Source organism: Cyprinus carpio, chromosome A3, assembly GCF_018340385.1.
Source record: "Cyprinus carpio isolate SPL01 chromosome A3, ASM1834038v1, whole genome shotgun sequence".
Taxonomy (NCBI): domain Eukaryota; kingdom Metazoa; phylum Chordata; class Actinopteri; order Cypriniformes; family Cyprinidae; genus Cyprinus; species Cyprinus carpio.
Genome location: NC_056574.1, coordinates 16,714,489 through 16,858,667, shown reverse-complemented (window position 1 = coordinate 16,858,667; position 144,179 = coordinate 16,714,489). Strand labels below are relative to the sequence as shown.

At 36.2% G+C, this 144,179-nt stretch overlaps 5 protein-coding genes and 1 long non-coding RNA gene across 13 annotated transcripts in view; 3 read left to right on the top strand and 3 right to left on the bottom strand.

Annotated features, from left to right (window-relative positions):
* The window catches only part of LOC109046170 (protein ELFN1-like), a 93,494-nt gene extending 53,628 nt beyond the window's left edge, over positions 1-39,866 (bottom strand). For 2 of the 4 annotated variants that reach the window (XM_042721051.1, XM_042721048.1), the window contains exon 1: positions 39,358-39,866. The gene's annotated coding sequence lies outside the window, so the exon portion shown is untranslated. The other 2 variants (XM_042721056.1, XM_042721064.1) reach the window with 2 other exon arrangements.
* A 20,743-nt stretch (positions 39,867-60,609) lies between these two features.
* LOC122136647 lies at positions 60,610-96,425 on the bottom strand. The gene is made up of 3 exons (XR_006154288.1): positions 96,343-96,425; positions 61,707-61,791; positions 60,610-61,392 (listed from the first exon to the last, which is right to left on the bottom strand). It is a non-coding gene; the product is annotated as an uncharacterized LOC122136647 (long non-coding RNA).
* LOC109105593 (proteasome assembly chaperone 3-like) lies at positions 96,294-97,474 on the top strand. Of its 2 annotated transcripts, none has more exons than XM_019118866.2 (3): positions 96,294-96,452; positions 96,807-97,035; positions 97,124-97,474. In XM_019118866.2, the coding sequence occupies exons 2-3, from the start codon at positions 96,820-96,822 to the stop codon at positions 97,274-97,276; spliced, it is 369 nt and encodes a 122-aa protein (XP_018974411.1). In that variant the 5' UTR covers positions 96,294-96,452; positions 96,807-96,819; the 3' UTR covers positions 97,277-97,474. The 2 variants fall into 2 exon arrangements, with proteins under 2 accessions (XP_018974411.1, XP_042576972.1); XM_042721038.1 differs by lacking the exon at positions 96,294-96,452 and adding an exon at positions 96,568-96,705.
* A 1,308-nt stretch (positions 97,475-98,782) lies between these two features.
* On the top strand, positions 98,783-115,454 carry LOC109104957 (transmembrane protein 184A-like). The gene is made up of 9 exons (XM_019118286.2): positions 98,783-99,215; positions 100,103-100,357; positions 105,548-105,713; positions 107,032-107,122; positions 108,470-108,545; positions 110,971-111,062; positions 111,177-111,346; positions 111,503-111,700; positions 114,082-115,454. Exons 2-9 carry the CDS (start codon positions 100,103-100,105, stop codon positions 114,312-114,314), a joined length of 1,281 nt encoding a protein of 426 aa, XP_018973831.1. The 5' UTR covers positions 98,783-99,215; the 3' UTR covers positions 114,315-115,454.
* Positions 115,455-120,510: 5,056 nt separating this feature from the next.
* Positions 120,511-132,093, bottom strand: LOC109073927 (transcription factor MafK-like). 3 transcript variants are annotated; one of them, XM_019089996.2, is made up of 3 exons: positions 131,930-132,093; positions 122,526-122,600; positions 120,511-121,459 (listed from the first exon to the last, which is right to left on the bottom strand). In XM_019089996.2, exons 2-3 carry the CDS (start codon positions 122,568-122,570, stop codon positions 121,031-121,033), a joined length of 474 nt encoding a protein of 157 aa, XP_018945541.1. In that variant the 5' UTR covers positions 122,571-122,600; positions 131,930-132,093; the 3' UTR covers positions 120,511-121,030. The 3 variants fall into 3 exon arrangements, with proteins under 3 accessions (XP_018945541.1, XP_018945540.1, XP_018945542.1); XM_019089995.2 differs by having other exon boundaries at positions 122,526-122,604; positions 131,930-132,092; XM_019089997.2 differs by lacking the exon at positions 131,930-132,093 and adding an exon at positions 122,767-123,369 and having other exon boundaries at positions 122,526-122,604.
* A 2,902-nt stretch (positions 132,094-134,995) lies between these two features.
* The window catches only part of LOC109055009 (integrator complex subunit 1-like), a 24,366-nt gene continuing 15,182 nt past the window's right edge, over positions 134,996-144,179 (top strand). Inside the window, exons 1-27 of one of the 2 annotated variants that reach the window (XM_042721010.1) lie at positions 134,996-135,125; positions 135,542-135,623; positions 135,722-136,009; positions 136,526-136,722; positions 136,805-136,942; positions 137,021-137,180; positions 137,270-137,375; positions 138,401-138,587; positions 138,680-138,825; positions 138,951-139,092; positions 139,312-139,488; positions 139,584-139,692; positions 139,769-139,889; positions 140,319-140,396; positions 140,486-140,643; positions 140,766-140,862; positions 141,093-141,184; positions 141,270-141,330; positions 141,411-141,608; positions 141,806-141,935; positions 142,025-142,204; positions 142,882-143,031; positions 143,112-143,291; positions 143,374-143,478; positions 143,571-143,738; positions 143,829-143,940; positions 144,027-144,179. The exon at positions 144,027-144,179 is cut by the window's right edge and continues 6 nt beyond it. In XM_042721010.1, coding sequence (XP_042576944.1) covers positions 135,569-135,623; positions 135,722-136,009; positions 136,526-136,722; positions 136,805-136,942; positions 137,021-137,180; positions 137,270-137,375; positions 138,401-138,587; positions 138,680-138,825; positions 138,951-139,092; positions 139,312-139,488; positions 139,584-139,692; positions 139,769-139,889; positions 140,319-140,396; positions 140,486-140,643; positions 140,766-140,862; positions 141,093-141,184; positions 141,270-141,330; positions 141,411-141,608; positions 141,806-141,935; positions 142,025-142,204; positions 142,882-143,031; positions 143,112-143,291; positions 143,374-143,478; positions 143,571-143,738; positions 143,829-143,940; positions 144,027-144,179 — 3,688 coding nt within the window. In that variant the 5' untranslated portion in view covers positions 134,996-135,125; positions 135,542-135,568. Of the gene's footprint in view, positions 135,126-135,162; positions 135,320-135,541; positions 135,624-135,721; positions 136,010-136,525; positions 136,723-136,804; positions 136,943-137,020; positions 137,181-137,269; positions 137,376-138,400; positions 138,588-138,679; positions 138,826-138,950; positions 139,093-139,311; positions 139,489-139,583; positions 139,693-139,768; positions 139,890-140,318; positions 140,397-140,485; positions 140,644-140,765; positions 140,863-141,092; positions 141,185-141,269; positions 141,331-141,410; positions 141,609-141,805; positions 141,936-142,024; positions 142,205-142,881; positions 143,032-143,111; positions 143,292-143,373; positions 143,479-143,570; positions 143,739-143,828; positions 143,941-144,026 lie in introns of those variants that run through there. The other variant, XM_042721014.1, reaches the window with a different exon arrangement.

Here is a 144,179-nt window from a genome sequence, read left to right as displayed (position 1 = left end):
TATTAATGGTATGAAATTAATATTGTGATAAATATCAATATTGAATGATATTAAAATATATGTTTCAGTCAGACTTTATTTTAAGATCCAATTCTTACTATTAATTACAATTTTGCCTCAATAAACTCATAATTTTCTGCTTATTAATGGTTAGAAAGGTAGTTGTTTAGTTTAGTTATGGGGCAGGATTAAGGGATCTAAAATATGGTCATGCCGAATAAGGCATTAATATGTGATTTATAAGTACTGATCAATAGCCATTATGCTTGCAATATGCCTCCTAGTTATTAGTGAGAATTGGTCCTTAAAATAAAGTGTTACCACTACAAACCTTCTGCTAAACAGCATGCAAAACAAAACAGTCACTTTACATTTTACTCAGAAATACTCTTCCTGTGCGGTTCTTGGCCAGAATAATCTGCAATGTGGACCAGACCTCTTGCTGGGGTCTGGTTCCGCGAGAGAGAGATCATTACATCACGCACTGGCCCAGAGTCATAATCATCCATCTGTATGAGTTTAGGAATTACTCTTGAAAATTAAACCTGACTACATACAGAAGTGGTCATATGTTCTAATAAGAGAGAGGAGGAATGTTTTAACACAGTGCAATCTGTCTCAAAATACCAGTGATGTCTGACATCATGCTCTGGATATTCTAATTGGCCTCTGAGGGCCGGACGGAGCATCAGCGTAATTGTGATGTATCATGCAGGATATACAGCCATATGTTGCAATAGATTTCCTCTCTTGTTATTTGTAATTCATCAGACACAAAATACGGAGGCAGACCTAGCTGAGTATTACTCAAAGGAGATGTATACATTTGATTATTGAAAATGGCGTCTTATGGGGGGCTATTTCCATGTTGACTCACCAGGTTTTCAAAATCCACAATGCTAACTGATTCATCACAGCCCATAAAGAATACAGATGGCATTTGATCTATTTCTGGTATTTTGATCTAATAAATAAATTAATTTCCTGACTATTCAGGGTGGAGCAAAAAAATAATAAAATAAAATACATCTGCTCTGGCAGTTTTCCTAAATGTAATATATACAACATAATTTCAAAGAGAAACAAGAAAGTCCGAAGATTATTTCTACTGTAAGAGACAAAATAGCTTGGAGTACACATGAGAATAAATGAAAAGAATGACTATATCAACACCTGCACTAACTGCTTCTTTAAGTCAGCTTTTATTGTTGCATTTTGTTACCCAAAGCAATTTTCAAATAGTTTTTCCTTTTGTATTTCTTTTCAGCCATTTTTTAGATTTTCAGGAGTCATTAATCTGCTCTGCGCATTACTTTTTAGCTGCACTCCACAGTTTTATTGTTTTTTAATCAAAGTTTCCAACACATTCATCCATATTAGCTTTCAATCCAGAACAAAATGTAATATAAATACACGTGAAACATCCATTTTGTCTTAAAGTTTGTCATTCCACAAGGTTCTCCATTATGTAAAGTTAACGCCTCCACCTGTCAATATTACAAATGTCAAACTCGACACAACACCACTTAAAAGATGTACTCTTAGCATCTGCCCTATAAAAGCACATTACAGTTTCGCAATGGCAACTTGAAGACATCTCGTTCTTTTGTCACAGCCACTTTAATGGAGTGCACGTCTGTGTAAAGAAAGAGCAAGTGTTGTGTTTTGGAATGCAGAGGAAGCTATTATTGTGGCTCGTCTAGATGGTTTTGTGTGCACCTTGCTCGAGGGAAATCATTCATTTATCAGACTGCTTTTATGGGGAAGATTTGTGTCGGAATTGTAATGTATTCCAAAGGACGGCCCGAATTACAGCTTTGTGAAAATGAGATTAATGTACGATCCTCCTATTCTTGTTCTCAAGGATTATAAAACGATGGAGCTCTTATAGAGCTAACTAAAGCTATGTAATGACTTTTGTGCTTAATCTATGGAAGATATCTTGAGTGACACAGACAGTAATTAGTTATTATACTGAGTATGTAGGGTGGAAGGACGAACAGGCCCATTCATCATAAGCATTTCTTGGCTTCGGTTATGGCTGTGAGCATCGTATTTTCAGAGGATATGGAGCTATGAAATGTATTGAGTTCACGATAAATAAGTAATCCAGGATTGTTTTCTGGAGCATGGCAAAGCAAGACTGCTTGCTCATAGTTAATATATAAAGAGATTCTTTCAGGAACAAGGACGATTCACTTGGACATTCTTCTAGCAATAGGTGAGTGTGCTGAAAGCATACTTTAATTAACTAGTAATACATTCACTGTTTTGATAAGATGGTGCGTACTAAAAACAGACACTCATAAAAACGGGGCTTGAAAGATCAACAGTTTCCCTAATAAATGTGTGAGCATGTACAGCTTGCTGATATATCTATTTTTTGATCAAAACAACTTTTGATGTTCAGCTAGCTATTAATTAAACATGGACTTGTATCATATTTTTGTGTTTATTAATTTCCTCTGTATCTCCCCTTATGGTTCTGAAAGAGAGAAGTGCAGCATTTTAGATTCTAATAGGAGACAAAAGTGGAACTAATTATCCCGAGTCCTCAAGGAACCTGCTTTGCTCAGGGGAGTTAGGTTACTCACAGCTCAAGTAGCCAGGAACAAGTAGCCAAAAATAGACCCCCTTCTTTAAACTTGTTTGCATGAACTACAGTTGCTGTTAAATTTAGCTACTATTATCAGAATATGATGCTCATCAAGGGTCTAAAGTTAACCCTTTGGCAAACCTTCCTGTAGCAGAAGAAAATATAAAATCTAAAATGAAATGTTTTCTATTGATATTTTTTTTAATGTAATGTATTATTGTGATGCAAAGCTTACTCCAGTCACATGATCCTTCAGAAATCATTTTAATATGCTGATTTGCTGCTCTGTGCTGCTTAATATTTTTGTACACACATTTATATTCTTTGACAAATAGAAAAGTCAAAAGAACAGCATGACAAATGATGTTCCAGAAGGCAACACAATGCATTGAGAGCCAGGGGGTGAAATTTTAAATATGAAAATTAGCATTTTTGAATTTGAAGATCTGGGTAAATTGTACGTAGTTTGTCTAGAAGCATGTAGGTATCTTCTGTAGCTTCTGAAGGGCAGTACAAAATGGGTGGGGGAGGATTCCCTCAGTTGTTGTCAGTGTGAAAAGATGGATCTCAAACAGTCACTCTCACAGTCACTGCTGCAAAAAGGGTTGAGTTTAAGTATGTAAAAAGAATTAAAACAGACACTCAAAGATTTTGCAGGACCTGGAGGATTTTTCTGAAGAACAATGGGCAGTTTAACTGCTCAGGACCAGTCAGCACTATTTCTTTTCAGTTATTATTTTGTCTTTTCGTGAATTTTGCATGAATCCTCTTTTATGGTAAAATAACATTTTGAAAATTCTGCAAGGTGTATGTAAACTTTTGACCACAAGTGTATATACAGTTCTCGATTATGTTACAGCAAAACTTTAATTTTACCTACCAAAAAAACAGTTTATACTTACATTTGGCAGTTTGCAAGAGTTCATTTTGGAGTCTGCTCTTATTTCGATGTATTCTTAAGCATTTCTCAGCTGAAGTACTACACATATAATCATGGGAAAATGCCAGAATTTTCCACCCTCCTTCCAACATCAAAGTCTCATTCAATAGAGGCATCGCGCCTCAGCCTTTGACCGAGGATTGAGGGTTTGGAATTCTTAATGCATCTGGTCATGTTGCACGGCTCTGGATCAATCACTGTGATATTCTCTGGCTGGGAATGAAATGAAGGCCTGCGGTGTGTCCAATCAGTCGGTGAGTCCTGCCAGGAATAGATGTGGGATAAGTATTGTCATCAGGGCCATTAGTGTGGCTGGACTCTAATTCGACTGAGGTAATTCCACAGACAATGAGGAAGACCACTGGAGCTCTATTGAATAACACTGTGCTGCTGAGTCCATTTTTTTACGTGATAAGATCTGAACATCCCTACACTATCCGCTTCTAGTGCACAATGCTCAACTTCGGAGAACAATAAAGCGTCTTTTAGCCAACCAGAATGAATAAGCGCTGACATTTTATAATACCAACTTCCACACAAAATGATAGTGAATGGAGCAAACGCATATTTCAAACATTTTTCTTCATTCAGCTGACAAATGGAGCATACCGGCACCAACAAAAGACTACTTTGTCATGCCATTGATGAATTTATGATTAACACCGCAGTTCATCTTGTCAATCAAATGCAATTTATGAGGGTGTTTTCTGAAAGGGAGGGATTGTGAAATGTGTAGGGTTCTAGCAAGCTGCCTGTCTGTAAAGAGACAGCACAAGAACGTGATCGAAGTGATAGCTCACCCAAAAATGAATATTCGGTCACCATTTACACACCTTCATGTCATTTTAAAGCTTTCCTATGTGTAGCATAAAAGCAGATAAGTTGAAGAATGTATTTTATCTTCTTTTATGTTCTGCAACAGAAAGAGAGTCATATTTGGAATATCTTGAGGGTGAATAAATGAAATATCCCTTTAAAATATGATTATGATTATTAATTAACATTAATATTAATTAACAATATATAAATATAAAATAATATGTTTTACAAATAAAATAATTGAAATAAAATACATTAAAAACATCTACACACTTATACCAAATTGACTTTCATTGTACCTCCAAGCTTAAACATTTATTCTCATGTGTTCTGCAGAATAAACATGAGGGTGAGAAAATTATGACCGAATTTTCATTTTTGGGTGTGTCTCCACGGCCAGTGAATGGGATAGGAGGCCTACAGATCAAGTTTCTCATACAGATGCCCTCTAAATGTTTATCATGCTTGTCAGCGAGGAGCAAACGATGGGATGCAGTCCAGATCTGTAAACAAACAAGTGCAGATTGCAAATTAAAAGCATTTATTGGAGGCATCCTGCATGACAGGAAACTTAAACAGGTTTAACAGTGTCACAGAGCAGCCGCTTCCATGAAAACCTATAATAACGAGCTTTGACATGAGCAGGGTCATCCTCAGTAGCTCACCTAAGACTTGTTCATGGGGAGAGGACACGGCCCTGGCCACGCTTACAGGCATGATGGCCCATCATCAGACTCTGTTCAGCAAGGAGACTACTTTCGCTCTAGCCCTGCATGAGGGAAACTGCCGAGCAAGGCATTTCAGTGTGTGCTTAACAAGCTCACTCTCACCTTCCGTAATGTGTGACGTACATGCTCCCCTGTAAGCACACCAGGCAGCTCTCTCCCATGCTCCATCTCTAAGGTTACGGGTCTGAGAGCCGAGCGTGAGAGAGCACTATCTCTCAGCTCTTTCATGCTTTAATTCCTGCCCATTAAAACATTCCCCATTGATAAATGTGGAAAATCAATTTGCCGGTGTTGAATCTCATCCGCTGGGTGCTCATTAAACCCCTTGTGAGCCTGTTTCCATCAGAGCACATTTGTGCCTGTGCAGCTAAATGGCTGATGGAAGCCCAAGTAATCACACATTGCCACATATCATGCTTTTGCATGGGCCACTACCTGCTTTTAGCAGTTATGGCACTGTAAAAGTTCATATTCATGATGGCATTGTTAAAACCCAGCTTTTGCAGTCAGGAAAAAAAAAAAATTCAGAGTCAATCAGCAATAATCTAGTGTGAAAAACTTTCAACAATTAACACTCGGATTCAGCAAATATCTTTACTTAAAGGTGAGGTGTGTGATTTCTAAAACAAGCAAAAATGGTAGTGTGTAGGTTGTGTATTTTGACTTCAGCCTTGGCTAGTTAAGCAATCACTGTTGTGAATGAGAATGTAATGCAAAGCTGCAAATATATTAGCCGCCCTAAAACAGATTTTCTTTTAACCCACATTTTGAATTCTACATAGCATCATGTTGTGTTTTGAGGTTAAAGGAAATGTCAGTAAATTTAATAGAAATGTATTGGTAATTTACTGCCAGGACATTATCAGTTTCTTTCTTCTTTTTTTTCTTCTTTTTTTCAGTGTAATCTACATTTTTTAAAAATGCAAAATGCACTAATTTCTTTCCTTTTCCCCTCTCAGTAACAATTATTGTTATTGATAAACATTCAGTTCTTTAAATTTTTGAAATCACAATATGAATCACGGCTGATTAATTTCATAAATAAATACTACCAGTTTCTACTAATAAGAAAAAAGTCTGAAAACAAGAAGCTATGTAATAATTTTTGCATAAATACTAGAATTGTTGTAGCCTGTATGGGGTGGAGGATCTTTGAATATGAATTTGTACCAAAAAGATTGAAAACCATTGATTTATATGATCTCAAAGCTAATAGACATGGACTAACAGCCATAATTTTTAATACTGTCCTATAAAGGCAAAAACAAATTAACCACACCAGCGATGAAAGTGGGGGAAAAGTTTCAAAAGGTTTTTGATTGATTTGATTTCAATTTGACACTCCATTTTCTCTGAATCTCAGCACAGCTGAGCCAAAGCCACCTGTCATAGGTCACATCACAGTCAAAGACACTCAACTCTGGCCATAACTCAAAAAATGTGAACTTAGTGTATTTAGGCTTTGCACAGCAGAATAACATGAGATAAAATTACAGGAATGAGGAATCTTGAGTCATAATAAAAACCTTGGTCATCCAGGCAGAAACGCATTTCCTTGAGCAAACATAAGGATTGCTTTAGCTTTGCATCTTGTCCTGAGAGAGCATGCAATCTAGCACCTAAATAAAATATGTTACTTAAAAAAGCAGAAAACACCCAAGTCTGATGGAATTCCTCAATCGATACTGAGATAATTGCATGCAGGTCTCATGCAGTCTGTTTTGGCCGTTTACTTGGAAATCACTCAATAATGGAAAGATTCACTTGCGGAGTGTTTGCACTCAGGGCATTAGTCAACGTCTGGGTATTGATGGGTCTTGCCACAGCTGATTCATTAAAGGGACTTAGAGGAACTAGTAATGCACTTGTGGATCAGATAAAGCCACACTGCTGACATGCAGCCAAACTTTCAGCAACAGAGAGCTCAGCAAGGCGGTCTGCCATCAGACATGCATGCCGCACATACAGCACTGTTAATAAAGCACCACTGCAGACCTCACACATTGCGTCTGTGCATATAAAACAGACGCAAACAGACACATCCCACTTGAAATTAACTTGAATCCTGAGACCTATTTCAGTGTAAACTGAAGTTCAGCTCTGTTTAAATTAAACATCCAAAACTGGATAATTCATATACCGTGGAAGACACTGTTTACTCAGAATTTGTTATAAGATTTTATGCTCTTCACTTTAATGTGGGCATATTTTAAAGAAAAATACCAAACTGAGTGTTACGCAGAATTAAAGCAATCCTTCGCTCATAAAAAATGTTGTGTGTAAAACAAAATGTGAATTTTTGAAGAATATCCAGACCATCCTTTTACAATGAAGGTGAATAAGGACTGAAGCAGTAAAGATCACAAATAACAAAACAGCATCATAAATATCATACAAAATAGACCATAAGATGTGCACTCTACTTGAAGTCTTTTGAAGTTACAATGTAATATTGTTGTGTGAAATTTACTTTATTAACTAAATATATTGATATCTCTTTAATGAGAGCTCATTAGAGAAGTAGAATGAATTTCTATGAAATGAAATGATCTTTTGAATCAGACCTTTTGAATGAATCTGTTGATAGAGTTCACAAAACTGGATTTAATTTGTCCAAGGATTTAATTTTTGCAGACTGATTTGGCTCTTGAGTTTACTGACTTGAAATTCAGCACATGAGACATATGGACCACTTTAGTGATACTTTTAAGGAACTTTTGCATTCATTTTGAAGCTTAAAAATCTGCAGTCAACATTGCAAATAACTGAACAATGAATACATTTCTCATTTTGCATTCTACAAAGTCTCGCAGGTTTGGAACACCATGAAGGTGAGTGTATTATGCTAATTTGCTAGGGTTTTTTTTTTTTTTTCAAACATATAATTCATTACAGGGTGATGATTCCTAGATAATAATTTATGTATTCCTGGCACAATGATTCTCACCAGTGCATTTTCTGTTTGACTTAATAAACCGTAATTGCTGGCAGCAATCAGTCTATTGCGCTACTTCCCCTCATTCGAATCATTTAAATCACTTGAAATGGATTGTGGCACAATGAACATAATTTTTCAGACTTTCACAAGGAGGATGAGCAATTAACGCGTGTAGATTAAGCCTATGTCAGGAAGAATATGCCTCAAGAGTGACTGAAGAGAAATGGAAACAACCTCTGAGGTAATATCTTTAAATGAATACCCTGACATGATTAAACTTAATCAATTAATATTTCTGAGTGGAAAAGTGGACCCCTTTTCAAACACTTTACCATCAAAGCGAAGGCTGTAAATAGCATAAACAATAGCGAAAACGCTGCTAGCAAACCGTAATGCCACTCTGAAGTATGATTAAACAGGTAGGTGATTCAAATCATATGATATTTGCTTTTCCAAAAAAAAAAAAAAGACATGAGCCTAGAAACATCAGCCAAGACACCACATTGTTTCTCAGCTGCAGCATAGCTTGTCCCCCAACAAATAACACTAGTCTATATTTTGCCTGTTGACAGCACATTCACTCCTGCCCTCCTGCTTTGCACTCTTCTCTTGCCGTATTGTTTACGTGCGTCTACACTGGGTCCTCCTCATTAGAAAAGGACGACTATGCCAACAGAGGCGGCACCCAAGCAGGGGCTCCCGCCGTGTCAATCACATCCACTGCTCCAACTATCTTATGGCAATGACATGCCAATCAATGCTTCAGAACAGATTGATGAGCACAGGCTCTCGGCTAGCAATACCGTTTGGAGGGGAACCAAGGCCCAATCCATTCGCCAGATGAGATTTAGTGGTTCTCGCATAATTCTAAAGCCTAGTATTATCAAAGTGATTCATTACATAAATCTTAACAGCAAGAATTACTCTGACTGAATGAACAGCTATCAGCCAAAGTCACATAAAATGGCTTACTCATTTACCATGTTGGTTATGTGATGTGGTGAGGAGCGCTGAAACACGGTGCATCTGTGAGTGTGAATGAAAGGGGCTTATTTCACAGCAAATTTGCTTTACTTCAAAGCTGGTAGGACAGCTGTTGCACAGAATCACATGTATAATATCCATCCAAAAGCCCCCTGCTTATCAAAAAGACATTCAGCCATTTACATGTCATTAGACATTTCTTATCTTCTCACTGCCATGGCAGTTGTGCAAGCATTGCATCAATAATAAAATTGCAGTCAAAACCAATAATTATTTCATAAATGCACATCATTCCAAAGTTTTGGGTGAGAAATATTGATTAATTAATATTGATTAGTGATACTTTATAGTTTTTTTTGGAAGAAATTAATACTATTTACAAATATTTCATTATTTATCATTTAATTATTCCAAAAAATAGTTATTTTAATCAAAAAAAAAAGAAATTCAACATTTATAATACCACAAAATATTTCTTGATCACCAAATCTGATTTCTGATTAGATTTCTAAAGGGTCATGTGACACTTATGACTGGAGTAATGATGCTAAAAATTTATGTTTGACATCACAGGAATAAATTTTATTTATATTTCATAATTTAACAATTTTACTGTATTTAATCAAATAAATGCAGCTTTGATGAGCATAAGAGATTTCTTTCAAAAACATTTAAAAACCTTACTGACACAACACTGTTGAACAGTAATGGCAGAGGTGGCAGAAATTAAAAATCTACAATATTTTATAAATGTAAAAAAAAAAAATGTAAAAATATATTAATTAAAAATATTCATTCTGAGATTTTCTAACATTGGCAAATGTAATCTAAAGTTAAAACAGGGTAAACAAACAAAAACATGGCTTTTGCTCCCTTGCAGGAATCCTGTGCCGAGCGTGCATATTAAAATGGTTTAAAACACCATTTGGCAATTTCTACACTACAAACCTTATCTGTTAAATTATTGTTAAATGCATAAAAATACCCTGGTCTTGCAGGCTGGAATAAACATCTCAAACCTAGAGTATTTCAGAGGTACTTACAGTAGCAATAAAAAGTGCACAGGCCTACCTCAGACGTGTATTTTGAATGCAACATTTGTCGGATTGGTCACGAAACCTCCCCCTCAGAGAATTAATAATTTACTTGAGCAAGTCATATCAAATGGAACTTAAAAGGTATTTGTCTTTGCTCTTGAGTAGTAATCCAAATGTTTTCTTTTGCACAAAATGTATAATTCATCGAGCCCTTGCACGCTGTGGCAGAGATTGTGTGCACCTGAGTACAACTCGGAGTAGGGCACTCAACGTTTCCACGTTTGCACTGGTCGACATCACACTTGATGTCTCTCCAACACTACATAAAATCACCACAGACTTGGACCAGTTTCAGTGGTGTTACATGTGTGGTTGCTGTGAAATATGACGTTAAAGGGTTAGTTCACCCAAAAATGAAAATTAGGCTGCGTTTTACTCACCCCGAGGCATCCTAGGTGTATATGACTTTCTTCTTTCAGATGAATCCAGTCGGAGTAATATTAAAAATTGTCTTTGATCTTTCAAGCTCTATCATTGCAGTCAGTGGGTGTTGCATTCCCTCAGTCCAAAAGAAGTGAAATAAAAAGCGCCCTTCCATAAAAAAAGTGTCTCACACGGCTCCGGGGGTGAACAAAGGCCTCCTGTAATGACTTGATGCATTTTTGTAAGAAAAATATCCATATTCAAAACATAATAATCACTTGAATCTTGCTTGCACCAACAGCTGTACGCAGAAGCAGTTCCAGGGAAATTACGTATGAGGTCAGCTTTGCGCATGTGCCGCTCAGAAGTGAAAACGCAGTGGAGAGATCAAAACAACAGTCACTAATTAGAAGTACAAAACGAGGATTTGTAAAGAAGAATGTCGGAGGATTTTGATATAAGCCAAGAGGTGACTGGTTTTCCTTTGCTAAAGTAAAGAAACTTTGTTTGTTTTGATCCTGTAAACAAACGTAGGATTTCACGAGACTCATGGGCGCATGCGAAACGCCGACCTCATACGTCATCCTCCCGGAGCTGCTTCTGTGTACAACTGTTGGCACAAGATAGATTAAAGTAGATTCGCTACAGGAGGCCTTTGATCACTCACCGGAGCCGTATGAGACACTTTGTTTTATGGAAGGGTGCTTTTTATGTCACTTCTTTTGGACTGAAGGAATGCAACACCCACTGACTGCAATGATAGAGCTTGAAAGATCAAAGACAATTTTTAATATTACTCCGACTGGATTCGTCTGAAAGAAGAAAGTCATATACACCTAGGATGCCTCGGGGGAGAGTAAAACGCAGCCTAATTTTCATCTTTGGGTGAACTAACCCTTTAAGTCCCTGGCACTATGGCTTTAGATAAGGCTTGAGTGCTGGCCAGACTGCTTGTGATGCAAGATCACAGTGAAGGATCTGTCTCTCTCTCACTCTGTTTCATTCCTTCTTGGTCCAGCTCTAAGGATTTAATACCACTATTGATTTCTTCACTTTAAGAAAGAGCCTTTCAAATGGCATCAGCAAATGAACTTAGAAACTTTGCCCTCCAGCATGCCTTTGAACTCTGGGATTTGATGAAGAGGTGCTGCTCGTTGTACATGAAATTACTAGGACTGTCAATCAATTCAAAATTTAACCTAATTAACTACAAGATATGCTGATTAATTCATTAAATTAATTACATAGTGTTGTAGTTGTTGTAGTTGCACTTTCAAGCTCACTGAGTGAAGACCGAGACCAGAAGAGTGTTGAGTCTGAGTGAAGACCGAAGCCACATGATCATGATTCCTTGACATGACCAAGACCATGAAAATATGCTATTGGATTTGACTTTGACATAAATGAACTACTGCTCAAAAGTTTGGAATAATTAAAAATGTTTATATCTAAAGTATCTTATGCTCACGAATGTTGCAATTATTTGATCACAAATACAGTAAAAATAGGAATATTGTGAAATATTATTACAATTTCAAATTGGAAACCAATTAATACATTTATCCAGTGAGGATGCATTAAATTGATCAAAAGTGACAGTAAAGACATTTTTAATGTTACAAAAGATTTCTATTTTAAATAAATGCTGTTTGTTCGAACTTTTTATGTCAAAGAATCCTTAAAATAAAATATCATGAATATAAAATATTAATCAAAAATACTAATCAGCAAAAACTGTTTTCAACATTGATAATGATAAAAAACATTATTAATAATAATTGATAATAACTGAGCACCAGTTCAGCATATTATAATGATTTATGAAGGACCATGAGACACTGGAGACTGGAGTAATGATGCTGAAAATTCAGAATTACATCACAGGAATAAATTACACTAAAATATATTCAAATAGAATATTTTATAAATATTTTAAATCAAATAAATGCAGCCTTGATGAGCATAAGAAATTCATTTATAAAAACATTAACAAATGTAATTATTAATAATTTTTGATTTGTAGTTCTTTTTGATATTTGTGTTTTGAATAGTAGTGTATATAAGTAATGTGATTCAAAGAGATAATTATTCACTGCAAAATATTCACTGGAAATTGCAAAAAGTGGTTTTAAAATATCCTTATATTGACCTACATTTCACAACAATACAATTTATATATTTCAGTTAGTGTTTATACAAGTGTTTCCTTTCTATTTATTATGTAACAGTCTGTATGTTCAATTTCTCCACCACAACTTGTAAATTCTGCATGCCAGACCAAATTCAGTAGAACTGCCACTGGGATGGAGGTGGTGATTTCACCTATGAGTGACCTCTCTCTGGGCATCCCCAAGCTGACACACACACACACACACACACACACACACACACACACACAAATACATCTTGTTTGGACTGGCTCCCAGATCAATTTGCATCATGCAGGGACAGATCTTATGTTGCAGAAAGACACCTTGCCTTGTGTTTTACCCTAGACAAACTACAGTACCTGTTTAATATTTTACTAGCCGGGCCTCTCGCGCCATATCATCTCCAGTCTTCTGCCAACTGTCATGGGGAGACGAAATAAAGTTTAATGCTATGTTACATTTTTGTTTTAAGAGTTTTATTATTATTATTGTTATTATTATTATTATTATTATTAGTTGTAGGTGTAGTTTAAACTGTACTATTATTAAAAATAATAAATATTAACTGGAGTAATAACACAGCAGTTGTCCTTATGAAGATCAAGTGTTTGTGACGTATAGGACTACGGTAAAGTACATTATATGACTCTCAAATATATGTAATATATATATATATATATATATATATATATATATATATATATATATATATATATATATATATATATATATATATATATATATATATATATACATACCCTAGTGAAAAAAATAGTATAATTAAGTACATTTTATTCGTATGTACTGTACACTATAAATTGGTATACTTTAAGTCTGCTAAACGAGAACAACTAATTTTGTACTAAATGCATTTTAGTTGTGCAAAAGCAGTGCTGAAGTTCAACTAAAGTTGTAATAAATATACTTGTTTGTGCTTAAGTGGAACTATTCCAAGTATTCTTATGTACACGTTTAATATCCACTCTTTTATTTAATTTTTGAAATGCAGAATTCATTCAGCATAAACTTCAAATGTATTTTGGTGACATTACAATTGCAGTTCAATTACACTGTAAGAGTGTTGGACATGCATTAATATTATACTAATAACAAACTGAGTTCATACTATCCCTTACTTTTACTGACTTTAAAATGCATTGCAATGGCATTCAAAGTAAACTTGAAGTGTGCTAATGGCACAATTATTGTGTGCTTCTAATGCAATAAATTAACTTTTATAAATAATGGCACAGCTTAAGAAAGTGCCTTTTACTAATACCCCCAGCATACCCGTCAACTCAATTATCCAGAGAACATCAGTGGAACATTGGACACAGACATTTGAACACTGGCTGAAGGAAACACTATATATATATCATGTCATGTCATGTCATGTCATGGTTTTTGCAAATATTAAGCAGAACAAGAGTATTAGAATAATTTCTGAAGGATCACGTGACCCTGCAGACTGGATTAATCTGCCAAAAATTCAACTTTGCCATTAGGAATAAATTACACTAAAATATACTGAAATAAAAAACAGCTGTTTGAAATTGTAATAATATTGCACATTACTGTTTTGTTACTGTATTGTTGATCAAATAGCATAAGAGACTTCTTTCAAGCACATTTAAAAATCTTACCAACCCTTTTGAATGATAGTGTATATGGACATGAATGTCTGAATGTCATTTTATTATACATAATCTTATTTACTGTATAGTGAGATGGTCATTTTAAGTGAATCTATGATGTCTGTTCTGTTATATTTCTTACTTGCCACTTTGGTATTTGGTCATTCAAACATTTTTACAGTTTAAACTTTTTTTTTTCTAAAACTTTCAAATTTCATCATCTAATTGACACATTCTGTCACATAGCTATAATCAGTAATGAATATGCTTGACGTTTTATTGTTTTCTTTGAAAACGTCTCACTTGGTGGGAGCTCAACAGTGATTTGTCACTATACTGGCACCGGGTGGCTTTTGCCAACTTCATTAGAACAATGAATCCGCAAGCGGCCTATTCCAGTAGGAGCCAGCAGGACGCTTACACACACAAATGGATCGCTTGCCTAATGAGTGCCCGTTCAGTGTCTTTCATTTAATTAGCTTCCCATGCCTTCAGTCAGTAAATAAGTCTGAAATGTACACACCAAACTAATGATGCTCAAAATCTCCCCTTGAAGTGATCTTTGTTGATGCTTGGTTGAAAAGGAAAGACCTGCTACTGTTCTCCTGAACTTGTAAAATGAGTGCATCACTCAGTTAAAATATAACTCAACAGTCATATAATATTGCTTATGACACTTTCCCAGTAAATATGCCAGAGTATTTTAAACAATTTGATGGCTTTGTCAGCTTGGTTGTCCTCCCCTACCTCTCTGTGTGTTGTGGATTGCTTCCTTTTTATTTGGCACAGTAGTTTGTACGTGATGTAATGCAGGGGAGCCTTTGGAGAACAAAGGACATCTCTCTTTTCAACTGATAAGTCCTACAGCAACATCACGGTATGAATGAAGAAAAGATTTGTCAGCTCAGCTGTTTCTTCCAAAACAAAGACTTTCAAACTCTCAAAGTCACCGTGGTTTCCTCTTCTTTTAGTCACACCTGCCAGGCATCACGAGTAACACTTTAATCATCCCGTTGATTCGAAATGTAATTAGTTGCACAGTACACAAGATCTTAATTATCTATTTGCTTGGGTGTTTGTTTAAAGAGGCTCAGATAATTGGCTATGTTCACACAGTCAAAGCGCTTGGGAGTGACAACTGTATTTACTAACAGGTGTAGCTCTCAAACGATCCTGTTCACACACTTTTGTATTCTCGCATTAGCCGTGAATAACGCCTGTAGCTCCTCTGATTAAAACCCCTTAAACTGATCACCCAGCCTGGCCAAACTGGTCTAGCTGGTCTCTTAGCCTGGCCAAGCTGGTTGTTAGCTAATTTACCAACTGAAATATCCCCTAAACCAGTGATTGTTAACCAAGGGACTGGAGCCTATGGGTCTCTCAGTGACTTAAATTATTCAAAATAACACAAAACAAGCTTAAAATAAAAGCATTTTGTTTTTCAAAAAAAAAAAAAAAAAAAACAGGTTTCACTCAGCCTGAATATATGAGGTAGACTAATTTTAATAGCATGATTTCTAGACCTGGAAAAGTCATGTAAGTTCATAAAATTTTAAAAATGGCATACAATTTCTTTATGATTTTTATTTATTTTATTTTACTATTTTTTTAACAACATTGTTTGTTTGTTTGTTTGTTTAGTTTGGCAAAGCTCTAAAATAGTTATTGGGTAGAAATTGTGAGTAAAAAATATTTTTAAAGTCCTTATCCAGTAAATTACAAATAAATGGAAAAGTCATTTTAATCTATTGGTTAAAAATAGTGGGAACCTTGAAGAACATCCCATTCTTAAAATATAAATATTTAAATATTTAATTATATATAATTATTATATAATTATAATTATTTTAATCTATGAACTCTTTTTTTAATGACCTCTTTTTTGTGACTCTTTAAAAAGAAAAAAAAAGAAAATGTGCTTTATACTACATTATATTATTTACACATGTACCGCTTTTAAAAAAAATATCAAACTCATATATTGAGATAATACTATAATATCTATTCTTTCAGTATATATTTTCTGTTATAGTCAAAATTTTACATATGTAGACATTTTTATTTATCATTTTGCACCAACATACTGAAAGAAAATCTCTGCTATTGCTGTAACCATAACAACAGTGACTGACGTAAATATCTAAGATGGCGACATCCATAATGCTGGGAAGACTTATCACAACTGACAGGATGTTATTTAATAAATGAATCCAATCAAAAGTTCATCCATCAAATCTTAACTAACCGCCAGCAGTTTTGAATAGCAAAGCGCATCATTTGGTGCATGCCCAGACCACAAGACCAACGGCAGCAGCTCTGGTGGAAAATGACGGCTGCTTCTAAAAGCTTCAGCTGAGACACAACCTCATCTCACTCTCAAAATGCGAGTCCTGAAAATTTAAGGAAGTCAGTTCGGTTACATAAAGGGCATGTCACTCTGGGTTAGAACCATGTGCGAATGTAACTGTATTTAGCCCTGTAAAACAGGACTGACATTGTATTCAGCTGCTGTGTTTGAATGTACCCTTTCTTCACAAGTTCCCCTCGGTATTGTAGCGAGAGCCACATACAGGCTCAGTTTGACAGGTAAAACGCAGACGGTGCCAATGAGAGAAGTCTCTCTATCTCTCTCTCTCTCTCTCTCTCTCTCTCTTTCTCTGTGTCTCTCTCCTGCCTGTTAGATCTCCTGCCTTTCAAATCCATTAAGGGGCAGGGATGTAAGACAGCAAACTATCCTTGTATGTCACGCCATTGATACACGCCGCCTGACATGCGTCCATCAGCGTAATGTCCTCAAAGAGCGATCACGAGTACCCTGAGATCTTCTGCTCCAAATGTGATTGAATCAGCTCCCGCTGCGACTTGAGTCTTGATGGGCGACGTGGATCTAGCAGTTGTTGAATCATGCATGGATGGAAGGTACCTGGACTGTGAGGCGACTGATTTATGGTCTTATTTGTGTACTGTATTCAGATACTCCTCCTCTTCTCTTCTCTTGGTGTAAACAGCATAGGGCACAAACCCTGCTGTGACAACTGTGCCACACAGTCAGACAGGAACTCCTCTATAAGTGCGCTGACATGAGTCTGTGCCAGCGGGGATGGGCACGGGGTGTTTGCTATAACAGCACAGAGCTCATCTCCCAGCGGCCAAGCAGCTCTCAGCCATTGCTGCTTTATGCTGTACTGTGTAAATCACACAAACCTCACACATCATCAGCGCATGCCCTCATATTATCATCTATAACACAGAGGAAACCATTCCAATGATGTATTCTAGATATACGAATCAATATCTAATTTAAAAGAACTGATGCCAGTACATGACTGTAATTTCCTCACTGCTCACTTTTTAAAGATGTCTCACAGTTTTTTGGAATGTCAGTCAAATTCTGATATTTCATATAAAAAATTTAAACAGTTAAAAAAAAAAAAAAAAAAAATGTAAAGTTTTATTTAGTACAATTATTATAAAATAAAAATTTTTATAATAATAATAGTAATTAAAATATTTAAATAATTCAATTCAATTATAGTATTATTAATATAAAATATTTTATCTAAATTATAATATTATTAAACTAAAATGAAGAATTACTAAAAAAAATAATAAGATGCCCCCTGACATGTGTGTAAATTCTATTATAAAAATTCATTCTTGAAGTACTACTTTATTTTTGCAGTTTGAACAAGCAGAAACCCTCACACTGTGCGTTCTCCACTTCATAAAAAGGATGGGTGGACTACAATACAACTGAAAACTATGTTTTCACTGAACATATAGTAGTATTATGAAAAATACTGCACTCATAGCACAAGACTATTTAAAAACAGCAAGAAAACAGGCAAAGATAAGTCTGCAAGTTTACAATGTTTTTTTTTTTTTTTTTTTTCACAATGTAATATTTTTAAATTATCTTAATTTGAGGATTTTCCTCAGCAAATATTAATATATGGGTAACTTTACAATAAGGTTCAATTTGCAATTTGTTAACAAATGAATGCATTAGCTATCTAACAAACAAAAATGAAACTTGTCTTCATTTACTCTACCTGATGTTGTACTAAACCTGTATGACTTTATTTTTGATCTGTTGAACGTTTAAATAAATAAATACAATTAAAGTCAATGGGAACTGAAACTGTCTGGTTACCAACATTCTTCAAAATCTCTTCTTTTATGTTCCACAGAAGAAAGAAATTAATACAGGTTTGGAAAAAAACTTAAGAGTAAATAAATGGTGACAGAATTTTCATTTTTTGGGTGAACTACCCCTTTAATATAGGTTACTGTTTATTTATAAATATTGGTTAGTATTAATTCATGTTCATTCATAATATATAAACTTGTGCTAAATTACAATGTTAAAATGTATAAGTAGGTATATGAAACAATAAATGTTGTTATGTTAGCTATTGGAATAAATAATGCCTTGAACTAATGAATTGAACATATTGTAAAGCCTTGCTATCATTAGTTCATTAGTTCAAGCCTTGCAGATATAAATTCAATTAATTCAGTTTAATAAATGACATATCACAAATAAATTAGTGCTTGCTTGACAGCCCTAATTCAACTTCACAGGAGAAATTCCATTTCCCCCATCACATGTGCATTTATAAAGAGTCATGACTGACACAGAGGAGTCACGGTTCATGACAGCTTTTAATAGAACAGCACAAGTACATCACAGTGAGTGCGGCAGATGTATGTTACGCATGAAGAGAGGAGCAGCGGCAGCCTCAGGGATGCGGTTCCAGCCACGTAGATACTGTATGTGTAAAAGGTTCTGTCGCCTCTGATCAGATAACGCCAGCTGCTGATGCCTCCAGCTCTGTTCTCAGACCTGCCCTGATCCTCTTTTCTTCCTGAACTTCCAGTACGAACCGTGCACTTCGAGCATGACAAATAATGGATTACGGGGATTAGAGGTAAACGAACATGAGAAGCACCATATGTTTTGAACCTCCGCCTGACCTAGATGTATGTGCATGCGAAGGAGAGATAAAGCCACAAGTGCGCGCATGTTGCCAGTTGTGATGATGGGGCAAACCAAGAGAAGGTGGCACTGGCTACCGTGTTTGTGATTGGCCGTGCTTCGGCGGGAAGCTAGAATTCATTTACGAAAGATAATTGTACATTTACGGAGGGGTTGGAAGAGGCAGTGAAAGGCAATAAAAGAATGAGTCGACATCACCATGCACAAATGGGGAGGCTAATGAGGACGGTGATCAGGACTAAATGAATCCAATTAAGAAGTTGTTATTCTCAGACCTCATGAATCTCTGTGTATTCCTCAGGGATTTACGGTCACCCTGTGAAGGAAACATGGACAATCGGTCCAACCCTCTCGGTTCTAATTGAAACATGTGGCCATCCTTCTCTGGACAGTCTAGAGTATTAAAAGGAGCCAACAAAGCGAAGTGTCTAAGGCCGCCAGGCCCCTGGGATTGGCGGTAAGAAAACGATGGGATTACCCAGGGATTAAGAAACGATAAGTATGGAAACAAAAACACTTTAAGAAGACACTCTTATTTTACCGTGCCAAGTTTGAAAGCAGACAATAAAGTTCTTCAGTGCAACCCCTGTGGGAATGAATGGCTTATAAACGGAGAATAATAGCAGAAGAACTGGCCACTGCAGGACTCTGATGAGCAGGAAAGACGAGAGGAGAAAGAATAATCTCAATAATATATATATATATATATATATATATATATATATATATATATATATATATATATATATATATATATATATATATATATATGTGTGTGTATATTTTTTTCAAACAGGTTTCTAAGGTGGCAAAATACTTCCTTCATTTCCTATTTCCTATACTAGGCTGGTAAGGATGCTCATATGCTTATACCAGTGTATATAAGTGCCACAAATCTACAGTCTTTACATTTTTTTCAGGCAAATCCTCTTAAAAATTAATTACTTACAGTTGTCTCTGTATATCGAGAAAGAATCTTAACATCAAAGAGATTGCACACTTTAGATTTAATAGCAAATCAGCTGCAAATAATTTGTAATTGTCATTTAGCTCTTAAAGTCTATTCTAATGCCAGTTTATTCTGGACGGGATGATCCTTTGCTTAATTCCAGAAGGTAGGAGTGTGAGCATACAATGGGACAAGGGAGACGAATCCTTCCTGATGCCGCTAGGCTTCCTTTTACACCTCTCAGTGTAGGTGTCCATAATAGCTGGAAAATAGTAATGGACTCTTTTACAACTGGCTGCAGGGCCCTTCTGTTTGAAGTGGATGGGTTCACACCAGACAGTAATGCAGGAGGTCAGGATACACAGTAAGCAAACATCTTTAAAATTGGGTGTTGGTAATATCATTTTATGATTTTTAATGTTTCCAAGTTTGCATTTATTTGGTCAAAAATACAGTGGAACAGTAATACTGTAAAAATATTACTTCAATTTAAAACATCTGTTGTCTATTTGAGTATATTTAACATGTCATTTATTCCTATGATATTTTGTGAAAACCAAAAAGGATTTTTTTTTTTAATAGACAGTTCAATAGAACAAAAATTCTGTAAAAATAAAAAAGTCTTTACTGTCACTTTTGATTAATTTAATGTGTTGATGAATAAAAGTATAAATTTTAAAACAATTATAACATATGCTGACGCCACACTTTGGGGAGAAAAAGTTTTTGTTATGAGTTATGTTTTTAACATACATTTTACTGAACCTTGTTAAATTTATGATTAAAGAAAGGACAAAAATAACTATTTGACTCATATTATTGTATATTTTCTCAAGTTCATGTAGTTTGTTTACATTTTTAGTGTAAAACAAGAAGAAAAAAAATCTTTTTTTGTTTTCTTTTTTTTCAGTGCAGGGATGCTGGTAATGAGGGATTCTGTGAAGCAGATGAGGATTTGGGCAAGTGGTGGCTGGAAAGAGACAGCCGAGTGCACGAAGTGGAGAAAAATGGGGAAAACAACATGCATGGAGCTAGTTAGTCGAGACCCTTGGTGATTTGTTGAGTCTAAAGGCCCCACAGCTGCAGGTGTGTCACTCTAAAGGAGGGTCAACCGGGTGTAACTCACACGGCTAGAGAGGCTTATCTTAATTCTGAAGGCAAGAAAATCTAAGATCCCATTCACGCATAGTCCCTCTAATCAATGTGGACAGGTAATTCAGATGAGAGCAGGAGAGAGCTTACTGCTTTCAGCTCAGTGCTGCTGCATGGCAACTGCAAGACACACACATACATCTATACCCGCAGCAATTTAATCAAACGCACTTAGAGCAGGCAATAACAACAGGTATTATGTAACATAATCATCCACATGAGCCAGGGCTGAGATTACTAATAACATGAAGTGATGAGCAGAACTGTGTTTAAATACCCCTATATTCACTCCCTAATTGTTCTAACCTGCCCGAGATCTTCGCAGAGAAACCCCTGTGAAAACATACCCACAGCTCTTTGGCATGTAGTGCGGGAAACCGAGAATGACTCAAAAGAACTGAAAGCATTTGGGGAGGATTCGTAAATGAATCCCTCCAAAAGAAAAGACAACAAGCGTATTTGTTTCTGACTTTTGGCGCATGCAGTGGAATTCCATTAGATGAGTCATATGCATACAGTATCTCTCCATTACGGTCATCAATTGTGGAATGAGCAGGTGGTTTACTGTAGTGTGTAACGCAGCATGCAGGCCAGAGTCTGGGGTTTTTCACCTGCTGCTGGCTGCTCTCCAGCCTCTGCTGAGACTCAGTGCTCTAGTTCCCTGATCGTCTGCTGCAGAAAACACACCACACCAGTCCTGATGGGGCTAGTTCTCACATTGTTTACTCCAGCATCTATGTTATATCATAGCGATGTATTTATTTTTTAATATAAATTTTAATTCTATATCTGCACATACTTTTTAGTCTTAGCTAAAAAAAAAAGAAAAAAAAAAGGTACTTTTGAACGCTTTCATTGGTATTGTCCCGGAAAAGAGGCAGGCATAGTTCATTGAACACAAGTTCATCTTTTGTGAGATATTGGAGCATGTTGTCATACTACATGGGGCAAGTTGTCACATTAAACAGCCTATAATAATATTTCAGACAAATTTCAAACGTTAAACAATTATGAAACACAAAACAATTCAAGCAAAAATAGTGAACATACAAAAATACTACAAAAGCCAAAAAAGGGAGAGAAAAAAAAACAACCACTTAAGCTTTCTGAAAAAAAAAACATAAATTAAGTAAATAATCTATTTAATAAATACATAACATTTAAAACATCTGTCAGAATTAAAAGGGAAGAAAAGGTAATATATATATATATATATATATATATATATATATATATATATATATATATATATATATATATATATATTATTATTATTATTATATATATATTATTATTATTATTTTTCTTAGGCAAGGATGCATTTTACAAAAGTAACCTTTTTTTGTAAGAATCAAAATGTCTTTACTATTTCAAATAAATGCTGTTCTTTTGAACTTTCTAATAATCTGGGGAAAAGTATCAGTTTCCACAAAAAATATTGAGCATTACAGCTGTTTTTAACATTGATAATAATAATAATAATAATAATAATAATAATAATAATAATAATAATAATAATAATAATAATAATAATAATAATAATAATAATAAATGTTTTTGAGCAGCAAATCAGTATATAAGAATGATTTCTGAAGGATCATGTGACACTGGAGATGCTTGACTGATTAAACAGACACTATTGGAAGAGAGCTGAACTGGATGATGACATCACTGAATCATCACTGAACTGACTTTAGCTGAAAAATAAATAAAGGTGACTTGACTTGACTTGACTGAAAACTGGAGTAATGATGCTGAAAATTCAGCTTTACATCACAGGAATTAATTTGATTTTATACAAATATTAAAATAGAAAACAGTTATTTTAAGTTGTTATAATATTTCCCAATATTACTGTTTTTATTCTATTTTGACCAAATAAGTACAGCCTTGTTCAGCATAAGAGCCTTATTTAGTTCAAAGGATGAAACACTCAAAAATGTAATGAAGGGATTTTGAACCAGATGTTTTAAGCTAACATGCAAAGCCTACAAAAGTAGAGAAAACAAGCATTTGTGTAATTAGACTTTTGACTCAAAACCTCAGTTACTGAACTACAGTCTTTGTGACAACTTACAATCCTCTGTGACAACTAGCCCCACTCTCCCCTACAACATGCTGTGAAGGAAGCTACAAAAGAAAGCAATGGTTTGGTAAGATCTGCAACAGTTGCTTCTATATCTTAATACAAAACACAGCAAATCTAATCTGCCGTTGAGAAATATAACAGGCACAAATGTTTTAAATTCTTAAGCAGCTCTCAAAAATGCTTCTGCTCCTTTTTGCATCAAAACTCCAAATTACAAAATGTAAAAATTTTAAAATCCAATGAGCCGTGGCACTGTTAAATATCCACAGGCTAACTAAAGCAGAAGTAAAGCAGAAAGGTACTTTTCCGACTTTCCCTTTGATATACCATGCTCTCCAAAACTTCTACCAGGGGTCATAGGACATCTGTGTGCAGGATGTCACGTAATGCAACGTTTTGACTTTGACTTCATTATTCATCAGCAAAGGCAAGGTTCTCCAGGCAACTGAGCTTCCATTCATGCCTGTTTTTTTACCCCATTATCCAAACAGACCAAGCAAGAATAGATCAACTCCAGAGGTCATAGCAATCTGCATTTTATTGTCTTACACACTAACCATTAATGTTACCTCTGAGCAGAGCAGAGATCTGCTACAGCGTGAGGTTTTGAGAGCGAGAGGGGTGTGAACAGATGTGGTGTAGAGCGAAAATGTGGGTGTGAGAGGGGGAGGTGTAATCTGGGGGCACTGCCAGCGTCTTACACTAGAACTATGCACCTGCTGCCAAAATGTGTTGTCCACACACATATTCAAGCAAAATAGCACATGGAACCATAGAAAACTGTCTGGCTTTCTTAAATTTTCAAAAACATAAACAGATACAGTATGCTTTGCAGAATGATGATAACTTAATATGACAGACACAGATTTTTAAATGCACCTAAAGGTCTGCCCCAAATCCAATTTGGGGGGGTTGGGTAAATGATTAAATGACTCACATATTAATTAATAAGCTTTTTGTTTTTTGCCTTTATTGGATTGAACAGTGTAGTGATTACAAAAAGCAATGGGAGGAGAGAGGGGAACAATATCAGGAAATGACCTCAAGCCAAGACTCAAACTTGGGTCACCCGAAGCACTACTGCACCATACAGTATGTCGAATCAGTGTCTGTTACATAAAAAAAAAACAGTCAACGTAAAACGTAAAATGCTAAATAATCCCCACCACTAAAAATGTGTGCTACAAACCAGCGTGGTTTATAACAGCTTGTTCACAAATATTCTACACTTTCAGAATTCGTAGTTGCACTGAATTGTTTCTCTCCCACTGGGCGTAATGCTCCCTTGTCAATACGAGACGAAATGTTATGAATTAACATTTCCATTAAGTGTATTAATGATGTCCTGGTGAGAGCAGTGCACTGTATTGATTTCCATTAAAAAAAGAACAAACAAAAAAATCTAAATAAAAGCGAGGATTAAAATCAAAAGTGAAATCGGTAAATACTTCTGTTCTTATATATAACTAGTTCATGAAACATTTTTTTCATATACTTCAGCCTGACTCTGAATGTCATCACACAGGCCATATTTCTGTTTCAATCCAGAGAGAATAATGTTTCTCAGATGAATTTATGATTAAATGGTGACAGTCCAATGGGAGAGTTAACAAGAAAGCAGGGAGGGAAACTTCAAGAAGTGAGTATATGATAAAAGTTTTATACGTCACTCAACTCAACTTAATTTTCTGCCCAGCTGATTTGGTGTAAACAGAGGTAATATGTAAGCTATGTGACTTCAGAGAGCACGTCCTTCAGAAAGCACCCTTGTGCTTCTTCACAGGTTAGAGGGAGGAGCTCCTGGTCCATCTCTTGAGGGAACATCTGACAGAAAGCTTTTTGCATATTTAACCAGGACTTTGGTCCGCTGTTGACATGAATCCTGCTTTTTCACCATGCTCTTATCAGCACATTCCCTCACTGGGACACACCACTTCATGTTGGGATACAGAGAGGCCAAGTCAAGAAAGCATGTTTGTGTTTTTTATAAATATATTTAATATGATGAAACCAGCATTGGCTCGACTGAGGCTCATACCGTTGGAGGAGCAATGTGAGTAATGAGAGGTGAAAGATACAACTGCTCTAATTAAAAGAACACAGGAAAAAGGCATTAACCTCCAGAGATAAGCATTTAAGCATGAAAAATACGATCAGACAGTTAGGGATCCAGTTGTTTGTATAAAAAAATATAAAAAAAAATAAAAATCCCTTTTTCACTCAAGGAGATATTCCCCACTGTTTTGAATGTTGGTAATGTAGATTTCTATGGTGGTCAGAAGAGATTAGAGTTTTTAATCAGAGTCAGATCTTATTGGAATATCAAATAGAAATAATTGGATTTTCCGCCTTTTTATAACATGATTAATGTGCCCAGCCCTCGTGGTTTTAAGCAGCCAGGTGCCTTAAGAGGCTCTGCTCTTTGGGTATTTTAACCAACATGCTTCACTCTCACGGGTGGAGAGGAGCAGTAAAAGTCAGACTCATAACAAATAAGGTTGACAGTGTATGAACTGAGTAGGCTGATTAATTCAAAGGTCATAAGTCATAGCTATTCTGGTGAATTGTGTAATGTTAATCAAATAAGATTGGGTTTGGTTTGCCTCAGGAAGAAGAGCACTTCTGTTATTGCTTGGCCGATTACCTGAGCACATCCTTGGAGGGATTCATAGATTCAGTTATTACATTTAGGAAATTTGAATGAATGAAAGAAGGGGGTAGGGTTTGTTGGGAGTGGGGAGGATAGACAAGGCAATGAATTTCTTACTGTGAAAGTAAGAGTAAGCAAACTGCATCGTCTTTGCTTACTATGTAAGCAAATGGCACTTTCCACAATTATGGCACAAAATATAGCTTGGAAAAAAAAAATTAAACATGCTTTTTATGTAATATAGGATTTTTTTTTCATGTTTTTAAAATTTACCATTATTGTTATAGTTAATAAGTTATAAACAAAAAATAGTAAGCATCAAATTTAATAATCTAATGCAGATTATAAGTTTTTCATAAACATCACATAAACAATCATAAATATTATACATTAATAATTTCTTTATACATTTTAACTGAATATAAGTTCAAACGATTGTTAAAATGACATTATTATATGATATTCATCAATTGATTCGATAAAAAAGGCACAGACCTCTAAAGTGGGAGAGGTCATAAAAAAGGGATACCAGTTCGTACCCTATTTGTAGAAAGTGCCAAAAACTGATGTTTGCAAAGACTCAAAATTGTTCTATAATTACTTTTTCTGTACAAGCACAAAATGTTGAGGCTAACATAAAGCATTTCCTAGTAGCTGTTTTTTATGCATTCATGATATCAAGCAAAAAAAAGAGAATTAGACAATGATTCACTAAATTAAATTCCAAAGGCCTTTAAGAAAGACTACACTTTTGGCCAAGGCATAGCCTTCCCATTTAAGGCCAACAGTAACATCCATACTTGATCCACTACTATCTGCTCCAATATTAAGAGCCTTTATTCACAGACTTACACCGTCTTATGTTTTTTGGAAAGCACCAGAGCACCTCATTTCATTGATTGGCCTTTATAACCATGCATGTTAAATATTGCATTACTAATCAATCTACACTTTAAAAGCCTCAATTGAGAATGGCTTGATCATTTAGTATTCATGAAAACACTTTTTATTTTATTTCATGATACACAAACAGACATTTACTAACAATGGACTTTCACAAAAAGAAATAGATATAAAATTACGCAGGAATATCCTGCTTTACCTGCATCTGATCTCTATTAAACTGGAGTGTGCCTCTCTTCACAGCTTTAAATCTACGGGACATTTTAACAGCATGTACACTTCCTCCACGTCTCTGTAAAAGCGATAGGATCGAGTGGAAGTAAATACCCACTGCACGGTCTGATCACGTTCTACTTTCCCCTGCTTTTCTACTCAAGCAAGGCCCAGAGGACATGTTCTCACGTCTTAAACTCTGTTACTGCTTTCTGGCTCAGGTGGTCCAGCGCTGAAGTGAGAAGCTGTAATTGGCACGCAGTGCTTCCGTGAATATCCATATTTATCTTCAGGATAACACCTCACGCGCGCTGCAATCTCCAATCCCATGAGGAGACAATGCTTTTCCCACTCTCTCTTTCTCTCTGTATCTACAGTATCTCTCTCTCCCTTATAATCTTTTCCCATCTTCACAATAGGTAATCAGTGGGTCATTCTGATTGGCTCTGAAAGCCGTCCCTGGTTAATGAGAAGCAGAGGGCATGTGTGTAAGGAGACAACAGGTGGAGCGTCAGTCTCACGTGCTGCAGCTGGAGAGGCACCTCTGTATCTACCAGCTGTCGGGCCTGGATAATAATCATTAAAACCGCAGGCCTGCAAATCATCTTCATACAACACGAGCAAGGCTGCCATGAAGGACTCGCGTAATATCACCTCATTTGGCGAGAATGTTTTGACACAAAAACGTGGGATGGGTTTTGATCATTTTGCGGCATCACCATTTCGGAATGACATGCCAACGTAATTATTAAAATCCACATGGCCTTTGGCTAAGCATGTGAACAGACGGGGAAGAAACGATGGTTGAATGAATGTCACAGTGTAATCTGAATTGGGATGCCGTAAAAGGCTTTCTTTAAGCTTGGCATGCAGTGAGGTCAAATTTATAAATAAAAATATACTGAGACTAAATTGATTTAATTCAGTAGGTGGTGCTGTGTGAAGTTGTTGCCCTGAAAGCCCAATGCTACGTCAACCTTCATTAGGCTGCAATCCATCATCATAGGATTGGCCGCTTTGCAGAAATGACTAGGCAGAGGTCTATATGGCTGGGACCACTCACGGCAAAATAACAAGAGACAAAGACAAACCCTATTTAAAAGGCTGCAAAATAATCTGTAGCATTTTGCTGTTTCGTTTCACCTTTTCCCCAAACGGGTCTAAGAAAAGACCATAGGAAAGAAAAATCGCCAGTGAGATCTCTTTAATACCCCAATTGTTTCTACAAGACAACAATGAGATTAAATCGAGAAGAAATGCTCGCGTTTCCTTCTTGTGAGATTTTTCTCCTGATTTTTCTCACGCATGTCTCCTCTGGAGTTTCAAAGGAGATAGCAACAATGTCACTGTGATTAGATTTGCCAAGATATAAACTCCAACATCTTTCATCAAATTCTTCCGAGATCAAATTATCTGAGCTGTGTTATCTGATTCATTTTGCAATGCTATACTCTTACTCTGTCAAATGCAACTCATTTGTTTCTCAGAACTTAACAACAAAGATGGCCTGGGGATAATATGAGAGAGCTGTAATGAAAAAAGTTAAATACATGTGTATATTTGTAAAATTGTTTGTAAAATATGTAAAAAAACACACACACACACACACACACACACACACACATATAGATAGATCTATATTACATCTACTTCTGGGATGTCCTTGGATGGACTCTCCGATAAACTCGTACTGTGCTTACTAAATGACCCAATAATTAATGCAATCAAGATGTCTGCCTCCAATTCAAGAGTCTCTAAGTATCTGTAAAAATCTGGATGTGATACTAAAGCAGATTGTCACACCAGCAGGCTAATATCAAGCCACCAGCTCATTATTGAACCAATATGGAGCTTAAAGCTTTCAAGAATAATGTAGTCATATCCAGGTGCATGTAAACCTTGAATGAATGAAATTCATGCTAATAGTGGGCCTGAGCAAATAGAGGTCCCATCCACTGTGCGGTGAGAGAGACTAATTAGAACGTTAGCATACAGCGTAGCCAACACTCTGTGTGAATATTGGCACATTTTTAATAAGTAGATGGTAGTACTGTATGTTTTCCGGCAACTTCAGAGACAGTTTCTATGGTAACTGTGCTCTTTCTCTCTGCACTGCAAGGGAATATGAGTTGATTTCACAAAGGTTTCAAATGAAAGTAATGGTCTTTAATCACATGACCTCTTAAATAGGCATCAGATAAATTATGTAAAACAACCCCAAGCCCTTAATTATGGACAGATGCTTGCAGTGAGGTAAGTACAATGCCTGGGCAAGCCAAAAGTGAAATTTATGGTCCATCATGGCAGAAATGCTTAGAGGCCCTTAAAATCTGATGCCTTAAAACCCGTCTTGGCAGCTGGTGCAATCTGTAGTCAATAGAATTAAAAGACATTTTACTTAATTATCTCCTGGACTTTGAACATCCATATGGGGTCCTTAATGATATTTGAAAAAAACAGGGATCAATATTGCACATTAGCAAGATATTGGTCATAGAAGTCATTCCCATTTGGCTTTGTCACGTTCTGGTGCTCTTTGGACATAATATGTATTAACAGTGGCAGGTCCTTGTTGATTGTCTAGTCACATCCAGCATCAGAAATACTCCAAATGCCTGTTAGGAATCCCCAGTCTCCATTGAAATTCTTCCCCTCTGTTAAGTGTCAAAGCTATTTTACTAAACCAGGAAATGGACAGATGGTTGAAAGAGTATAATTGAAAATGTTTCCTCAAACTGTGCCATTTTTTTAAATTTTTTTTTGAAGAGGTAACATTGTCCAGTTAAATAAGGAATGTGAGTATGTCATCTCAACTGGGTAAAGAGGTTCTCTAGAACAATCTAGATGAAAAAAAAATATTTAAAAGGTGCAGAGTTTATAAAAATGTCCACTTTGTTTTCATGCTGGTGTCGTATGATTTTTTTTACTTTTTTAAACTTTTACACACCTTTTAAAGTTTTGATTGAGGCTAATAACTCAATTTCAATAAAAAGAAAGAAAGAAAGAAAGAAAGAAAGAAAGAAAGAAAGAAAGAAAGAAAGAAAGAAAGAAAGAAAGAAAGAAAGAAAGAAAGCTATCATTTACTCACCCTTCTATCGTTTCACACCTGTATGACTTTCTTTTTTCTGTGGAACATGAAAACCAAACAATCTTGGTAAACCATTGACTTCTATAGCATGAAAAAAAATCTAATTTTTCAGATATTTCTAAAAACATCTTTTATGTTCCACAGAAGAAATTAATTGACACAGTTGCTGGAACAACATGAGAGTGAGTAAATTTTTGGGTGAACTATCCCTTTAAATGTCCTATGTTGGAACAATCACCTAACATAATCATTATTTCTATATTTGCAAAAAAATAAAAATAAAATAAGTACATGTATGTGTATTTAATTAGTTGTATACATGAATAGTATTTTAATGTATTTGTTAATAAATACATCATAGACCCAAATGTTAACCCAACTGACCAACATTACACATTTATTCATCTGCCACCATCTTTGTATTTGAAGTTCAAGTTTTGTATAAATATCCCGGGGGGCAACTGACAAAAAAACATGTGGTCTCAAAAGGATGGAAAATATTTGATTTCTTCTGGTAAATGCCATTGTTTGGAAAGTGCACAGTTCACGCTACCAGCGTGCTTGAATTAGGACCGACAACCTGCCTGACTCTATTCTTTGTGTTGTTGTCTGAGAATAACATTCTCCCATATACTCCTCACCAGGGACAAGAGAAGTCTGTCAGAAATAAAAGAAGGTGCTCTCTGTGCACGATATGGCTCTACATATGGATAATTTGCCCCGCCGATTCAATTGGGGGATTGATGGGGGGTCCGATGGAACAGAGAGGAACTGGAAGAGTGGACTGTTTGAATTGTCATGTGGCGGCATGAAGTATTATTTACTGTGATGAACAAGCCACACAGTCAGATTATAAATGAGCTTTTCCCCAGGAGAGGGTAAACAGTGACACACTTGACACAAAGACAGACATGGTGTTTGCTTTCGCAGCTTTTTCCTCCTTTACAGCCATATGTACGGTGCCACACGATGAATGATATCACCTTTGTTTTCTCATTTCATTTCCTCAGAGATATCCTCAGACTTTTGTCAGTTTTCAGAATATCCCATCTGTTTGAATTGTCTTCGGTGAGCAGACGAATACATTAATCAGATCTGCAAGTATGAGACAGTTTAAGTTTTTTTTTTTTTTTTTTTTTTTTTGCTTTTTTCCCCCTTCCAGAGGCCAGAAGCATTCTCTACCAGATGGTAGTTTGGCTGTCTCCATGTACCCGTACCTGTTTCTCAATTTATTTCTACAGTTTCTTTCTCAACACATTTCTAATATCACATCCTATTCTGTCCCACTAGGCAATAAATCAAATCTTGAAACGTGATAAACAAAAAGTTGCAATAGTTTTCAGCTTGATTGCAGAAGTATTTGACACATTCATTTTGTCCACAGAGATTTTAAACTATTGCTTAATAGATCGTTCTAGCCATGAACTAAACCAACCAGCTGTGAGATGAGTCATGATATTATAACATTTTATTTGAAGCAAAGAGTATTTGAAAAAGGTACATGGTGCAAGAACTGTGCACTTTTACAGGGCAATGAAATACACAGCTAATAAAGCACTCTGACTGACGTACTCAAATTAAAACATCACAAAAAATATTGAACTAGTCATTGATTCACTGTATAAAATCACTGATCATTAAATCCAATATATTTTTTTAAAAATCCAGTATATACTATAATATATACAATATATAAAATCCAATATATTTAAAAAGAATATTCAAAAATATGTACTTTTCACAAAGCTACATGGAATTGGGTGGCCACTGCTTAACTATTTGGTGCACATTTTATGGTAAAAGTGGCTTCCCTGATTGGTGGATCAAAGGAGGTTCTCTACTTTGGATTATGGGTAGTGTAGTTTTTCACCAGGGAATCTAGGGAATTTGATGTTAAACACTTTTTAGCAATCACTCCGATAAAATCATTTTATTTTTATCAAAAATGATTTTATTTATGAAAAAATTGAATAGGATGGGAGATTTCTATCATTATCACCAATATCAACATCAAAACTATCATTTTTGCTATTATCATAATTAGAATTTACAAACACACATACTTCTTTAGATTATTTTTAAATACATATTTGACTAGTAAATTCTCTCACGGAACTAAAAACATGGTATTCACAAGCAGTGAAACTTCATTCACAGAAAGATTTGATAGAATGTAGAAACATAAAGTATTGACCATGGTCAGAGTACTAGTGGCCTTGTGTGTCACAGTGAGGAACCACCTGAGGACAGGAAGCTCTCTCTTCCAGCCAAAAAGACTTATTAAGAACTGCACATGGAATCTACAGGAGCACACTACTGGACTCACGTATTATATTGAGAATCCACCCTGAAAGACACTTGCACAGTATTATTTTGGCTCTGGAACATAATCATTGCACAGGCCTTGTATTTTCAATGTGAACTAATTACAGTGATTGCAATATGGACATTTCAGTTAATAGGAAGCAATTTTACAATGTGTGTGTGTGTGTGTGAAGAATATGCAAGCGTCAGCTCTTGTTTGACATGCAGGGTGATCAAGAATATTGATCCTGTTAAATACAATGACACTGTGATGTAACCCTGATTAAAATTTAGCCATCATACTAATAGGATTTTAGATACATTTCTTATTTTTATCAAATAATGGAAACCATGAAACTGTACACTACTATTTAGAAATAAATACTAAGTACTTTAAATGCTTTTATTTAGATTTTTTTTATTTTTTTGGTATGTAGTGTTTAAATGTAAGTATATTTTAAAAGTAATGTTTTTTTTTAGTAAGATTTTTTTTTTTTTAAAGAATTCTCTTCTGCTCATCTAGCCTGCATTTATTTGACCCAAAATACAACAAAAGCAGTAATATTGTGATTTTTTTTTCATGAACCTCAGATAAATGCTGATTTTTTTATTTTTCTATTCATCGAGGAATCTTGATTTCTTTTTTTAAATATTAATAATTATTAACTGTTTTAAATATTATTAATAATATATATCATTTCATTTTAATTTGTTCCCAAAATCACAACTTGTCTTAGGCTTTGTTTTACATCACATGAACCTATTTTATCGATGGACCAATGGTTTATGATTATACTGACCTCATAACCCTAAAAGCACGGCATTCTGATTGATATCTACACTGAATGCATATCTAGAGAGAGAGAGAACTCTCTGAGGAGAGTGGCTGCCCGCTCAAAAACTCAATCAATAAAAGAACCTCTGAAGTGAGCATTGACAAACCTGTTATGTATCACCAGCTTTAATGGATTCTCATGCATAGGATATTCATCAAGTCAGGGTGAAGGCCTGCAGGTGTACAGCCATGCTACTCTCGACCTCTAATTACTTTGCAGGAGGGATGACGAAGACTAAAGAAGGGTATAATGTTCAATATCCCTTATACTCTCGAATGTGGAGCCTGATCACTAAAGGATTTGCCCATAATAAGAGTGCTGGCAGCAAACAGCATAGTAATTTCTAGCAATGGATATTAATACAACGTTTTTAAAAAATGGTGCAGTTCAAGAGATATTTCAACCTCATCTCAGTGTATGGGTTAAAGACATATAAGCGTTAATGACTGCCGTAAAACATTATAACATATTGTCTTTAAACTTTGAACACATATGACTGTACACATCTTTTTTTTTTTTTCTGCATGTATAGGCTGCACCACGTGATGTTTTAAAAACAAAATTTTTTTTTAGAATAATACAAAATAATCATCAAAAATGAACCAATGTAAACCAAAATAAACCAACAAAATATAAAAATGAAATTTAAATTAAAAATTAAAATTCGTTGAAATTATCAACAGAACAAATGTCATTGTCAATTTATTGAAAAAATATATATTTTGAAAAATGAAAAATGTCAGCTTGACTGATTTAGTTATTACTGTTTGATTTAGTTATATAAGTTACTTAATGGATTTATTTATACTAAAATAGGCATAAAAAGGAGGTTGCTATCATCTTTCAAGTGATATATATCTGAGTAAAATGGCTTCTTGCATGAGAAAAAAAAAGTTGAGCGGGACTTGATTTTGTCCATCAGCAATTGATTGGATTAAAAAAGAAGAAGAAGAAGAAGAAGAAGAAGAAGAAGAAGAAGAAGAAGAAGAAGAAGACTGGTTACTGGAAATACACTTTTGATGTACAGTGGTGGCCAAAATTATTAGAAAACTAGTATTTTCACAAACTAAAAGTACTAGTGAAAATACTAGTGTTCTAATAATTTTGTCCACCACTGTAATTGCAACCAGTTCATGCTGTGAACAAGATTCCGAAATTTCTAACATTCCAGAACACATCTAACTGTAGCATTCACTAACTATAGGCTCTGTAATCGCCAACCATCCCAAAACACTTGTCCCACTTAGTCAACGTTATCTTACTTCATTAGCTTTGAGAGCAATATTTGTGTTTAATACAGTTGCGACTGACAGAGACATCAGTGGCGTTAGAGTTGCAATCTCCAAAGCAAACTCTGCCACGGTGCTTGCGGGGTTAGAATGGGCCATACCGCTAGGTAATCACTAGCCATGTTGTTAATGACTCACACAAGCTACTGATTCAAGGTGAAGCTGTTAATGCCATTTGTGTGCTTTCTAAGAGATACAATCGCAACAACTGTGCAATCTTTGCTTTGTTAAATTGAAATAAAACAGCACTCAAGGGCAAAGGCTGTGAGGACATCGGTTTTCTAATTTCAGCCTTATCTGCAAGTTACAGTCACTTATTTAACACAATGTTAAGGCCCCCGGATGCTCACCAAAACCTCCATTTTCTATTTTCTGAACATTTGCTTCAGATTTTAATTACTTGTCAGTTTCCACACTTAGTCAACACGGTTATCATTACTTCATTAGCTTTGAGAGCAATATTTTGTGTTTAATACAGTTGCGACTGACAGAGACATCAGCGGCGTTAGAGTTGCAATCTCCAAAGCAAAACTCTGCCACGGTGCTTGCGGGTAGAATAGACATGTCCGGTAATCACGCCGCGACGGCGCTAGCCATGTTGTTAATGACTCACAAAAGCTACTGATTCAAGGTGAAGATGTTAATGCCATTTGTGTGCTTTCTAAGAGATACAATCGCAACAACTGTGCAATCTTTGCTTTGTTAAATTGAAATAAAACAGCACTCAAGGGCAAAGGCTTGAGGACATCGGTTTTTCTAATTTCAGCTCTTTCAACCATTAATATAATATAATATAAGAATATCTGCAAGTTACAGTCACTTATTTAACACAATGTTAAGGCCCCCGGATGCTCACCAAAACCTCCATTTTCTATTTTCTGAACATTTGCTTCAGATTTTAATTACTTGTCAGTTTCAAGCTGTCCCAAGGCCTAACACTTGCTGTCAGCTTCCAGTCAGTCCCTCCCAACACGGCAATGCATTACTGCCAAAAGGTATTGTGTTCAGGATAAGAACAGTAAAAGAGAATCTTAACTTATACGGGAATGAATTATTGCCTTAGGGTATTGTGTTCAGCCCTCGAGCATTCAGGTATAGTAAAAACCTTTGTTTGCTACAAGACATATCCAGCTGCTAATGTGCTTTGAAGCGCAAGGGACATTGCCACAGGCTTACAGCATCTCCATCAATTTAAAATCAAAAGGCTGCCGTCTCAATGTGTAAACAAGAAACATCTATCAAAAGTACATACTTCATACCACAACGAATCAAAGCCCAATATGCCACTTCAGTGCAACAGCCTCTCAAGAGTGTTCAGGACCACGGACAGCCCCTCGTTTGCTATTCAACCTCTGCCGCCTCACTTCCAGTCTCATCTAGTTATGTCACATTCCTGCATCAAACCAATGCTGTTTATTGTAGAAACACCTTTTATTAGTATAATATCAACTATGTGCTTCCCTGTAAATTTTCTAAAATACAGGCACAAAACTGGTATTCTACAAAGAATCTAGATCTAGAATCATAGGAATATTATAAATAATCTAGAAATATGATATAGAAAGTACACTACTTTTTGCAAAGTTTCAGTTAATTATTTTTTTTTCATACATATATATATATATGTCAGCGTTTGCTAAAATAAAAAATTATCTCTCTCTCTATAATCAAACTGCCTTTGATGTATAAGCTATATAATTTAATAAAAAAATGTTCATGTTTTTGTAAAAAAAACTCTCTAGTATGTATACATACACACACACACACACACACACATATATATATATATATATATATATATATATATATATATATATATATACATATATATATATATATATATAATATATATATATATATATATATATATATATATATATATATATAATTATATATATACAGCTGAAATTGACACAGCAAAAAACAATCCATTTTCAGTATTGATGAAAATATAATTACAAATTGATTGCTATCAATGTTTGCTTCAACTATGCAAATCTTCTCTTTTATTCTCCTCTGTACTTTACTGGATCACTGCGCTCGTCTCTCAGAATGATCCGTTCAGAACTGTCCTTATACATTATCAACACACACTCAGTGGTGCTGTAAAAGCCTTCTACTTCACGTATCACCAACAACTGCACTTGTTCTTTTATGAGTCTATGTATTAAGTGAACACATTGGGGCGGCTACATAATTTATCATTCATTATGCTTTACGTGAGTGCTGCAGGCATAAAGGATGCTTTTTATAAACCAGATAATATATTAATATGAGCGTTGCTTTTCCAACACTGCACATACAGACATGCCATCTTTTCACCCCCATCTTGCCATCTCCCTCTATGACTGTCTATATGTCCGTCTATCCATATCTCTCTCTTTCTCTGTATCCACGGCACGATTGCTCTCTCCTCCACAAAGAGCCTGGCTCAGACACCTTGCATACAAAACAGCTGACTCAATTTTCAAGCTGCATAATCAAGATAAGAGAAATGGAGAGAGAGAGAAGGGGATAGAAGTACACATCTAACAAATGATGTTTTAGTTTTTTGAACCAGCGCAACTCGTCGTGGAATGTTAGGTTATGCTTAAGCACAGCTCTTGAGCTAATCCTCCTGATGAAAGCCGAGAATGATTTGCTGTGTTTTTACCAAATGATTAAAGCGAGGGTGGAGATCCTCAATCTGTCTGTAGCTTTTAATGCAATTCAGTCATTCGGTCATCTATATACAGGTTGTACAGATATACTACTACTGTATATCTTCTAGTGAATGATCTTTCAGCAAAAACACATACATGCACAACATATATATATATATATATATATATATATATATATATATATATATATATATATATATATATATATATATATATATATATATTAAAAAAAATCTTAATGATAGTTATTATACATTGTTACCAAGAAAATCTAGCTTTTTATGCTGGGTGGTCCCTGGGGTTGACTCAGAAGCTGGATGGGGGTCCCTGGGTCTATAAAAGATGAAAACGCCTGCTGCAGATGAATAATAGTCATCATTTTAGGATTCAGCAATACTTTTCAACCTGTTACTGTCAAAACAAAACCGCTGTAAGTCCAAAATGATTTAGTTCCTTAGCACCTTGTTTAAAAAAAAAAAAAAACTCTTATAATCCAAAATTTGGCTTTTAAGAACTCTGAAAGTGATTTATAAGTCTCAAAATACATGCTTTCATTTATCGTAAAAGGTTTGTCCTGACAAATGTGTTTGCGTGTTTTGAGGGGGATAGCTGCTTAACTTACAAGCTGAGACACCGTCACTCCGTTTGCTGAACCAGTTCTTACTGGAATACACTGTTCTGACAGTAGCATGACGGAGAAGCTCTTTTCTTACCATGTGAACTCTGTTACTCGGATGACCTAATATGCTTAGTATTTTTCAGAGGGTGAGTCTCAAAGTATAACTGTACAGTTATGTCAATCAAGGTGAGGAAAATCAATTGCATATCCAATTGGGTGCACATATTTCACAGTTTAAGGCGTGCAGCATTTACATTTCACAGATAACTAGACATTTGCACTGAATCCAAGTCATGTTAAATGGAGCAGCTTTGGTCATTTTCATGTCTTCTCTTTTAAAGCTTTTTAACTCACAGCTGTTTGTAAAGTGTGTTATTTTCTCAATTTCAAGTTTTATTAAAGCACTAAAGATGATTTATGTAATATCTATAAAATTACATATACCAAAGTACGTCTGCGTCATACATTCAATATTAACTCAATTATTATCTCTCTGAATAATTTATTAGACTTCTAGCGTCAAATGATTTCTCAATTTAGCAATCCTAACGTGCAGTCCTCAGAGAGACACTCACTCAGGCACATATTTAATTCAACACTACACACAACTGGTAATAAACCAACTGCATTTTTATAAACAGTAAGAACACTTTCATTGTTGAAATATACTGGAAAACTTTCAGAGCTCTGTCGGCGTAAACGGACACCGTAAGCTCCTAAGCTTATTTGCCATGTACGCGATTCACTAAAATGTAGTAACTGAGGACTGAAGGGGGCGATCAGTTGACAGTTTTACGGCTGAAGGCGAACTCTAGCGGCAAACCAAACCTGACTGCTGTCCAGGGTCCTGAAACCTTCGGCTACATTTCTGGAGACGAAAGCACGAGATATTCAAGCCTGTAACATCTCTAAGTAAGACGCTTTGGAGTTCAACAAGCCCTGAACTAACAGGCATGAGTGTTCACCTGCTTAATCTATCTTAGAATTCCATATATTGCCGCACAAATGCATCATGTCAGTATTTGTCATGTCAAATGATTCCAAAAGAAACGCGCTCACAACTCGAGTGCACATTTGAACGCCGATATACACTCACGCCTTAGTGCAAAACGAAGCGAATTAATGTTCATTTTGAGTCAATGTAGGTTTCACTGTCAAGCTCGACACATCAGTTATACAAGTCACAAGTTATACAAGTCACGCCGAGGCATTTGTTGCAAATACGCGGATGTACAAAAGCCACATGGATAACTTACATGTCTCAGACTACACTTGCGCTCCTTTCATTTCTCGTCCGACAAAACCAACGTTAGAAGCGACGTAGATGCGACATTCCAAAGCATTTCTCACTTACCTCTTTCGCAGAGCGAAGCAAGAGTCTCTCCGTAACCAAACCGGGGTCCCTATGTCACCATGTACCCCCTTGACATTTTCAAAGAGGCAGTAGATATCGGACGAGGGTAAAAAAACACACACACAACAAAATAAAAAAACCAAAACGCGCGCGCACACACACACACACAAGGTTCCTCTTGGCCTCGAAATACAATGAGCTGCAGCTCCTCGCTGCGTCAAGCGCGATCATCAAAGATCCATTAAAGAGCGAGTGATTAATTCAAGGCAGAGCCTTTATGTATTCCGCATAGACAGAGGCATGGCAGAGTAGTTTTGTCTGTCATAAAGCGAGCGACAGCGCCTTATAACTATTTCCAGGCATTTATTAGTTGAGTTGAGGAGCGGGACTAGAGCACTGCTCATCCACAAGTCCAGCTGGGGCAAAGTTAAATCTCATAATAAGATTGTAGGTTACTGCGAGGCTATAAATGGTGTGGGCTCGACACTGAAGGCAAGAGGGCTGTGTGCCACGTGAGAGCACTGTTTAGTTCAAAATGTGAGACGTTAACACATCATCACTGTACGTAGTAAGCATCTAAACTTGCGAGTTTTTTTTTTCGAATTTGTAAATCTACTTAAAGCAGCAAGAGAAGTACATTGGCTATTTAGAATAAAACCTTTGGCACACATTGCCAAATATATTTACGCTGCTGGTCGAGGGATTAATATGCTTATTTTATTCTTTAGCAAAGGTATAGCTATAATAATACCTGTTGTGCGGGCTATTGGGAATTCATTTTTTAAAATACCGGTTTTATTATTTTTTTTTAAAGAAACCGGTTAACGATTAGAAAACGGCAATGTATATGGCGTATCCTACACTTTTCAATGGCGCTTCTACTAAATAGCTAACTCGTCTAAACAGCGTCGCTCGATTACAGAACGAATGACTCAGAATAAGAGCTGGTTCTTTCTAGAAAATCAAAACCAGCACAGTGCAATCAACAAACGAATGATTCTTAGGAGACGGTCTCGTCCAATTATCGAATGATCGATTCATATGCGCTGCTTCTTTTGGTGAATCAAAAACGCCTATCAGGGCGGTTATTGAATTAATCAGTTACTGAATCTAAACTGTATTACTTCCATCATGAACTGTTATGTTGTACTTAAGGCTCTTGACACTTGGGACCTCACTGCACCTACTGATTGATTAATATAACAAAGTTCAGTTAAAAAAAAAAAGATTGTGAATGAATAAACAGATTCTGTAGATAGGACCATTTGTTGAACAGCATGAAACATCATTAAAGATGGTTCAAACACATTTTTCCATTAAATGTATTATATCCTATTGTTCTATTAATTATTTTGCAACAGACTGCTGAAGGCAGTAAATGTAATAAGAATTGCATTACATTTTATTTTTTTCCAACTACAATAATCATTATTGAACCATTGTTGAACTAGAATCATTAAAAGGTATCACAAATATAATTACTAAATTTCCATCCAAGGTCCAGGCATACAGGCAGAATTCTCAAAATGCAATTTTACAGTTTCTTGCTAGAATCATACAGGGAGGGGGTAAAAAAAAAGTGGAAAGAAAGAAAAAAGGCTTGCATCATTGCATATTGACTTCTTGCACTCCTGGGAACAGCACCTATCCACCACATCCTCCAAATGCACTCAGTCACAATTTAAGGTTGGTAAACCTTTGAGGTACGATTGACAGCCATTCTTCATACTTTGTAACTATGACTCTCTGGAGGCAGTACCTGAAGAAGGGGGCATTAGGGAGCTGTGGGCTGCTGCCTAAGTGTCTGGCACAGGATGGATGCATTGTGGAGGCTGAAGTTCCTCAGCTCTCTGCAGCACTCATAAAGAAGCATGCAGGCACTGAGTGGGCATCCATTTGTAGAGAGGCGCTGGTGCATACCCACAGAGTGACCGGGCTTTTGTGTGTGCCTGCTGAGGATCACCGGTCCACACAGCTGCAGGGCTGGGGCTGTCAGCGCTGACTGCTCATTAGAGTGGGCAGGCTGATGTGACGTGGCAAGGTTAAATGCCTGCTATTCTTGTTGTAGGTAGCAGTCAATCGGGGGTAAGACAAGGGGTGCAAATTGATCCCTCATTAAGTATTATGCAACACTCAATGAAGCAGTGTCTTGAGTCACACACATTTTTGCCTTATTTAAATGTATATTTGTCTTCACAAATAAAAACAGCTGAAGCTATGTTTATGTTAGGAGGGTTATTAGACCTGTAATTTGTGTCTGTGCTAATAAATTCCAACTGATTAATAATGAAAGAGAGAGCTTTACTGCTAAATACCTTCCGGTCTGCATGCTAGTAAGTGTAGGTTAATTTGATATTTGATAGCAAAACTTGCCAATGAGCAAGATCAGATTGGTTTTATTCACTGGTTTTATCAAAAATCCTCAACAATTAGTCAAACATGTATTTTACAGTCAAGTGATAAAATAAGGCATTGTAGGGTATGCACATATTACACAACAACTATTCAGCTTGAATCAGAGTTGCACTTTTCAATGAGCCCATTTCAAAGCAGAATGGCAAAACAGATGGATCTGACTGATTAAACGTGATTCCAATCTGGAGAGAAGAAGATGCACATAGACACCCTGCAAATTGCCCATTCACCTACAATCAGTCTACAAAGCATGAATATAGGATTTTATTATATTTAAGCATCTGAGCTGTATAAACTGAGGCTAAATATTTTAAGTAGCTGTCAATATTATAGAGAGCGGACTCTAATGTCCGTAAATTGGTTTTGGGGAGAGGAGACGACAGGCTGTGAGGTGAGATATTGGTTGTGATTTATTCAAATCCTCCATTTATTTGCTAAGCCTATTAGAAGGTGAAGAGAAAGAGGAGGCTAGTTATAATTCTGAAAAGGAAATGTTTAGTGGCAGTCGATATAATGGAGCATCTGCCACCCCTGAATATGGCAGATCCATCTTAACATCTGGACTATGGACAGATGCCTGCAGCAGTTCTCCTTTTGTTGGGCAATGTAAAAAAAAAAATGAGATACTATTAGGTCCATTTTTTTTTCTAATGCATGATTTAAGTGCCTTAGTAGCAATGGTAGGCCATTTATTTAAGTGGTTCAACATTTTTCCTTCACAGCAGATGTGGATGACTGCCGTTAGTGGTGTGAAGTGCACATTGATTACAGATTTTCATGCCATATGGGCCCTCCGTGATGTTTCTGTGTAGGGCAATTGTTAATATTTCCATACGTCGCCGCTGGAATATGGGACTTTCAATTAGAATGGGAAAGCAAAATTAATTGTTATTATTCCATGTTCCATGTTTAGAGGGTTACTGTGTTTAAAATATGAGACCCAAAATTACATTCCATGAATTAATGGACTGTTTATTTTACAATTCTGTCTCAGAATTCAGAACTGTGAGATATAAACTCATAATTCTGAGAAGAAAAGTTTGATTTGTGAGATATTGTTTCAAATCTTCAAAGTTTCTAACTTGGAATTGCAAACTGTAAATCTCACAATTGTGGTATTTTTCTAGCAATTGTGAGTATATATACAGTATATCATTTTCAAAGTTTTCTTCTCAGAAAATGCCACCAATAATTGTGATTTAGCATCTGGGTTCATATCTCACTTTTTTCCTTGAATTGAAATATTCCATGGGAGAAAAAAAAAGTTTCATGGATGTGCTTACTCCAGCCATCTTCAGCCATCGCGCTCTGCCTAAGTATGTGAAAAATGGTGGATTGTCTTTGATAAGTGTTTTGTGTTGCTCCTCTCTCTAAATTTCAGTGTCTCATGAATAAAGCAACAGAATGACAGCCTGCATAAATGTTATAAAGCAATGTAAGTCGGTGAATATGTAACCTTCCCTGTGAGTTTTAGTGGCGCAGCATTCCTCGACATCAGCAGAATTGTGAAAGCACAGAAAGAACAAGGTAACAGCATTAAAAATCAGGGCTTTTACTAACAAGAACATACAGCACGAGCCAGTGGAAGACAGTACTTTGGGTTATCATGACTACAGAGCCTTGAACTTTAGAAGTTGTTTCTTCAGAATTGCATTTTAGTCTAACAGTAGGAAAGAAACCTTAGCGATCTTTTGAGGTGTGTGATGTGCCATCATTTACATAAACATGCTGAGTTCACTGTTTGAGGTAACAGCAGTTCATTACGTAGGAGTTACATTTGCATAGATCTGAATATGCAGTGACACCGGATGAGGTTGGCACAGACTGTGCTTCTTTTTGAGACAGTTAAGTACACATCTCTTTGGTAAATTGGTGAAACTTATGCTTGCAGTCATTTCACAGTTGAGACATTTCACTGTTTAATAAAAACGAACAAGTAAACTTCTGAAATAAACACAGTTTCTAGAAATTTGTTACTGGAAAGCATAGTTGGTTAAGCTTCCAAACATCCACTCACAACCTTCAAGAAGTATTTTTACAAGTACGTAACTTAAGCCACATTCACATTCAAACAAACTACTATTATCTATAAATAAATTCTCTAAAAAAAACTATTTTTCTCTGATATCTCTTTCCCTTTTCTGCATTTGTACTTCTGCTCTAGCTTAAACTATTCTAGTTTACTCTTGAAACTTGGCATTGTGGGACTACAAGAATTGTTTGCTCTTGTATGATAAATAGCTTGTGATGTTCCTCATTTGTAAGTCTCTTTAGATAAAAGCATCTGCTAAATGACTAAATGTAAATGTAATATAAATGTAATGAGTTCAAATCCCTAGCCCTAAGTATGAGCAATTGTAATAATGAAGCTTGTCTTTGCAAGCACCACTCAATATTTGCTAACACTGACTATATGCATAAGACACAAGATACGAAGTAAGATAACATAATTCATTTTTTATATTTTATTTTCACAGGCAGCACAGAAGCTGCACACGAAGTGCCATATGCAAAAAAAACTGCAATTATGTGACAGTTTAATGCTGCACAAAGGTAGAATGAATGCATTTTCTCAGAAATTACAATTGTTATGAGGTAAAAAAAATAAAATAATAATAATTATAATTATAATAATAGTAATATCTTAATACGTTATATTTAAATACATTATTATTATTATTATTATCATCATAAATGCAAATCAGAAATAATTATACTCTGAATTATAATTATATAATTCTAATTATATTGTAAAAACTACAATATTTTATTATTCTAAATACAATTATGTAAATTGTAACAATAACATGAAACAATAAACTAAGCATTTAATATAGATTAATATTCAGTCCTAAATATACAAATAAATACATTATTTACTTTATGTAAATGCATTAAATAATGTTAACAAATTTGACTTTACTGTTATCATAAAATGTATGCTTTATCATGACAATGTCAAAGTTCTGCTCTGATGATCATTATTTGTGTGTTTGTTTGTTTACTAACTCAAAATTTGCATGCATTTCAGAAATGAGACAGCCCTAAAGGAATAAATTCATCATCCTAACACCACTGCACCAGTGAGGGGGACATCTGCGAGCAGAGAAAACATCTTCAGATGTTATGTCTAGCAGCAGTCTTGTCCACAAGGCCAAGGAACTTTAAATGTAGCGCTGTATGACTCAAGCAGATGCCTGCGAAGTTCCAGTACAGCTTTATACAGGAGAAAACCGGCTCTAATGTAGACCAGCCACAGTACCACGTTCACTTACTCTCAAGTATGCATAAACACACATACACAGTCTGAAAAATACATATATAGACTCACGCAACGTGTGCCGTGAACCCACAGTGGCAGCTTTCGTCCTGACCGCTGGGATAAACACACCACCTACTCTAAAAGCTCTACAAAAGAGCTACATCTCTTCCGCCAGCAGTGACATGCCTCTTTTCTCCCCAGACTCCTGAATAGAGGGCCCTTATTTGCAGCAGTATGGAGGTAGAGTGCAATGCCTGACTTGTGTACTTTGAGGTTACTCCAGCCATCCACAGCCCAATCCCTAAGGGCTGCCCTACTCCACAGCTGTAAATAGTGCGTGTCTCAGATTGATACACTTACAAGGAACAAGCGTACAGGGTTATTTGGACAGTGGAAGCATGGCATGCATAATTAAAATTGGCTAAGTGCCTGTGCGCAAGGCTCGGGTCATTTCTGCCGGCTTGTTCCTTGTGCTTCAGCTAAAGATGAAATTTCCGGCCTCCCTTTATATCTACGAGTATTTGGCTCACAAATATAGCATGTACTTGTTTTACCCATCTATATTCAGAGCCAGATGAAAGGCGGCCGCTTTTTTTATCTTCTTCTGATTGTGTACAAGTCTCCATTCTCTGCATTGTGACTTTTGTGTCCATTGACGCCCCTGAAAAATGAGTTGACGACTGGCTATTAGCTGAATAGCTTATCAGGGTGTGATAGCATTTTCTGGAATCAGTCTCGCTGTCTGGTCAGCAGTCGGTGGCATTATGCTCTGCACAATGGTGCATTAGAGGGTTTGAGAAGACAGGAAGCACTTTGAAAGAAGGGGCTGGATTGTGTTCAGGGTATATGTGAGGCTCAAATGCATTTGAATGCAGTGCATGCATGGGAATAAGGCATTCATTTGCCAGGCTGGCAGCAGGCCTGCTAAACCACAGATGCCTTTGACTTCTTGCCAGAGTGCTCACTTATGCAGTCAACAATCCTTTCACCTCTGCGCTGGCACGCGGCTGCTATGCATCTACCTGCTGAGGAGAGAAGTGGATCTATCGCTGTGCCTGTGGCATTCCGTAATTTACTATCTCTGCTGTCCTAGGACAAATTTATGAATCAATATCGATAATATAAACATTCAGCAGAATATGGCCTCCTCTATATCATGGCCATATTGTAACGACCTGATTTCATTGTTCATTAAACATCCTCCATGCTGTTGTGCTGTTCAATTAGGCCTAAGGAATCAAGCTGGAATCGGCTGAGTGTGTAAGAGCAAACAAACACATGCTTGGTTGCCAGTGTGTACAGTATTTGCTTTTGTGTAAATCACTGATGTTCACTTTCCTCCTTTTCTTTTTTTAATGTCCAAATGACCATTAAAAAGTTTTATTTTTACCGAAAAAAAAAATACTGTAAAATGCTGCAGCAAATTTTAATTGGTTAACTGTAAGTTATTTTATCACGAGTGAAAAGTTGAAAATGGTTTAAAATTGCATTATATGTAGTTTAACTGTAATATACTGTAAAATCTATTATTTTTATGTTTGTAACAAGTATGAATTACCATATAATTTCATGTATTATTATATGTCAAACTATTTTGGTGAAAAACGCTAAAAGGACATCCCCAAAAGTCCCTGTGTGACCTCACATATGCTTTATAAAAATAAATTAGTTTCCTCTTATTCTTGTTTTCAGTAAAATACTTTAGGGTGTTTTGAGTTACATTTTCTGGTATTTTGTTAATGTTTATTAGATTATTTTCTTGTCATGTGTTACCCTGCTGGTGTTTTGTCTTTGTTTGTATGCCCCTGCTTCTGTACACTGTCTATACACAATTATTGTTGGTTTATGAACTCTGATTTATTATGTGGCTTTCTATTGTGCCTACTGTTTTATTTGTGGTTATCAGTACATTTTAGAGTAAAATGCAGATTTTGGTAGTTCAAGTATATTAACATTATATTTTATCATTTTGAAATATACGATTATAAGTTTTAAAATAGACAGGGATCAATATGCGACCCTATAATAACAGAAACACTGTCAGAGTATTTTTACAGTGAATTTCTGGCAACCACAGTAAACTTAACTGATATTTTTTAAAGCACCTGTAAGAAACTAACCTAGCACTAACAGAAAAAAACATGTTACTATAGTACCAAAGCAATCTTTGAGTCAGTTAAACTAGCATTTATACCACAGTACATGTATGTGGATTTTTTCATTACAATATTTTCATACTATTGTGGCTTCAGTAGGCAGTCTCAGCACTACGATTGTCATCTAGCGATTTAAAGCAAAAATAAAGCATGTTTTCAAACATCCTTTGCAAATGCCCCTAAATGAGCCAACTGTGTCGACATAAACAACCACTTATTTATATGTGTGACTACATGTTCTCTATTATAGATCAGTGTAAATAACTTGTCACAATTAATATTAACACAAACCGTTTATTTATTGCTATCACTTGATTAATCAATCAGTTAATTTAATGTTAGTGCTTTCATCAATTATGTCAATTTGTGTACCACAGTTTGAGAGTTGCTGGTGTATTATTTTTACTTATTTTTTAAGTTTCTTAATTACTTCTTTTTTATTACCATATTACTTTTAAAATGTACCGAAGCAATTCACAAAATAATTAATGTAACTTAGTTCATGCTTATTGTGTTATTTTAATGTCTTGTGTGTTAAATCTATGAGGTTTTGTGTCGTGTGCACATTGTGTGATTAATGGCCACAGGCACAGAAAAAAAACACACATTTAATGATTATTAATACTAATTATTTTGGTGGTTATCAGAACATTTAAAGGTATTAAGCAGATTACTGTGGTTAAAGTGAATTGCTTTATCAACATTACGCAAGCTATATAAAATAAACATCATAATAAATATAATAATCATTGTAAAATGAAGGCAAACACAAAAGCCATTATTTTTACCCTAAATGTAACAAAATATTTTGTGTGAGATTGATGTAATGCAAAGCCTTAAAGTGAAGTGTGCATCTGTTCATAGATCAGTTTTACTATGTTTTTTTTTTTTTTTTTTTTCTCTCTTTTGTTGTGGCAGGTTTTTGGGACTCTCACTGGGTTGCCCACTAGTCTGCAGCTGTCTGTGAAGAGCCTGCCAGCATGTTTTCCTCCCTCCCTCTCTCTCTCTCTCTCTCCATCTTTTCCAGCCCTCCCCAGTGCTGAGGCAGATTCCAAAACCTCTGTGACACCACGCAGGCTCTGTGAGCGCAAACACAGACACATCCACCCACATGTTACCGTCAAAGTGATCCCCTGCTCACGATGCTGAGGGGAAAACAGATTGAAAAGTGAGTGTGTGTGGAGGGAGGAGCAAAAAGAGTGAAAAATACCTGACTCATTCCCTCCTCTGCCTTTTTCCTTTCAATTAAATATGCCTTGCAGCAAGAGATGGAGCAGATAATGGACTCCTCTGATGATACTAACTCGGCTACTTTTTTAAAGTCAAGGCAGGGTGTTGGCCTCTCTGTGTTTGAATGGTGGGATGCTTTAAAAATGTTACATAACTTCACAGTTTAGTTTGCATTGAGTATGGGATTTCACATCTCACATCTCATGTAATGCTTCATTGACACCTATATAACTATATCTGCACACTGAAAGTATTTTTAAAGAAATTGTTCACGCATTTACTCACCTTGATGTTGCTGGAATTTGTATGATTTTCTTTCTTCTGTAGAGCACAAATTGAGATGTTAGGCATGATGTTCTTTTGAATACAACAACATCCATCCAGCTACAAAAAAATGGTAAAGTATCATAAAAGCTCATGCAATATATATGGAGAAGTCGTGGCCTAATGGTTAGAGAGTTTGACTCCTAACCCTAAGGTTGTGGGTTTTGAGTCTCGGGCTGGCAATACCACGACTGAGGTGCCCTTGAGCAAGGCACCTATCCCCCAACTGCTCCCCGGGTGCCACAGCATAAACTGTTCCGGGTGTGTGTGTGTGTGTGCACTTTGGATGGGTTAAATGCAGAGCACGAATTCTGAGTATGGGTCACCATACTTGGCTGTATGTCACGTCATGTCACTTTATATTCAAAGTCTTTTGAAGGCATACACTTTGTGTGAAAAACAGGCAGAAAATCTTTACTTTTGCTGTAGAGTGTGATTCAGTATGTGCGTATTCTAATTTGGCACAAAAAAAAATATGATTTGCATTATTGATGTCAAACCTGGTGCTACATATTTTAACATATAATATTAAAAAAAATAATAATACATGCGCATGAATGAGATTTGAGGGTCACGAGGAGTCGTTCATTTTCATTATCATTAAAAATAAATGATTTTTTTTCTGTACTTATGAAAAGCTTTTGAATTACTTCATAAGACACAGTAATGCACGAGTTGCATATGTTTATATGCTTTCTGTCATATTTTGGAGCTTGATCAACTCTATTCATTAGCCAGATTTTTAGTATGGAATATAGCAGCATGAACTTTCTGCTAAATATCTCCTTTTTTGTTCTACATGCGAAAGAAAATCATACAGGTTTGGAACAAAATGAGGGTCTGAATTTAAATTTCTTTGGATGAATTATTCCTTTAATTTCCAGTCACAGAATCAAGGAGTTTATTCAAACAACTTTACCAAATTCCTGAAGATTAAAGTGAGTTTTGAGGTTAGAAACCAGGTACCCACTAAGCAGACGACTAATGCTAAGGTGTGATCATCAGTTCCTCTTGACTACACCTACGGAGGCAATTGCCTGACCACTAGCACTATAATTATACTGTATGTTCCCCTCCGTGCACACTGCACTACCTCCATTTCCTCAGCACAGCCATTAAGCAAGCTGTACATACACCTACGCACACATAGACAAGCGTGAAGACACATCTCATACAATGCTCTTGAATCACAGAGAACAGAGCACAATACTTTTGTTTTAGACCATTAATTATTTGAGAGAGCTACCACCAACTGCGGCAAAAGTTTCATAAAAATGGAACGTGTGCCCATAAATTTCAATCTGTGAATTCCTCTTGAAATGATAAGCCTGATGTGCTAACCCCTCTTCAATAAAGAACATTAATTCACAAGATCTTTTTGAGTGGTATGTTTAACTGTTGGAAAAATAGAAAAAGCAAACTGAATAGAAAGCAGAAAAATGCAAATATATGACAGGCATTGGACTTCTGGACATGTTAAATCTTTGTTTAAACAATTCTTGTTCTGTTAAAGCTGTAGTGAGTCAGTTTTTTGTTTTTCATGTTTTGCTTTTATATGTATTTTTATTGCTTTGAAATGTTTCACATGAGTCACTTCTATCCAACCTTAATATGCAGAGACAACAATATACTGTACGTGCCATTTGAGGGTTGATATGTTCAAAAAGTGTGGAAATATCCTGACCAGTCCAACAACAGCAACAGTGGCTCAACCAATGGCGTGAGTATGTGTAAAAGGTAGCGGAAACCTGTCTGCAAACACTCATTACTTTTGCAATTCTATAACAGAAATGACACTACACATTTAAAAATGTCCAGTATTGCGTGATCAAATATAATTTGATTTATATTTAATTAATAGGACATATTTAAAATGTTTTAAGAAATGTTATATATATTTAAAAGGGTTATTTCTGGTCCTCGAATCTGATTGGCTGAGAGGTCTTTTCTGCCATCCGATATTCTATCAATATCATCAAGGGAACTACAATACAGAAATTAAAATGTAAAAGTTGCAAAATCTAGCCCTAACCTGCTAGTAAATACAACTTTGCTTGGTCATATATGTGTTTGGAACTGAAATTTATATTATTTCTGACTCCATTTGAAAAAAAAAAAAGTGAGTAATTGACTATTCAACTGCTCATGTGATTTCCATTGCTCAAAAGGTTCTTTATATTTAAGATTATTTAGATTATTAAAATGTTATTCATATTAAGAAAAAAAACTGTTTTAAAAAAAAATTAAGAACTGTTTACTGGAAGGTTGTTTGGGGAAAACAAAAATGGTTATTCTGTGGCATCATTGAAAGACCCCCTTTATTTTTAAGGGTGTATGTATAATAAAACATTTTATATTAGGCTTCTAATATGAATAGAGTTTTCATCTTGTGAGTGCATGTGATTTTAAACATTGTTCAGAAGTAATAATTGTTTATTTACATATAAATATGCATTATATTAAATGCACCTTTATATAACATAACAGTTTTGAAAATGGTCGTCTTAAACTCCCACCCATCCTCCTCAATCTCTCTCTATCACTCCATTTTTCTCAAGACTCTATGAAAGGCCTCTCCCTTGGCCAGAACCTCATCAGCTCAGAAGCTTACTTATGGACACGGTACTTGGCACGTTTTTTCACAGCCACAGGCAGAGTACCAGCGAATTCGCCCCTTTCAAATTTCTGACTCCTTTCAGAGGGAACTGAGCCCCTGCTTGACGTCTTTGAGAGATGTGAAGTCGCATAACTGCTTCAGTAGACACAGCCAAGTGTTTTTAAGAATGCATGAGTTATTTCCAGCCCAGTCAGTCTTGCACATCTTAATGCGTTTAAGGACCCTATACATGCATATGTTTCATTTAAACAAAGACACTTTGATGGAATTCTTTAGATTCTCATCTGTAGCAGTCGTACTATTCATGTTGCTCACGGACTAATCTCATGATTGCAAGGCATGCTGGGCAAAAGGATTGTTCTAACCCCATGATACACTCTGATGTCTCTTTGACAAGAGGCCTCTTTTAGGTGCTAGGAGACTTACAATGTATACAGATGAGCTTGGCTTCACATTTCCTCTCCGTATCTGCATCGCTTGACATTTTCATGTTTACCCACCCTGGATTTAAGCCATCGATGGTATAAATTTATTTGTGGACACTGTTGAATAGGGGAGATGAGATCTCTCAAGAGGGTGAAGATGTTTCATGATAAACCTCTTGATGTCAAAAGATTGCTATTGCTGGGTGAATTTCTGACGTTCCTTTAACATATATGCATATTGCCCATGTCATTGCCCACATACTTTTTTGTGAAGGATAAAAAGAAATACAATTATTTTATAAAGATTCAAAAAAAGTCTTCACAGTTGTCTGAATGAAAACAAATTGAGATCTATAGTTTATGGAAAGATTTCAGCAATAAATGCTCATTTGTTCCACAGGCAAAGCTGTCATTTGGCTTCAGAAGACTTCTGAAGTCCATGAGTCATTTGGACCACTTTTTTCCCCCGCTTTTTCCAGCTTGATCAAGCTTGAACTATTATGAAAAAGAGCAACATGAAGATTCTCTAAACAGTCTTTTTTTATGTCATACAGGTTTGAAACTGTATGAGGGGGAGTAAATGATTATTCATTTACAGTCTGGAGAAAAAAAAGATTAAACTGTAATGCTTCCAATTTGGGACAAAGGGATCACTGATGACATGTTGTCAAGGATGTACTGTAAAATCTGATGGTATATTTAACCCAACATCTGTTCCTGCCATCACTTTAGGAAACATGTGGCACTGCACTGTGCACTATTGTTTCTTTGGTTTTGTCGCATCATATACAGTAACACTTTCCATGAATTTCCATGTTCATAAATTTGGTAAAGGATACCAATTTGAATATTAAATGATCAAATACTGATACTGAATGATTATCCTATGGAATTTATAAGTTAATCTTCAAGGTATTTAGCATTACAATGCTTTTTTATTATTTAAATTAAAAAAAAATTGTTTGTGTGTGTTTATTTGTTTTTGCTAATATTGACCTTAAAACCTTACATTAAAGTAGCAGAGAAGTCACAAAAAAACAGCATAAATAAATACAGAAAAAACATAATCATTCAGCTCTGTTTGTACTACTGTATGTGGCAAACCACAGTAAATAACAATTTAAGGTACTGTACATAGACTATAAAGCAGATGTCAACAAAAATGTCTAATGTCTATGTCTAATTCAGGAGGCATGGGAGGTACATTTGTTCTTCTTGTTCTTTTTTTTTACCTCACAAAAAAAAATTCACTGCATCTTGCTGCAAAAAAAATGTTGCTGTACTTAAAATATTACTTGGATTGAAATGCACTATTTACAGCGTGGCTTTTAAAGAGCTGAGTGATTGAATTGCAGTCTTTGTGAAAACTAAAGAGGCCAGCAGCAAAAACAAGAAAACAATGATAAGAAATCTCAGCAAAGTTGGTGGCTTGCATATTTGCTGGTACATTTGTACATTTCTGTGATGTACTGGTTATGCTAACTGTTACAACAGATTTCATGTAGCGTATTTAATACAGTATGATGCACAAATCAAAGGTAAAGTAGTTTATCTGTCTCCTACGTGGAGAAAAAACAGTATACATGTATCTGTTTCATGAAGAATGACTCCCGCGTCATGGAACAAAAATACAAACAATTAACAATAAATACTGACAAAACTGCAAGTACTAAGACTCATTCTCTTTATGGGGTGATTTTCCATCTCTATGGAAAATCATTTTATATCACACTTTAACATGGGCTGAAATTTCACCCAAAAAGATGAATTATGCTATCATGCTTTTATGTTTGTTTGCTTTTACTTTACAAGTACTATTTGTTACCTTAGTTAATGAAGTTATGTCGGAGTGTATATATGTTTACATATTTTATATAAAAGGACAGTTTGTCATCATCTACCCCCATTAATGAAATTCACATGATTTTTTTTTTTTTTTCATGTGGAACCAATATTAAAGCTTCTCTTTTGCCTGCAAAAAATGAATTCATTAAATTTAGCAGCAATTTCAACGGATTTTGTTTAAAAATAAGAAGAAGAAAATGTCTCTCTCTCACCACCCCCCCCCTCTCTCTCTCGCTGTAATATTGGTTAGCGAGTCCCCTTGCACACTAAACAAAAAACAGTCCTACTATTATATGAAGAGCTATAAAAATCAAGTGAGCCAGTACAGCTGCTTGTGCGCAGTGTATTAGATTATACAATCCAGAGCTCAGTGACTCAACCAGGTTTGTTTTCTGAACAATAAACACATCCTTCTCATGATGCAATGTTAAAAAATTGTATCCAGGCAACTTTTTCTTCAACATTTCATGAAGTTGAAAAGGTACTGCATTGAGAAATTGACCCAGGTGATATTCTAGCCTTAAACAGCATTAGACATTGCTGTAGGAGTTTTTTTATTTATTTATTTTTGAGGAATTCTGAAGCATCCGTTCAAAGACACGCAGTCTGTTTCAGGCCACACACCATTGTTTCTGGCACAAAAGCAAAGCAGAAATGATTAAGTGATTCCATCACAGGTGCAGTTCTTCATCAGAGCTCAAGATTTTCATGGTTTCTGTCTGGAGAATGTTACCTTAATGACATGAGTCACTTTGTGAGATCAGGCTGTCAATCAGAAAATCTTCAAATGCAAAAACTTCAGTATTAGCCAACTGTATATTATCCTCTGAAATTATGTGGCCAACATCAATGAAGATGTAATAGCAAAATACAGAAAGAGAATATCTGATATGACCTAATGTGCTTAATAACCATGATGTTTAGCTAAGAAACACTTGAGAGAATCACTGGTGCTTTATGTACTTGACATTCAACCCAATTAACATTTTCTAGAAAATACACTACCGTTCAAAAGTTTGAAGATATTTGTTATTCAGCAAGGATGCCTTAAATTCATCAAAAATGACTTTTAGATTGTTACAGAAAAATTCTAAAAAATGCTGTTCTTTTGAACTTTCTGTACATTAAAGTATGTGTCGGTTTCCACAAAAATATTAAGCAGCTGTGAGGAATCCACTGAAAAGAGTTGAAATAGTACCCAATTGCAGTTAAATGACATCCAAAATCAGCAAAAACATAATAAAAGACGTGGTATGGCAAAACAAACTTGAACACGGACAAACTCACAAAACAGTTGTTAGAAGAATAACACGACTTGAAGCAACGCTGCACAGACTGATCAGTGTATGATATCTAAGTACAGTGAGAGCGATTCAAAAGTATAAGGGGGGGTCTGCTGTCTAATCGCTCTTGAGGTACTTTGATGTGAAACACTGCACAGCCCAGCTTCAAGTCGAACACACCTAATGGCAACATGAGGGCTACTTATACCAAACAATACAGGTCACACAACACCAATGAGAAACAAGACACATGACTAAGACAACCAGTGATGAAAGGTGCGTTCGACTTGAAGCACGGCTGCAGACGGCGGTCAACGAGAGTAGCCACTTGCAGTCGGGGGCGGAGTTGAAAACAGACTTGTCAAGCTGGACACTTTCTGCTGCCATAAGTGAAACTCACACAGTTTTTGCATACTCTGTCACAGATGAAGTCAATAAAATGCAATATTTGTCAAATGCACAGACGTTTCGGAAATGTTTTCATGACCAACAGAAACACTTTTTATATACTGCTTAATACAGCGCCATCTTTCAAGAATAAAGTTCAACATAATCATATACTATTTAAATACTAATAAAATGGGGGTATATATGCTTTTATCTGTGTTTTATGATAAATGTGACTCAATACAACAGTGTGACTACAGTAAAAAAGCGCTCATGCAGTCGCTCTGGAGAAATGCTCTCAAGGCACTTTGATGCCACACGTGACAGTAACATGGCGTCGGCACCGTCTCAAGTCAGACAAAATTTCTAACTGGCATACACTGCTTCAAGTCAGAATTTAATCGATCTGTGCAGCGCTGCGTTAAGTCGAACACACCTAGCATGACACATTGAACATAGGGATCAATATCAAATCATATGACAGGGTAGGGAAACACATGACAGGAACATGAAACATGGTTAAATATCAAAATAAAACCCAAAACCAGCGTGCTAGCAGCACAACTTTTTTAACATTGATAAGTAATGTTTCTTGAGCAGCAAATCAGCATATTAGAATGATTTCTGAAGGATTGTGTGACACTGAAGATTGGAGTAATGATGCTGAAAATTCAGCTTTGCCATCACAGGAATAAATATATAAGGAAAATAATGACCACTCTTTTTATTTTAGTTTATTGCTAAACTACTTTTTTAAGGATGACAGGAAGATTCTATAAAATAAATGCATTGGCTAATTAAAACATAAAAATCTAAATTAAAAATCTAAAATAAAATAAAATTATAATATAAAATAAAATAAATAATAAAATAAAGTTACAAATACAAATGCTTTTGCACTCACCAGAATCCCCATTAATCCCAAAATTGGATTCATAAAGGATGTACAACTCGGGCACAAGATGATTATGTTGTATTTGACTAACCAACTGAGTTGTCTTGAAGCCAGGCTTTTTGCTCAGCAAGGTCTGGAGTAATTACACATATGCATACTGCAGAACTTTTCATTTACTGTAAAACAGTATAGTCTACATAATGACAAATTAATGGCCTGGTCGTTCATATCGATCTTCTCCTGGATGAAATTCAAAAGGCTACAACCTCCTGGGTGGAAAGCAGGCCAAGCTATGAGGGAAAGCTGGAAAAGGTATAAATATAGTTTGATCTAATGCCAAATAAACAGCACAGATCGGTTCATCCGCAGGTGGTGAGAATAAGAGGGTTTTGTAAAGTCATATGAAAGGTCATCTCACTCTACAGACATTTGGTTCCCCTAAACATCTCAGCCTACATCTGACGTAAGTGTCTCTGACAATTAAAAGCAGACCTTGAATGGATAACTCAAAGGGGTAGATGACAAAAGTGTGTCATCCTTAATGAATAAAAAGTGATGAAATGGCTGTGTGGAGCAGCGCTTTTCATGCGTGTGACTCAGCAGCTGGATGGAGCAACAGTCAATTAAAACTCCTCAAGAACAGGATGTTTTATACTTCTCCTCACCCAATCACATGAGGTCTGTTTGTCAAATTACATGACCTTTAGGGAGAACAACTGATGAGGCATCTTGGATGAAAGCCACTTCAAATCAGATTGATGAGCTACATGGGCTGATGTTTTATTATCTATAGAATCAATAGATTAACAGCATGGCAAGAGCTCTCATTATTATCCGGGGATGTCAGCACTGTTTGCCAATCATGACATTAGCCAATCATAAATTACTGACAGCCTTAAAGGAACCATCCTTAAAAACTGAGCATTTCAGACTGAGAGGGTTGAAAATAATCTTCTTTTTTTCTTTTTTCTTTTTTTTTAATAAGTGAACATCAAGGAACATATTAAAATAATAAAACCCCTGTCATGACCCCTATAAACACTGATTTTTCTCTTCAGTCTTTGGCATAGAAAGCAAGGCATACACAGACATTCTGTTTGGGTTTTCTGATTCTCAAAACAAGTAATTTCCAGGAACTCCTTTAGTGTATTGTGGTTGTTGTGGCAATCTAAAGCAAAGCTTTAGCCTAAACTCATTTTTATTCTCAGAAGTACTCAAAACTTTTTTTGCTCAAAACTCAGAATTCTTACCTCTTTGGTTTAAACAGAAGCAAAGCTAAATGTTAGATTTGATGTAAAATGCTAATCATTTAAATAAGTACGCAGAATGTTAAACCCCTGGATGTCATAGTATTTACATATTTAGCTTTAGAAGTTTAATGAATTATTACTTACATACTGTCCAAGCTAAAGGATACAGATACCCACAGCCTGCCAATGAATTAGCAAAAAATGTAGACATGCACTAATTCAGTGTTTATCAGTTGGACCCAGAGTCACTTTGCAAACTGATCTGACCTTTACAAGAGCACTTCAGATATACATTCACGCTCTGAGATGCGTACATTTTAATTGATAGGGACAAACTCCACTGCTGGGAACGGCTGTATAATGTCATGCTGCAAAGGCTTTCTTCTCACCCACTGGCATGATTGTATCTTTGATTTCTCTGCGTATGATTTGCGCTGCAATGTGCCATCGCGCTGTGACACGGATCACCTCCTGTGCGCTGCTGGGGAGGTGCTCTTTCACTTTGACCTTCAGCAAACATTAGCATTACCAAACAAGGCAAGTGAATAAAATAAAACAGAGAATATAGGTTGCTTGTGTTTATTTTCAAACAAGTGACATAATGTATATCCATATAACAAAGACTATAGCATACCCAAGATGTGTCACTCATATAGTTTGGAATGGGGAAAAATACAACACTCAACATGGCCACTCTATTGAAGGAAGCTCCGCCTTCTGGGTAAAAGAGCCAATTGCTAATCGGTAATGCAGCTGCCATTAGAAGTCCGGTTGCTATAGAGACAGTAGAGTTCTGAGATGTGCGCTTAGGAATGTGCATGCACAATGGCTGGTCTAGCTTAAAAAATAAGCTTTTATATGCTTTTTAATGTTCAAAATGGGCACTGAGAAATATGCACACAATTTCTCATGCATAAATGGGGATTCATGTAAAATTTTTAGAAATGGGTATTCAAGAAAATAAAAATAAATAAAGATACTTTTACTGAAAAAATGTCTCCAATTTTCCCATTATAGCACTGTTAAATACAGTAATAGTATCTGGGTGTCCATATATATACTTGTAAATTATATGCAGATATGGTTGTGCACAAGTATACCACTAACTAGAATTTATAAAGTAAACTTTTTTTATGGTGTGACTGAAAATCTGCACACACATGCTTTTAGCACAAAACCAATGCACAGTTTTTATATATGTGGACCCTGGCCTCCTTTTGTAGTTTAAAACATTTTTAGATGTTGACAGCATAAGTAGTGAGTTTTTTGTTGCAGAGACCACACCATTTGGGCCAGTGGAAGAGCATAATGTGAAGCAGGCTGAAGATTGTACACTACTAAATTTATCAGGATAGACTAGTGAGGGCACAGGTTCAGACACTGCACTCTACCGCTTCACCACACACCTTAATACAAAGCTCTGGAGCGAAGAGCAAAGTCCATTTACAGAAAAGTTTCAGCAAACTAGATGGAGTGATGATAAACAAGCATTCCCAACACAAAACTAGGATGTAAACTGATTATTTACATATTATATAGAGTGTTGCTTCTCTGGATGGCTAAGGATGGTTGACTAAACAATTAGCATGCCCTTAAAAAAAAAGAAGTTTATTCAAGTGTGCTATTAGTATACTTCTTTTAAACTAAAATATAGGAAAGTATGCTTTTAGTTTACTTTTTATGTACTTCTCAGAAATGGGCTTTATGTACTCCTCAGAAATATACTTAAAATGACATTTACGTATGCTTGACTTATACTTACAAAAAGTCTAAATATATTTGAGCTATACTTGTGCTCCAAGAATCCATGTTTTCGTTGTTATATGGTAGAGGGCGCTAGTACACGTCTTCTGTAAAGAATTTTCACAAAAAAAAACAAGTGAAGATGAAAAATAAACAACAGATACTAACACATGTAATCTAACACGATCATCTGACATGAAACAACATCAAAACTGTAACGTTATGGAATAAAATGTCGACCGATGAAGAGGTAATAATTACAGTCAAGCTTTGGGGTGTTGATCGACTCCATCTACGTTTTGGATTATCATTCTGAATACAACTCATAGTCTTTTTTCAGCTTTTTGTTCAAAATGTTATTTCTTTATTTTTTATGAAACTTACCCCACATTAAAGTGTTTAAAAAAAACAATGCATGAAGAATAAAATGTTTTTGTTTACAAGCAGATACCTTGTTCTTTCTTTGGATGTTTTGTATGTTCAGCTATTCATATAACAAAATATATACAAATTAAAACCTAAATAGGGACATAGTAGTATACTTAAAGTATGATTTAAAGTTCACTTAAAGAAAACTAAACTAGTAGTTTACTGAGACTATACTTCAAAGTGTACAAAGTATTTAATTAGTAAACTATCAGTATACCTATAAGTTCACTTTTAGTATAATTGCAGTACAAAGTTGTGTACTCAAAGTTTGCTACTGTTATACTTAAAGTATACTTAAAAGAATACTTTTATATACTAGAAAGTGGGCCAATTTAGTCCCAAGGAGTACTGAAACAGTACACTTACAAGTATACTACTAGAAAACTGATATTTGTATACTTGCTACATAAGGTATACTTAAAAATATACTTGAACTTTACTTAAGTATACTTAATAAAGTAAACTTGAAGTATATTACTTTTTGGTAAGAGTGGTCATCTAGTTTTTTTCTGCTTATTTATGTTTTAGCTTTAATATTATTTATTGCTCATATTATATAAGATGAAAAAGATGGCAATTAAGAGAAAATGAATTAAAAAACTGAACTTGCAAATGTCAGAAAAGTGTACCAAATAAAAAAAGGATCAGTTTACAAAAATGATTTGTTCACATATCAAACTGAATCTTTCAGAGTCACCTTTGAATCAACAAAAAAACTGTGTTATTTCAGTATTTTTTTATTATTTAATTTTTTTATATTTTGAATATATTATCATGAATTGAATATATTATATATTTTTTTCAGATTTTCATTTTAATTTAAGTTTACATTTTAATAATTTTACTGTTGTATGCTTTTGCCATTTTTATTAGTTTATATTTTTAACATTACTATATAGATGTAATTAATTTTTTTGTCTTATACACTTATAATTTTATTTTATTATATTTTATTTATTTATTTATTTATTTATTTATTTATTTATTTATTAGCAGAAATCCTGCTCTGATCTAGTTGATGTATAATTATGGTGAACCAAATTATACCAATTAACCAAATTATTATAGTAATATTAATAGTTGATGGTCTCTAATGACTTCCATAGTATTTGTTTACTTTTATGTTTTATCTTTTTATGTCACTTGAGGGTGAGTAAAATTTAATACAGAGTTTTCATTTTTGGGTGAACTATCCCACTATCCCTATTTCCAGGGGCAGTACTTTAAAGGTAATTAAATAAGGGATACAGCTAAAAATGTCTGGTGACGAATAATTTTTTGAAGTCTAATAGTTTCCACTTGTTCTACATAATGATTTGTTCATACATTGCTATAACTGACAGAGACATGACTACTTGGTTTTGGAAATATATTTCTGTGCATAGTTAGTTTCTTGTTTTAATGGCACCTTTTACACACGATGTACTGTGTTATATCATAGTGTTATATTATATCGTCTTGAATTGCTCATGCGGCCCAGCAGAATCTATCACAAATAAAACCACACGTAAAACCACTCTTCTCGCACAACATTTGTCATCCACAGCTCTTTTCCAGGTGTGTGTCATTCTAGAGACAGATTACAAACCATTTGTAGAAGAAAGGTTCAGTACTCTGTGTGGATGAAGTCACACAATGTATCCGCGGGAAGCCCTGGAGATAGAGGGGGTATACATCCATTGAGAGCGGCTCCTGTCCTGTCTCAGGCCCCGTGGCTCTCATGTGTGAAGAATGCAGCATATGGAAGCAGTGGAGTGAAAAGACTACCGGGCACCTGAGCAAAGATGACACATTGAGTACAACTCTGTTTGCACCATGGTAACATGGGAGTGGATCAGAGCTCATCATTCTTTTATAGCCACATCAGCCCACCATGTTCGTCATTCTGCTTCATGCGTATATGAACGTGTTCGGAAAGTGAAAACAACTGGACTATTATTTATGACGTTAAAGCATGTTTTTATAATCAAAACAAGACAAGTTAGTGTGAAGAGCTCTTTAAGGGCAGTTCAGAAAGCCTTGATCTTGATTCATGTCAAGATAACTTCTACCTATTTAACTGTGATTCGAAAGTTCAGGGTGACTCACGGTGATGTGTTGGTGTGTTGCTCTTCCTGAGGAGATCATTTTTTTTAACAGTCAGCCATATCTGGTCAGTGAATTGCTCTTTAACCTACAAGATAAGAGAAAATGCAGAGGCTGAGAAACACATGGTCAGTGGAGAGATCGCATACAAGATGGGAGGAGGCAGTTAGTTACTGTAAATGAATAGATCCCCTAAAAAATATATGTCATCATTTACCTTCATGTCTTTCCAAGCCTGTGTGATCTTATATTCTCTTGTGGAATTAAAAAGGAAAAATTCTGGTCATTCTTTTCAGTGCAATTACAATGAAGGCTGGTGAAAAGGATGCACAAGCACCAAACACTGTAGCTTTGTGTGGAAAAATAAACAGAAAATGTTGGCAGCAACCAACAACCCCGCAAACACATTTAATGGCTCAACTTTTCTGTGAACACGGCTGTTCAAAGATGGGGCTCAGTAAGAGTTTTTAATATTTTTGAAAGAAGTATCTTACTCTCACCAAGAATACAGTAAAAACAGTAATATTGTGAAATATTTACAATATTACTAAAGAAATAAATGACATTTCATTATCATTCTTTCATTTGGATGAAAGTGTCTGCTAAAAGAATCATTATGTACATAAATGCAGTGGGAAGATTACCAGTGGATAAAGACTTTGGTCTGTTTGCCATACAAAACTTTTGTATGACTTCATAAGACTTGGAATATAGTGAATATTTGTGTTTGTTTTTGTAGCTTGAATGATTCAGCCCCCTTTAAAGCATGGTAAGGAGAAAATAAAGCATGGGAACCATCCCATAAAAGCAGTGCTTGTCCTCAAGTTGTACCTAAGATTCGAAAATTCAGAGCCACAAGCCTGTGACGTGTTCATTTTGAAGCCGTTAACATTCAGCTGAGAGCCTTTTTATGTGATTTTTTTTTACTTTTTAGGATTTTTATCAGATTTCTTTGTACTTGTCCTATTTGGTTAGAGTTCAGTAAAAAGGTACAGAAAATAACCAGAGTTCGTTAAAAGTCTACTTTTAATATTCTGTGGAGTTATGTACATTTGGCCCTTTGGCTTGCAATGATACAAGCGTGGAAATGGCACAGGTTTTCTATTTTTGAGTCCATAAAAAAAAAAAATAAATAAATAAATAAATAAATAAATAAATAAAAAAGTACAATAGGAGGATGTAGTTGAGTTGACAGACTTATTGCTCAGTGTCAGGAGATATTTGAGTTAAGCCTTGTGGTGTCTGATGAAAAGAGAGAGGCCAAGAGGTGGTCAATCCTGTTTAGATATGCCCATCAGTTCAGAACAATAACAAGAAGACAAACAATAAAATCTATTTAAAAACCTTTTTATATATTTTTCATTTTAATGTACATATTGTATATGCAGTTTGGTGCAGTTGCTGATATTTATGTGGCCAAAAAGATCAAATTCTGACAGCTTGTAACGCTATAACAGTATAGCAATCTACTTAAATAAAATCTAAACAAGCTGTCACTCTAGATGTCCCAATAACATGTCTTAAGATGATATTTAAATCCTTAGTTTTATCATCAAAGCTTGGTAGTTTTTATTGTGGAGGGCAAAACAATACAATACAGTGATTATTGAGAGATAAAAAAAAAAAATCAAACTTTACTCAATAGCCAGATTTATCAAATTTGATACTCACATTTTAACATGATTTTATTTTATTTTTTAAATCAATCAATCAATCAATCAATCAAATGGAAAAAAAATGTATGGATAATCAAGTAAACCTATGTTGCTTCAGTCCAGTAAGTGTTTATCTTGTAATATTACTAACAATATAAAAGTTATTTTCACATTTATAAAAATCATTACCATCATTATCAACATCAGTATTTCACACTGATAGCAACACAAAACTGCACACTATACAATTTTCAGCCTATTTCACACTTCATAAATATTTGTGATTTAGATTATTAAAATCTTCATTTTATCAGAATGTATGGGTGTCAACAGAGAAAGATGTTTTGCAGCCAGATGGTGTAGTTAAAACATCTACCAACAGGGACTAATGGGGCAATGCTAATCAGACAAATCTTGACCCCCTGATGGATGCAGTGTCACTATGAAGTGCTCACAGGAAGTCACCAGATTTAGGCATCCCGTCTTGTGATTTATTCATTCTCTGAATCGGAAAATGACCTTCATTTTCTAATCCATTGCATATGTATATGCTCAAATATGCATTGTCATTATTCTGTGCTGTCGGTTTTCTTACGAATAAAATGCAATGCATTAACTATGAGTCTTCATGTTTAGTTTGTTACAAGCCGCTACACCGCACACCACAGCTACGATCCTTAATGACAATGTGAAGTAGCTTGTTCAAATAAATTAAAACAGGGTCATGAACAGGAAGGCTGTCCCTGACATCCTGGTCAATACAAAGTCATTCTCTATGATTAAAACTCATATGGTGAAGGTAACAAAGCACAAGTGCTATTCAATTCAAATATGCCTTAATCTTAGAATATTGTGCACAAGTCCATGAAACATTAGCATGCATTAATATGCAAATGTTTATATCACATGTGCTGTTTGTGGTGTATATGTATGTGCATATGACAGTGATTTAGTATCACCACCCACCCTAAATGCCAAACAACAGTTCAAACTCTATATCATTGTTTCAACATGCCTCAGTCAATATTTCTCTGTCAGTTCAGTAATTGTTGGTACTTTGATGGCCTCAAGCATCATTGTCATTCTGCAGTGGGCATCAGTGTTGTTACACTCAAGGATTTGCAGATACTGTGATTTGTGTAAACAGCTCCATGTAAATTTAAATCCAATAATCAAAATAAACCTCATGTAAAACTCCTTCCAAAGAAACAGAACCAATTTTGAAGCTGCTGCAAAGAAATATACAAATATATTATTTTTTCTCATTTTCATTTGCAGGATAGGTGAAGCATACTAATAAAATCAAAAGAGGAAGGTGTATTAAACAGCTGTGGTAATTCAGTACAGAGATCTGTCATTGGGCCTTGTTCACTAATAACATGCATATCTACAACAGCTGTGTATGCGCATAAATTTGTTCTTACAAATAGACAAAGGAACCCATTATAGGGTGAATCCCAAAATAGTGTTTTTGAACCCTTAAAGGGAACTTCAGGAAGGAGACTACATTTTTATGGGTGTTCCATATGAAAGTGAAGACCTGAATCCCTTTACAAAGGCTCTTCTCTAAGTCCATTAGTGATGGGTGCATGTGATTGTCACTTCAACAAAGTAATTTTATTGCTTATGGTCATGTGACCCAGTGTGACGAGTTCTCGTGATTCATTTTAAAGACAGATATTTCAGTAGAGTTCGAGTTAACAAATAAATAGAATACTTGAAGTTGCGTAGATCTAGCCGGTTCTAAATATGAGAGACTATGTAGAAATAGAAAATTGTGCAAACTTGATGGATCATAATTGTGCAAATTGCACCCAGCACAGATTTTGTGGATGTGTTCGCATTGTTACCTTATTTGCATAATTCCTTTAGTGAATTGGGAGCTAAAACAACCCAGACAGCACGCGCGCATAAACGGCGCAATCAGTAGGCACACTTCACTATTATTGAATTCCCTCCTTCGTCTCGCACTTTGTGAAATAAGGGCTGCTTTCACACAGATACATTAGACTCAAGAAGCAGAAGGCCAGCAGTTATGCGTATGCCCATAATGACTTTATCAGGTTCCTTCATCTGCATACAATCATACGGTGCAGCCAGCCATTAAAAGGTGCTTGGATTAGGACAACCTGCAAGACTGATGAGGAGTCGGCACCCATCGGAACATCCAGACGGGAAATTATCAGTCAATCAGCAGCGCTGAGAATGTGACACCACTGTCTACTTATCAAAGACAACCTCTCAAAGCAGATGAAATCAACTTACTGCCATGACATGGTTCTGTGATTTATTACAGCTAATATTTTGGCGTTTTCCATAACTTGAGCACACTCTGGTGGGATTGAATGAATGAATGAATATATATCAGCCTCCGAACGTTTTGCACGAAAATACCATCACAATAATTCTCATTATTCAATCTAGAAACAGATGGTGTTGGGCCAATTAGTTAGTGAATTTACATTATTAGTATTTGGAATTTTGCTGCTGGCCTCAGTGCAGTTTTTAGTTATGCTTCTTGTGTTTTGCTACTCGGCAAATGATGTTCTTACCAAGCAGGATGTCCGTACATGCATCATAAGTCCTCATCTCAGGGAAGATGATATTCTCCCTGTGAGTGTGTGTAAGAATATATATATATAAACATTTTTGTTTAGTGAAATAAAATTAAAAACTTGTAAATAAAAGCTGAAATTAAAAAAAAAAAAAATTGACTAAATGACTAATTTAATGTCCTAAGAAACTGAATGATGTTAAACATGTTAAATGATACTTTGTCAGCCCTAGAAAACAGAAATCTAGAAATTTCTGGAGAAAAAAAGGGGATAAAAAACTGAATCTAATTTGAAAAGACGAATTATAAACAACGCAAAGCTCGCTATCACACTGCCAGTGCATTGTTATATGTTGCTAAAATGTTCTAAGTTCTTTGTAATGTGTTGCTATGAGTTGCTAAGTTGTTCTGGATGCTTGCTGGGTGATTGTTAACTGGCCCAAGTCAAAAGACCATTCTGAAGCATCTATATGGTCCATGTATACCCATATCCCTGTAGCTCCACTCTGTCCTGGAGTTTTTTTAATCTATTTTATCATTCATCAGGTCAAAATTGCAAGTCAGATTGCTTAGAAATGTAATAGCAACTTGATCTGAGGTATCATTCATGTCTGCAGCATAAACGGTGTAGGATAAGTGACAGCAGTTTAATACTAAATGCTAGGATATAGTTCAAATCTCTACCTTATGAACAATACTTATAGTTATTCATGCTTTAGCCACTAGATCCAAAGCCCTATTCTTCATCTGAGATCCCTGGGTCACAATCATTTGTAATATATCAGGTGGGGACTGACTTCCATGTCTGTCACATTTTACCCTCCACAGTAATCCAGTGACGGAGGATTCAAAGGTAATTCCCTGTTCCTTACTGCCCATTAACCCAGATCAGGAGACTGGACAGAAAGCTTTGATTTAATGAAAAATGACACCCAGCAACCTGGAACATGCTCTTCCTCTGCTGCTGCACATTTGTTGCGCGACAGACAATATCCCTTCAAGAATAGCAAAATAATTAGAAAGTCATTCTGAGTCCCCTGCTCTCTTGCTATAATTACAAAATTAAAATTCTCTGCGTGTTGGCACCTGACCTGAAAATTGACTTTGGCTGCTGTTTGTCACTTTGCCCGTCTCTGAATAAAGCCACATGAAGTTGTGAAAGAGAGTTAGTGATAAAAGGTTAAACTGGTTTATTTTAGTCCTCCATCACAGTGATTCCCAACCAGAAGTATGTGATTCAGCAGAATTAGAAGGATACTTGCAAAGATTTTGAAAGATTTTAAAAACAACAAAATAAAAATACAGAAACTAACCCAATTCAGATATTAATGGTCTTAATTTAGAAACATTATATCAAATTTAATGGCAAGTAAGGGCCTTAATTTAAGCAACTACAGTCCATGCTATATTGAAGCACATAGGCTATAAAAAATAAATTAAAAAAAACTTTCCTATACATACAATTCACTGCAGTTTTCAGCTGAAATGAATGCTAATGGCACTAAAGCATCAACAACTTTTATTCCTTTAACAGAGGCAGATTGTCAGTTAGTAAAGATTTATTTTCGCACAGTTCCTTTCACAATATATTATGTTACTATCTTAAAACACTTTTACCATAGTGCATTTTGATGTTGCCATCACATAACCAGCTCCATATCTGTCATTTCTGATCTGATTCTGAATCTCACCCGGTACAACACTGCATTTGCACAGTTCTCAAGTCCTGTGAAACACAAGTCACAATAAAAGAGCTCAAAGACTTGTAAAATCAAGCTAAGCATTGGATTGGTCCACTTGACCAATCAGAAGCCAGAATTTATAAACATGTGTCTCCAAGATGTCTGTTAAAGAGCACTTCATCTGGAAAAATCTGCTATGAACAAACATGTGATGAGCTTCTTTTAAAAACAGTTTTTATATACATTCTATATCATAAACATGTCAAAGGCATTTTATTGAAAATAAGACAGGTAACATCTTACAGACATATTGCAGATAAGCAAACACTCTAAAATAGATATTTCAGATGAAAACATGCATATTAAATGTGTCCATAACGTATGTGTGCTATCAGCGAAATGGATTTGTTTTAAAATATAAAACAAACAGGCTACCATAATGAAGTATAGTCATTATGAAAAGTTTGAAAGGTGAATCTTTAAACACAGTGATTTCTAGAGACTAAAGATAATGAATTGTTGTTGCTCAAAGGCTGCAAAATGTTTTTTTAGGATGTCAGCTTCATTATGGTTGTAATAAAATCGGTATTGCACCAGTAAATTGTAAAAGGACAATGTGGTGTCGCAATGTAAAATGTAAGTTTTCCAAATGTGAGTCATGCATCAAAACAATGTTACAAAAGGAAACCGAAAGTTACAAATAAAAAAGTTCATTATTTTGAAAAATTTCTAGGCAAGTTAAGAGTGAGGAATTCATGCAAGCTAGCTTGAAAAATATCACCGAAACCATTGCTGTTTACCAGTCAGTCCATCAAAAATTCAAAAAGTTTTCCTACAAAGATAGTGAGCTGAAGGTCAATTTATATATACATCTCTTTTATCTATGAATTTGGGCGACTAATAAAGTTTCATAGCTGTGGGTGAACACGTCTAGATTCTTCATCTAAGATCCATACTCAAGAACTGCAACTGACATCACCACAGAGGCAGACTTATGAAATCTCTTAAAGTAAATAAATTGTGCCTGTCATCATGACGTTGGTTATTTTTAAGGCTGTGTTATGTCTAAAATGTGTTACTTAACTGAACTACAAAAAAAGAAAAAGAAAACATCAAAGAAAAGAACAGTATTTTGCTTCTTCTGCTTGCTGAGGATGAAAATGAAACAGATTCTCCAGGTACAGTCAGTCATTCTCAAACAATGACCGAGCCTTTCCTGGAAATACGAAAGATAAGAATTGATTCTAAATTCATTCACAAGTGTTCATGTGTCACAAGATATTTCTCATGTGCTTTCATCAATATTATATAAATATCATCAAAATACATTTTTAATAGATTCCTGAGATGAATGATTCAGAAGTCATGAAAAGGATCATACATCTTTCATTAGTAATTAATTTTATATCTAAATAATAGCTCATGACAGAGAACCTTGTCAATCTTGGAAGCTGACTCATGGTTTTGGGCATATTTCTCATAAAAATCCCATTTGTACTTTGATTATATGTCACCATAAATTGAGATTGCTGTATCATGACAGACCAGCAATTGATTGCTGCCATAATGGCTAAATTAAGAAAAGGACCTTCTAACCCCACCACAAAAAAAGATCTTATTAGTGGCACTTTAAAATTCCATGGACATTTACACTCTTTTGAGAGGGTCATAAGGTGAATGTGTCGGTGAATATGAAGCATTCTGAATGGTAATTTTATGAGCGAAACATGGACTTGAATAAACGAAGACGATAAGCTTGTGTGCTTTTAGCATAACCAGAAAAAATTACTCAGAGTTAGTAAATTTTCCCTACAGAAACTCCTTAAAATCACCCTCAAAGAGCATATCATGAATCACCAAACAGCATGCGGCAGATTTATAGTCATATTTGTATGTCCCACAAGTCAATTCCTTGACCGCAATGTGGCACAGCCTCAGAAAATGAACACGGAAATGGTTTGACCAATATACTTCTGAACAAGTAATGCATTTGACAAGCTCTTTTCAATGTTCCTGTCTGAAGCGAATATAAAAGGGATGAATTCAAATGAAAGTCTTAGTTAGTTTTCCCCTCCACTCACTCTCACACACATGAAACACATCACGGACATAATAGTGTACCTTTGAAAGTTAAAGACATGCAAGAGCCATTTTGGGGCTTTGATTTGGGCTTGTACACAAGTTAATTTAATTTCAACCAGTAAACATTAAATCCTCACTTTGAACCATATGCTGCTTTGAGATTAGAGCCATGCTTTCTCATTTCATGAGCAAGAGGCTGCCATAAAATAAGCTTTGAACTTTCACCTCAGATTATGTTCAATGACCATCCATTGAAGAGTTCAGCTAGTAGTGGAACCATTCTGAAAACTGGATTTGTGGCACAACATTGTTAACACTCATGGTTCATAAACAGCCAATAAGGACAGGCAATGCAGGCCCCTGAAAAATTGCTAAAGTTGCCCTATAAACCACCTTGATTGTCCAAATGAAAACTTCCAGTGTTGTTGCTTTGCATGTTCCTCCTTTCTGCTGCACGATTCGGTGAACCGCTTATCTGTGTAAAAGAAATCTACTGAGGAAATGCAAGATTGCCTCTCAGTAAATCTTGTCATCTCTTGTTCTTTGGCAGATCTATATTGTTCCCCTTGATTTGGTGCAGCATCAATCCCAATTAAGGAGAGACTGAGGAACACAGCGTGGCGTGTAAACTGTGTAAAAGCATCTACGGCTCCGGGATCCTTTGGCATTCTTAAGATGCATTAAGCTTTCACTTCCGTTCTTGAGAGTGTCCCACATAATGGATTCAGACGGTTCAAACTGTCGATATTTACTTGGTTGTAATGAATGAAATGTTTCTTTGAGATGTAATGCATTTTCTTACAGATGCTAATTGGTTGTAATGTACAATCCTCTCGTCAAGAGGGATGTTTTACTGTTCCGGCTGTTTTAAAGTTTTTTTACTTAAATTTCAATCGAGTTACAATCAGGCCAATTTGTGTGCTTTAAATAATGAATCAAAAACAATAGCACAAAAACATCTTGTAGATCATAATTAAAAGCTCACTCAATCATGGCAAAATTAGTCTGTGCTGTAATGGAAAAGTTGGATGCAGACAAAAGGGTTCATTTATATATATTTTTGTAAGATTTATGTTCACTGTCTTGTAAAGGCAACTGCTTTAGGGCTCTTATGAACTAAACTATTCATTGGCAGATGAAAAGAGCAGTGAAATGGTGGAATGATGCTGTTTCAGTAAGATTCTGCCCCAGTGTAGCACAGAGAAAACAAAATGTCATCATTACCCAAATCTGTAATTATTTGCTTACGGGCCTGTGAATAAGATCTGACTGCAAGCAATGATTATGGAATTTACAGAAGATATCATTTGATGTCCAAGTTATAAATCCTGTTATATAACAGTAAGTTCCGTTCCTTGAATTTGCTTGGCTGAGCAACATTCTAAAGAGTGCATATAAAGTATAACAGCATTGGGATGTTTTATTGTTTGTTATCTTCCAGGTCAGAATACAGTGTGTGAGCTACGAGTGTGCATATATTTGGATACAACTGGGTATGGTTGGGGTTTAAAAAGCCCATTTTTTGGATGTACACTATACCATTCTAAAGTATATAGAATATTTTTTTATTCAGAAAGGATGCATCACAATTATCAAAAGTAACATTTAGGACATTATTTATTTATTTTTTATTTATTTATTTATTTATTTTTTTTTTTTTGCATTTAGTTAGGTTTCCGGTGTGTCTGCAAGTTCAGAAAAGATTAAAAGAAAACACGCAGCCAGTTCTTAATGGGCTGTCTGAGTCTGAAAGTGTGTCATTCAGCGAGCTGTTTCAGTTTGCAGCCGGTTTCTATATAGATAGCTTGGTATTTGATTTGTGAGTCTGAAACGGTCCTCCTGTGGTCCGTTTCGGTATGCATGCGATTTTGAAGAGACTTGTAGTGGTGGCTTTGTGAGTTTTTTGAAAAAGTAAGTTGTTTTACACGACCATTGAAAGGTATGTTACACACATTTCATGAGCACCCGCGATGTCACCTTTAAAACAGGAAAAAAATGAATAAGTATTAATAATTTAAATGTATTTTTTTAAACTGTATTTCACAATTTTACTGTTTTTAGCTGTATTTTCTGGTCAGATAAATGCAGCCTGTGTGAGCATAAGCAAAGACACTTGAAACAACCCCAAACTTTTGAACAGTACTCTATTCCATTTTTATTTATTTTTTAATTATTATTATTACAATAATTTATGTAAAGCAAAATAAATAAAATAAAATAAAAAATCTATAAAAGTTCCTTCTTGAATCTTATCAAAAAATATAATACATAAACAGTGTTTTCACTTTGATTTAGAAATGATGAAATGATGATTTTTTTTTCTGTTATTCTGTAGAAACTGTTATTTGTTTTTGAACTGAATATTTGTGTCTTTCTGAATAAGAGTTAAGCAAGTGTGCAGAAGCAAAATGGCACACGTGATATTACTTAATTGGATAGTTAACTAAAAAATGAAAATGGTGTCATCATTAACCTGTATGACTTTATTTCTTTTGTGGAACACAAAACACTGTCCACACAACACTCAACCCAACTGACTTTCATTGTTTGGACAAACAAGCAAACACACACAAACACACACAAAGACATTTTTCAAAATATCTCCTTTTATTTTCCATAGAAGAAAGTCAGTAATACTGGTTTGAAACAACATGACTGTGAATAAATGATGACAGACAGACTTTTCATTTTGGACTTTCAATGCCCCATGAACTCATTCTTGTGCAGGATTTTTGAGTCATCTTCACTAAGCTTACCAATCACATAAGGTTATAGTAGCAGAGAACGGTTTGCAAGAATGATCAAGAGCTTGGAGGATTAGTTGTTTGGTTGGTACTTCACTGAAGATGTCCAGCTCTGACATGTCCAGCTCCTCTGGGGGTACTTTCATGTTTTTTAAGTAGCCATTCTACCCGGGGTCTCCCTCATGAGTACGGCCAGCTCATCTCATTCTCTCAGCTAAACCAAAGAGCTGCACTTGTGACACTTTGAGTTTAGATCAGTTTGTCCTACAAGGACAATTTTCCTTAGCGTCCTTCACTGCAGCGGCTGGATCACCAGGGGAACCGCCTGCCTCTTCCTCAGTCACTTCAAAGGCAGAGATGCCTCGATCCAACACTGATTTGTTGAAAAGAATGTGCAGTGCATTTGCACGGATGCTGCGTTACTAGCAGGTGCGTGGGAGAAAATAATAATCATGAGGGGAGTGGGGGGAGGGGATCTATTAAAGGAAACCTCCACCACATTCCTCCTTTCAACATAAGTTTTCAACTTTTCAGCCCAGCGATTTGATAGAGAGTAATTTTGAGCAAGCCTGGATCATGAACGACAAATAACCGAAAAGTAGCTCCAAAGTGCCAGACATATTCTCAGGTGATGAGCAAGTTATTGTCAATGATTTAATATGTTTTTCACAAAAGTAATAAAAGATATTGAAAAGAATGAAAGGTAAACCAAACACAAAAATGTGGTCTACGGGCTCCAAGGGACAAGGTCACTTTTATGTTGGCTAAACACAAAAACAAACACTGAAAGGCATCCCACAATGCAATTCACTCATGCATTGTGACATATGAAATAAAAGTAAAAAAAAAAAAATTGAAACAATAAAATCTATTTGTTTGAAATGGAAAAGTTAACCCTCATACAAATATTATATATATATATAATCACAACCTGAAGAGGTCAGACTGATCATGTTGATGCTGTACATTGTAGGCTTTATGATTAACATTACTAAACAGTAAATAGTATGAAAATGCTTATTATTATTTGCATTTAGCATTGTTTTTCCCTCACTGTTCATGACCCTGTCAGAACAGACCTACAACCCACTTAATTTCAATATATACTGTGTGGTAAGCAGTATTTGTATGCTACTCTTCCATTCCAAATAAAATGTATTATACATTATACTGTAGGTATGTGTTCCGGTATTGTTTTTCAGGACCCCTTTTACATTTTCAGCATTCTATGCATTTTATGAATATCTTGTCCTCTGGGTTTTGTGAGGACTTAATGTTTGAGTAGCATATTCTGAATGATTTTTATATTATATATAAAATAAAAAAGCTGAAAAAAGAGAAAAATAACACCATAGATGTTTTATTATATATTCAAAGCACGCACATATGTTGGTTTCATTTCTTTGGCTCTGATGTTTGGTATGTGCTTTCATGTCTCAATAATGCGTTTTGTGTCACTCATTACCCTGAGTACAGGAATGGGATCATTACCAAGATGCAACAGAATGATGCTGTGAATGTTAATTTGGAATCTCTTTTTATTGTTATCAGCAATGAGGGTCAATAGTGCCATTCATAGAGCATTTCTTCATCTTACATCAGGTTTAGATTTCATAACGAATTGGGTCTCAGCACAATTAATCTACATGTCACCAACATGTTTAAAACCATCAGTGCAGTGCAAAAATGAACACAGTGAAAAGATCTCCTCAAGCTCACATTAGAAATGGACACCAATAGAAAAGGTAATGCCAGTTCTTTTGTGTCTATCTCTTCATGCTACACACAGGTGAAGCACTGATTTTCTGCTCATTTAAATAACACGTTGCTTCTGCTTTTCATGGAGTGAACGGTGATGTTGATAACTTAATGTGCTTCCCATAATTCTCCTAAATTGTTCTTTTGGATTACAGCCCAAGAAACCCGCCGAGGCTCATTAATGTATGTATTACATTAAAAAATGGGCTTTAACCCTTTGGCACTGTTAAAGGTTATGCAACAGCTAATCATTCTAAGTGCTGGGGGTGGAGGTTATGTTGGATGTTTTCTTTATTGAAATAACCAAAGAACAAAGAACTGTCTCTATTTGGAGAAATAAATGGCTCCTCAGCAGTGGATGTGTGCCATCAGAAGCAGCTGATAAAAATATCACAATAGTGAAAAGCTGTGTGTTTGTTAAAAAATAAACCATTAAGATGTTTTTAACTTCAAACCATTGATTCTGGCTAAAGTATAAAACTCCTATATATTGCTTTCTCCAGTGAATAAGTAATCTCATCTGAATTAGGAGAGAAATAAGCACACTGTTTACAAGCGAAAAACAGTCCAAAACAAATACATCAGTAGATTTTGATGTGAGAGGACTACAAGGGATGGAGGAAGTGTTATTTTGGATTATGGACTGGCACTTTCTTGTGGATCATTGTGATGTTTTTATTAGCTGTTTGAACTTTAATTCTGACGGCACCCATTTGCTGCAGAGGATCCATTGGTGAGCAAAGGATGTAATGCTAAATTTCTTCAAATCTGTTCTGATGAAGAAACAAATTCATCTTAGATGGCCTGAGGGTGAGTACATTTTCAGCAAATTTTCATTTTTAGGTGAGCTAATCCTTAATTAGACTCACCATGTGTGAACATATGTCACTCATCGATGGCCCTGGTTACTCTTGTTATCTGAAATACAAATGTCACTGAGCAAGACAGCAAAAGCCTCTTAACATCCACAAACAATAACAATCCCATTCAATCTATCAAACCCAGCACCAAGAAACTGACACTTCCTGTCAAAACGCACATTGATTGATGTTGCATACAGATAACAGCCCCGAATAATGCATGTTGTCTTTAGATATGTTACAAGTTCCATAGAGAGTGTTAAACAGCAGGCCTCCATTTGTGTGGGCTGATAAATCTCTGTACATTTCAGAAATCTCCCTCTCCCTATGTCTCATAATCCTCTGTTTTCGACTCCATGCATATGGTTTGTGAATAAATCTGGGTCCCACTTTATATTAAGTGGCCTTAACTACTATGTACTTACATTTAAATTAATCCTTTGGTACATACATGTTTTTACATTGTACCTATATTTTTTTTAAAAAACCTGCATATAATTACATCTGTAAATCATTTCTGTAATAACATTTATAATAACACTGTTGACCCATCCCTAACACCTTAACCCACCCTTAAACCTACCCATACCATCAAACCTGTCCCTAACCTTACCCATATCCCACCTCAATAGCAGAAGAAGTGTTTTGCGATGCAATATGAACACAATAAGTACACTGCACTTATTTTGTTTTAATCTAAGTACATAGTAGTTAAGGCCACCTAATATAAAGTAGGACCTAAATTGGTGGTTATTACACAGAACAAAACATAAAGAGATGCTTTAGCATGTCTGAAACAACAAAAACCCTGTTCTCCTATGTTCTCCTAAAAGTCAGCTGTTGAGCAAAACTCTCTATAACATGCTTTCCAACAAATGTATTCATGAAATGGCATCTGACAAATGTTTCTAAGGTCATAATTATTGTAATTTTTGACATACATATTAATCAAGTGATTAATAAAGCATCAAGATAGGTTCAAGCTGATGCACAAAGAATCGTAAATAATGCAATAAATATTTCAGACGTTTGATATCAGTTTTGGCTGAGCTGCAAGACTGAAGTCTTTTCAAATAAAGCTTCAGATGATTATTGCAAAACCAAAGCTTATCTGGGGAATAATTCCTTCAGAAATATGCTAGTCGAAGGCAAAATGTCTGGTTTACTGCTGACAGCCCACTCTAAGAAAGGTACCATGCTTATTCGTGCAGAGAAACCGTCTTTGTTTGATCAGTTAATGGAAAGTGAGGTTCTTCCATACAGCACAATGATAATATCATGAGAGACATGACAGATGTTTGCATACCTCGGCTTTTAGTGCTGTAGCCCTGAGCAATTGACTAATGGAAATGTGTTAAGTCAAACCTGACAATGTTCGAGTGAAGTTATAAATGCAACTTGCCTTGGTCCTTTCAACCTGCCATTACATTTTGCATCTCATCTGATATTGATTTACAGGATTTTGACTTATACTTTTCACCAACAAATGAAAGCATTGATTTATTTGATGCATTCGGATTTGTACCCCCATGTCCCAGCATTTGGAATCTGGCATTCAGAATGCAAGCATAAAAACTGAAAGACTATAGCATGCCATGATTTCTAAAAAGGAATGGAGGGAGGGAGAGAGAGATGCTTCAATGCACAGGCTCCAACTTGTCTCCCTTATTTGTAGTGACAAGTTACCTCATGCTAACACATCAGTCTCCTGAGCCCTCAGAAAGAAAGAAAGAAAAAAAATTATCCATTACCAGTGGGCAAGTTTTATTAGAAGGTGGAGAGCAGTAGGTGATGTGCAGACGTTGCAAAATGTAATAAACATTACTGATGGATTCCTCTCGGCTATGTTGTCTTTTCAGTTACAGATGAGGACTGCAGCTGAAGAATTATTCATGATGATAGCATGCTTGCTCACTAGCATTAAAAGTTACTATAGAAAAAGTTCAGACAGTGTTTGCAATATCAGACATTCTATAATGAATGAAGTGATGGGAATATAATGATGTTATCATTAAGAGAATAAAGACTCTTTAATCATTGGAATTTTTTTTTCTTTTTTTTTTTTTCTTTTTTCTTTTTCATTTCCAAAATGTTTACACACCATTTCTTTCATACCTAACAACCGGTCACGATACTCCTCGTTGTAGTTTTGGAAAAACATAATGTCAGAATTTTCAATATGGAGTGAACTACATTATACCTTAAATTACTCACTCCAAAAATAATTTGTTATATAAACTTAAATTAAATTGAGGATTTTAAAAAAAAAAAAAATTGTATGCTAATAATAATAATAATAATAAATATTTTATTATATGCAATTATATGTGATGATGAAGATGATGTAAAATGTATGTATGGCCTTATTATTATTATAAAATGTGAATAATAATAATAATAATAATAACACCTATTTATGTATTTAATAATAATAATTATTAATAATGATAAAATGTATTTATTTATTCATTTATTATTATTGTTGTTGTTGTTATTATTGGCATACTATCTGCTATTTCTAGCTAAAGTTAACTGTTAACAAATGTCATGGCTATTAAAGGAGTCATATGACGTTGCTAAAAATGAACATTATTTTGTGTATTTGGTGTAATTAAATGTGTTTATGCAGTTTAAGGTTAAAAAAACACATTATTTTCCACATAATGTACATTATTGTTTCTCCTCTATGTCCCGCCTTTCTGAAATGCGTCGATTTTTACAAAGCTCATCAGTCTGAAAAGCAAGGTGTGCTCTGATTGGCCAGCTATCCAGCACGTTGTGATTGGCATACTGTGATGCCGTGTCTCGGCACGACGAGACAAAACCAATAAAACTCATTACAAACAAGGCATTTGTTGCATCCAGTGGGGACATAATTATTGATTATGATGACTTATACCAGGGGTGTCAAACTCAATTCCTGGAGGGCCGAAGCCCTGCAGAGTTTTGTTCCAACCCTGCTCCAGTAGGGTTGAATCTAAACTCTGCACGTCTCCGGCCCTCCAGGAATTGAGTTTGACACTCCTGACTTATACTATCTTTTAGCGCCGCATAAACATAAAACCATGTCTGCATTTGTTTGAATCATCAGTGGCAAATTCTTTAAATATGAAAACGTACTTACAGTCTGTGAGTCAGCATTATTTGTCAGAACACCGGCATTGTAGGCTACTCTCCAAGGAAACAGTCCTCGTCCTCCGTAAAATGTGTTGCACACATCTGAATATTTGGTTTGAACTGTTCTGGAACAGTGTTGTAAATACAACTTAACCACTGATTTCCAGAGGTGTCCTCTTTTGAAAGACCAAACAAAGTAGTTTTGGTTTCACAACGAAACACAGCATCTCCATGACTTAGCGCGGCAGCAGCAACAATACTACAGCGAGAATCAAAGTTACGCCTTATTTCTTTGCATGAAAATTTGGGAGGTGTTTTGTAAATCTTCCCACATCGTGAAGTAGATATGTAGGGGTGTGTTTAAACGAGGCGTTTTAGGATGGCTTGGATGACTCTTAACTTTTATAAAGAATATCTCTTTGGGTTTGTGACTTTAGTCTTTGCAACTTTAGGAGTCTTATCTATTCACGAACAGCTTGTAACACTCCAAAGAGAAAGGAAAACTTGAAATCACATCATATGAACCCTTTAACATATGAACTTATAGGATTTTAATAACAGTCATGATATTCAAATGCATTACAAATCCTGGCATAGGCTATATGTGCGCTGCCTTGGCATACATCAGAAATAAGCTCCATAATCATGAAATTTTCAGAGGATTGCTCCCGCTCTCTGTTTCACTCGGCCCTCTCATGGAAAATGAATTGTGGCCTATCAAGCGACTTTCCCCGAGTAGCTCCCTGTGCTTTACTTTTCGCCCCCTCTCACTTTGGCTGCTATCTGTCTGCACCATAGAAATAGGATAAACGGTCTGCTCATGAAAAACAGTCTCTTTACCTGCTAGAAGGCAAAAATGTGGGAGGGATGATATTAGTGTTGTAAAATAAAATGCACCTCCACTTCTAATATACACCCACTAACATGCAGTGCTTCTGTATTTTGCTAGACTTCAAGAATAAAATGTGTTTCCTTGAGACCTTTAGCCATTTAGATTTTAAGAAACTGAAAAAAGCACAAATGTCAGGGCATGACAAAACTTCTCCAGGCCCCAAAAATATCCTTAGACTCCAGAGGGTTAAGATGCTCACATCACTGTGACATCCACATTAATGTTGATAACGTTCTGATGTATTTTATTATATAAAAAAGGACAATATAAAAAGGTATAAAAAAATTCACCCAATTAAAAGTGTCTTGCAATGTAGGATTTTCAAGTTTCATTGTGAGAAATTTGTTTCCTAGATAGATATTTAAAAAAGAACAAACACAAACATTTTCTATCATGGGGGAAACTTTCCATTGATTTTGTATATACTTTTATACTGAGCTAATAGTAATTTTTCATTCTACTATATATAGGCCTATGCATAAAAACTTGCATAAATAGTCAGGTTGTTTATGGGCACAGTGTTGGTACTGGCAAGATTTGAAGTTTTGTTATAACTGCAATTGGACAAATGCAATTGTGTACGCATTCTTGTTGTGTAAGTGAAACAGAATTCCATTATTATGGCAAAACAGTTATTGGCTCTGAGTTTAAGGGCTCATAAGAACATTAATGAACGAAACATGAAAGATGCAAGTCTGCACTATGTCATACTAAAATTTATCGCACACACAAACACACACAGACACACACAAAAGAACATCAGGGATTTGCAGCTGAGGTTTACTAGATAAATGCAGAGTTAGTCATTCAACAATATGTGGGAGTTTCTTTTGGTTTATTAATTTTGTTGTCCTTGAACTTGATTTTTATTCAAACTAACATATTTTATTTTTTTTCTCTCTGTTATATGAATGTCACATTAAAATAATCTGGGAAAGTTTAAAACCTAACTTTTATTTTTCCTGAAGATGTTTTACGTATAGATTACCCTGGGCCACAAACCCAGACTTTAAATCGTAAAATATATAACAAAAATATAATTTTATATATATGTGTGTGTGTGTATAATATATATATATATATATATATATATATATATATATATTATATATATATATATATATATATATATATAGTATATATATATATATATATATATATAGGTATATATGTATGTATTATATGATATATATATATCTATATATATATATATATATATATATATATATATTATATATGTGTGTATATATATATGTGTGTGTATATATTATATATATATATATATATATATATATATATATATATATATATATATATATATATTTATTAACATATCTTTATTGCGAGGATTAACCCCTTGAGATGAAACATCTCGTTTTCGAGGGGGTCCTCCAATACATCAAAGCAAAATGAAACAAAACAGCAGAGCAAATATCACGGTCAAAAAACAGCACAACAAAATACAACAACACACACATTCCAGCTCACAATGCTCAACCCCACCCCACCCAGCACGAACCCCACAAGTGACATGACAAAAAAAACAACCACATGACTAGCATTGCACAAGATCAAGGACTAAGAGGAACACAAACAAGAACATTGATGATGATAATAACAATAATAATAATAATAATAAATAAATAAAAATGAGGACATAAAAATGAGAAATAATAAACACATGACCAATAAATTCCAAGTCCAAGGTCAAACAAACAAAACTAGAAACAAAGACAAATGTTCCGAAGATGTTCCCCGAGGGCCCTTCGAAACTCTGCAAGTGAAGTTAAAGAACGGATAGAAAATGGAAGTTTATTCCAATCATATGGAGCCTTAAAACAAAATGCATATTTCCCTACCTGTCTTTTAACTCTAGGAACAACAAAAAAAATCTGATCATTGTGTCGCAGGCTGTATAGTGATTTTTAAAGTAATAATTGTTGATTGAGTTAAAATGGGTAATTTAAGTATTATAAAGCACTAAGTGTTGCTAGAAATAACCGGATAATTCAAGTAATAACTTTAAAAAATGGAAAATGTCTGTACAACACACAACGGTGTGTCCTAAAGGGACAGCCGAGAACAAAGCGGCAAAGACTGTTGTAGACCACATCAATGGAATGCAAACAAGAAGCAGTAGTATTCTGATAAATAATATCGGCATAGTCCAAAATAGGCATGAGCAGCTGTAAGACTATTCTTTTCCTGACCAAGAAAATTAAAACAGTTAACAGATTGATAAAGTATTTTAAGACGAGAGTTGAGTTTGTTTGTCATTGCTTGTACATGAGTTTTAAAAGATAAATCAGTTTCCAGCCAAACACCAAGATATTTAAAGGTCTCAGCTGACTCTAAAGTAGAGGAGTCGAGAAAACAAAGATTAAGGTTGTTTTCACCTATATCCAAGGCTTTCCTATGGAACAATAAAGAGTAGGACTTTGATTTATTAAGGAGAAGTTTATTAGCCAATAGCCACTGCTGTACAGAATTGAAGTTGTGCTGTAAAGAAAGGTTTATCCCGGAGATGGTAGGTTTACTACAGTAAATAACTGTATCATCGGCATAAAGATGAATATTACAATCTGTACAGCATAAAGGCATATCATTAACAAAGATAGAAAATAATAAAGGTCCAAGAGAAGAACCTTGAGGGATGCCTTTCACTATACCTGTATAATCAGACTGACAACCCCTGTAAGACACACCCTGACGACGATGATGAAAATAACAATTAAACCAGAGTAAAGATGATCTCGAGAGGCCAATAGCATGTAATTTATCCAATAGAAGATAGTGATCAACTAAATCGAACGCTTTGGAGAGATCTAAAAAAATAGCACCGGTACACAGATTGTCATCAAAACTAGAAAATATATCATTAGAGAATTTTAAGAGAGCAGTGGTAGTGGAGAAGTATTTTCTGAAACCTGATTGGCATTGAGTAAGTAAATTATTAACAGATAGATAATCAGATAATTGATTAAAAATTATTTTCTCAAAGACTTTAACCACACTATTAATTATTGATATTGGCCTATAATTGTTCTCCACCTTTGTGCAAAGGAATAACTTTAGTACATTTCCACGCGAGGGGCACTTCACAGGTATCAAAAGACATGTTAAAAAGCACATATGTATATATATATATATATGTATATATATATATATATATATATATATACACACACACACACACACACAAACACACACACACACATCATCATCATCAAAATGCATGTTATTTTTAATTTAGTACTGTCTTGAGTAAGATATTTTACATAAAAGATGTTTACATTTAGTCCACAAGACAAAAAAAATAAAAAATAAAAAAAAGCTGAAATTATTAAAATAACCCCAGTCAAGAGCCGAGGGGTGAAAACTTTTGAACAGGATGAAGATGTCCACATTTTTCATATTTTGTAGAAATATAATTTTTTCCATATAGTTCCGCCCTTCGGAAGCAACAGAATACTTGGATTTTTCCCGGAAGACAAATTAAGTAAAATTTACCTTGATCTTCAAATTCAAAATGTTTTCACCCCCGGCTCTTAATGCATTGTGTTTCCTTCTGGAGCATCAGTAAATGTTTGAACCTGTTTTAATAGTTGTGTTTGAGTCCCTCAGTTGTCCTCAGTGTGAAAAGATGGATCTCAGTTACTGCTGGAAAGGGTTTAAATATGCAAAAAACTGAAGATTTGGCAGGACATGGAGTAGTCTTGTGGACTAAATGTAAACATCTTTTATGTTTACTTTTTCTACCAAAAGTTAGTGTGCTTCCATACAAGATGCGTGAATAAAGTAACAACTGGAAAAAAGAAAAAAAAATCCACATGAATATGAACAGAATATTTGTGTATTTTCTAATTAAGCTTTAATTTGTCAAATTGTGTAAAAAGTGTGTAAAATGTATTTACATTTATGACACAAAATACTAGCTGTAAATTAATCACAAAATGCTATTAAACACAATGTGGTGAAAATGAAACTGACTAATTCTTCACTTCCATAAATATAATGGGGACAAAAATAAATAAATAAATAAATAAATAAATAAATAAATAAAGCAATTCTTAAGTCATGCATATATGTCCACTGATTGACATTATTTTTTAAAAATCCACATGCTAAAAATGCAGTATAGTTAGAAAATCATCCATGTGCACATTGAAGGAACAATATATTCTTCTTCTCTGAGAAAAAAAAATGATGAATGCTGCTAATTCTTGATAAAGATAAGGACATATTTGTCCACGGTCTAACAAAAAGTCATACAACATCAACACACTGACAGAATTTCAAGCTGGAAAACAACAGCCCTGCCTTTCTGTGGGTGTTGTCTGGAGCCAAACTTGATTCTTTAGCCACAGGCCACAAGGGTTCCCAACAGGGAGAGAATCCAGTAAACAGAAATAATGGAAGACTGATAGTGAAGGTGGAACATTTATAGTGAAACCTCTGTGGCCCGCTAAAAGGATTTATTGCATTTTTAAAAATGGCATAAAGGATGCACTTGAATTTCATTCAATTTTTTACATGTCTGTCTAAAGTGGCATGTAATGATAAACTGCCGTTTGGGGTTTTGTTTGTTAGAGCAACGTGACTACATTCAAGCCACCTTTGAGACAAAGTAAATTAGAGCCTGAAAAATCGTGATGGCTCTGTGGGCCAGATAAGAACAGGTGAAGTCAAACATAATGTTCCTGCTCAGTGGGCACATTAAATTGACAGATTTATCCTCCTTCTGTCAAATATGCCCTGGACACTAAGTACACTTGAGAAAACCACAGCTCGCTGTGTTCTGCTTAGCAGAGAATCTTTCCAAAACAGACCCCTGACTAAAGCAAACACGGCACAGGTCTGCCGCACGGACCCCAGAGACCCCATCAAACACGCTCACATACAGATGTCCTGTTCCTATTGTGGTCAACAACAAGCTTTTTCTCTCCTGCTCTGAACTGATGTTATGTTATTAATTTACTCGAGCTACCGGATGGAGAGAGGCTGATTTGCTGAGTAACACAAATTCAAACCGTCCCAATGGAAAAATGGTGCACTTTCAATGAGCTCATATATGGAAATGATGCACGGCTACATCTGGAATGTGGGATTTCAGGGCACTGGGCTGCAAATAATTTACCGTTAGATAAAAATGGGCCAAGTAAATCCAAAACACTGTTTAACATCCAAAAACCTGTCTCCTACATCTTCACAGATGTCGTCTGAACATGTGTGATTAGACTGTGGCGTTCACAGAGCAGAAACCAGGCTTTTGGTAGAGAATGACATCTGTGAAATGTCTTTTTGGAGGATGATAAATAGCGAGTATTTATTTCAACATTTTCTCACGGAGATATATATGTATGTGTGTGTGTGTGTGTGTGTGTGTGTGTGTATGTGTGTGTGGTGTGTGTGTGTGTGTGTGTGTGTGTGTGTGTGTGTGTGTGTGTGTGTGTGTGTGTGTGTGTGTGTGTGTGTATGGAAGTTACTAAATCAGCAGTTGACTGAGTCAATTTGGATGAAGGAATAAATGAGAATGGAGTTGAGGCGTTCCATTAGCAGGTTCATCAATGGAGTGACTCACACAGAGTCGGATTTAAAGTTAGGCATAATCTTTTGTCAGACGGTGCCCAAGGTGAAATCCCACAGTTTCCGACATCTCCGATGTTTCCAGGTATTTCTTTGTAATGGTCACTAAGAACTATGCACTATGGATCTTGATCTCTGGGAACAAATGAGGACGGGTCATTCATCTCTGAAATTACATGTCCTGGGAAAACATTCCCTGCACTTTATTTCAATCAGGACCCAAGGATTGTAAACAATGGACATAAAAGCCAGCGGTGATCCACGTTTAAAAGCCAGCCTCTGTTCGGTTACATATGACTTCAGGCCCTTTTAGGGACTTGCTCTATCAAATTTTCAATTGATTCTGTCATCTCTCTCCATTCTGTTATGTGAGAGTATTTCAGGTGATGTAATTTGAGAATGTATCCAGATGGGTTTTAATTAGGGCTGTTAATTGATACAAAATGATATTCAAATGATATGCAGATTCATTAACAGAATTAATTGCATATATCAATCTTTACTATGAAAAGCCGCCAAATTAATATTACATTAAGAAAATAAAAGTCATTACATTGTTTTATAATGCAACTATAAAATAAATAAAAATATATTATGTAAATAAAATAAAAAAACATATTTCATTTTAAATACTCTTTCATTTTAATTAATCAATATAATTTAAAAGAAAACACCAAATTAAGATGACATCACATTATTGTATAAAAATAAGTAAAAATATTTTATGAATAAATAATGTAAATAATGTATTTAAAGACAGACTTTAATTGTAATTAATTAATAGACTTGTATATATCAATATTTGCTAAGGAAACCAACTTAAAGTTACATAAAGACATCGGTTCCAGTAGCCCTAGTTTTAATACGCAAAAACAACATTCATTCAATCCAGGTTTGTTTAACAGAAAGAAATACAGGAACTAAGAAAATACTAGAGTGAATAATCTCAGATAAACCGGCTCCCATGAAGTCTCATCTCTTGCTATTAGGCTTTTGGATTTCACATATCAGACATTCAGGTTAATGTTACTAGTGTACAGAATAACCAGTCAGGTCAGGGCCCTTCGTGTGCCAGCATCACTGACCTGGCAATATGAAAGCCCAATAATGTGATGGAGAGGCAATTTACCGCGGCTCTCCATCTTTCTCTATGACCTTTCCTCAGATGTCTGTAATGTATGTGTATGTCTCCCACCACAGTAAATAATGCCGTGCTGGAATCTGGGACCTTTCAGCTAACCTGCGCTCAGCATCCGCCTTGCACCTCCCATCATCAGCAGGGAGAGGGAAAGATTGATGCCCATATTCAGCTCAGTCCGCCCACAAAAACATCACTGTTGCTGCAAAATGCAGAACACATTATTTTTTCCCAAAATAAACAAATATTGCGACAAATTCATCAGGTGGTATGATGAATGACAGGAGCGTTAATGCAAATACATTATGCCGCGAGCAAACGGATGAACAGCCAGAGGATGGTTTCAGAAAGAACCTTTAGAAGCCAATGAGCCACATATCAAGATATGCATAAATCAGTTATCATTTTTAAAGGGTTTGACCCATGTCCCACTTTGAGACTTGATCTTTTTTCTGAGCAGTATGAATTCTCCAAGATGAATTTGCTTATAGAACAAATCCATCATTTGACTCATCCCTCTGTAAAGACCAAAGTAAGCTGATGAATATTTGATGCGACCTCTGCATGGGAACTCAAAACTCGGGAATCATCAGATGTGCTCTCAGGTGTTGAAATGATCAAATGGAATGCACTATATTTCTGCGTTTGGAAGTTTCCTCGAATTCATTTCAAATTTCTCTGCCCTTGCCTCCAGTCACCCACTTCTGCACAATGTGCAAAAAAATTAAAAATAATCACTGAATCACACCAATTAATGTGAGGAAAGGTCCATTATTCGAGGACATTTCGAAACCGTTAATTTCTTTGACTCATTCGGGAAGTGCCTATCCGGCCTGCTCTTTATCTTCTAAGAATAGCCAGATATCAGGAGATGAGGAGCTGCAGCTGTTCTTCCTGAATCTCATTTACCTGCTGTCATGTCCCTTCTCTGAGACCACATCAGTAATTAATAGGGGCCTTTTTTCCACTGGCATCATCAGGAGAAGCCCCTCCAGCCACTCTGGAGACATGTTGGCGAAGCGGCAACTTTGAGGGATTGCTGAAAAATTGAAAAGAGCACGGAGGCTGGTTTGGGCTAGAAATTAAAAGCAGCCAGCCACCAAGAAGCCAGCAGTGTTGTTTTAATCATTGATTGATTTAGAACTTCACTAGTGTAGGCTGAGCTTACCCTGCCATTAAATTCTCTGTGCGCACTGTAGCTTCCATAATGGGATCTTGAAGAAATGCATTCTTCATGGGATGCAATCCAAAAGCTCATCTTCTCTTAATAGCAGCACAAGATTTTGGAAGGATACACCCTATGAAGTATGGATGATATGGTCCATACGTGTTTTGATCTCTGGTCTTGCTTGAGCTGGCTGATCTACCGCTCTCGATTTTGGCAGCTGCATTTGCATTTGAGAGGAAGTCATTGCAAGTCAGTAACAACTTCTGTGGAATTAGGGAACCCATCCTAATTATCGTGAGAGGGGGATTGAAGCCATTTGCATACCGCTACATATTCACACTCACCTCAACCGTGGATTCTCCTGGGCCTTGTGTCCATGTCTGGGTGTGTTCAATTAAAAATCAGAAGTCATTCAAAGTGTAGTCACCTTGAGACTGCTGAACAGTGAGTTACATTGGATTCCTCCTGCGATCGGATTGCTCTTGAAGACAAAGATAAAGCTTTAATTGTCTCCTTGTGAAATTAGCAGTTAAAAAGAGTCAACCCAGACTCATTGGAAAAACGTACATGTGGCGACATTTCAGCAAAATTATATTACAGTGCTTTTTGCATGTTCAGCAACTCTTTCAAAGTGAAATGAGTGGTGCTAAAAGCACATTTAGCTTTATCGGAAACAGATGAACATGAATCTGGTACTTTATTACATTGGTTATTGCAGTAATAACATACTACCAACACTAAACCCTACCCTAAACCTAACTAAAAGTGTTAACAAAAGCAAATGCAAGGTAAAAGCACATTTACTGAAGCAACCGTGCCATTTTAGCTTGCTTTTACAAGTCTGTGATCTCTTGACTCGTGTTTCACAGGACCTGTAAGCACTTTACAGGTAAGCTTACAAGCAAGTTTACTATGTCAGAAAAGCCATACATATGATTATGTGATGTAAATGTCACAATGTAGTCACTAAAGTCCACTAAAAGCATTTTCACAATTGGTTCTTAAACTATCCTTCCAGATTTAGTCTTCTCTTGTTAAATCTAGATTAAAACACATCTCTTTAGCCAAGCATTCCCATGATGCATCTCATAATCTTGGACTCCAGTTATACTTTATACTATATTCTTTACTGGAAATGTTATCAACAGCAGCTACACTAATTATTCTCCATTTTCTTTTCTGTTTCTAGAGATTGCACAAACACCAGTTTGTGTTCAGTCTCTTATGAAGACTTCAGATGACCCAACACATGTGAAGCCCTCAGATGATGCCAACTCTGAATAAATATACAAAACAGCCAAATTGTCTGAACTGTAGATTTCTGTCATATGGACATTACATTTTAGAGTAATTTTTTATTTTATTTTTTGAGTTGATGAAGTAATGTAGAAACATGCTGCTTTGAAATGATATGTATTGTGAAATGCACCATAAAAATAAAGGTGAATTGAACTGAATATTAGTTCAGATATGCTCTATGGTAAAAGTGTTTTGAGGTCATAACATAGGATTGTCAAAGGAACTGTTTTGCAGTAAGTCTCAATTAAATATAAAATCTAAATTAATCAAGGGTTAATCAGTTATGTCTCTATAATCATAATTTGTGTAAAAATAAATAAGAAATTGTTGATGTTTTACTGCTACAAGTGTTCATTTCACCTGTAAATTGAAGTGAACTGTAGGTCAAGGTACTTTTTTTTATAATGGGCCTAGGTTGAAAAAAGTAGTCGCACACTCTACACAGTGGAGAAACAAATGTAGTAGGTTAAATACTTCATGAGATTGCTTTCTCACAACAACTGAACAAGAATAAAACATGAAGCCCTTATTAAATAGACATAGGCATGGCTAAACACACTGCCCCACAATTTTCTTCATCCCATTATCATTGTTGGAAGGCATAGCTCCACACATTATAGCCTAATCTGCACTGAAGTTCTCATGAAGTTCTCATATTCCCCAAATCTCATCAGCGCAACTCATTTTCATTAATAGCTGCTCATTTATATATGACTAACACATAGGAGTCAGATGACAGCAGGGGTTTGATAAAGGTATGATAGACTGCATATGAAGGTTTTGTTTGAAAGAGGGGCTCACCCCATGGCTCCTGATATTTTCTCTTACACTTGATAAATTTTAATGATGTCATTTTCTGTATGAATTCAGCGTGACACCCTGGCAGCTGATAGTGTGCAGAATGTCATCATGCTTCAGTTCCCTCGCTACAAATATGCTCATAATGGTAAAGCCCCCCAACGGTGCAGGTAATAATAATGAAATTAAAAGTCTCATGTCTCTATTTTAAATTAGAGCAAAGCACTGGTTATAATAGATATGAAATGGATCCATTAAATCATGCCACTTTCTCAGCATTTCACAAAGCACCCGGAAGAAGGCTTCCCATTTAAACACAAATAAATAAATGTTCTGATTAAATTCCTGTCTAATTAATCAATAATAGAAAAAAACAATGGCAGGTTACTTTGGGGTCCATATAAATCGCATTAAATGTTTAATGACATTTCAATTGAATACTGAAAAACAAAAGCATTGAAGAGATCATTTTAATTTAATGAGATGGGCAAACTGACAGCGGCTGTCACAAGTTAATCAAACTAAGTCCAATTTGAATGGAGGAGAAATGATGTGACCAAATGGGAGCTTTATTTATATAGAGTAAAATCTCTTTCAGTTCTCCAAACCTGTCAAAACATTATGCAACAGCTTCATCTCTGAAGTTACATCATTGTTCATAATGGACAGTGTGTGCAAGAGTGCAAATCACTGGCTCTATAAATAAGAAAGTTTGTTTTGAGTCATTATGATCTCATAATGACTCATTGATTCCGTCCAATCATACGGTGCTCCGGAACGCCGTAGAATTCTATTGATTCTGAATTCCATTATGTTTCTGAGCAATGATGGTATCTCCAAGTTATTTTCAGTCTTGCATAAGTAGTGATTGTGCAAATGTGCATGATTGCGTACGCGCCTAGAAACCAAGGCTACATATAACACACATGCACACAAAGACAGCATTAAGTAAACAAAGAGGATGTCTAATAATAGCTTAGTGTAACCATGTGATTAGTGCCATGAGAAAAAGAGAACAGGAAAGAACATTGCAGGACAGTACACAGAATATGCCACCAAACTCATACATGTGAACGTGATGGAAGAAACAATCTGTTGTTGTTATACAAAGCATCTCTCTCTATCATACAAGTGTTTTGCTATTCTATCCCCCATGACACTCAAAGGATCCAGCCTCGGAGGACTAGGAAATAGTGTCACCGTTGGTGTAGCTGATTGTCAACATCCCAGTAATGAGGGGTTCTATTGGCAGGCAGCAAACAGGGATGCAGGCTTTGATTATTCAGACCTCCACTGGTTTCCTCTTTACTCTGACCAACAAACTAATCAGCCAAGTTGTTGTGTCTGCTGTTACCATCCACACTAATACTCCCCCGTTCACAAATCAATATATCTATTTATATTCACCCTGAACATTCATGCTGCAAGGATAGACTTTCCAAAAAGTTATTCTGAAGCAATATATATATATATATATATATATATATATATATATCTATATATATATATATCTATATATATATATATATATATATATATATATATGATTCAGAATAACTTTTTATATATATTTGGCCTTTAAATGTATTCAAAAACGACAATTCTGGCAAAATAACACCATGGGTTGGTAACAACATAGGTAAGTAAATCATGACAGAATTTTCATTTTTATTGAGGCTAGTTTAGAATCCAAACAAAAGTCTGGTAATAATGATGTCACTGTTCTCCCTATGGCTCAGAGCATTTATGGACTTGTACATAAAATGCTGCATGTGCATTTTTGTAGGTGGGGGCACTTTGTATGACAGGAAGGAAAACAGTGTTTTTAGACATGACCCATATGGTCAGCAAGCTTTTCTTGCAGAGGGACGGCTGTGACTTGGCTTCATGGAGCTGAATTGTGCAAGGTCAGCCGGTAGCATGGGAGTAGGCTGCCCTGCTCTCTCACTGCGGAGGTTCTCAATCAGCCTCTCCCCTCAGTGTGTCTATATCCACCTCCGCTAGTCCCAGAGTTACAGTCACCTCACACCACTGAACACACTTGCTGCATTAGATCTGAGGGTTAAAGAAGGAGCAATGATGCAGCGTTTCACCCACATTGCATTTACTGCCAAGACAATACAGTAATATAAAAAGAGATATAAAAATATACTACTGTAGGAAGTTTGGAATACGATTTTTAGTGTGTTTTTTTTAATTGCACATGCTCACCAAGGCTGTATTTCTTGATCAAAAATACTGTAAAAACAATAATATTGTGAAATATTACAATTTAAATGGATTGGATTGGATGGATGGATATTTTAGGTTTTTTTTTGGAGGGTCAGCATATAATATTAATATTTGGTGATGTTCTTTGATCTTTTCCATGGAAACTTTTTTTCTGATTCTGTATAATTTACAGATTATTTCTAACAATATCAATGCAATTCTGAACTGGCATGCTTTTAGGCAAATCTGAACCAGCTACTCTTTGTTTTAAATAGGTTCATCTAACACCCTGACTTGCATTTCTGCAAGCAGTTCATCTGAACTGGTTCTCTCCACCTGTCTTTACTTATAAATTAAGCTTATATGACAAATGCAACTTTCCTGCTTTTTTGTAGATATGAATCTCAATTAGCTCATGTTTCTAGGACTTTTGGTTTGCCTATGACATTATTTTAGACTAGGCCTTTAAATGTTTTCAAAAAACAGACACAAAAAACAATTATCTAAAGCATGTTCATGTTTCTTTACGTTATGTACAGTATAATAAAATATCACAGCACATCTGCTGAAAATAAACAAACAAACAAAAAACATTCTTTAAATGTCAGTCATTAATTTAAGACTGATTCAATACTTATAGGACACTATAAGTATTATGGGAAATCCATAATGTGTAGCCTGTTTTTAAAAGGCCACATTAATTATGTAGTGTGCTTAAATCTCCAAATGTTATGGGAATGCTATCTGTAATGCTGCACAGCACTCTAGTGGTCACTTGGGGAAAATATGCATTTTTTTCTAGAATGCGTGTGTGTGTGTGTGTGTGTGTGTGTGTGTGTGTGTGTGTGTGTGTGTGTGTGTGTGTGTGTGTGTGTGTGTGTGTGTGTGTGTGTGTGTGTGTGTGTGTGTGTGTGTGTGTGTGTGTGTGTGTGTGTGTGTGTGTGTGTGTGTGTGTGTGTGTGTGTGTGTGTGCCTTTGTTGGTACACTTATTTCATGAATGAGCCCCTGTCATAAGGCTCCAGATGGTAGAAGAGCAATTTTCATTACATGTATTGTTGACTTCCACTCACATCATGAATCTAGCCTTACAGATCAACATGAATCAGATGCTAAGCGACTGAGACAGCAATGCTGTGGATGAACTGGTGCATTCAGCCTCTCTCAAAGAGTGCTGATGATGTATTTCATGTGACGTAGATGCCCATGAATACGCATGAGGCCATTCAACGAAGAGGAAGGAAGTAACTTTGATAATTGTTGGATATTTAAAGTCAACATGACATCAAAATCAACTCTAATTACTTTATTAATGCACATTCCTGGTCTTATTGTGAAAATTTGGTGCATGTTATTCCAAAGAAAATAAATCATCATCTGTCTTTGCAATCAAAATCACTCAGCCTCTGAAATAATAATAACAATAAAAAATCATTTCTTTTTCTGGCTGATGTCACTAATAGGGACGGGAATGGCACAGAATAAGAAGTTTGGTCTCAATTCTGTTTCAACTAAATGTTTCCAGTTCCTTAACAATTCCATTAACAATTAAGAACTCAGTGTGGGAGACACTGAGAGTATTTTATGGCATTCTTCATTAAATTTACAATGATGAACAAATTCAGATGTTCATGAAAAATCACGGAATTCATTTGGTTCAAGTATTTTGTAAAAAGTTGTTCAGAATAAGATTCCCAATCACTAGATACCATCCAATCCCTTTTCACGATCCACTCAATTCCCAATGGATACAATCAAGTCTAACCGTACATTTGTTTTCTTATTATATATCCTCTGTAACTCAGAACAACTACAAATAAAAGAAAGTAAAACTGACTGTGCATGTGTTGGTTTCAACCTCAGCCTATATATCCACCGTCACACTACTGCATGTTCTGTGTGTGTCTGTGGGTGTGTAGGACAGACACAGCTGAATGTTGCCAGGGGTGGGTTGTCATATCAATGGAGCAGAAAGTATTCTGTGAGGTAACCGACCCATGGCAGCTCTCATTAACCCCTGGTGAGTGCACTCTTTCAGGGCTATGTGGGTCTGCACTGTGCCCCGAGCCCTAAGCCAGACCCTTTGAATCTGACAGGAAGCTGCCCTCCACACATATGAAAAACATATCAAGATGTCCAGAACATACAGATGTTCTTTCTACATCCACATCATTTTTTTTTCTGATAAAATTAACAGAAGAGTTCAACCAAAAAATAAAAATTCCCTCACCCTCAAGTTGCTTTGAAAATTTGTACTACATATATATATATATATATATATATATATATATATATATATTTATATATATTTATGAGGGTGAATAAATAATAACAGATTTTTTTTTTTTTTTTTTTTTTTTCAGTTGAACCATTCTTTTAAATTCTATAACTGTATGGAATACATATTTGGTGCTTAATATTTCCCATGGTCTCGTTTTTGTTAAATCAATGTGAAAAATCACTCATGACATGAATGAAACAAAAAGCTTAATTATCACGTTTTAAGTCACTTCTCCCAACCTGAATAATGGATGTCCATCACGTCTGTATAATCCTGTCCTCATCAGAAACCAGAACTAAAATGAAAGGAAGTCTGAACAAAAGAGTGTAGGTATGTGGCAAAATGTGGGACTTACACTGAGGACAAAATGTAACACTAATTAAATTCTGCCAGCCAATCAGACTTATCTTCCTGCTGTGGGAACAGAAAGAACCCATACGACATGCATATTTCCAGCAGAACATTAAAGAGATATTAAAATGATAGTCCTCTTCTGTGGGAGGTGTTCATGAACAATGAATGTGCTTGCTTCCTTTTATCAGCCATGGTAGGCATTTCGCTTGCTCTTTCCTCATTTCTCCCTCTGCCTCTGGAGCACACAAAACCCATAAAGGTTCTGATTGGTGCCTCTTTAGCACTTTGAAGAGCAAATCACTTCACAGCGTGTTTATAGCATGCGTGCCCATTTTACCTAATGCTAACAGCTGAGAATGATTACTTAATGGTGCTTCAGAGGAAAAATGCCACATTTGAGATTTGTTTTGGAAAATGAGTTTCACTTTACATGATAGCAAAATATCACAGAACCATCATTGCTCAAGACCTTTGTGTTATGACAGAACAATTGATGATCTACTTTTTATATCCAGTAGGCACAAGACCATACTGAGAAAATTTTGAAGGTTGTAAAAGGCTTTTTGATCAGCCTTTTTCTTTGCTTAGTATGACGTGTTCAGCGAAGGCTTATTAATTGCCTTCACATGATACTGGCCTAAGATAATGCTTGCATGGCAATCATGCAATAAATTGTAAAAGGGATGACAGAGATCAAAGTCTTGGCTACAATATGCATTTTACAATCTAACATAAAAGAACATTGAAAGTTTGAAAGTGATTTTGAAAGTGATTCCAATTATATCGTTGCTCTGTGACACTATTGTTATAGCTGTGGTGTGGCTATTCTTTACATTTTAGAATGATTTATAAAATGATATCTTTTTCTCATTTTCATTATAGTCATTGTCCTTGGTTTGAACGGGCCTTTACTCTTAATTCTGGTTCCAATAACAGGCCTACAACTAGAATATAAACAACTGAAAATGATCTATAATAACATATTTGACACTGCAATACATATAAATCTAAAACAAGCAAGTGTGTTGATGTGAATTAGTTTCACCGAACTAATCCTCCATCCACTCACATTCACAGAGAGAGAGAGAGAGAGAGAGAGAGAGAGAGCCTTGGCACTTCTAGTCAACCTTGTGACGAAAAGTGCAAAGATGTCAACTTTTTTCAGTCATATGTAAAGCTCAAAGGCTTCAGGATAAGTCTGCCAGAGCAGCTACAGTCTGGAACACAAAGAGCAGCCTCAGTGAACATGGCACACACTGTCAAATGGACTAGACTCAGTAAAAGTATGACACATCCACACTAGATCTACTGACAGGGCCGAGGCAGCCAGAAGATAAAGCTATCCAGACAAACCACACGCAATCAGGCTGTTCCAGGTGGATAGAGAGGATAAACATTTTGAAACAGATTTACATGTCTGTTTGTTTGTTCGTTAAAATTCCCTGGGTAATGTTTTTAATCAAAATATTTAGACTTGCAACAAGCCTGACTCCTTTGCATATTGTTTCAGTGTATACAGCAACTCAGACATGCTTATAAATACATTGCTGTTAATTCCGATATGATAATGGAACATTAGGAACATGATAAACAGGCTTTTTTTTTTAAAGTATCTTATGCTTATCATGACTGCATTTATTAGAATAAAATACAGTAAAAACAGCAACACTGTGAAATATTATAACAATTTAAAAAAAAATTCTATTTGAATATATAATGTTATTTATTCCTGTGATGGCAAAGCTGAGTTTTCAGCATCAGTACTCCATTCGTCGTGTCACATGATCCTCCAGAAATCTTTCTGATGATTTTCTGCTCAAGAAACATTTCTTCTCATGATCATCACATGATCAGTGTTGAAAACAGTTGTGCTGCTTAATATTTTTGTGGAAACTGTGATACATTTTTATCTGAAATAGAAATCTTTTTTAACATTATGAATGTCTTTACTGACACTTCTGATCAACTTATTTTGCCCTTGCGGAGTAAAAGTATTAATTTTCTTTAGGAAAAAAAAAAAACATTCTCCCATTTATAATGTTTGAATATGTCCTGACAATAATAAAAGTACAAATTTTGTCATATACCTATTTAATAATTTTGTTTATATATATATATATATATATATATATATATATATATATATATATAAAATTATATACAATCTTAAATAAAAGTTACGTCACATAAAAATGTTATCCAAAGCACCCTCCGCTCGCATCTTTTAATGATGAGAAGGCTAGAAGGGATACGTATGGCGCTACTGGGCATGCGCACATCAATACATCGTAGTTTTTGTCACACTGTACAACAAAAATTAATTTTTTTTCATTATTGTAAGGGGTAGGTTTATGGTTGGGGTAGGTGTAGACGTTAATAAAACACAATCTAATAGGTAGAAAATTAAATTTCATTGTTAGTTTCCGGTCGGAGCTGTATCCCTTCTAGCCACCATCATTTACCTTGTCATTGCGTAGGTGAAACACATCCAACTGTTCCGTTTCCGCTGAGGGATGTTTGCAAACGAAATCACATTCGACCTAAGAGGATAAAATACGACTTTAAATTAGCGGTGGGAAATGTTTATTATATCTATGCTATTTATTTCATTTTTGTGCATACCGTAAGGCTGTTGCGTAGATCTCGGATGGTATCTAAAGCTCCAACTCTGAAGCCTCGGTGTTTCCTGTGTCGTCTGTCCGCTTTTGACAAGCCAGTCGTCAGCGATCTCATGCGGCCTACTGTCGCTGTAGCTTCGTGCTTCTGCTATACACAGCTGAATGAATGAGCTAACCGTCATAGTCTCGGTTTGCCTAGTACTTAAAGTAATTAATGTCATACTCCGTTGTTCTCGGTTTTAACTGTGTTTCGTTTTATGACTGAATATTATGAGGCTGCATGTTTTTAACTTTTATTTATTTTTCAGGTGAAAGTAAATAATGGCTCCTCAACCCGTCATCCGATCAAGACAGACAGAAAAAACAATAAATGGAATCCCAACTCAAGTTGTCTGCACGGAATTCAGCAACTACATTTTTATAGTTTTGACACAGTACGGTAAAATTGGGACACTTGTGTCCATAACACCTGACACGAGGTCTGGTGAGATCAGCCTGCCCTTGTTCACTACTAGAGTACTGCTGGGAAAGGATGAGGTAATCAAGTCAGCTTTTGTTAGATAGTTCGATATGGCAGATACAATTATGTTTGTGTTTCACCCTGTCCTTTTTGTTTCTTTTGCAGCCTCTTACACATGTCTACGCCAAGAATGTTGCAATGTTTGTCTCGCAGGAATCGGGCAACCGACCGGTCCTGTTGGGCCTTTCACTTAAAGACAACAGTGCTGAAACTATGAAAAACGTTAAAGATATGATCAAAGCCTGCCAAGTTTGGTAAACAGGCGGTTACATGGAAAACTCACTTTTTCTGGATGAGGAAAATGACGTATATGCACAATTTTTACAATGTAAATCTTGACTTGTCTGTTATGAATTTAGACACTTGTGCAGAGAAAGGTCTTATGTGCTGTTGCTATTGCACTGCTTGAAAAGCTTGAATTTTAATATTAAAATTAAAGAGTACTGTTCAAGATCACTTCTTTTTGCCTCTGTATAATCGATGTCTTTTAGATGCCCTAAGATTAAAATTATATTTTCTTACTTTCAATTTTTGGCGCTTATTTGAATGTCTCACACCAATCCCAAAGTCTTTGGAGAGGCATCTGGCTCAACACCTGCACCATTAGCCAAACCTTTGTAAAAACCTTTGTGTGTGTGTATATATATATAGATATATATATAGTGTGTGATATATATATATATATATATATATATATATATAGGCCTACTTAATTATTTTTTGTTCTCCACTATATTTGTCTTCCACTTATTCTATCTTCATTCATTCACATCATACTTCTTGATATAGTCTATATTTTATTTTTTATTATTTTATGTGTGTGTGTATTTCCTTAATTCATTGTTGGTTCTGATGGTAGTTGAACTGTTGGACAAGGGACTAAGGAAAAACATTTAATTACTATATCATAAACATCAGTCTATCACATGTGATATGTATGTGATAAATAATGATCCCTGAAGCAAAGATGCTTTTGAAAATAAGACAAAAGGATTGGTAAAAACTGGAATTCAATGAGAGAAAGAACTGGAGTCATATGAAGAATTGCAGTTGCCATTTGTTTTAAAACAACAGAAAAAAAAAAACTATGTTAATGATAGACATTGGAAAAATATTTAATATTTATTGCAATATGCACAGAGCGAAGGGAGACGTGGGAGTGGGTGGGCGCTAAAGATTATTTTGGTGAGATTTGTTTGTCATGATTTTCTGATTAGTAGGGATTTCTTTGCAGAGTGGTGGGTAATGTAATATTCTACCAATAATTATTTTGTTAAACATAAATATATATATATATATATATATATATATACATATATATATATATATATATATATATATATATATATATATATATATATAAACATTAAATAATGCATGTTGATGGCTTTAACATAGGCATAGACCTAATAACTCACAGTAAAGGTTCAAGTTATTGTTAAAAATCAATTAATCTAGGTCTACTACAAAATAAATGGAATTATTTTCTGAACCTGACTGCTGCAACATATTCCTGTTGGAGAAGAAATGATTTTTACAACTAATCACTAATGTATACAGTGTAAATTAAGGTAATCTCTTTATGGCCCTCTTGTATCTCAAAGTGGCCTAGAGTAGAGTACCTGGATTATATCCTACATCTTATATTGTTTTTATTAGTATGCACAGGTCTGTCACAGATTTTGCACGTGTGCAGCAAGGATACTGTAACTTTGATCGACAGGTGCCCGTCCCTGCCTTTCAAGTCACGTGACCAAGGACTAAAGTCGCAAGGTCACATGACCTGGGTGTGCTGTTCTGTCGCGAAGAAAGTACACCTGCCCTAATTTGAGACGGAGCGACGAGCTTGTTTGTTTTGGATTTTGGAAAAGCCTTTAGGAAAACAGTCTTGTACCGTTTTCTTCGCCTCAGGATTTTTATAAAGATCAATTATATTCCGGGCTGTTTCCACCGAGCTGACTGACGCACATCAGACCTGTCAATAATAGTTGAACGAGGAAGTGCGCGCTCGAGTCGTCGCACGGGCCGTGTCTACCTACGTCTACATGTCGTATATTGATATTTCTTTAGTCTCTCGTGCACGTAATGTTTTTATTCGTTTAGTCCCAGTGCGATGTTCAGAGTAAAGTGACGTTTATGGTAAAGTAATTCGAGTTTGATCGCACTAAACTCTCACAGGTGTTGACACTGCATCAGGGTAAGTGTTTCATAAAATATCTAGAAACAGGTCTTGTCTTCTGTTTCAGTAATAGGTTTGAGTGAAATGATTGCTAGGCAGCTTTTTTAATCTCTTAATGTAAAAAAGGGCATATTTTACTGAAAAAATACTACATTTACATACTACACTTACGTATGCTGTAAATGATGTATTCTGGCGCAACGCTTAATTTGACAAAAAAAAAAAAAAAAAAAAAAATCAACATGTTAACCATAGTTTCCAGCACAATATTAGTAAATATGTAATAAATCAGTAAATGCTGTACTGTGGACTGTACTTCCGAAGGAAACACCGTTTTATTGTAATAAGAAATAACTAGTAATTATAGTTGCCATGGTAAATTTGTTTTGGTAAATATAAACTGTATACATATATAAGTGTTTGTTGTCATTGGAACAGAAATAGTGCATTTAATAGATAAAGATGGGTTGCATTTCATAGAATTATATACACTACTGTTAAGAGTTTGGGGTCATTAAGATTTCTCCTTTTCTTTTCTTTTTTTTTTTTTTTTTTTTTTTTTTTTAAATAAAAATGCATTAAATGCATTAAATTGAATAAAAGAGACAACGAAGACATCATGTAATATTACAAAAGATTTATATTTCAAATAAATGCAGTTCTTTTGAAATCTGAAGAAAACATTTATCACAGTTTCCACAAAAAATATTAAGCAGCAATTGTTTTCATCATCATTAATAATAATAATAATAATGATGATGATTCTTGAGCACCATATCAGCTTAGTAGAATGATTTCATGAAGAAGAATTTAAATGATAGTGTATAAACAAAGGTGTAAATGAAAGATTTGATTTTGAAAAATTCTAAGTTTTAATTAATTATTATTATTATTTTTTTCTACAGATGAATGAGTCCGGGACTACTACGGCAAATTTCAGCACTCTGTCAGTGGATTTGGATAAAAACATGAATAATTCAGTCCCTTTGTCATCATACTCAGTGCTGTCAAATATAACTGGCATGTCAAACATAACCGTGATCAGATCAAGTAATGGGACTCAAGTAGTGGAGGACGACAAGCTCTTCCTCAACACCCGCACGGCCCAAGCCTTGTCAGGAATTTTCGTTTGGTCTGCGCTCATCATCACCTGTCATCAGGTAGGCTCATTTCGAGGAACTAAATGTCACTAATGTGTTTGAGGACAAGTAATTCATAGTACTTTCACAGCCAGGCACTCACACATCCAGCACAATTTCTAGACCACACAGCTGCTTACTTAGCTACAGAAAAGCTTCACTGCTGCTTTTAAACTAGTATGGGGTATAGCAACTATAGGCCATGAGGTGAGAAACAAATCTCAGCATTAAATGGAGTGGTTTTGCTGCCTGGGGACAGCTGGAAGCTCTAATAGCTGTGGTTCATTCAGAGCACAGGCAAATAAAAGCAAATAACCTAGGCAGAGAAAACAAGAGCTGTACCATGCTGTCTCCTCCCTCATACCTGACCACAGGCTCATTATCATCTGCAGATCCTGATAATACTATGTCATTTTTGAAGGTTAATCTATTCCACATAGTCATTAAAAACTGCAATAATAATAACTAAACCTCCACTCCCTGCCTCCACTGGTTATCGATCATCAGAGGTCAATAAATACCTGCATGTTTGTTCTAGACCATTATCCATGTTTTCTTTATTCTACATTATTTATTTAGAGTGCTGTCCTTGACTAATCAAAGTTAGCTACAGAGCAGAGTGGAACCTGTTCCCAGAGCTGATAAGAGGGCTGTGTAAACACACAATATGGCTTTAGTGCACTCTGGTGATCTAATGCAACGATACGTAACCAATAATACATGTGCCCTGATGTGCCATCTGCAGTGTGTACTACAGGAACATTTTTAAAGGAAATGATTGTCTCTATGACAAGAAGACTCTGTGAAAAAGCTTGTTTATCTGTTTCGTGTGTCTCTAATATAGTGTTTGTCAGTATTTCAAGTAAAGTATTTCATATAACATTGTAAATCTGTTTACTGTAACTTTTGAACTTTTATTTCAAAAGATACATAGATTTGATTTATTTAAAAAGCATCGAAATTGGATACCTTGAAGTTGGTTGAGCAAATGTGAGCAAAAAATGTGAAGAAATTTAAATGTAAGTTTTTGTTTAGCTTTTTATTTTGTTGTTTTGCTCCCTTCATAATTCCCATACTCCCATTTGCATTTGATATTCTTTTTTTTTTATATATATTCGTAGTTTTGATGACTTTACTGTTATTCTTTACTGGAGGTTTAGTTATTATGGAAAATAGTGAGTGGGTGTGTCCAAACTGTTGACTGGTAGTGTATGCTCACAGGTTTGAAACAGAAACTACAGCATGAGCTATATTTGTGTGCCGGACCTTTGTTTATAGAGGAAGTTCTTTTGTGTTTGATGAAAGACCATCAGTCACTAACCTTCACACCAGCTGTATCAATAAAAGAGAGCGATAAGGGCAGCTTCTTAGACACCAGACTGTTCAATAAGTCTTCTTGCAAAGGTTTTGTCATTTCTTTATAGATCTAAACATGCTGAGCAGTTCTAATTTGCTCAGGTATTTCCCTGTCCTTTATATTTAGCCGTTCAACAGCTAAAAGTGCACATCATACCTGAATATCCACTTCTGTGGCATTCACTGTGTAGCCTACAGCAAGATGAAATCAGCTGGTGGTGGATGAATTTTGTGTAAAAGTAATTGGTAGGTGAAGTGGCGGCACAGTATGAATATAACCATCTTGTGTGTCGAATTACCAATTATATTTGCAGACATTGTTCGGTTTCATAAAAGGCCGAAATCTAATTTCCCTTCTCTTGCTGGTATATTTTGAATCCCATTTCATTGCAGCCTATATGACCCATGAAGAAATTTAATATAGAATATGTTTCTCAAGCATCTGTTATGTAATTGAACTACTGGGATCGTACTGATGGAGAGCAGAGGTCAGGAAAGGTATTTCTTCAGCTCTGAATTGCTGTGCCTGCAGTGTGCCCGGAGGACTATGATTTGATTGCCTCCAAAGTGTCTTGTGTGCCATACAAAAGCCAATACCTCTGAGAAGCTGACAGTTTTGAAGTGGTCAAACAACTTTGGGATGTTATATGGAGCCTGGAAACGAGTCCCTATGTAGTGGTTTAACTCTTCAAGTCATAATCATGTCAAAACAGTCTGGTTTTTGTCCTTCAGCCTAGCGGGATAACGACTCCTCTACCACCACCTCATCCACAGCTTCGCAAACAGCCGCCTGCGGAGGGTTGCGTGAGACAACATATGTAAATCCTGAGGAGATTAAAGGAGCCCTCAGGATTGTTTTAGTATTTCACTGCCTTTCTCTGTTTTTCTACAAAAGATTCTCCCAGCGGAGCTTTTCTTGCACACTGCATACTAAAGGCAGAAATTGAGAAAGTGTTACTAAAACACCCTGTTCTGAAGTTACTGATTTGCCTGCAAAACTTTCCCATCAGTTCCAGGGATATCAAAGTAGTCTTTGAAGACCAGCTATTTTGAACATAAGCACCTTCTGGGCCAAACCTTCTTAAGTGAATTGTTATATATTGCACTGACAAGGCACCAACAGCACTCTTGGGCCGGCCTTTTCTCAGCTCTCTAGTTTTTACAAGCTTTACAGTCTTAAAGTTGGTGCTATACCTAGTGATTCACCGGGCCTTGTTTTTGGTCGCCTCACAGCTCCACCAGCGAAAGGGTCTGGCTGCAGACTTACACTCTCTTACACTTACACTAAAGTCTCTTGTTAAACGTTTAATTTCCTCCCATAGAAAAAACAAGCATTTAATATGGCTTAATGTATTAAGATAGGCCTACGTTAAGTGCAATTAAAAGATCAAATTCGATATATAGTTTTTATTTAATGTTCTACAAGGCAAGCAGATGGCCATAAACACAATGCGCAAACTTTCACTTGTCCGCCCATACAGCAAAATGCTTAATGTGGCATAATAATGGACTATAAAGACAATTCAGGCGCCTATATGTCTTGTTGTTGACTCAAAGTATATACAGACCAACAAATATGAACGTCCATTATGAAATGCATTAAGTGATATTAAAAGCATCAATGCGTTATGCGTTAATGTTAAACATTTTCCTCCCATAGAAAATCATTATAATAAAACATAAAGTAGCTTAATGGACAAAGACAATGATATAAAAGAGCTGTAGACAGTTATTCTATATGGAAAAACACTTAACGCAAAACTTTGCGTGTTGCATTTATTCTGGGCTCACCTGCTTGCCTGTACATAGGCAATATACGTTATGTATATATTAATAATGAAAAGGAGCATATTGAGTTTGGTCTTTATCATCTTGGTCTATTATTATGCCACGTTTTGCATTATGGGCGGAGAATAGCTTACTATAGGCTATACATTATTCATTATATTAATAAACTGTATATTGAATTTGATATTTTAATAGCATCTTAATACATTTACCCATATTAAGTGTTCATGTCTTCTACGGGAGGAAAACGCTTAGCAAGGGACTTTGCGCACTGCATTCATATTCTGCTGTTCTGTGGCCGGGGATTTGCGGGTCTTGTCTTTTTCTTGCAGGACCCTGTACGTTACAGTACTAAATTAGTTTTAATCGTTTAATCACCGTGTCTTGTCTCCATTGGCAACACGCACGATTTGTGTCGATTGCAAGTGAAGTCGCAGGTAGCTGAGAGTGCAAGTGGCGATTAGCAGGTCTTCACCACCTGGCTGCTGTTGTAAAATGTTGAGAGATTCAAACAAAAAAAATTATAAATAAATAGAACAAAATATAAAATAAAGACTGCAAGTGATGTCACTAGCGGAAGCACAAGTGTCTGAGAGTGCAAGTGCAAGTCTGCAGCCAGACCCTCTTGCCACCAGCAGTTCCTCTCTGCTTCAGACAGGCTGTAATTAGCTTTGACTGCATTTCTGTGACAGCCTGTAGACAGTCGATGGCCAGAGCCGTTATTGTGAGCTCTCTCTCTCACTGTCGGCTCCACGTTATGGAGTCTGGGAGACTATGAACTTATTTCCCCTGCAGGCTAGGTGAGTTCAGAGAGCAACTCCCCTTGCTTTTTTGAGAGCCCACAAATACATCAAGCCTCCACCCATGGAATGACGGACTCAAATAATCTGATTTCAAATGATTGAGTGTCCAAGAGTTTAAAGAACCCAGCGATTTTTGAGCCCCCTCAATAATAATGTGAAGTTCAAAGGCACTTTAAGGACATACACATACCTCACAAACTCCGTAATATTTTTCAAATGTAGATTGTAAAAGTGGTAGTGCCAAACTTTATATCTATATAGCCGATATATGCACACATTTGACAGCACATTGGTTGTATTCTGTGCCAAGTTACTATGTAGCTTGGAAACTGTAAAAGCCTAAATTTTGACATCTGTTTGGCAGTCTGATGGGTGAGTCTTGGTTTGGTGGATGCCAGGAAAATGGTACCTGCTTGACTGCATTATGTCAACTGTACAGTTTGGTGGAGGAGGGATAATGGTTGTGGTGCTGCTTACTTCCAGTGAAGGGAAAACTTTTTTGGACAATGCCATGCTTCCAACTTTGTGGGAACAGTTTGGGGTAGGCCCTTTTCTATTCCAGCATGACTGTGCCCGAGTACACAAAGCAAGGTCAAAAAAGACATGGTTAGATGAGTTTGGTGTGGAAGAACTTGACCCTCACAGAGTCCTTATCTCAACTTCATCAAACACCTATGGGATGAACGGGAACGGAGATTATGAGCCGGGCCTTCTTGTTCAACATCACAGCCTGACCCCACAAATACTATGGATAAATGCGCATAAATTCCCACACAAACACTCCAAAATAACATTAAGTGATGGTATTGAACCTTTATTCTGATTACCATCCGTCATAAACTGAAAAAAGAAGACAACTCTGTAGCTAATAAACCGCTAAGAAAATGCATGTATTGTCTCCTAACAGCTAGTGATGTTAAAAGCTCTTTTGAAGTATATAATTATTAATATCCTGTGAGCTTTAGTTTGGTTAAACATTGCTTTGTTTGCTTTGTTCTGTTAGCTGTCCATAAACTGTTATAAACTTTTACAGTTACCTATTTATTGTGTGTCACTGGTACTGCTGCGTACAAGTTCCTGTTTGTCCAGCTCACTTTTCTTCATTACTTAGTGTCTGATAATAAACAAATGATACATGTGTTCTTGCTGTTCCACTGCACTTTAATCATTTGCATTTCACTGTTTTTGCAATGTATGTCTGACTCAATTTTTTTTTTTGTCAAGCAAATTTTTGTCTTGCTTAACAAAATCTTTGTGTTCATAGATATACCTGCACCTAAGGTCGTACACGGTGCCAAAGGAGCAGCGCTATATCATCCGGATCCTTTTCATCGTCCCCATCTTTGCTTTCGACTCCTGGCTCAGCCTGTTGTTCATCAGTAATGACCAGTATTATGTGTATTTCGACTCCGTTCGTGACTGTTATGAAGGTACAGTAAATCTGAGCTGCTCTCTGCCCTTACAGTCTCTCCTGCCCCCGGGGCATAATGTTATTAACACCAGATATCACACTGGTGGAACGTGTGTTGTTGTTTGGAAGTCTGGCCTGCAGTGAGGGAGGAGATCGTGCTTTACAGACGTGGGGCGGAAGGTTTCATAGAGGGGAAACGGATACATGTTCATTGTAACTGAACAGACCAGTTTGTCATGTTGCAGCTAGAAGGGAGGACGGCCAAATGTACCTGTAATTATCTTTTCAGGCCTATCCCACTTCTCCTAGACAATGACGATTTGAAACACAGTTTTTCACTGTGTTATTTAAGTAACATGGGAAAATTCCAGTGTGGGGATTTGTTTTGTTATTTGATGTAATCCATCATTGTACTGAATGGAATAGTAATTTTATATAAATGAGTCTGTTATGAAGTTTAGAGTGATAATGTTGTAGTCTTTAATACACCACCATTCAAAAGTTTGGGGTTGGTAAGTTTATTTTTTTTTTTTATGTTTTTGAAAGAAGTCTTTTATGCTCACCTAGGCTGCTTTTATTTGATTAAAAAAAAATACAGTAAAAACTGTAATATTGTGAAATATCATAGTTTTAAAAAATCTGTTTTCTATTTGAATATATTTAAAAATGTGAGCTAATTTATTTCAGTGATGCTGAAGCTGAATTTTCAGCATCATTACTCCAGTATTAAGTATCACATTTGCTGCTCAAGAAACATTTACTTTTAATGTTAAAAACAGTTTTGCTGCTTAATATTTTGTGAAAACATTATTTTTTTAGGATTCTTTAATATAGAAACTTCAAAAGAACAGCATTTATTTAAAATACAAATCTTTATTAAAGTTTTTACAGTCACTTTTGATTAATTTAATGCATTCTTGCTGAATAAAAGCCTTAATTTCCTTCAATATAAGTAATGTAATATAAATAGAATTATATAATTGTAATTGTTTAATTTCAAAGGTGTGAAGTCTTAGTCATAGAGACCATCAGTAAAATATTACAAGTAATACACACTGTACACATTGTACACACTGAGAGACACTGAGATCTAGCCATCTAATCTGTCTTTAAATAGACCTCTCAGGTTAAGATGGACTTCCTGGACACAAACAACTCCTCAATCTTGCACTGTTTTTGCACAAAGTGACAGGAAATCTTATTTATTTATTTATTTATTGGTCATGTCGAACATATTCTATCTGCTTATTTTAAACGCTCTCTGCAAATTCAGCAAATTGTTTATGTTGGGCTCTCATGACTTATGTTGGTTGCTTTTCTTTCTTTTATCATTGTAGCATTTGTGATATACAACTTCCTGAGTCTATCTTTTGAGTACCTTGGAGGAGAAAGTGCCATCATGTCGGAAATAAGAGGAAAACCTATTCAGTGAGTGTCTTTATTTTTTATTTTATTTCAGGGTTCCTACGGGTCCTTGAAATCCTTTTTTAGTTTGTGAATATGAAAAAAAAAAATTCAAGGCCCTGGAAAGTTTTTGAAAATAAACATATATTGACACATCTCAAGTCCTTGAAAGTACTTGAATTTATTTTGTGCAATAACTTTTCTGGAAAAAATTACCCTTAGTTACATTAAGGGTTTCCCACATGAGGTACTTTGTGTTGTACATTGCCATTACGTTAGAGTGACCATATTTCCTCTTTTTCCCGGGCATGTCCTCTTTTTGGGCCTAAAAAAATGCCTCCAGCCGGGATTTTTGAATCGGCCAAAATGTCGGGGATTCGGCTTTTACTTTCTACAGTCGCCAATGATTGTGTGCGTTTTTGTATTAGAGCACTGCAAGGGACTGTTTTGAATTTCTGACCATTATTGCCCATTCCCATGATTTTTGTGTCCAGTCCCGACCGCTCCAGCAAACATTCTAATATTGCATAATTTTCACGCATCAGGGAGCATCTATCAATATGCAGAGTATTTAAATCTCTTTTGAATGAGCGCTCGCTGTTCACTTTCACTTCTTTTTACGCGATCATGCATGCTCTTTGTAAAGTAAGATCAGATATTTGTCATTAAGCTCAGATCTATCAGATCTCTGTCATGGCCAAAAATAAATGCAAAAAATCTCATGTTTGAGACATGAAAACTGTAACAATGTATCTTACAAGATAAATTGAAATCTGTCCCCACATCAAGTCCTTGAATTTGAGGGTATTGGACCTGGAAAGTCATTCAAAGGTCCTTAAATTTGAAGTTAATCAAGGTGTGGGAACCCTGTTATTTATTTATTTTAACAACTGCTGGTTTAATAACCTAGTGTTCAGTGTTTTAATGCATGATAAGTGTACTTCCTATGTAAAGGCTGCCCCAAATAGTAGACAATTTAATTATGCTGCCAATCTAACATTTTAATATTTATGCTGCCACTCTGTACCTCATTTTAGCAGAGTTCTAAGGCAGCATCGCATATATCCAGCATGGAGAAGGAAGTCTCACAAAATGCATAGTGAAGAGCTTTGAGAAAATAAATACATGTTGCCCGTCACCTTGATTTTAAATTTTGTTGTCATCACTCACATGATCAGCATGACTCCGTGTGTCAGAGCATGTATGCTAACCTCTAGGTTAAGGCTCTGACAACGTTTTCTCTTTTTAAGATTTTCTATTTTTTGTGCAAAATACCTTTATGCCTGGCTTGTGTTTAAAATATAAATTCATCAAATTACCTTCAAGAATAGCATTACCTTTAAAATGTTCCTTTTCATTTGCCTTTAACAGATCTAGTTGCCTTTACGGGACGTGCTGTTTGGTAGGAATTAATTACTCCATTGGCTTCCTGAGATTCTGCAAGCAGGTTTGTTCCCATTTTTCTTTAAAATTAAAATTACTTTTCCTTCACAGCAATGTTTTTCATAACATTTCTTTTTAACTTTTAAGAAATCCTAAATATTCCGATTATTTCCAGTGGAGTCCAAAAGTGTGAGACCAAATTGAATATATGAGATGTACAATTTGGAAATAAGATGAAAATTTTAGAATTTTAGTATGTCTTTTTTGACCTGCATCTGATAAGCTTACGACTACAAATGGCTGTATGTAAACAGCATGAATATGTTAATAAGAGGGTCTGAATTTCTGTGACTTTGTCTCCTTTATCTACCTTCTCTGCCTGAACTGTCATGAAGTGGCAGCTGTTATCTTTGTACTGTTGTCTTTCCTGAGAAGCTCCAGTGGTTAAAGTAGGATTAAAAACAGTAGGAAGCAGGTGCAAGTCACTCAATAATAAACACAAAAAATAGGTATTGCCGCCAGCCTGATACTGTCTACACGGCAGCTGAGAAACCCGCTCGCACTTCGAGAATAATACTGATGGAAATTGGATTTGAGAGCCTCGTACCCAAAAAGACAGAAAAGAATGTGAATTGAACTTTTTTTAATAGAAAGTGGAATTTCAAAACACATAAATCTGTCTGACCAGACGCCTACATGTGGGATTTTTCAAAGCATCATCTTGCGATGTACCAGACTGTAGCAGAGACAGAGTGTGCTTTGATTATTTTGCGATGGCTTTTCTCACAGATAGCCAGAGGTGGAAAGTAACGAATTACATTTACTCACGGTACTGTAATTGAGTAGCTTTTTTGTGTACTTCTACTTTTAAAATATTTTTTAAAAATCTGTAATTTTACTTTTACTTAAATATATTTTGTTTGAAATATTGTTCTTCGCTACATTTTAAAACACATTAATTACTGAGTATAAAAAAAAAAAAAAAACTACTGCAGTAATGGGCAGGAGAGCAAACTGGCGCTAAAATCACAAGAAAGATGCAAACGGACAAGACAGGCGTTATGGTGCAGACCCAGCTGAAGATGAAACCCCATCATATTCTGCTAAAGGTGAACTCAAAGGAAATTAAGTGAAGCCCTGGCCATATTTATGCTCTATTATGTATTGTAAGTTGTGTTTGCTTAGGGAGACCAAACTAGCAGTTTATAAAATCTCAAAATCAAACCTTCGCAAGCATGTAGAGGTAAGCTAAATACTTGCAATGTTGAATTTGTGGTTAAAATGAAGCTTTGACAGTTTAGCAAAAGTTTTTGCACAAATTAGCCAAAAAGACAGTGGTGCAGGGTGTGTGATGTATATCGTCTGTGATAATATTGTAATTGTTGTTTTAACGATGTGTGATTTGACATTATCAGTGTTTTGCCAAAACCCCCCCAAAAAAACACTCCTACAGAGTGCAGTGAAGTCTAGTAGATTAGACTAGTGTGCGCGAGTGCGTTCTTTCATTGCGTGATTCAGTCCGTTAAAATCCATTCAGATCACAAAAAAAGAAGATGGGCCAGAAAATGTTTATTTTATCATTTCGTATATAAATCAATATCACACTAAGAGTGCTGTTTTTTCCTCCAAAAATCAGCATGATTAAATATAGGTTTTTTTTGTCTTTTACAGCAATTCAATAAACAAGAAGTTATTAAAGAGTCTTTAAAGAGCGTTTTAGACATCATATTGACTGTTTTTGTTCTATTTCGACAACAAAAAAAATTCCAAACGGGCCGCAGCCCTCCAGAGTTTACCATGTAATGTAAACTACCATGTAAGGTTTTGGTAACACATACCATGTAGTTTTCAAATAAGCCTAAATGATTAAATTAGCTGGATCACATGTGTTTAATTGGGGTTATATCTTAACTGTGCAGGGCTGTGGCCCTCCAGGAACTGAGTTTGACACCCTTGGCCTGTGTCCCATTTTTGTATCCCTTCCACTGTTGAAATGTAACTTTTTAGTAATTCTTACTCTTGAGTAAATTTTAAACAAGTTACTTTTGACTTTTGAGTAGATTTTTAGACTGGTACTTTTACTTGTACTTAAAATTTCATTAATGTAATGGTACTTTTACTTGAGTAGAATATTTTCGTATTCTTTCCACCTCTGCAGACAGCTTTGGTTTAAAACTTGAATTCCACGTTGATGATTCAAGCAGTTGATTCTGACTTGCATGTAGCGAGATTGGGAAAAGAAATCTCCTCTATATCATTCTCAATGAGTGGATTTGTCAGTCATGTCAAACTTTGTTCATTATGTAAGAAATAAGCACTTCCTGTCAAAAATAAGCATGCAACATTACCATGCCTTTGAAAATGATGAGGACTGGAAGTCCTCTATCACTCAAACTATATTACAGGCCCATGTTGATTAATTGGATCCGGTGTAAAAACTAAACCATCACCATTATTCATCTGCTTCTGTTACTAATGTCATCATCTAGGCCACACTTCAGTTCTGTGTCGTGAAGCCCATCATGGCTGTCATCACCATCCTTCTGCAGGCTTTTGGCAAATATCATGATGGAGACTTTAAGTGAGCCACCCATCATTCATTCCTATTTATCTTATATCAACATTCCATAATAACACAACATCTGACTTTTTAAAGAGCTGTGTTTTACTCCTTGTCTTGTGTCTTTTCATATAGTGTAACGGGAGGTTACCTTTACATCACCATCATCTACAACATTTCTGTCAGTTTGGCTCTCTATGCCCTCTTTCTCTTCTACTTTGCGACCAGTGACCTTCTGAGACCTTTTGAGCCTGTGCTCAAATTCCTCACCATCAAATCCGTCATCTTTCTCTCCTTCTGGCAAGGTTGGTTACTCTGCATTATATGTTCAGTATTCATCTCAAGCTGTTCATTGACACATGAAACATTTTCTTTGAATATGGTTGTGGACAAGGCAGGACCTTGGAGTCAAAAAAGTTTCTTACTGCAAATTTTTTTTTGGTATGTCTTTTTTTTTTTAGGTATGGTATTGGCCATTCTGGAGCGATGTGGTGTAATCCCTGAAGCTCTGGTAATCGATGGTTATGAGGTGGGGGCTGGTACAGTGGCAGCTGGTTGGCAGAACTTCATCATCTGCATCGAAATGGTCTTTGCCGCCATTGCCCTCCGCTACGCCTTCACCTCCAGTGTGTACCGCGAGAAGAAGAGTGAAGCACCAGGTAAGAAGCTCACATATCCAGTTTTCCACTCATAGACACATCAAAATAACTGTGTGTTGAGAAACTCAGACCTGTGGCAGGTTGAATGATGCCATTACACTTGAAAAATTTGAAAACAAAATCTTCAGTCTTTTTTTTTTCAATTTACGTTTAGCATTAGCCAGCACTTTTAAATTTGCCAAGATGTCATGTGCTCTGGCTCCCGGTAAACATTGGGCTATGGTAGCTTGTGTCTCTCTTTTTACTTTCCGTACAATAGCATTGCCAATAACTAGGGCTTTTTCAACAGTTTTCTCAGTGTGTGCCTCACTCGGGGATGTGATTTTTCCGTATTAATATGGATTTCCATATTTTCCAACCTCTGAGGGACAACCCATGTGATTCACGTAGATCCAAGATTTCTTTCTTTCTTTCTTTCTTTCTTTCTTTCTTTCTTTCTTTCTTTCTTTCTTTCTTTCTTTCTTTCTTTCTTTTGTTTGTTGGTATCTCACTCACTGTCATCATCCTGTTTGACAATTGGCACTCTCAGTGTACTTTAATGGCTTAAAACAATACAAATATTTGACTTTTCTTTATAAGTAATGCAGTAATGTTTATCATTCTGATCATATCCTTATGGCTACAAAAGCCTCTCCATGCTTAACAGATTAGTCATATTCTGTCACTTGTGCTTTTCAGGGTGGTGAAAAATAGTTCTGTTTCGATTTCCACCAATTTAAGCTGTAATGTCATTTCAGCTGCTGAATGTTTAAAGCTGCATTAGATTTGTGTTCTGACTTCAAGGGGCCTCCATGAAATATAAATCGGCTGTCAGTCAGATATGCATGTTTCAAGCCTTGTGTCAGTTTAAATGTTAATATTCTAGGCATGAGGTGTTCTTCTCTCGCAGTAAGTGAATTGCAGCATGCTGCTTAACAGTTGTTGGAATGTTTGTGTGAGAAAACCTGCAAATGTGTTAAGAACCCTTCACTTTACTGGCATATGAAAGCATGGTGGTATTTTTCATAGTTTAACAGAGCTCAAAGGGTGAAGTCACTGCGGGTTTCACTGTTGATAAAAGGTCATGACTGTCGTGAAGCCTGTTAGGCAGAATAACCTTCCAGGATGGCCTTTTATCCCAAGCGGACCAGCTGTGAAGAAGCTCAGGGCAGTTTGCGGATCCTTAGATTTCACCCTCTGCCCATGGGGGCAGGTCCCAAATCATCCAACTGTACACACACAGAACAGTTCTCAGGCCGTCAGCTAGAGAACTACAAGCACAGTTCAAGTATTTCTCGAACAGGAGGTCAGAAACTTGCACCCTACTTGTGGCAGCCTGCCGTCACCTTTGTCCAAGCTCTCATCCATCATCCACAAGGCAAGATGGAGTTAGCTGGAACTCATCATTTTGCAGTGTATCAGGCTGTACTCTGTAACCTAATTTAATGCATCCACAGCTGAGACAAATCTGGGAACTGTGGGATTATGAATTTCTTTCCTGGCCTCTCCAGCCTGTAGTAGATAAATGAAGCAGAAGAGTGATTTGGAAACCACATCAGTGGAGTGGAGCTCCGCATTGCTAGTGTTTTCATCCTGGTTTCTATTTTGCGAACAGCTGGGTTGGACCTTGGCGGTGCCCGTGGTGATGTGCTCAAAGAAGTGAGGGTAATAGCAAGATTGCATTGTGTTGAAATGTCACCGGCTGTTAACAGATTGTGTAATCCAGACAAACAAAATACCTCAGAAATGTGAAACATGACTGTAATGCTTTAAGTCACTCTGGGCATGTTTATTGTTCATCAAGGTGAATGTTCTCTTGAAGTCTTTTTATCTACATTAGGTACATTAAGTCTTTCTGTTAAGTACTCCAGTTCTTTATTGGTGGGATGGATCAGACTAGAGGTCTGCGTAGGGTGTTTCAAACCGTTTCAAATTATACTTTGTCCCACACACACCATTGAAAATATCCAGTAACCATTTATTTTTGGGGTTTCTGTGCCTTAAAAACAAAATACATTTGACTAAGTAGATATGTTTTTTTGTGGGAGTCCCACAAGTCATTTTTTTTTCCTCTCGCTTTCTGCTCATGGATGAATATTTTCCCTCCTGATTCAAAACTTGACCTGCACCGGCCAGGTCCCACAGGAGAACAGATCTTTACATTAGACAAGGGCTCAAATGTTGACCTCATTAGAAAGCCATAATGTCATGGGTTTTAATAATGAGGCTGTGTGTGAAACTGCCTCTTATTTTCTTTGTGTTTTGGTTACATCTTGCTCAAGTTTCATGCCCTTCTAAGTTCTGGTAGTACAAAAATATTCAGATTTGCTCATTTAAAGTCATTGGAAATATGTCATGTGATATTTGACGCTTGAATCTATTGTTTCATTTTGTTTTTGTAGAGAATGTAGCACCTATGCACAGCATATCCAGTGGCCTGAAGGAGACCATTAACCCTGGAGACATGGTTCAGGATGCAATCCACAACTTCTCTCCCGCTTACCAACAGTACACCCAGCAGTCCACCCAGGAAGTGGTACAACCCAACATGAATGGCAAGCCTGGGATCAGCACCTCAAAGAGTTCGAAGAAATCTGACAAAGTGATGCTGATCGAGACTGATGATGAGTTCTAGTGCCCTGTCTGTCCCGATCTTTCTATTTATTTAATCCGAAATGAATTTGACTCTATAACTGTAATGAGGACACTAATCATGTAAATCAGCTCATGAATTTTAAAAAAGAGAGTTCAGTAAAGGGATCTGAACAGTTTCCTGACAAGGGATAAAAGTAGACTGTGTCAGGTAGGGGTTGTTTTGTTTTCCTCGTTGTAGTCCTGGAGCTCATCCTTTCCTGATCCTCTGTAGTGGTGGATGATCCATCCCTGTAATGGAGAGTCCACTTCTCTTCTCTGACCCGTTCTGAGGCATGGCCGAAAAACATGAGGCATGGGGTGCTGTTCAGATGGAATGAATCAGGCACTTTAGGGAGCCTTTCTTGCATCTGGTCGTTTGAAGTATTTGCTCAGCAGCCCTCTGCTGGGTCTCCAGATGAATTGAACTGGCTCTAAAGATACCCTGGCTTTGGAGATCACACTTCAAACTGTTGTCTGCTGCTCTTTGAAACCTTTGTATCAATCATGCCACACGGACAAAGTGGGGGACTGAGTACTGCTCCCGCTTGATTTGGAGGTTCATTCATTTTCACACCAGGCCTTCAAAGAGTATGAGATCTGATGCAAAAATGCAAGTCTCTTCTGCGTATTTTAATTGCAAATCAATTGTATTCAGCCATTATTTGGTTGGTTAAAGCTTTAACCTGTGACATTGTAAGTGTATAATGGCACAGGTGTTACTGGGGTATGTTAATTTGTTAATGTTAAATTATGTTGTTTAGCTCTCAACTATTTGCCGTTAAAAGGCAGTTTGCCTAAATTGTTTGTAAACAGTCATACAGTTAATTATCATACAAAGCTATTGAAATGTTTATTTACTACACATTACCACCATTTCTAAACATTGCATACGCACAAAATAGGCATAGAAATTGTGTACGCAATTTTCCACGCACATATCGGGATTTATAAAAAATAAACTTGCCGTAAATATGTATGCACCTTACGGACATTCTAGACCATGCGTACTCACTCGTTTTCCTGGCGTGAGAAAAGTAACGAAGTAAGCAACTATTTTAAAATCTGTTTTAATTTCGATATAACATTTACATTAAATGTTCCACTCTCGTTTAATGGAGATAAGCACTGAAAATATAAAAAGTCATCATTAAACAAAAATTATATGAATTTAGACATATTTAGTGGAATCACTTTTCTTGTGGCATGCTGTTTTAATGACAGCAAGGAGTGCTATAGGTGCATAATAATTCATCTTTAAACTAAACTGCAGATCTTATGCTATGCAAAAATATTTTAGTAAGAACAATGATGCGCACTTACTTCGATATTATGGCAGACACTGCTGGATTCAAATTCGAACGCACCATTGTCCGGTTTGAATCGGTCCAGTGATAATAGATTACTGTACAACCGCAGCTGCACGGAGGTGTTGATGTAGTGTGAAGACATCTCCACAACATTATGAAAAATACCACTGTATTTGAAGGATACAACTTGAAGAAAATGATAATTTGCATGTTTGCATCTTTTTAAAATAGGCTACTTTGTCAGTGACGTGCCGAGTCAGACAATTGTTTACACTGCAATAAATATAGGCTAAAAATAGCTAAAAGATGTTCACCTTATCAGCAAAACTGCATAAATTACGTTTGATTTGAATTGTTTAAAACAATTGAAATACTATTTGGCCAGTGAAAAAGAATAAGACCAAATCTATTCTAAAATATTTATCTGATAACTATTTTAAACAGTTTTGTTTTTAATGGATTTTTATGTTTATATATTTATGCTAAAACATAACAAGGATACTGGATGATTTTTAGCAATAAAAATTGTGTATGGCACAAATGGCATTTATAGTCTATATCTCATATTTCCTTAATGTCTTATACCTTTAACGGTGTTATATATGGTGTCACGTGGATGGGAATATGCATGGAAATGATATGCAGATAAGGTTATGCATAGTAAAACTAGGCATTGTAAGCTCCATATATGGTGATTTCGGGGAGGAGTCGGGGTGGAGATGCACTCAATGCACAATCTTCCTCTGACTGGGATTTAAAATCTAGCTTTTGTGCATACGTACACTTTTAGGATGAAATCTAAGGAGAGTTTTATAAATGAGACCCCTGGTCAATACTATCCAAACAGAATTTAAAGTCTTTGAAGCCCTGTCTTTTGAAGTTGAAATTGTTTTCAAAATATATGTTGATGTATTTGTTAATCTGATTAAGCTTGAGTAGGTTATTTGATCATGTTTTACAAATACTTTCAGCAAAGAAAAGGACTTCAAAATGTAACAACCTGTGTTTTGTGATTCAAAGTTGCTCTTTTCCATTTATAGACAAAATAAGTTAACTTATTTTGTCTATAAAGTAGCAATACATGTCATCTTTGTTAAATAAATATTAAGAGGCAGCATTAATTATGACTTGTGCCAATGATTGCTGCCTTACAGCTGTGAATGAAGGAATTGAGGTGTGTTTAGTCTATTGGTGTGAATCAGAGTATATGAGGACCTAGTCATCTGTAAACAGATACTGAATACTGATATTTTGGCTACCTGTAAAGTTGGTTTTGTTGACTAAACCTGTTCTTATAGAAAATAAACGATGAAAGGGAGTGGATTGCTTTTTTAAAAAAAAAAAAATAAAAAAAATAAAAAAAACTTCTGAATCAAACAAGATTACATGAGAAAAAGCTTTATTTAAAAGTACAAAACAAACACTGCAGACTTTATACAGGAATAATTTACCACCTCATATTTAGCCAGAATGGGAAAAAAATGAATGGATTTCATTTGTACATGAGGGTAGTTCATTGAAAAGAAAAGAATGTAAATAAAATAATTTAGATGTTGAAAATAAAAGAACAAAACAAAATAAATAGCAAAGATCAATGTGATACAAGAAGATTAATGATGAGAATCATGAATATGGTTAATCTAAGCCTAGCTTTTGCTGCCTTTCATGGTGTCCGTATTTACAATTGCTTTTATATATAGCACAACAATCACGCCTAGGAGACCTAGCAAACAGGCAAATCTGTTCAATGTGGTTGCACATGGAAATAAGATTTTACAAAACAACCACGCCCATTCATACAGTACTTAATTGATGACAAGTTAAAGGCACTATTTTAACTACAAATAACATGACTTCTTCCCCCAATACCTTACAGTTTCATATTAACATTGACAAGTATAAAGTAATAATTTGGAGCAGCATACTTTATATGTCATGGAGTTTCTCTAAGATTTTTATAGGCATGTGTGTTTTAAAGAGCACTGGTTAAAATTCCTATGTGCGCACATGGTAAATAGCTTTTAAGAACTGACTGAGCACATAATATATACTTTGAAAAATAGATATATTCATATGTAAAATATAGAATAATTTATCCTATTCAGCCCAAAAGGCCACATACAGCATACATAGAATTTAAAAAAGACAGAAAAAGTACCCACTTAGTTTAAAGACCATCTTCACCATCTAACTCTGTTAGGAGGAACGTTTACAGCAAAAAAAAAACTGTTATAAAATAGGGAAATGTCTACAGGCATCAGTCACAAGATGACCTGTAATGCCTCTGTCAGTACTGATTTTTTTTTTTTTATCTAATTAAATCTACACAAATAACTTAAAACTAACTGGCCAAGAACACTGGCATCCCTGTAAAATTACAGAATAGCTCTGTGACGGCATGTTCTGTTCTTATTAGTCTGAATTAGGGCATTACGATCTAGTTACTAGAGGGTGTAGTTTTGTTTAACTCACAATAAAAAGAATAAAAGAATAGAAATGAAGTGAACTTTAAAGAAAGCACACCGATGGGTTATGGCTTTGGTGGCAGCTGAAATGAACACAATAAAGCAAAACAGCAATGCCTCAATAGTCCAAGAAATTATAGCTCTTGGTGTCATCAGCATCCCGATCACAGCATTTTGAAAAATAGAGAAATACAAATCACCACCAGATGTCAGTGTAAAGCACAGAAAGAGCTGTTTTGTCAATTCCTCTCTCTCTCAAAAAAAAATAAAAAAAAAACTTTAAAAAAATTATTACACTCTGTCACTGTACACTCTAATTTCATAAAGAAGTGACACATAACACTTTCTATCAAGGGAAGTAAATGCTGATAAATTCTAATATTATGTAATGTATTAGGTCTTGGCCACAACATGACGAATGGAAAATTCCTGGGTTTTTTCACTCTAAGGCTTTTGTTGCCTAAAGGGAAAGTAGAGACAACTATTTAAAAACCCACAAGTCCAGAAAAGAGGATCTGGCAACCAGAGCTGTGGTCACATTTAAAATAACTGCACAAGACACTTTCACAAACAGAGGTCTTAACATGGTTTGAAATGCTGGCTGTAGGACCAAAAACAACGGCAAATAAATGATGAATACTGAGATTACATGTTCTTGAAATCTGCACTCTTAAAATAAAGATCCACAATAGCATCTGAACACTACCATTCACCATAAAACTAATAGTGTGTTGAGTTGTATGTACTGACATATAGGAATTAAGAGTGGGAGGCTAAAACATATTTCTTCTATTGGACATCTGAACTAAAATCAGTTAAATAAACCACTGTGATTAAAAAGAAGTAAAACAATCACACCAATCCGAAGGATTTCATGTACTGGATACATATAAACTATAGAAACAATGGAAAACATCAGATTAGATTATGTTTGGGGATAAAGAGACATATAAAACAATTGTGGAGACATAAAAATGCTAAGAGCTCAACAGGACCCCAGAGATTTGGGGCAAACGGTGGGCTTCCTAGCAGCACAACACCCTTCTAATGCTTCCTGCAGCGGTGGAAGGGCTCACACAAACAGTCATAGCCACTTAGGTAAGAGACAATCCTGATTTCAGTCAGATCAGTTTTTCCAAATATAAATGTTGTGTTAATGTTTTAGAGATGAAGTTTTGAGCTGGTTTCAGGACACCAGGATTCTCCCTACCCAAGAGCCTGTGTCGAAATATCAAATATTTGCATTTTATATACATTTTAATCAGGGTTACCAACACCGGCAGTGGCACCTTGTGTGACTTAGCAGTAGGAATGCTTTCGGAGTGGATGGAATTTTCTATACGAAGTTGGGAGCTTAACTTTACTACTCAGTTTTTAACTACTCAGTTCTGTAATATACAGGTTATAACTGAACTGCATTTGTTTTTCTTTTTTTGCCAAGACAGCTCCTGTTATCATAATATATCCAATATGGATTACCTACCATTTTATGGTGTCGTGTAGAATTAGAACAGGAAAAACGGTATATCTTTGAGATAACTGACAACATAGATGTGCCGCTTGGATGTTATCATCAACATGTTACACTTTGAGGATAATTAACTTTGTACTAACCAACCTCTCATAAAAACAAAAAACTCCATGAAGTGCCCTTTTCTAGAAACTCAATTTACAATGTAATTTCAGTCTTGAATATATTCACATACGTCAGTCTGCTTTGCAAGTGCTTCATAGTATTATACTGTAATTCAACAGTTAAAATAAGTGCCGTTTTCCCATTTGGGATTCCTATGTTTAAACTGCTGACTAAGAGAGAATTGGCTCATTTCCCATTGGATAATTTAGTCTGTTTATCAGTAATGTAACGCTTCAGGATAAGGATTTACCCTCGATGTTGATAACATCATTCTCAACTTTCGACTGTGTTGGACACACCTGATACTTGACCAGGATCAGAATTGCTGATCTTTCACAATGACAGGTATCATTTTATAGTAATGTATTATGAGTTTATGCCAATGTATTTCATGACGCAAGATGACATCACAAACCTTTTCTGATCTCCTTTTCAAAAGTTTGGACTGGGTAATAATTTTTTATGCTTTTGCTCACCAAGGCTACATGTATTTGATCAAAAATGCAGTAAAAACATTAATACTGTGGAATATTATTACAATTTAAAATAACTGTTTTCTATTTTAACATACTTTATTATTCGTGTGATGCAAAGCTGAATTTTCAGCATCATTAAATCAGTCTTTAGTGTCACATGATCCTTCAGAAACCATTCTAATATGCCGATTTGCTGCTCAACAAATATTTCTGATTATTATCAATGTTGAAAACAGTTGTGCTAAATCATATTTTAGTGGAAACCAGGATTTTCAGGATTATTTTGATGAATATTGTCTTTACTGTTATTATGATCAATTTATTGTGCCCTTGATGAATAAAAGTATTAAAAAAAATAAATAAAAGATATGTACCGAGTCTGACCCCAAACTTGAACGGTAGTGCATGTTTAAAATATACATATGAATAATAATTTGTTATGGGCATCATAGCTGTCGAACCAGTGCTGCCATGGCAGGTTAAATCAAGTACTATCTCACACTTTAACAAGTGCTCATCTCTGCTAAGTCTCAGCCTGTGGTGAGGTTGAAAGAGTGGTCAGTGTGCCCTGCCGGTGCCGGAGGTTATAGCACAGTGCACAGACAATATAGATGTGTTTTTGTATGTATGTGTGTTTTGTGAGTGTGTAAAAGAGAGAGGAGTGAAAAAATAGATGCAGCTTGTTGTAGTCACGCATATTAAGGCCTCCACCCTCCCCTCAGTCTGACCACTGAGCTTCCTCTCAGTGTGGGTCGAGCGGCGGCCCGTGAGCCAGTCTAGGTTCAGAGCCGGATTGGACCAGAAGGAGCTGGGTTAGGCACTGTTGATCAGCACTACGAAGGTGCTGAAAAAGGGGCGGAGCTGGGGCTGTGATTGGCAGACTTGACAATAGTGATGACGCTGGTGGTGGCCACCTTACCGGGAGGCCCACGGGTGACAGTCCGGGCAAAGCACTGCAGGGCCTCGTACTTAGCACGAAGCGCTTCCAGCTCCAGTCGCATGCTGGCGTTTTCACGAGCCAGTTTGTCCACTTCTTGTTGCAGCTCTGTTTTTTGCCGTTCAAGCTCCTCTTTCTGTGTGACGCGCTTGATGCGGCAGCTGGCAGCGTAACCGCGGTTCTTTAGCGTGCGCCGACGCTGCTTCAGCCGGACCATGTCTTCCTTTGTCAACCCGCGCAGGTGCTGGTTGAGCTCTCGCACCGACATGGCCACCAGCTCGTCATCACTGAGCGCCGGGGCATTCTCACCCACCTCCTTCTTGACCTGAACCACACAACAGAGTTTCATCAAATTTACCATCATTTTTAACCTTGCAATTCAACAGAGAATCAAAAAGATTTTAACCAGATAGTAAATATACTACAGTTCAAAAGTTTAATTAATACTTTTATTCATGAAGGATGCATTAATCTGATCAAAAGTGACAGTGAAGGTCACTACAATGTTTCATATAAAATTTCAAATAAATTCTGTTCTTTAGAGCTTGCTATTAATTAAAAATCCTGGAAAAAAAAAAAGGTTTACACAAAGGCACAACTGTTTTCAACACTGATAATAATGAGAAATGTTTCCTGTGCAGCAAATCAGCATACTAAAATGATCTCTGAAGGATCATGTGTCACTGAAGACTGGTGTAATGATGCTAAAAATTTCAACTTTGCTGTCACAGCAAGAAATTACATTTTAAAATATATTGTTTTTAACCATAAAAGCATTTCACAATAATACATTTTTTACAGTATTTTTAACAAAATAAATGCAGCCTTGGAGAGATTTTCAAAACATTAAAAAAATCTTACTGACCCCAAACTTTTGAACAGTAATTTTCAAAATCTCCCATACAGTTACAATTAACAATATACACAAACAATTTAAAAAACAAAATGTATATACTAGTAATATTATATATAATTAAATATACTAGAAAACTAGAAATAATTAAGATTAAGTGACTAATGAAAAAATATGGTGCTAAATATGTGAAATATATGGGGCCATCCATATAACATGGAAAAGAAACTTTTCTCACCCCTTATGTTTTTAGATAATAAACATTCCAGATAATAATAGTTCAGTTCAGGAGTCTCCAAACTTGGACCTGGAGGGCTGGTGTCCTGCAGAGTTTAGCTTCAACTTGCCTCAACACACCTGCCTGGAAGTTTCTAGTATGCCCAGTAAGACCTTATTTAGCTGGTTCAGGTGTTTTTAATTAGGGTTAGAGCTAAACTCTGCAGGACACGGCCCTCCAAGGCCCGGGTTTGGAGACCCTTGCTTTAAATAATAGATATAAATCATATCAAATCTATGAACCACACAGAAATGTTCTTACCTTTAAAGCTTTGCCCGCTTTAAAATGAGTCGTCATGCCCTGCATACAAGCAGCTAGTCAGAACTCCTCAAAAATCTGTCTAAAGAAAATAACAGAAATGAATTAGCATACATTACATAAAGGTAAAAAAAATATTTAAAAATCATTAAGGAACTTTGTGTGTGTGTGTGGTTGCACGTGTCATTCTCATAGACTCATGTCATGTACATTGCATTAAAACTGCTGAGTTAAATGAAGTTACCGAGAGCGACCAGCAGAAGTCAGCACAACTCTGTACAATATCAGTGAGACAAGGGATACCCTGTTTACTTGCTGATCTCGCGTTCTCACGATGTAGCTCACCAGACCGTTACAAGAGTGCAATAATAGAAGCAGGTCAGCTCTCGGCATGAGGCTTTGTCTGATCTCTCTGCCTAGCCGTTCGTGCAAGGCTATTTTAGCCACTGCGTTATTTTTAAAAAGGCCACTCTGTGCGTTCGAGCTCACAGCCTCGAGACACCCGCCACCACCAAATATAACCAAAAATAAACCGCGTGAGACACGCGCTCCGCGGGTTCCATTTCAGGAGCGTAAGAACGCGCGAACTTTGTTCAAGACTGCTGCCATGGAGACACGCTGCAAATGGGTGTGGGAGTGTATGTCACGTGATCAGAACAATGGTAAACAAGATTCATTCATAAGCTCGCCACACAGGAGGACCACTCTCAAAACTAGCAAAACCTCAAGTAGACCCTCTACAGAGTTAGAGAATTGTTAAAATAATGTAGGGAGTGAATTAACCAAAATAACAAGTAGGGATGACATGAAATAAATAAGTACATTGTACTAAAGTGTTAAAAAAATGACAAAGATACAGACAGACAGACAGACAGACAGACAGACAGACAGACAGATAGATAGATAGATAGATAGATAGATAGATAGATAGATAGATAGATAGATAGATAGATAGATAGATAGACAGACAGATAGATAGATAGATAGATAGATCTTGCTATTTAGTGATCTGTCTGTATATATGCATCCACCTATCCATCAAATTATTATGAATTCTTATAAATATAAAAAGTAGTAGAACAGATGGAAACCTTTTTGAATGTAATGTCAAGTTTTATTTAAGTTTTAATTAAGTCTGTCCTTTGCTGTTCAGTAGGCCTAAAGTGAACATTCCAGGAGGCTGTCAGTCACATGGGAATAGTTTCCCTTATACAGTCACAGTTCTATTTGTGCTTTTAGACAATGTTCTTTATCAGGTTTAGAACTGTGGCTGAAAGACTGGATCCTGTTACACAAGGCTTTCCTGGCTCGTTTCATGTCCTTATTTAACTGCGCTTGTTATATTTAGCACAGCAGGCTGACACAAAACTCCAGTTGCCTGTGACACAATTTTGAGTGGAAATATTATAAGCAACTCATTAAGTGAAGTACTTGTGGAATCATACTTTTAAGCTACACTTTTACCTGCAACTATTTGACAAGTATGATTTTTCCTTTGGGCTATTACTCTTTTATTCCAGGATCAAACATACATTCCATTCAGAATGCATCACTTTGAAGCCCGATGTTCCAACTTCCGCAGTCTATTTCTCTGGTCCAGGCATCTGGCCTTCAACCCTCTGGATATCTCAACCATTTTAAGTGATGACTTTGTCTTGGTGAGAAATCTTTAGTAATGGTTACATTAAGTATCTTTGACCAGTGAGCAGATTCACTGCCTTGGGCATGTTTGGTAAATTCGGAGTCATTCTTTTGATTTGGTCTTAATAAACCACACCAGACGTGCATCAGTTGCTGGTTTAAATGTTTCAGTTATGATGGGAATGGTATGAACTGATTGAGTATGAACTGAGCAGCTGAAACCAAATACCACCATGAAAAAAAAAAAAAAAATCACTTAAAGCTTGATTTATACCATCTGGCCCTTGATGTGAGGGCTACATTAAGGGCCTCTCAACTTTTTTGGCTATAATCAGACTGGCAACAGAAAAAATGCAATATTGCTTTATGTTTGAAAAATGAAAGCATAAGTGAAATTGCAACGGAACCCTTTGAAATAATTAATTGAATCACAATTAATTGAATATCAAATCTGCACTGCGCCATGCACAATCATCTAAAACTGTGCAACAAACAATGCAAGACCAGCTCTGACAAGAAGAGTTTTCCTAGACAGCAACTTGGCTGAGCATGGCTGATTTTATAATGGCTGTGACAGGGGAGATCCTGCCTTTCTTTCCAATGAGGACCATGGAATAAAAAAAAAATGCTTCCGTCCTCTATTCATGGGGCTTCCAGCCTTTCAGGTCTTTCTCACACACACACACTTCCTTGAAATTCCTTCAGCACATGGTCCCCCTTTCCATTTGTGCTGAGAACTGGAGTGAACTGACAGGGGGCCTCTCTTTCCTGCTCACCCCTCACAGAGAGGAAAAGCCCAAATGTCCCAAGGCCAGAGCCGGGGTTTCATAGTTTCCTGGACATAAATTATAGGACTGAACGCTGCCTTTGATGCTGAACATTTAATAGTAGATAGGAACACTACTCTTCTTATCATGGATTCTAAGGGCAAGACACAAAAAGAAAAAAAAAAATGAATTCATGTTACAGCACACGGCTCTGTGAAGGAAGCCACAAAGAGTGTGTAAAGTATGGATAACAGAGAGACATTCCACACACGCTGACATTAAGAAGGGGCCCCACATCCATTCAGAGAACTGCATACTTAATACTATGAATAATGATCTTATTACATGACTACAATGATCTAAATATAACCACATCCAATCCATGTTATACTACTGTCACTTGTTACAGTGTGCTACCAAAAAGAATATTTAAATAATAAATGGAATTGGCATATAAATGCATGTGATTGGTTTACAGTCATTCAGATTGTGTACATCAACAGCGAATATCCATCCAACCATTTTCCAAATCGCTTGTACTATGTTGGTATATATTATAATCACTAAAATGTAATTTTATTCATAAAAAATACTTTATGATTTCATTTAATAATGTACATAATCACATATTTAATGTATAATGTACATTATAAATATTTATCTCACAATATTTATATATTTAGCACTCATTGCTTAACCACAAGCTGTAACGATATTAAATAGTGCTACTGTGCAACATCATGTTGCATATGACTAAATTTCACTCCTTAATAATTGTTACAGCACATTTACTTTATTACTGCAAGCACAGCATTTTGGTCGAGAAGAATTGCTTGTTTATGCATCATTGTGGTAAATCTAGGATTACATCATCAGATGGATGTATGGGACCAGAACTGGAAGCCCCAACATCCACATCCTTTTCTAAATCAACAATAACAAAACTGCAGACCTCGCTGACAGAGGCTGATTAATGTGGTAGAGTTGCCTTATTATTTCCTATGAACCATATACTGGTTTATCAAATTAATACGGCCGTGCTTACACAACAGCATGCCTGATTTGTTGCTGTAATATGTGGGCACATGCAAAACTGAAACTATTTAGTAATCACAAGGTGAATCTGTTCAGACATGTCACTGGCATCACATGGATGTTGGTCACGGTATTAAGCCCATCAATAACCTTTCTGTCACACTTCAAGGGTCAGCCTTCTATTGCACATTAGTGTTAATGCCATGATTTGGCAGCTCTAGGTTACAATGGAAATGATTGCTTGCGTCAAGGTGCACTGCCAAACATCGCAGTCATTTTCCACAAACTACAAACCATGATGTAAACTACTTTGGCGTCACATAACTTACGTTTCAAGTAATTACTTACATGACATCTGATCCCAATTAACCAAACGAGGCGGATTATTACTGACTAAACCTCTGGCCGGCACGGATAATGTTTGCTGAAGCATTGCATGCTTTGGCTGACACAGGGATGACGTTCTTTCTAGGCTGCCTGAGCAATAAGACTGGGTAACTGCATATTTGTGTCTTGAGATTGTGAACTTTCTCAGAAACAGCCCACAAAGGACCTCCCCTCCTATGGAATTTGACGCCAGCGTTGCTATGTTAACACATGTGAGAATCTCTTGTTTTTACCACTTATGAAAGGTAGAGAATTGAGACAAGGCCTTGGGCAAAGCCAAACACCACTTCAAAGCCATGTGTGCTTGTGTTCCCATGATAAGTGGAGGCCTGGCTTGTCTTTGCTGTTTGTTTTTCCTCTTTCGCACCACTAGTTAAGCAGTGCACAGATAGGCTGCTCCGCTTGGCGGCCAGCTGACATGTTCCTGCGCGAGCAAGTTGCAGAAGGCTTTGCTCTGAGTCTCTGTTTTTCGCAGGGAGATGGAGAGCTCCATCTCTTTTGTTTCCAGCCCACTCTTTACCACAGCGGCGCATTCGCAGGGATATTATGTAAAGGAAATGGAGACCATAGCAGAGCTGTGAGTCATGCTGTTTACTGGTAAGAGCGAGGACGATCGGCAGGGAATCACACCCTCCCGAACTGACATTTCCAGGAAAATCCTGTTGTTTCACAGGGGTGGAAGGAAAAGTACGTGGAACCTTGGGAACGGTTGGCGGGGCCGCCGGAACTTTCTACAGATTGGGAGGAGAGGTAGCGAGAGCAAAGCTCCTTTCCAACTGGGGACGCAGGGATTCAAAGGAATGTCAAGTATGCGCTAACCAAAGACAAACCCGCCCAGTATGTACGGCAGGGAAGCCAGTGCAACGTGGTTAATAAGTGAAGAACAACAAGCACATGGAAAACCATGACATGAACAACTTTGTTTTAACTGACAACACTTATCTTAACTCATATCTAATGTAAAATCCACCCTCATGCCATTAAAGGTCTACGCTTAACTAATGGTCTACAGCAAACATGACAAACTTGAGGATTGCACAATGTGGCATCAACACATCATAGACATATAAACATCCAGTTACTCAAGCTCTTTAGAAATAAGTACCACACAGCTCTTCCACAGATCTGACCACAGTGTGGTGAAGTCAGTCCTGTCTGGTCCAGAAACTGGTAACGGCCAACAAGAAAAGGGCAGGGTGTTGCTTTGTGGTCTACATAGACACCCCATAGGCCAATAAAGTCTGATTCTGTAATACATGGATCAATAACATGACCCTAATATTTTCTTTTGCCTGGATCTCTTAATTTATTCAACAATACATTAAAAATGTAGCCTTGTGCATGGGCAGTCATTGTTTCCTGTGTCTCCTCCTACTGTCTTATGCATACAAAAAAACATTAAAAGGCAATTCATACATACATTGACTTTATAATAATAATAACCTGTTCTATGATAAACATGTTTTTTTTTTTTTTTTTTTCTGAAATAAAATTCTATTAGATATTTTGGGTGGCAAAAAGTAAAAAAAAAAAAAAAATTTTTTAAATAATATAAACAATTATATTAAATATTTAAAATCATTAGAATATGTCTAATTACATTACTAATTGTGTGTTAAAACATGCCAGCAAAACAAAACAGGAAGTAATATCACAAAGGGGACCTCTCATGTCTTGGTCACGGCGTCATTTAAAAATGTATGATAATTTGACCTTTTTATGAAACAGCAATTCTATTTTAAGTTAATAAATAGATCCATGTGGTACAAACATCCCACATAACTTAATGACATTTATGAATTAATCATATGACTTTTTAAACACATATATACACACATATATATATACACACACACATATATATATATATATATATATATATATATATATATATATAAATATAAACTTTAGTTAAAAATGGTCTTAGAGTTATGTTGGCCCACATCACATATTTCCCAATTCTGGCAATGGCCAAATTTTGTGTAAAAAAGAACATTATTTTGTGTATTTGGTGTAATGCAATGTGTTTATGCGGTTTAAGGTTCAAAAAACACATTATTTTCCACATAATGTACATTATTGTTGCTCTTCTATGCCCCGCCTTTCTGAAACACATCGATTTTTACAAAGCTCATCGTTCTGAAAAGCGAGGTGTGCTCTGATTGGCCAGTTATCCAGTTTATTGTGATTGGCCGAATGCCTTAAGCGCGTGATGGAAATGTTACACCCCTTGTCATACTGTGATGCCGTGTCCCGGCGCGACGAGACAAAACCAATAAATCCCATTACAAATGAGGCATTTGTTGCATCCAGTGGGGACACAATTACTGATTATAATGACTTATACTCTCTTTTTATGCGTTGCGTATCACGCTACATAAACATAAAACCATGTCTGCATTTTGTGATCAGAGAAACGTCATAAAACTAGCACTGCTCTATACTGCTCAAAACTTGTGTATGAATCATCAGTGGCAAATTCTTTAAATATGAAAACGTACTTACAGACTGTGTGTCAGAAGCACCAGACTGTCCTTGCAAAGTTGAAATTGCCCCACTTTATAGAAACAGACACCGGCATTGTAGGCTACTCTCCCAGGAAACAGTCCTCATCCTCCGTAAAATCTGAATATTTGGGTTGGACTGTTCCGGAACAGTGTTGTAAATAGAACTTAACCACTGATTTCTAGTTGTGTCCTCTTTTGGAAAGCCAAACAAAGTAGTTTTGCTTTTACAATGAAACACACAGCGTCTCCACAACATGGAGGCGGCAACAGCGAGAATCAAAGTTAAGCCTTATTTCTTTGCGTGAACATTTGGGCAGCGTTATGCAAATCTTCCCACATAGTGACATAGACATGTGGGGGCGTGTTTGAAAAAGGCATTTTAGGTAGGTGTGGTTAACTCTTAACTTTTATAAAGAATATCTCTTTGGATTTGAGACTTTAGTCTTTGCAACTTTACAGATCTTCTTTATGCACCAATAACATTCCAAAGAGAAAGGAAAAATTGAAATCGCATCATATGAACCCTTTAACTGCAATATTTCGAGTTACAACACAGTGACCTTGAATTCCTTGCAGAGACCCATTCAAATCAATAAGACTTTAATTCATGACGACTGGGGATAATGTCGAAGCATAGGTTAAGACATGGTGCTCAGAGAGAAAGCAATGGGTGCGCTTGACATGAGAATTGGCTTTGGAGTTCCCCTGTGTTTCATTTTGAGTCATTAACTCACCAACTACCGCTGTCTCATTCACTTTCTAAACCTACTGTCCTAACCACAGAGTACTGTAAGAGTTCCTGTTCTCCAAATGCACCTTCTAAACCACAGGATTTATTTCTCCAGCGATTTTGGACTACACTATCTTTAGAAGTGAGATACTTGAAGCTACAACAATAATCATGAACTAAAATTGCCATCATGTGATTAACATCATACTGATGGTAAACTGTTTACTCATAGAGCATTGCTTAGTGACAAGACACGAGTGCCTGCACCCTTCAAGTGATCCCACGTGTGTGTCTCATGATAGTGCAGTGTGTACAGTTCACTTCCCCTGGGTTTCTAAATGCAAGATGTGGGAGGCCATCGCCACAGATACCTCAGCAACTCTGAGTCAGACTACCTCTCAGACGGGGTCACACAACCCTACATACAATATGAATAAGGAGACATATCAAGGTTGCCCTCCTCCATGATTTTCCATATCAATCAAGATCTTGATCTATCACCATCTTCCACAATACGCTCTTAAACCAACGGAAACACAAACATAATCTGACCCCAGCAACTATTTCAGTGTAATGACAGGCACTCAGTGCAGTTTCCCCTTGGCTCTGCTCTCAGGACTCTGGGCAATGGCTGGTGCTGATCTAGCAGCCTCAACAACTGATCTTCTGCTGACTCTGGAAAAATAAAGCTATGGATTGGAACACAGCAGCCCCTCGCAAGTGGATGGTGGCCTTTTTATATTCTCCAGGGTGTGAAATTAACACCTGTCACCAGCCAAATGCAGGAACTGTTTAAACAGTGGTGGATATTTTTGCTCATCTACCAGTCGCTGTGGCGGCCGACGTGTAGAACGTCTCTGAATGCTGTTACATAAAAAACAACGATGCACACATTCAATTTTATTTTGAGAAACAGATGAAAGGCATGCTGTCAGTGTGCATGCCTGACTTGCCGTTCGTCATGCATGCTGTGAGAGGGCTTTCCATTTACCACACATGAATTTCAACACATTACAACCAAAAGATTTTGCCTTACATATACTTTAAACACTTTAAATTCCTCTGTTTGAGCATCGGCCATGCAATCATCTAATTACAATGAACGGACTTCACTTTCACCACATTAAATTAATTCAGAACTGCCATTTCATCATCCATTGTGGAAATGAATCACATTATCCAGTAATGACTCATTTTTCCTGTGAGGGCGTTGCTCTAGTGCTAACCTGCCAGAATAGAGTGGACACAATCATTCTTAAACGATGTGTTCATAGATATTTCCAATCACCTACACATCACAAACACATATACATTCCATTCCATATGTGCTCTTCATACACACTTAGAAGAATATTAAATCACTAGCTTGTTATTAGGTCCTAAAAAGTGTCCTAGGTTTTAGTAGACCTGTTTAAGGGGGCACATGCTCCTTTATTATGATAGATAATATTTTAAACCATCACTTGTTTTTGCACTGCGCAACGATAACATAACATAAGGGCCTTTTATAGAAGGCACAGTGCATTCTTTACGCTTAAATGTAATACTCCTCACGCAGTGCGCGAATATCTGACATAACGTCACCCTATTCTTGAACCCTCGTGTTGATTAAAGAGCGCGAGAAAACCGAATCTTTCCGCGTGCCTGGGATTACTCTGGATCGATATAACAGTCATTCCGACGCTTTAAAAACTTCCAGTAGTGCTCGCCACACAAATATGCGCATTGTCCCAGAATGCCTAAATCCCCACCACGTGTTATTCCTAGTGTAGTAACATTAATTATTTTGAAACATGCCCGCTGTAAAAAGTTTTACACAGAAAAAAAAAAAGTTGGAATCGTATAGCCAAATTGTTTTAAAAGTTACAAGACGCAGTTGTTTACTTAGTTAAAGATGCACTGCCTACGATAGACTTACGCATTCCGTTTAAAATACAAGTGAAACAAACTTCCAATTTACGCAACATTATAGGGTGCCAGTGAGAGTATGTTTATAAAAGTGATCGTTTTGGTTTTAGAAAAATAAAGAGCAAAAAAAATCCCAAAAAGTATTTGTAGGCTAAATTCCAAGTTGCAACTTTTAACACGTGTCCATTCCAGACCGATACATGTTTTTATAATCAAATATTTCAGCCATTAAATAACTACTTATGTTTCATCTTTATAATTAATGCAATTCCTCACTGAACTTTATCATTCTAGAGAAGAATATATAAAGATACGCATCGATCGAGTACACAAATATCACGGATAGGCTGAATTCTTATCCGTCATCGTGAGAACATCAGCAATTTCGAGAGGAATTTCAAAACATTTCCCAGAAAAGCTCGCACACTTTACCTTATGAACGCGGAATCGCTGAGAAGTGTCCTGGAATCAACAGGTCGAGCCCCGTCTCGCGTCCTGCAACCGAGGCGAAATGTTTCCCTGAACTAAATTAACTACAAAACAACAACAATGTATCAACATTCCACTCTGTGCTTCCGCAAGCACTGACGTCAGCGAATCCTCGTGACCGCCCCCTCCATTCATGAAAATAACTTTATGCTGACGTCAGTCAGGCGGGAAAACAGGGGAGGCCAGAAATAGACGCAACTGAATACTTTGGGGAGGTTTGTTGTGTTTTATCGCCAAAATCGAGCATTTATGGGTCAAATTATGTGTACATAAAGCGAAAAGTTATTTTAGCACTTGGTCGAATGATCATGAGATAGACATTGACAAAAGGTCGAATTTGTTCTAAATATACATCTGTGGCATGACATGACTGTTCCTCATACTCCCATTCGCATCTTTTTTGGTCTTTCTGTAATGTCAGTGTTTATATTAATAATAATAAAAAAAAAACCTTCTTTATTGCACATCAGTGAGGGGAATCCAAAGGAATCCTCTCTGTCATAAAAACTGCTTTACAGTACCTAGTTGAAAATAAGCATACGAAGCAGTTGCAAACACCTTCTGTGCTCACACATTTCATCAAGGGAACCGTGATAGTGTCATTCTAGATGATATGATTAATTTTTATGCATATATCTTCATAGCCAATTCATTTTTTAAATAGGAATATAGATCTTATATGCACAACATTGTGTTGTCTGTGGGGCATTGTTTTAGCATAATTGATATACTATTATAGTTTTTATTTATTTATTATTTCCTGTTTTAATTTGAATTTGAAAGTTTTAGCAATTTCGTTGTGTTTTGTTATTTTTATTAGTTTTTTTATGTATATTTAAAGTTTCATTTGTTCTATTTCAGTTTTAGTTATTTTAATACATCAAGATTAACTAATGCAAATAAGGAATGTTGCAACTATCCAAAATAAAAAATACAAAAGTTTTTATACTTTATTTTATTTCAATGAAATTTTGCATTATTTAAAGTAACAAAAATGTGTTATGGTTTTAGTTTTAGTTAACTATAATAACTCTGCTGTGGGGTAAATGCAAAGTATAATCTAATATAATATAATAGTGCATTTTACTTATTTACAGTGAATAAAAAGATAAACCAGAATAAAATAATTATCAGAAATGATTTATTCATATTTAATTGAATGTTTATATTATTTTCATTTATTTCTGCATGCATAAATTATGTGGACCATCTGTTTATAGCAGGTTTAGTTCTCCATATACTGTAGCTCAGTCATTCTCTCACTTTCTCTACCAGTGAGTGACTCAACACAAACACATTCACTCTCAGAGAAAGCATATGGGTTTGATATCAATGATGGGTTTCTGAAGCCTTGATCCTTTCATGCCCAGAGTTCTGGGTGGCATTTAATTTGTTCTATGATCAGTATATTGAGTTTTAACGTAAGCTGAAAACATGCTTTTTGTTCACATGAAATATTTGCATAAGTGTCTGTGTGTATTTATTCTCACAACATATTGCACAACATAGTTTTTAGAAATCTTTAAAATAAAGTATAATGTCTTAAAAATTCAAGTTTTTTAAAAAACAAATCATTAAAGTTTGATGGAAATTATTCTCTGTCCATTATAAATACTCACGGAGAGGTGAAAAATATCACTTTACAAAACCCAAACCTGATCTTTGGAGCATTCTTATGGCAGCAAAGCATCTATATACACACCTCCAAAGAGAAAAAGACAAATGTAGCTCATATAACATAAAAGAAGTGATGGACCGCCACTCTGCTTCTCGTGGGATTCCTGTGGGACTTGTGGGAAACCACCATGTGGATGTAAAAAAGAAAGAAGAGAAATCTTTTAAGTGGAAACACATCCTCAAGTTCTTAAGATCATGCCGGCTTACGCCAAACATTAGACGGACCTGCGTTAATCTTCCAAGACTAAAAATATGTTTAAACTATGTTTAGTCTTTATAAGAATGACACTTTACCCATATTGTATATAATTCCTGATACTATAAAGATAATTTCTTCAATTATAAGTGCCTAAAATGCCTAAAGTTATTATTTTTGCAGTTTTTAAATTTCCCCCGTGACACTGGATTTATAATTGGAATAGTGACTACTGTGCCAATGACATCATAAAAATATGGTTAATATGAAAAACACTTTATATAACAAGTAGGCAGTTTGGTGTAGTAAATGGATAAGTAATACGTCTTGTATTTTTACTTAGGCCAAACATTGCTAATGAAGGCATATTCTTTTAAAAATCCATCACAACTGAAATACTCAGCAAATCTGCCTTGTAGTTTAGGGAAACACATGGGATATTTTGTTCCACTTGCAACATTTTAGAAGTGGCATGCATATTTCATATCTGGAAGGCTTTCAGAAGTGGCCATTCATTGTTCCTGTCAGAGAAGTATGTTTTCAACAATACTTACAGCAACTGTAACCAGGCGCACATGTGTATTTTCTCTGTAGAGGTCAGATTACAAGCACATGATGTTTTTGCTGAGTACCTTACAGTGTGTGCTCTCTGCGGTGTTCTTTTCTGGGTGAAAGTTCTGTTTTCTTTTGTCTGCAAGGCACAGTAATGTCTCTTTCCATGTCTGACATCATTTTCAAAGTAAGGATTCTTGGAAACGTTATTCCTTGTAGTCCCCAAACGCTTCATAGCAACAGTGCCACCCAGAGACATCTAATCACCCCGAGTGTATGTGGTTTAAGCGAAAGGTAATACGATTCTGTGGTTGTTTACATGCTACATGTCTGTGGTTGTTAAAGTCAGGGTTGAAAACTCTTGTGGGTCAATGATATTGCCCTAAAATGAAATAAATAAATGCACAACATACACTTATTTACTGACTTTATTAATAAGATTCAAGATAAGCATCCATTAACACACAGAAGAAGTTACAAATGATTAGGGTTGCGGAATGACTTAATAACTTGTCCTGAGTGCCAAATGGTTCCTAATGTAACAATTATTTATAATATGTTATCAATATTACTCTTAGGCCTATATGATTTTTTTTCTGACGTCTGATTCAAGCTCCGATGCTGTAGATGGCGCTGTGGCACTGCCAGGAAACTCTTTCACTGCGGCAGAAGTAGAAACAGTAGCTCATGTAGCAGCGCCGTTGGTAAACTGAGGTAGTTTATAAATATTTTCTTCATATTATGTACTTACTATGTCGGTATATTAAATATTTTTGACTGTAAGCACTAGATGGTATTTTGTTGCATTTCGGCTAATATTCGATTTTTTTTGCTAATACATTACCTGCCAAAAAGACTCAATACGCTTGTAAACCGTACAAAAGACATAGAAATAAGGGCTCATGAAGGTAATAAAAGGCAATAAATGTCGTTTTATCAACACTGCACAGCATGATGAATTAGTCAGTCGGTTCTTAGTGTTACAATATCAAGGCTATCAGCTCCAAATAGGCCGTATCTACAAAGGACGCAGCTTGTAGAGTTTACCTGAATGCGGTATTTGTATGGTTTGATGATATTGTAGTTCCTCTACTGTAATTCAAAGCTTGTGCTGTTTATGTCTCTTACAGCTACAGTAAGTTGGAAATTGTGTCAAAATGAATCGACCAAAGCCAACAAGCATTAGGCGCCCTAGTAACACCAAAGCATCAGGTAAGATTAGATTTTAGCTGTGATTATGGCAAGGAAATAGATTAATTAACTCTGTATACTTCTCGGACACGTCTTTATCATCCTGTGATGTCCCTCAGGACACCCGCCTCCAGGAGATTTCATTGCTCTTGGAGCCAAGAGTCAGAGCAGTGAGCCGAAAGCAAACCCGGCTCTCTTGAAGCCGGCATCCACCGGTTTGCCCCCAGACCGCAAGAGAGAGGCGTCTTCATCTCTCCCCTCATCCTCCACCCTGTCCGGTCTTTCCAAACGGCCCAAGCACTCTTCTACCCCACCCAGCGCCCTCTCACGCCTCGCTGAGGTAGCTGCTGTTGACAAAAGATCAATATCCCCCTCCATCAAAGAGCCATCTGTAGTTCCCATTGAAGGTGAGATTAACACACCTTATTATTATTATTATTACGGAAAAAAACTTTCATATGTCTAATTTAGGGTTTTAAAGTAAAGTGTAAACAAATTAAAACTGGCATGTAACATTCTAGTATTTTTTCAGTTAAATAGATATTGCTTTATCATTATTTCAGTATTTTTTTCAGAACATTTTTAATTAAAGAACAATCAAGTACCCCACTTGAAAAAAAAAGTGTCTGAATGCATGTGAAAGAAGTCATAATGCTTTTAAAGTGCACTTTAATAATGTCACATTTTTTGTGTTCTGTCTGTTTACATGCAGTTCAGACAGTGTAACAGTATTTACATTTAGTATGTTTCCAAGACTGGCGTTTTGACCCGTTTGAAGTGTGTTTGTCTATTTTACAGCAAATATTTTAGCATTTAAGTGTTATTTTTAGAGATCCGTAGTCCAATCCAGTGTTCATATTTTCATAGACCTTGTTTTTATACACAGTGTACATTCTCACAACATGTGATTGATTGTTTTTCAGTGTCTCCTGCTGTGCTTCTGGATGAGATTGAGGCAGCGGAGGCAGAGGGTAATGATGACCGCATTGAGGGCGTCCTCTGCGGGGCTGTCAAACAACTGAAGATGAACCGAGCCAAGCCTGACATGACGCTATACCTCAGCCTCATGTTTCTCGCCAAAATCAAGCCCAATGTCTTTGCCACAGAGGGTGTGATAGAGGTAGACAGAATCAGCTGTGCTACAGGACTGTAATTTCCTGTTGCTGGTGACTAAACTTGTTTTGTTAAATGTCTTTATTCAGGCTCTCTGCAGTCTGCTCCGCCGTGACGCCTCAATCAACTTTAAGGCCAAGGGGAACAACCTGGTGTCTGTGCTGGCCTGTAACCTATTGATGGCTGCCTATGAGGAAGATGAAAACTGGCCTGAGATATTTGTCAAAGTAAGTGATCAAGCTGTCCAGCTTTCTGATCTCACTGTAATCGTGGTACTGATACACAGTCATTGTGGGGTTTCCCAGGTCTACATTGAGGACTCTCTCGGTGAGCGTATCTGGGTGGACAGCTCGCACTGTAAAACTTTTGTTGATAACATCCAGACTGCCTTCACAACCAAGATGCCACCCAAGAGTATGCTGCTCCAGACGGAAACAGGGAAATCAGGGGGCGACCTCAGTGCCGGTTGGTGGTCCAAGACTTTTCTCTGTCATGGATGGAAATGTATATGTTAGTAAAATCTCGAAGAATTGACACAAAATACTGTATTTTAGGGAACAGCCCTCATCCTTCCACTCCAGATGAGGATGAAGGTCAGACTGAGCTTTTAATCGCTGAAGAGAAACTGAGTCCAGAGGATGATGGACAGGTCATGCCCAGGTAGGGAAGTACATATATTCAAGAAGATGTGCCAGTTTTTAATGTTATGAAATTAATTAATCAATCACATGCAATTAATTATTACATTAAACTCATAAAGTGATATTTCTGAAATTGAGATTTGCTTGCATGCTTCATTGGATTGTTTTTACTTCATGTGTTAATATATATTTACACCATTCAAAAGTTTGGTGTCTGTAAGATTTCTTTTTTTTTTCTTTCTTTTTTTTTATAAAGAAAGAAATAAGTATTTTTATTCAGCAGTGATTACTTGCATTTATAAAAACTGAGTAAAAACTTTTACATTATTTTGCGAAAGTTTTCTATTTCAAATCAATGCCAGCACCTGACCAATTAATACTAGGACTTACCTATTCTATTCTATTCTATTCTATTTTATTCTATTCTATTCTATTCTATTCTCTCTAATTTATTTAAAATTTAAAATACAAATAAATAAATAAACACCTTGCTCTGTGTACTGTGCTGGACTAACTGAGACTTGTCACAGCACTTGTATACTGTTGCTCTCTTGTTGGACTGATTGTTTTTATTGTTCTCCTCATTTGTAAGTCACTTTGGATAAAAGTTACTGCTAAATGATTAAATATAAATGTAAATGCTGTTCTTTTGACCTTTCTTTTCATCAAAGAATCCTGAAAAACAAGGTATCATGACTTCCACAAAAAATTAAGAAGCACAACTTTTTTTCAACATTGATAATAATAAGAATTGTTTCTTGAACAGCAAAACACTGGAGCAATGATGCTGAAAATTCAGCTTTGCACCACAGGAATACAGTGCATTTTAAAATATATTAACATTGTTTTTACAGTTATTTTAAATGATATGTATGTATGTATTATATGTACACACACACAAATGACTGTCTTAAGTAGACAATTATTTTTTGCTGTGAATTCAAAATTGGTGTTGAGAATAGTAAATGTTTTTTTAGTAGGTATTTTTCAGAATCATTTTACAAAGCTTTTGCTTTGTGTAACCTCTATCTTCTCTGGCTTCAGGTACGATGAGCTGGCTGAAAGTGTGGAGGAGTATGTCTTGGACGTTTTGAGGGACCAGCTGAACCGTCGCCAGCCCATGGATAACGTGTCCAGGAACCTTCTGCGCCTTCTCACTGCCACCTGTGGTTATAAAGAGGTCCGACTGATGGCCGTGCAGAGACTTGAGATGTGGTTACAGAATCCTAAGGTACAAAACATGGACAAAAGAGAGGAAGCGTCATTGTCTTAGAGTATGAGAGCACATATCTAAAGGTTGGTTTTTGTTTGGTCATTCTCCAGCTGACTCGGCCAGCACAGGATCTTCTGATGTCTTTGTGCATGAACTGTAATACACACGGCTCAGACGACATGGAGGTCATCTCGAACCTCATCAAGATCCGCCTCAAACCTAAAGTTCTCCTCAACCACTACATGCTGTGTGTCAGGTCGGCATTATACCTTCAGACCTGAAATCTCAGTTTATACTCTATATATAATTAATTGTAAGTCATTACTGTAAAGCCTTAACACATTTTTTATGTATTTTATTCATGTTTCTCATGTTCTGCAGGGAGCTTTTGACTGCACACCGAGATAATCTGGGCACCATGGTGAAGTTTGTGATCTTTAACGAGCTGTCAAATGCCAGAAATCCCAATAATATGCAAGTGCTCCATACAGTTTTGCAACATAGCCCAGAGCAGGCTCCCAAGGTGACTTTTCAACCAACCTTGTTGGCTTTATGTATATTTATAAACCACAGTTGCTATTTAAAGAAGATTTCACTGTAGATCTTGCTAATACTTGTTTTCAAAAACCCTAACCCAAAGTATCATACTCTGACATGCACCCCTTGTGGTATGGACATGAAGGAGAGGGACTCATGAAGTTGAATAACATTTCTTTTGTGCCTTGTTTTGTTTTGTCCCTAGTTTCTGGCCTTGGTGTTCCAGGACCTGCTGACCAATAAGGACGACTACCTGCGGGCCTCACGCGCTTTGCTCAGGGAAATCATTAAACAGACCAAACACGAGATCAACTTCCAGTCCTTCTGTTTAGGCCTCATGCAGGAACGCAAAGAGGCCACTTATGTAGACATGGAGTTTAAAGTGAGGACTTTATTGCTGTATTTATTATGTTTACTTATGAAAAGAACATCTGTTTTGATGTTTTGCCTGTACATCATTTTTTGTTTCCGTCTCAGGAGCGTTTTGTCATTCAAGTGACGGATCTCTTGACAGTGTCCATGATGCTTGGGATCACAGCTCAGGTCAAAGAGGCTGGCATTGCTTGGGACAAAGGAGAAAAGAAGAGTAAGAGGTTTTATACTCCTGCTGCCTCACGTAACATTCAAAACTTTATGCTAATGAGGATGAATATGCATTTCAGATCTGGAGGTGCTGAGGTCCTTTCAGAACCAGATTGCTGCCATCCAGAGAGATGCTGTGTGGTGGCTGCACTCTGTGGTTCCCACCATCAGTAAAGTGGGACCTAAAGACTATGTGCACTGGTATGAATCAGCTCGATGTAGGACCAGTGTTATTATTGTTAACTAAAACTAATAAAAATAGTCAGTAAATATAATAAAGCTGAAATAAAATTAAAAGTAAATTAAAAACATGTATATAAAACATATACAAAAAACAGACAAACATAAAACATACATGAAATATGTTTAATACATTTAATACTATATCAAAATAAATACTGATAAAATAACACTATAGGGCTTATGTAAGGGCATATTTTTCATATTTTTTTATTTAAAGTGATACATTGCACCAAAAACAATTTATTTGATATTTCATGACTATTTAACACTTTTGTTGGACCCTTAAAATGAAACTAGCACTTTTTGGCTGCTTGGAAGTCTGCTATATAAACGCCTTTACATGTAGAAGAATGTTATTTTACTGATTGTTTAATTGTGTTTCAACAGTCTTCACAAAGTGCTTTTCACAGAGCAGCCTGAGACGTATTACAAATGGGACAACTGGCCTCCTGAGAGTGACCGAAAGTGAGAATCTCTGCTTCAACATCTTACAGAAAGAGTGTTTGTTTGTACATTCAATTAATAGATGCTAATGCATCTCTCTTGTTTGTAAGTTTCTTTCTCCGGCTGTGCTCTGAGGTTCCTCTGTTAGAGGACACGCTGATGCGCATCTTGGTGATCGGTCTCTCTCGTGATCTGCCCCTGGGCCCAGCTGACGCCATGGAGCTGGCTGACCACCTGGTGAAGAGAGCTGCAGGAGTTCAGTCTGATGGTAAGACAGCGCTCCTGATTAGAGGGGTGTTCGTAAAAGACTATTTTACTTAGAATTAGAAATAGCTCAGAACTTTTTAGAAGTGGTCTGTGATATTTGTCTTCCCACATCATCAACTGTAGACTTGGAAGTGTTGCGAGTCGAGAGGATCCAACTCATTGATGCTGTGCTGAACCTTTGCACTTACCATCACCCAGAGAACATCCAGCTGCCTGCAGGGTACGGCCTTTACCTTTCACCGAGTTTATTCCCTGCTGTTTTTAACTTCAGTTTTATTATGCAGTGATTCATCAGCTTTATATTGCCAAATAATTACTGGGTGCCATGGACTATTTGCATTGAAAGTTTCAGCTACATTGTGGTCTGTCCACTCCTGGCATCCAGTACTCTATTTGTGGGCTGTTTATTCCTTCAAGAGGTGAAATGCTTTATTAAATGTTCCATTTTAGCTATCAACCTCCAAATCTTGCCATATCAACTCTTTACTGGAAGGCCTGGCTGCTGCTGCTTGTGGTGGCAGCGTTCAACCCACAGAAAATTGGTGAGGCCAGATATGATGCAATACTTGCAATTTATAATAACATCTCATTAGAATGCCATTATATCGCTGTCACTGATGGTTTCAGGTTTGGCAGCGTGGGATGGTTACCCCAGTCTGAAAATGCTCATGGAGATGGTTATGACAAAGTAAGTGTTCTGCGTATTGTGTTGAAATGTGGTTTTATGGATATTTCAGCACCTAACACTTTCTTTTGCTCTCTCCTCAGCAACTACTCTTACCCTCCATGCACGGTGGCTGATGAAGAGACCAAAACCGAGATGATCAACCGAGAGCTGCAGATCTCTCAGAAGGAGAGGCAGGAGATCCTGGCCTTTGAGAGCCACTTGGCAGCCGCCTCCACCAAACAGACCATAACAGAGAACAACAGCCTCCTGCTGTCCCAGCTCACCAGCCTGGACCCAAAGTATGACTTCCTGTTTGTCACTGTAGTGATAATCCACCGTTTACATTTACATTTATACAGAGTGACTTGCAGTTGAGGAGCAAAGCAATTTTTCAAAGAATCAACAATATTTGTAATATTAAATGCCAGGTTTATTAGACAATTAGATTAGGATGTTTTTACAGATACACTGACCCAGTCTTTCATTCTTTGCTCAGGGGACCCCCTCGTAGGCCACCGCCTCTTGTCCTGGATCAAGTAAAGAGTCTGAACCAGTCTTTGCGCCTGGGCCATCTGCTCTGCCGCAGCCGCAACCCTGACTTCCTGCTCAATATTATCCAGAGACAAGTAAACAATCTCATACACTTGGGGAGCTGTGCTTTATGAAGAGCCATGTTTAAGGGACTTTCTAAATATCATATTTTTCTCCCATGCAGGCCTCCTCTCAGTCGATGCCATGGCTGGCTGATCTTGTCCAGTCCAGTGAAGGGTCCTTGGATGTGCTGCCCGTTCAGTGCCTCTGTGAATTCCTCCTCCACGATGCTGCTGATGACGCCTCCTCTGTTGATGATGAGGATGAAGGAGAGAGCAAAGAGCAGCGAGTGAAGAAAAGACAGGTAAAGCTCAGCCTTGACCACACATTGCTATTGTCTTTTTAAATTTTTTTTTTTTTTTTTTTTTTCTGAAGTCATCTTTTAATGTTAGTCAAGGAATCTTAAACCAAAGTTTAGTTTTACATGAGCCTTTTTCAAATCCTCATTGAAGTAATTTACACATTGATTTGTTAGGGTGGTCCAAAATGTGAAATATGTAAACATAAATAAATATGATAAATAAAAATACATGTATATTACGATCAAATAAGGATAAATAATAGAGCAGTTAAAGGTACGCTGCTGTTCAAAAATGTGGGGTCAGTAAGATTAGAGAAATACTTTTATTGCAGCAAGGATGCATTAAATTGATCAAAAGTTACAGTAAAGACATTTCTAATATTACAAAGTTTGTGTTCATTAAAGAATCGGGAAGAAAAAATGTTTTAGTTTGCACAAAAATATTAAGCAGCACAACTATTTTCAACATTGATAATAATAAGAAATGTTTCTTGAGCAGCAAATCAGCATATTAGAATGATTTCTGAAGGATCATGTGACACTAAAGACTGGAGTGACAGAAATCACAGAAATAAGTTACATTTTTAAATACAAGAAAATAAACAGTGATTTTTAAATTCTAATAATATTTCACAATACTACTGTTTTTACTGTTTTCTTTCCTCGTCTTTCCCTGTCAGAGGCAGCAGAAACAGAGGCAGCTTCTTGAGCGGCTCCAGGACCTGCTGCTGGGTCCTAAGGCTGATGAACAGACCACATGTGAAGTCTTGGACTACTTCCTCCGCCGTCTCAGTTCTTCTCAGGTGGCCTCTAGAGTACTGGCCATGAAGGTGCGGAGTTCATTAACCATCCAGCAGTGCTTGATTCATTAGGACAGTTTAAAAGATGGTCGTTGTGATGTGTGTATCAGGGTTTGTCTCTGGTGCTGACTGAGGGAGCATTAAAAGATGGAGAGGAGAGGGATCAGCTCATGGAGGAGGACTCCAGAGATGCCGAGTTACTGCCGGGCTACCAGTGGCTCCTTCAGGACCTCCCAAAATTACCTCTGTTTGATAGTGTAAGAGGCTTGACGTCCAGCGCCTTACAGCAGGTCAGTCCTCCTACACATGTACAAGATTATCAATATCTGCAACTAGCTCAGCTTATTATGTTTGTGTGATTTTCCAATTTAGGCCATTCACTTGGAAACTGATCCTCAGACCATCAGCGCATACCTGATTTACCTTTCCCAGCATGCACCAGTGGAAGAGCAGTCCCTCCACAATGACCTGGCCTTGGTTAGTCTGAATCTACAGCTTTTTATTTGTCTGAAATAAGCTGTAGTCTAACCTATTTCTTCTCTCCTGTCTTGTGTTTCATGTCTTTTTAGGATGTGGCTCGTCTGATAGTGGAGCGCTCCACTATAATGAACTCCCTTTTTTCCAAGCACTCCTGCAGGCCTGAGTCTGATGCTGTTCTCTCCGCTCTTATCTCCATCTTCTCCACCTATATCCGTCGTATGAGGAAGACAAAAGAGGGAGAGGACCTCTATAGCTGGGTACTAAGGGACATATAACTAAACTGCAAATTCAAACTCTGTAATTACTGCTTGTGCACATGAATAAAGACCAAATTTTAAATCTCACAGTCGGAGTCTCAGGATCAAGTGTTCCTGCGGTGGACTACAGGAGAAACAGCCACCATGCACATCCTAGTGGTCCATGCTATGGTCATCCTGCTCACACTGGGACCTCCCAAAGGTGAGTATCTCCTCTGTTGCAGTGTTGTGTGATTAATTCTGCATTATCTTGTAGTAACAGCTACTGTGGTTGCTTTTTTTTCATAGGGGAAAGTGAGTTCTACACACTGCTTGATATCTGGTTTCCTGATAAAAAGCCCCTTCCCACTGCATTCCTGGTTGACACGTCAGAGGAAGCCCTTCTGTTGCCTGATTGGCTGAAATTAAGAATGATCCGATCTGAAGTCTCCCGATTGGTCG

Coding starts and splice junctions, on each gene's coding strand:
- LOC109104957 (XM_019118286.2), top strand. CDS start 100,103: ATGAATGAGTCCGGGACTACTACGGCAAATTTCAGCACTCTGTCAGTG. Junction 107,123..108,469: donor ATAAGAGGAAAACCTATTCA/GTGAGTGTCTTT, acceptor TGCCTTTAACAG/ATCTAGTTGCCTTTACGGGA. Junction 111,347..111,502: donor CTTTCTCTCCTTCTGGCAAG/GTTGGTTACTCT, acceptor TTTTTTTTTTAG/GTATGGTATTGGCCATTCTG.
- LOC109073927 (XM_019089996.2), bottom strand. CDS start 122,570: ATGCAGGGCATGACGACTCATTTTAAAGCGGGCAAAGCTTTAAAG. Junction 121,460..122,525: donor AAGCGGGCAAAGCTTTAAAG/GTAAGAACATTT, acceptor TGTGTGGTTCAG/GTCAAGAAGGAGGTGGGTGA.
- LOC109105593 (XM_019118866.2), top strand. CDS start 96,820: ATGGCTCCTCAACCCGTCATCCGATCAAGACAGACAGAAAAAACAATA. Junction 97,036..97,123: donor TACTGCTGGGAAAGGATGAG/GTAATCAAGTCA, acceptor TTTCTTTTGCAG/CCTCTTACACATGTCTACGC.